The 128,115-nt window shown below is 35.4% G+C and overlaps 1 protein-coding gene across 5 annotated transcripts; it reads left to right on the forward strand.

Moving 5' to 3' along the window:
• Window positions 1-16,060: 16,060 nt before the first annotated feature.
• Window positions 16,061-118,114, forward strand: TFPI (tissue factor pathway inhibitor). Of its 5 annotated transcripts, XM_033230917.1 has the most exons (9): window positions 16,074-16,365; window positions 41,266-41,387; window positions 71,538-71,660; window positions 78,533-78,730; window positions 93,305-93,343; window positions 96,727-96,903; window positions 97,496-97,588; window positions 114,486-114,665; window positions 115,370-118,114. In XM_033230917.1, the coding sequence occupies exons 3-9, from the start codon at window positions 71,540-71,542 to the stop codon at window positions 115,474-115,476; spliced, it is 915 nt and encodes a 304-aa protein (XP_033086808.1). In that variant the 5' UTR covers window positions 16,074-16,365; window positions 41,266-41,387; window positions 71,538-71,539; the 3' UTR covers window positions 115,477-118,114. The 5 variants fall into 5 exon arrangements, with proteins under 5 accessions (XP_033086807.1, XP_033086811.1, XP_033086810.1 ...); XM_033230916.1 differs by lacking the exon at window positions 41,266-41,387 and having other exon boundaries at window positions 16,061-16,365; XM_033230918.1 differs by lacking the exons at window positions 16,074-16,365; window positions 41,266-41,387 and adding an exon at window positions 43,627-43,696.
• Window positions 118,115-128,115: the final 10,001 nt, after the last annotated feature.

Raw genomic sequence — 128,115 nt, forward strand, 5'->3', positions numbered from 1 at the left:
GGGAGGATTACAGACAAAGGAGCAACAGATTTGAGTTTAAACTATGCTTGGCTCCTTACTGCCAGTAAGTACTAAAACTCTGGCCAATTTAATTGCGCTTTCTAATAATTCTCAAATTTCTTTAAATTTAAAATAGTGACAATAGCTATTTTAGAGGATTGTTTAAGGATTAAAATAATTATTTGAAAAAATACAACAGTACTAGGTATATAATAGGCATTAAATAATGTTGATTGTTACTATACTACTATTGTCATTATACAGATTTATTTGTGTTAGGACAATAGTATCTAACAATAGAAAGAATATTGCATTTTATCCTTAAGCTTGTGTGTATATATACATGTATGCAAAATATATATATGTTTATGTAACATATGTAATATATGTACATATGTACATGTGTTTATGTAATATAAAATGAGCAAAGAACATAAATAACAATTCACAAAAGAAAAATCTAATAAGAAAATTAATATTCAACTTCACTGTTACTCAATGAACTGCAAATTTAAAATTTTGCCAGGTTTTGCCTATAAAACTGAGGAAAAAATATATGTGTCATTAAAGGAGCTTACTATCATAAACTGTAAAGTGCAAGTGACTAGAAATTGACATAAACATATAATTATTCACCATGGGATTCCAATTTTAAACTTTTTTTAAAAATCTGAATATGAGATAAGTAACAATTTTTCTTTACATTTTAGATGTTGAATAACCAGTGAAAACCTCCCCAAGATACACCAACATGATTGTATAAATTAAAAGGCATAATAAATAAACAGAATTTTACATGAAGCTTGGGAATAACATATTTCTAAGCAGCTTTAAGAGGAGATATATCAAAAGATGAGACATAGTTTGTTGTAATCCTCCTTCAGAGTAAAAGTTGTGATCATTGGTAGAATTCACTTTATTGTGGTTTTATCTGTCTTATCCTTTGCTGTTTTTTTAAATCCTTGAACAGTATTTGTCATATAGTTGGTGTTTAATAAATATGTCTATGTTTATGTGCTATTTTTTCATACTTTTTTTCCCTAAGAAACTTGTAAGTAAAAATATTTTAATGAAATGTTTATAAACTTCCAGGAAATTATTTTTAAATGTCTAAAATAGAGATGATCTGTTAGCAATATTTTTATGATTCTTACCAAAAATCAGTCAAACTCTCTGTCCGCTAACCATTCTTGTTTTTGTAGATGTGTCTTGTATTATTAGATAAATGGAAATAGTTAATCACAAAACCATTAGCTTTATGATTGTTAGTGAGCCATTTTTCCTTAGAGTTCCAAAGAGCATGGACCAGTGTCTTTTTTTTTTTCTGGTTCCTCTTAGAAAAAATTAGTGAAAACACAAATATATACCTAATAAAGAGAGACAAAAATAAAAATAAAATATTTTGAATAAAAATTATTATTCAGGCCAGGTGTGGTGGTTCACGCCTATAATCCCAGGACTTTGGGAGGCCAAGACAGGCAGATCAGAAGTTTGAGACTAGCTGGGCAACATGGCAAAACCCTGTCTTTATTACAAATGCAAAAGTTAGCCGGGTGTAGGGGCACAGGCCTGTGATCTCAGCTACTCGGGAGGCTGCGGCATGAGAAAAATTTGAACCCGGGAGGATGCAGTGAGCTAAGATCATGCCACTGCACTCCAGCCTGGGTGACAGAGTGAGACCCTATTCTCAATAATAATAATAATAATAATATAATAATAATAATAGTTATATATATATTATTCAAACTAACTCATAGAAGACATTTGAAAATTCAAGTGATTAGAAAGAATATAGAATAAAAAAGACAAAGTGTATTCATTTTCTTTTGAACTCATACTCTGGTATCATTGAGATATATCACTGAGAGATGTGGTCATGAACATAATCTTTGAACTCTAATACAACACAGACACATTTTAATATACCACTGTACATATTATATATAGAAGTTAGTCCAATCCTCACACAGAAGAACTTGTAGTCTGGTCTAAGTCTTGTTCTAGAATAAATTTATCCATGTCTGGCACCTTTACTTCTTTAGTCGATACTCAATCAATGCTACTCTGCCTCTATAACTTTTTTATGAGACTGTGATAGCCTGGAGGGAATATTACCAGGTAAACATTTCTATACCTTTAAATTGCCCTGGGACATTCCAAGAGAAGAATCTTCCTCCCTGGGAGATAAATCTTCTAATAGTATCATACTACCATTGGAAGATGTAGCCACTTACATAATAAAATATAGAAGTCTATGGATCTGAGGCTATAACCTGGCTAACTTCATAAGGTGGGACCAGCCTAATTCCTTTGAAGTAAAATGTATTATCGATACCAATGTGGTAACAGAGATACAGGCCTTCTAAAATATATTGTCTATGAAATTCAGATATTTTATAGTCATTTAAAAGATGCAGCTTTCTAACAACAGATTGTTGGTTTAGCAACTAATCAAACATTTGCAATTAAATAACATGGCTAATAAAAGTAATGTATTAGAATACAAAAAAATGTGAAGTCATTCAAAACAGACCACACACTGATAGACAAAATATAATCCATTTAAAAAAAAGAAACATATATCTGTAGAGCTCTGCATGACTGAGAAAATACAGAATAATGTTTTACAATGCCTATAGTTGGGAAATACATATGAATAATATGTATTATTTGAATTTTGTCTTTATGCTTTTCTTATTTTCCATAATTAGCAGATATTCTTAATCAAGTATTTTACTTTACTGGTATTTATTTTATTTGAAATGAAAATCATTTGAGAGAATGGCCACATATCATACCCAGATAAACTTTTCTGAGAAGCTACCTGAGAGCCCCAAATCTCACAGGTAGATAATTCGTTCAGAGGGAGAATGTGAGACACAGAGCATAGGAACAGTTAAGTAGAACCCCCCAGACGCAGTCAGATTTGCAGAGTGGGGCTAAAAGTAGAACAGTGATTTCCAATTGGGAATCATTCTGTTCTTCACTGAATGTTAGGCAAATTCTGGAGACATGTTAAGTTGTTACCATCAGGCGCAGTTGTTTACTGGCATCTAGTGTATAGAGACTAGCAATGCTGCTACATAGCCTACAGTGCACAGGGCAACCTACTGCAACAAAGAATTATCTGTTCTAAAATGTCAATAATGCCCAAGTTAATATACCTGGGGGCAAATATATAATTTCACTGCTGAGAAGGACAATACATCAGAGAAAGTCAGCTACATTTTTACCTGTTTTGCAGGACTGAAACCTTCCTAAAATGAAGTTCTGTTCTCAACTAAAGAAATGAACAGAGTCTAGAAACTGCGTAAGTCAATTCAGTTGAACATTTTGTGATGCTCAGAGGTTATAATCAAGGAAAGAATGAAGATGACTGGTTGGTCTTGTGCACTCTGAAAATCTGGGCAGGATTGTTTTATCTAATCAGCCAGGCTTTTTCAGGCCAGGATTCATCAAGGGCTTAGTTCCCTATATACAGTCTGAAACAGCAGGAAAAGATTGTAAGCATAATTATTTCTGACGTCAAAGTTCCTTAAGCATTCCTAATCAATAAGAGAGATAAGATAATCTATGCCGTAAGTAATTATCCCTGAAACTCAATTCACAAAGAGATAGAAATCAGCAAATGTGTATACTGGTGGGGAGATTGCAGTAAAATAGACCTATCCTTACATGTAATTTTCCTGGGAGATTCAAAATGAAATTGATTTTTATGAGAAGGCAAACCTTTTATGCAATTTGCTACTCTCCTTCCTTGCAGGACAGGTAAAATTTTGTCTGTGGACCTACGAAATTATTCATTGTGGTGATCACAGAGTCACTGAGTATGATTTTTGAGAAGGGATGGGTAGTCCATCCTAGGCAGATAGAAGGCTTGCAGCTCTATTAAAAGGGAAAAAAGGCCCAACTTCTCTGGTTTATACCATACTATATTCATACACATGACCATCATGCATTATATATACATTAATACAGCACCAATAATAATACTTAAGATAGACATGACAAAAATGAGAGTTAAAATAACACTGAAAACAATAAAATTTGTTAAAAATAAAATATTATACATGGGATTCAATATTAAATGATTTTCAATGGAATACAGGCAATAAAGATTAAATGAATCATTAAGAATGTGTTACAAAGTAATTAAAATAAACGGCCTAGTAAATGGAAAGCCTAAGACCAGTTTAAACTATAGAAAATAAATAAAAGCAAAACAAAGGCTAGAACATAAAAAAACAAAACACAGAATGGTTAAAAGTATAAATTCTGAGACCTAACATTCCAATGCAGAAGGAAACAGGGTCCTGAGAGATGCAGAAACCATAAAAGCAAAGATAATTGTCCCTGAGATTTGACTTTTTTTGAAGGGGGTCTCCAGGCAGATATCCTAAATGAAATCCATACATACTAGAACTCTGGTGAGCACAGCAGTGGTTAATTTTCAGGGACAAGGCTGTGAATTTATTCTCAGCAGTTTTGCTTCTCTTTCCATGGTTTTTTCTCTCTCTGTGTTCACTCACCCAAGGTTTTGTGTGTGTAAACTGATCCCTTACATACTGCAAAGAAAAAGGGATCATTCATTTGCAAACCCCTTAGTCCTAAAAAGTGAAACAGTACCTCATAATGGTTAAACTCAAGGAGTATAGAGTTGGAGTTAACACTTGTAAAGTTATTTAAACATTCCGTGTGCTATCTTAAGGCATTGTTAAGAAAATCAAGTGTGTATACTTGGTTAAATTTTTTAATAGCCTATAATAGTTTTGGTGAATAATGGTTTTATAATTCTGTGTTAAGTAAAACATTACTTTTCTTAATGAAATCTGAACTTAAAGAGAATATGGTGAGCAGACCAATCACTCTTCTTTATCAGGTGCATTTCACACATGCCAGAACCTAGGAGAAGAGATTGGACAAATATTTGAGCACTTTTTACATTGCCTATTGAATTCTCAAAGGAGGTTACATTTTTCCATCTGGACTTTTTTCTCACTTAGGAAAATTCCCAGAAAGGATAGAGCAGCAAGCTCGGCAGGAAATCCGTGTTCTGAGTTTTTATCTTCCACACAGAGGTGGGGAAAGACAGGAAGAAACAGAAAATTTAATCTGCTAGTCCCCACTAACCCATATCCATTTTTCACAGACGGAAAGAAAAGCATACACAAAAAGGGAAATAACAAATTTCTCTTGTGTACTTTCTCTTGGGCCACAAAATAATTTGTTCCAAGATTTATATTAAATGTTGCAAGACTTAAAGCTATGTCAAGATTACATACAGAGTGTTATCATAGCTTTCAATTTATTTAGTTTCCATGGTTCACATTCTATGGTTTCCCTTTTAAAATAAAGGCACAGCATAAATGAAGTTTGTTTGCTCTCCTCAAGAGAAAGAGAAAGCACAGGCAAAAAGCAGCTTCTTTTGAGAGTGAAATTCAGAAGGCATTTGTTGCCATGCATGCCTAGCACAGACAGCTAAAGAGAGCTGTAGGTTAAAATTCTTAAATCTTGCCAAAAATGGTCAGCTGCTTTGTGAGAAAAAGTTATTGAAAAGAAAAATCAATACATTTAGAAAAAGAGTGCTGTTAGTTCCACATGGTTATTATATTGGAAGTTTTTTGATTATTGCATCTTATGCAGATAACCAGGAAAGATATTTTTTACTTTTCACGCACACTGACTTTGGAAACTACATTATAAAAGAGAGTAACATCATTTTATAAAAGTAAAAGAATACCTGCACTTTTTATGATGTGATAAAAATGATAAAATGAAATAATGTTTAAAGGACTTCTAATTTGTTTTTACAAATATTATCTTGATAACAAATGGTTATTTTTTTCTTTCATTTAGATAGTTACAATTTTTAAAATTAAGCATTTTGGAAAGAATGAACTGTAAAATGTCTCTCTAAGGTTTTTCTGTTGTTGTTATATGTTCTAATTTATTTTTAATTTAAATATTTGAAATCGAGGAAAAGTAGAAAAGAAAATATCCCAAAAATCCAGTAACAATCATCTATAATTAGTAAATACTAGGATTTTCATTGTAATTGCTCTATATGTTATATGTAATAATTTATATTTTATTATATAGTATTTTGTGTAAAATACAGTATTATTTAGTATTTCATATCAGATATGTAAAATATTACATGTATAGTTGAAGGTCACATCATTCTTTATAGTCTTTCCCTATTGCATGCCTCTCCCCTCCTTTCTAGAACAAACAACAAATGTAACTATATGTCCTTTTATTGCATATATAGCTATGTATATTTCTAAAGTTATGTAAATGATATTGTTCTTAACTTTTACTCTGATTTATTTTTTGTTTTGGCCATGTGTATACTGTATTTTATCTAAATACCATATTACTGTATTTTATCCAAATAGTTTTCTATCAAATGATTATATCCCAGTGCATTTACTCAGTCCACATTGATTAATTTTTAAATTATTATGTCATTCTATCATAAATACACATGCACATGTTTGTTTACTACAGCACTATTCGTAATAGCAAAGACATGGATCAACCTAAATGCCCATCGATAGTAGACTGGATAAAGAAAATGTGGTTGGTACATATACACCATGGAACACTAAGCAGCCATGAAAAGGAATCAGATCATATCCTTTGCAGTGACATAGATAGAGGTGGAGGCCATTACCCTTAGCAAACTAACACAGGAACAAAAAACCAAATACCACATTTTCTCACTTGTAAGTGAGAGCTAAATATCAAGTACATATGGACACAAAAAAGGGAACAACAGACACTGGAGCCTACTTGAGGGTGGAGGTTGGGAAGGAGGTGAGGAGTGACAAACTATTAGATACTGTGCTTATTACCTGGGTAACAAAATAATCTATACACTAAACACCCATGACACATAATTTACCTGTATAGCAAACCCTCATATGTACTCCTGAATTTAATGTTCAAAAAATTAATTGCTTTCAATTTTCAGATTTTATAAAAAATATTACACATATCTTTGTATAAGGTGTAAGGAAAGGGTCCAGTTCAGTTTTCTGCATATGGCTAGTCAGTTTTCCCAACACCATTTATTAAATAGGGAATCCTTTCCCATTGCTGTTTTTTGTTAGGTTTGTCAAAGATCAGATGGTTGAAGATGTTTGATATTATTTCTGAGGCCTCTGTTCTGTTCCTTTGGTCTATATATACCTTTTGGTACCAGTACCATGCTGTTTTGGTTACTGTAGCCTTGTAGTATAGTTTGAAGTCAGGTAACATGATGCCTCCAGCTTTGTTCTTTTTTCTTAGGATTGTCTTGGCTTTATGGGCTCTTTTTGGTTCCATATGAAATTTTAAGTAGTTTGTTTTTTTCCAATTCTGTAAAGAAAGTCAATGGTAGCTGGATGGGGATAGCACTGAATCTATAAATCACTTTGGGCAGTATGGCCAAAGTAATTCTTCCTATCCATGAGCATAGAATGTTTTTCCATTTATTTGTGTCCTCTCTTATTTCCTTGAGCAGTGGTTTGTAGATCTCCTTGAAGAGGTCCTTCACATCTCTTGTGAGTTGTATTTCTAAGTCTTTTATTCTCTTTGTAGCAATTGTGAATGGGACTTCACTCATGATTTGGCTCTCTGTTTGTCTGTTATTAGTGTATAAGAATGCTTGTGATTTTTTCACATTGATTTTGTATCCCGAGACTTTCCTCAAGTTGTTTATAAGCTTAAGAACATTGTGGACTGAGACAATGTGTTTTTCTAAATATACAATCATGTCATCTGCAAACAGAGACAATTGGCCAGAATCTACAAGGAACTTAAACAAATTTGCAAGCAAGAAACAAACAACCCCATTAAAAAGTGGGTGAAGGATATGAACAGACACTTCTAAAAAGAAGACATTTATGTGGCCAACAAACATACAGAAAAAAAGCTTATTATCACTGATGATTAGAGAAATGCAAATCAAAACCACAATGAGATATCATCTCATGTTAGAATGGCATGCATTAAGCAGTCAGAAACAACAGATGCTGGAGAGGATGTAGAGAAACAGGAATGCTTTACACTGTTGCTGGGAGTTAAGTTAGTTCAGCCACTGTGGATGACAGTGTGGCAATTACTCAAGGATCTAGAACCACAAATACCATTTGATGCAGCAACCCCATTATTGAATATATACCCAAAGGATTATAAATCATTCTACTATAAAGACGCTTGCACACATATGTTTATTGCAGCAATATTCACAATAGCAAAGACTTGGAACCAACCCAAATGCCTGTCAATGATATGGTGGATAAAGAAAATGTGGCACATATACACCTTGGAATACTATGCAGCCATAAAAAAGGATGTGTTCATGTCCTTTGCAGGGACATGGATAAAGCTGGAAACCATCATTCTCAGCAAACTAACACAGGAACAGAAAACCAAACACCGCATGTTCTCACTCGTAAGTGGGAGTTGAACAATGAGAACACATGGACACAGAGAGAGGAATGTCATACACTGGGGCCTGTAGGGGAGTGAGGGACTAGAGGAGGGATAGCATTAGGTGAAATACCTAGATGATGGGTTGATGGGTGCAGCAAACCACCATGGCACGTGTATATCTATGTAACCAACCTGCATATTCTGCACATGTATCCCAGAATCTAAAGTATAATAAAAAATGTATATTACATGTATCATTGTTAGTATTTACTGGTGCATAAATGGAGAGTGCAACTTTTTTTAGAATATTAGAGTTACAATTTCTGGGTTGTAGATTATACATAATTTTAAAATTACTAGATTTGGCTTTGGGAATTTCTTAATTTAACTAAGAAGTTCAAAGGATATTTATTATTATGGCTAGTGAAGTATAGAAAAGGTAACATAACTACTGAAACAGAGGGGTATGTGGTATGGTATTTAGGACTGTATGCTCATAATCCAACTGTCAAGATTCAAATTTCACTGTTTTCTATTTGCTGTTTGAACTTACACTAATAATTTCTCTTCATCTATAAATGGAAAAATATTATTACCTACCTCACATGTTTGTTGTGAGAATTAAGCAGGTGTTTTTTCTTTTTTTCTTTTTTTTTAGAGATGGAGTCTGACTCTATCACCAGGCTGGAGCACAGTGGTGTATCTCAGCTCACTGCAACTTCTGCCTCCCGGGTTCAAGTAATTCTCTTGCCTCAGCCTCCCAAGTAGCTGGGACTATGGGTGCATGCCACTATGCCCAGCTATTTTTTTGATTTGTCATTTTAGTAAATTTGGGGTTTCACCATGTTGGCCAGGATGGTCTACATCTCTTGACCTTGTGATCTGCCCACCTTAGCCTCACGAAGTGCTGGGATTGCAAGCGTGAGCCACCTGGCAAGAATTAAGCAATTTTAAGACATAAAGGACTTAGAATAATTTCTGGTACCCTGTAAGCCTTCAATAAACATTAACTATTATTGCCATGCATCTATTTGTATTATTGTTTTTATACATGTAATTACATTATCCTTATTATTGATCAAGGGAGGAGGGGTCTAGAAAAATTGTGAATAACAGAGATAATTCTCCAGATCTTTTAGTTTAGTCAAAGTGTCTTGACTAAAGACACCAGTGTCAATATGTCTTCTGAGCAGCTTCCACATACCACTCTCTGACATTTCTGAGAATGAGCACATACCCTATTGTAGGGCAGCTCATCCACTCTTTGCAAACTACAATTGGTAAGAAAGTTATCCAGATTTTAAGCTAAAATCTGTGTGTCCAATATTATCACTCATCTAATTCTCTCTAGAGCAAAAGAGATTATATTTACACTCTCTTCCACATACTAATTTTCTAGCAACAGTAATATAAAATAATGTAATATAATATAATATGTGAATATATACTCTCCCCACTTTCCAAGCTTTTTCTTCCTAAAGTTAAATATCCCAGCTTGCTTCATATTTCTTTTGAGGTACATTTATTTTTAAGGTGTCTAAATGTGTATCCTTTAAATAACATGACTTTTGACTCACTCCTCTGAACACACTGTGCTTTGACAAGGCTCTCCTAATGTTTGGTCCACAGATGGAAGCAACAGATTGCAAAGTGCCGTGGGAATATTACTCTTCCTATGCTAGATGATTTTTATCAATTATTGTGACCTAAGAGTCTGTGATACTTTTATAACAGGTATGTCATTTGTACAGGACTTATTTATCAGAGGTAAGCATATAGGAAACCCTTGTTATGCACCTTTAAAAAGTCAGTCAATTTACGTATATCAATTACCTCTTGATTTACATTTCAGAGATATAGATATACCTACGAGGTTCTTACAGAAAGAGGTAGAGAAATAAATGAATAGTATTAGGAAAAAACTACATTAATATAAGTGATATCTAAATAATATCACCATACTATGTAGAAGAATGTCTGGTCATAGAAAACTAGAATTTTTTTAATGTAATATCTCACACTAAATATTTTTTCAGTCCACAGAAGAACTTGTTTCCTTCTTTGTGAGACATTACATTAAAAAATAAGTAGTAATATTGTGAAAACCTTAATGCAATTTATGACTAATACTTCTTTGAAAAATTTTCCGTGAGAGCTAAGTAACCCTCAAACCATGACTAGAGTTTCATAGTCCCACGTGCGGCAACTACTTCTCAAAAACCATTCTCATTTTCAACTTAGCAAGAAATATCTTATTAATAATAAATATGACATAGATCAAACAAAAATTACAACAATGCTGGCACTCAACCTTTACATGTATGTATTTATTTTGATATCCATGTGAAAATTTAACCAGTTGAGAAGACGGAATTTTCCTACAGATGGACTCAGCTTGCTTGTGAATAGAAAATTCCTGAAAACCCTTTTGGCACTACTAGGCTGTTTAACAATAATTTACTTTAATCTGCAACATATTTCAAATTGATCCTTGTTTAATTAATTGTTGAAGGCTGCTGCTTACCATAGGTAAATTCAGGAAGGGATTCTCCCCCAAACTACTTCATATGCTGCAATGAATGTGTAGGAAGAAGATGAGGCGCAGGGAGATGGAAGACGTGGGGTCTAGCAGTCCAATTTACTCCAGTGGTTCAGGGTTACATAATGTCATTATATGCATGCAGTTGAGACAGTGTATTGTTCATTTCTGCCTAACTTATGCTTGGTAGCAAACTACTCCCAAATGTACAGAGCTTTTACCAACCAAGTGTTCATTTTCAGTCACCTTTGTGGGTCATCTATGTTTGTGCTTCTTTTCCTCTTTACTATGATTATGAAAGAATAGCCCTTATCTCAAACATAACAATCATCTGGCAGAAACAATGGAAAAAATATAGAACATAAAACTCATACACTTGTCATGAAGCTCATAAAAATTCTACCCAGCTGTTGTGTACATTTATTTCTGCTCATTGTATTTGCCAAAGCCAGTAATGCAGCAAAATCTTATGTTAGAGAGGAGAGAAATATTCTCTTTTCACTGGTTACCAAAGAGGGACCAAAAGGGAGGGGAAGGAAATATGTATGTTTGAACAAATAATATAATCTACCACAGAGAGGAGTAGGAAAAGAAGCTAAGTATGTCCCTTCTCCTTCACATGTATCTAAATGTCCCTCATTCCCTATGAGATGGGCTTTTTTAAGTTCTTAAGAAATATGAAAAATTGAGATACTTAATGGTTGAAAAAACTATCTAAAGAGAAATTAATCATGCAGATAATGCATGATATGCTTAATATTAGATATCTCAACTATTGTTAAAATGAACATGATATTAAATTTAGCTAAAAATAAGGTGGCTGGACTATAGTTGGTAGTATTTTGATTTGCCACATGATACATTTTTCCATTTATTTTTGTCCTTACCCTTTATCCCTGGCAGATGAAGATAAGAGCAAAAAGAACTTCACGTGACTTGCCGAATGGATGTTTCAACCCACAGGAAAGAAGATTTTCTTGAAAGACAAGGCTTTAAATTGCAAGAACTATGATCTGAAGTGAGAACATATTTTTAATTTTAAATCTTGCCTGTAATAGACACAACCAAGCTATAACAGCCCTCTTAGTAGAGGGCAGTCAGGACAGAGAGGAGAAAATGGGCCAAGGTCCTTCCTCAGTCACTCCCAAAGGTTCAGGTGCTCTCAAGAGAAGGGAAGGAATGAGAGCAGGACACATCTGAATTGCCTCAATTTTCCCCAAAGTGACCAAATTTTAACTGATAATTTAGCTAGTAATAAATTACCTACAAAAAGCAAGATTGCACTTTCCATATCAGTAAACATAGGGACTTCAGAGCTAAATACATTTCAGTAATGATTAAATAAATATAGAGGCATGTTTAAAATCATGTTTGCATGTGTCTTACCTATTACATACCGTTTTAATAAATATAATCTGATATAGCCGAGAGGCCATTCTTTTTCACATCTGAAATCTGAAAATGTCCATTGTTTTCATTTGCTGATCCGTTTTCAGAAATCTATTTTCAGAAAAAGTGAGCTAAAAACACTATATGGCTTAGATTCTATATATAAGGATGAAGACTGGAATGAAAAGTAAAGCTCAAGGACTCACCCTTCGCCCAATCCAGTTAAACATCTTTGCAGTCACATTTTGTATGAAAAGTAATTGTTTAAAATATGAAAAAATGGAATATCTAATATTTACCCACTTTAAAGTAGACAAAAAAACATGAAATGAATATTTGATGTGATAAAATTTAATTTTGTTTTGGATATTTATGAAAACCTCTGTTGAATCTGAAGTTTTAACATGTTAGTGTTCTCTATCCTGCAACCATGTGTGACCTTCTCACCATGATCAATTAGAATTACCTGAACTTATTGAAACATCAGATATGTTTTAACAGCCAACATTCTTAAAGGATAAAGTTGGGAAATGTCTCCTGATAGGTAGGGCAAGTAAAAGAAAAATGATTATTTTTATATCTTAGTCCAGAAATATTAAACCTTATATTAAAAACTGATAATATTTGACACGTGTGAGTTGGAAAGAAAAAATAACAAAACATGGTGAGAAACGAAAAGATCCAGATACTTACTAGACACAAAGAAGTTTAAGATACAAAGGCAGATAGACAAATTGTTGGTGAGAATATTTGTTTTATCCAAATAAATTAGACTTAGAGTTATACACAATGAAATGGTAAACTAGCAAAAAAAAAAAAAAAAAAAGAAAAAAAGCACACAAAGGATCTTGCACAAGCCTTTGGGAGGGAGGAGCTGAGTCTACAGAGTCCATAGTTACAACATCAGGCTGACTTTACAGTATCATAACATCAAGTTCTCACATTCTCTTTAGCACAAGAATACTGAAGGTTTTGCAAGTTACATTTTTTTTTTTTTTTTTTAATGATGAGAAGTTTTCACTGAAGCCAAGCACAGCTTAACTATGAAATTGATCACCTCTGGTGTTAAAATAAAACCACTCAGCGGTGGCTCTTTCAGATAGGTTCTTAACATTTTAAGAAAAACATTTTTAAATGACTTTAGGACAAAAAGGGGCTTATTGCAAGGATGCATGCTCCTGAGTACTTTGGAAAGCTTGAGCTAGGCCTGGGCATGTACTGCCGCTGTAGAGCTCAGGCATCATGCTCACATCATTTGCTTACTCTTGCTCTTGTTTTCATTCTTTCCCTGGTTCTCTCTTAGAAGTTACCTGTTTTCCTTTATTCTTTTCCTCAATATCCTGTCAACCAGCTTTCACCACATAACCATCTTGCTTACAGAAATTGTGGCTATCAGCCCTTTCTCTATCCGGCTTTTTAGTTAAGAGCCTGAAATTTACCATTGTCAACCTAAAATAACTAAAAGAGTCAGAATCTAGTTTAAAGAGAGTTTATTCAAGCACAAAGTTTGAGGACAAGCTGTTCAGGAAGGACAAATTCCAAAGAATGGAAGTCAGAGTTCAGAAGTACAGAAGTTTGGGATCACAGCCGGGCGCGGTGGCTCACGCCTGTAATCCCAGCACTTTGAGAGGTCGGATCGCGAGGTCAGGAGACCGAGACCATTCTGGCTAACACGGTGAAACCCTGTCTCTACTAAAAATACAAAAGATTAGCCGGGTATGGTGGCGGGCGCCTGTGGTCCCAGCTACTACTTGGGAGGCTGAGACAGGACAATGGCGTGACCCGGGGAGGCAGAGCTTGCAGTGAGCCGAGATAGCCTAGGGGACAGAACCAGACAGAGCGAGACTCCGCCTCAAAAAAAAAAAAAGAAGAAGAAGAAGAAGAAGGAGAAGAAGAAGTTTGGGATCACTTATAGGGACAAAGTTTAGGAAAGCTTAACAAAATTTCAGCATCTTTCTTCATAAGCCTTAATGGCATAGTTACAATTAGCTGATCGGTGCAGGTGGTGCTTTGTTTTGAGAAAGGTATATTTACCATTCCACACTGAAGATGTTAATAATCATGGGGTCTTGGGCGCCATCTGGTCTGAATTAGGTACCAGACAACAAAGGAGGCAGTTAATCTATAACAAAGAGGAGTAATTGGAAGTAGGGGAAGATCTGATATCTGGTATCTGCTAGTCATTTTTAGAACAAGAACAATCAGGAAAGAGCCACTCTACCATCTAAGGGGCAGAATTGCAGATATGCTACATGACAGTCCCTAGGGCTTAATTGTTTTCCTTGACATGATAAATTTAGATAGTCCTGACATTTTATTTTATTTTTACACTATGTGCTTTTTCTATAGTTCTCATTTTATGCTTTCAAGAAAGAAAATCTGATTGGCTGAGCTTGCCTCTACCTGAGCTACAGATTGGTCAAAAGTTTAATCAAGGTCCATTGTTGTACCAAGAAAAAGGGACTTTACAGTCTGAGTGAGATGAGAGCTTTGATTGTGGTTGAGGGGCAGGGCGTGAGGTAATAAGAGATAAGTTATTAACATGATATGAAATCTAGAACATGAGTGTGAAGGCAGCATAGAGGAGGATTTAAGCATTTTTGCTCTAAAGTCAGACTGCATGACATTAGAATCACAGCTCCACATATGGAACTCAATCTTCCTAGACCTGTGAAATGGGCATACAAAGAGGACCTTCTTTATAAGCTAGTTGTGAGAATTAAATAAGATAATTTATATTCCAGTCACCAAATAATTATTCAATACGTATTAAAAACACACAAGATGAAAGATTACCTTTTACAGAGAGGTCTAAGGAAAGCAAGAAAAAATGAAGGCACAAAGAATCTGAAATGGAGAAGCAAGAAACTCATATATTTTCTGAACAAATGTCTTCAGCCTTCCTGGCAAAGTAGATTCTGCCAATGTATTAGATCTCTAGTGATCTTAGTCTGATATGACCATAATTCCAATACAGAAATAGTAAGGATAAACCTCAATGGTAGGAACATACAGCAGAGAGACTCTGGTTGGCATCTTTAAATATTTATATATTGTGTAGAATAATAATAGAAATACAGAAAACAGCCATAATGATAGTGAACATTTATTGGAGGTTCCCTACATGCTGGGGCCTGCCTTAAGTGCTTTTTATGTATTAAGCCATTTAGTACTTATAGCAAGCCCAGAAACTCTTATTATCAACACTTTAGGAACAAAGGAACTGAGGCATAGTGAATTCAAATAACTTGGCTGAGTAGCCAAGCTAGCAAGTAGCTAAGGTAGGGCTCAAAGCCTGACCTCCTGGAATAGATAATGCATTACATTGTCTCACTAAAAGAAACATCCAATGGTAGCCCTCAGACTTTTTTAAAAAATAAATATATTGACAGTGGGTGAAACAAATGAAATAACTTGAAGAAGAAACAAACTGCAAAAAAGTTTATTTATTAACAATGTAATAATAAGTATGTAATTTTTTTTAAAACCCTAACTCTAGGGGGAGAAAAAGCATTCTTTTTCAACTGATTACAAAAACAATCCTGGAAAGTAAAAGAAATAGTTGTTCAAAATGATCGTATCTGAAATCTTGGTGTAAGCTGTTTCCTTCATCTGTTTCCTCCACTAAAAAAAAAAAAAAAGAGAGAGAGAGAGAGAAAGAAAGGAAAAAGAGGTTTAGACTAAACAGAGTCAGAGTTGCAGTGACCTAACAGGAAGTTGGGCTATTCCCAACTGCCAGTGATCTCTGAAGCGACTCTCAGGCTCCCTCTTTGCTCTAACAGACAGCAGCGACTTTAGGCTGGATAACAGTCAAATTCTTACCTCGCTCTTTCACTGCTAGTAAGATCAGATTACATTTCTTTCAGTTATTCTTCAATCCTCAGTTTCTTGATCTGTTTCTAAAAGAAGAAGTAGAGAAGATAAATCCTCTCTTCAATACCTGGAAGGAAAAACAAAATCACCTCAACACCGTTTTGAAAAAAACGTTCCAAGAACTTTCATCAGAGATTTTACTTGTGAGTACCTGGCAATATACTGTCTAGCCCATGAGAAATAACTTCCATTTTTTCTTTCTCGGGGGGAAAAGCAGCGTGCTGAGAGGCAAAGAACTGATAGGGGAGGATCATTGTTTATTTGCCTAAAATGAAAATCAACCCTTCCCTGTAAACAAAGTAAACAAACTGAAATCCAAACTTGAGTTCTCAGCATTTTGAATTTAATTCTTAAGCAAATTTATGTGCAATGTTTATGATTTTAAACCATAAACGTTTTTGTAATGAATTGGTGTATGTAGCTTTTTTATAATTTGAAGATTGTAGTAGAATTCTTTACTAATTGTGCTTAGTTAATTGGAAGTTTTTGGAAGTTTGGTTTACCTTTGCATTTTCTTTCGTAACATATAATAAAGAGACTGTCAGTCTTCTATTCAAATAATCTTTCAATGCCATTAGTTGATACTTAAAATGAGATATAAACATTAAAATAATCGTAATCTAAATTGAATATTTTATGCCAGCACTAACTAATCTCTCTAAGGAAATACTTTACAAGTCTCCAAAGACCAAAAGTTATATTCTGAGATATCTAAACGAGAATACTTACGATCAAGTCTATATTGTGCAATGTTGTAAATTAAAACAATAGATAACGTGCCTACATGATGTACTGTTATGTTCCTGTTGGTTATAAAATGTTTGCTTCTAGTAAAAAATGAAAGAATATAATACAGCAGTAAACAGCCACAGAAATATGAGAGAAACAATTATTTTATTATGAAAAAGCACTCATTAGTTTAAAATAATTACCAAAAATAAGGGCCAAGAGTACTACCATGTGGGAAAAAAGAAAAGATAAGCAACAGCCACACTGTGACTCAGTGCTCTGGAAATTAGTCACAAAATGACTTTGTATAACATGAGATAATATAACACAAAGGGCAAAACTCAAGCAGGAAACATACTGCGCAGAGAGTCACGTTTCATATGTAAAGGCGTAATATTTACATGAAAGGGGGAAAGTTGTGACAATTTTGAGAGATACTGCAAAATGTTTGAACATGACAAAATCTCCATAACACATTTTAAAGATGATTTTAAATCTATCATTCTAGTGCATGATTATTTCAATATATAGTATCCATATCTCATCTAATCCTTAAACTAAAGAGGGAATAGTCCCTGACATTTAGTTGAGTATGAAATGTTAATTTGTGGCCTACAGCTTAATAAAATTATATGAAATATAAATAGGGATCAATAAAAACTGAAAAATATTAATGTAGATGCAGATAACTAACATAATAAAGTAAAATTTTAAAACAAGAGTAAAGTTTTAAAATATTTATTTTTATTGATTTGAGTAGTTACATTGGAAAACCAAGTTTTTCTACTTCAGGTGACCACAGAATCTTGTTGGAAAAGTTTGATGACATATACTACTATTTGATTCCTGTCTCTATTAGGTATACTGAATTGGACAAGTTTTTGTTTTGTTTTGTTTGTTCATTTTTAAGGTACAGTCTGATATCTTTTGTTTTACCTCCAATGACTAAATCAAAACTCGTTTTGGAAATGTGGTTCCTGTCCAAATGGATTATGTTATCAACTGGTGTTTGATGGTCTGATTGATTGCCCGTATATCATTTGCTTGTTGACTGTGTAACTATTTTGACTAAAATCTTCTGTCATAAAACTTATTGTTAAATTAATAATACATAAAATGAGAACATATTTTGTAATAAACTCTAATTTTCAAAACAATTTAATTATCTTAAAAATTCATATTCTAATCTTATTTATTTACGTCTTTCAAATTCAAGAGGTAAGTGGGCAGGATGGCAAACTAAGAGAGAAAAAATGCCAACTTTAGAGACTTAATTTAATACCAGAGTGCCTATCCATCTAACCAAATAATAAATATACTATCAATTCCTTAGGAATGGTTGGTTGATTAAACTCAATGTCACAAAATTTTAAGGTATCTTTCAACTGATATCTCTACCTAATACAAGAAAAAAATGCAAAGTAAACATCCTTACAAAAAATAAAAAGGAAGAGACAATAAAAAGAAAAGTGAAGACATTAATTACTTAGACTAGGATTTTCAAAAAAATCTTACCAGTATAAATTAATTAAATGGAATTACAATATAGGTTAAAATGGGTTAATTATATCATCAATTTATTTTTTCTATATGGACATGATCTAAGAATTGTACTACAATACAACTCATCTATTCACAATACAGGCCTTCTACAACCAGCCATCCTTTTTTGTTTACCATCTATAGCAATTAACTCATTTGAGAAATTAAATTTGGCAGGTTGCCTTTTTAAAACACAAATATATTTTCATGCATTAGTGTCAAAGGTAGATTCTGCTATCTTTTATAGAAATATAGCAGCACTATAATTCTTTCTGATTGCTACAGTGTGCATTAGGAGAAACTTGAATTCAATAGACATGTGTTTCTGGATATCAAATCTCACCAGAAACAGGGACGTGTTCAAGTGTTTCTAACAAGTACTCTTCATAATAGACCATCTCTCCTGGCTTTCTGAGATCCTCACTGACTGCTTTCTTGGTGTTACATATCAATTCCAGGGGCCCAGTCTTCCCATTACCTTTCTTTCCCTGTCTTCACTTATCCAAGTGTCAGATGCCGAGTAGAACCACAGCCTGAGATTCAACTACCAGTAACTACCAGTTGTTGAGGGCAACTTCATCACCTCTACTTTTCTTCTTCCTCAAACCAGCAATAACAGAAAGTATGGGCCCATGTCAAATCCACTGTTTTCTCTTTAAGCCTCTATTTTGTTGTGTCCTCTCTTAGTTGGAACAGCGAAGTGGTAAAATTATTTCAAAAACAAAAGAATATAAGGACATCATGGCCCATAATAGAAGTCCCAGTGCTGCAATACAACTATCCCAATTGTTCCATATGGAACAATTCTAGGTCTCTGTATAGACTTAGAATTATTGCAAGGAATTGCCCAGTCAGAATGTCAGTAAAAAATATTATATGTTGTTGATTAGGGCATAATAAAGCTATTTCAACATCAGAAATGTGAAAGTATTCATCAGTAGGACACTGATAAAATGTAAATAGTTTTTAATACCAAGCACAATGTGCCTTTGACACCCTCCAACTATACCACACCTTCAAGTACTGCCACCACACGGCTGTCAACCTAGTCTATCTCTCCTCCTCGTCTTGACCCTCATCTATTTCTATCCAGTCCTTGAATTCTAGGATAATTCACCTGAAAGCATCACTTCATTCCTCATTCCTCATTTCTCAAGGCTTACAAGCAGAATAAATCTCAGAAACAGGATAAGTCTCCAGAGTAACGGTGTTTATTATGAATATTTTGGTAATATTTTAAAGTCCATTTAGGAAGCTTCAAAGATTAATTTTCATATCAGAAAATGAATCACAATGGTTATATTAAAATGTAATACAACTTTTTTCTAGTTTTTGGAACATATGGGAAATACTTTAAATTTTTAATATTTTTGTCTGCTTATTCTGTTTTTTATGTCATTTCTATGTCATTTAGACTTTTCTCATTATGAGTTATATTCTACTGCTCTTTGCATCCCTAGTAATTTTGATGTGGTTGCCTAATATTATGAATTTTACCTTATTGAATGTTGGTATATGTTGTATTTCTATAAATATCCTTGAGCTCTCTTCTGGGATGTAGTTAAATTACTTGGAAACTGTTTCCTATTTTGTTGTCTTGCTATTAAATTTTGTTAGGCAAGACCAGATAATTGTTTATTCTATGGTTAACTTTTTCCTACTACTGATGCAAACAACTGAGTACTATACTTAATCCTTTATGAACTGAGACTTTTGCAACTTTGGAACAAAAAATATTCCCTGCTTTACACGTGTGGGCCCCTCTAACCCTTTTAGGTGGTGCTTTCCCCAGTCTTCAGACTTTTCTCTTATGAATGCAACAGATCAATATTGAGCTGAAGACTAGAAGTCCATCTGAAGATCTGTGGATCTTTCTTTCTGTATAACTCTGTCCTCTCTGACATTTGGTACTGTATACCCTAACTACCTCCTGAGATTCTGTCTGCTTTGTCTCCCAGACTGAGAGAGACCACTGGGTTCTTATAGAGTTCCTCCTCCCTGAACTTTCATATAGGAACTAAACTGAGTCTCCACTCAGTCTGGTGGAACAAATGTACAAATGTGGGGCTAAACACTTGTCTCTTATCTCTATGAAATCACTGCTCTCCACTGACCAATATAATTTCTTTTATTTTGTTTTGTGGTTTTTTTTTTTTTTACTTATTTTAGGTGGGTGGAAAAATCCAATCCCTGTTAATACATCGTGGTTAGAAATAGATGGGCTTTTAAAATTGTATTTTCATAACATCGTAAAAAACAAAATGTGAATATAAATTTAAAAAATTTAAGGGCACAGAGCCTGCAACTTTTAGTTTGCCTAAATAAGATAAACATACATTTATTGTTTATTGTGTCCCAGGAGCTATGTTATATGAGTACATATGTGTTTATACAATGAAAAACATAAGATCACTGTTTCTAGAAAATAGTTATTTCATCTTATATGAGAAGTTTATTGGTTCATTATTTTTTCTAAATAACAATAGCTATTCAGGAAGCTAATATCTCACTCCCTTCTATATTTTAGATGACAAATGAGCTCCACATGCTTAAAATCAATCAAGTGGTCACTTGTTCAACAGGTACTTCCCACTTGCCAGACTATGAGTGCTCAGGGTTATTTGCCTAGAGTTTTATCAGAAATTACAAATTGCTTTTCCCAGTAGTTTCCTATCACAATTTCTTGTAATTGTCTTTCCTCCCCTGCTTCTTGGCTACTTTCATATAAAGAAAGCTGGGTAAAGTAAATACAAATTACAACTTCCTCTTGTTGTGAAAGGAAGCTTCAGGTGCTTCCTGCTCAATTTTTTTGCACCACTTGAGGCAAACAGATAATCCCAAATAAATGACAAACGTAGTAGACATCATTTATATTAGCACTGGAATTTGATTTTATAGATATGTGAACATTATTCAACATCTTACATATCTCATTTGAGTTATGTGGTTTTACTCTCATTTAGCAAAGCTATTTAGTCAATGAAGAAAGGAAATTGGTACGCATTAAAGAAATGATCTGGTGCTAATGTGAGTTTTCAAAAAAATTAAGATAAGCATTTTTTAAGAGATATCTGGGCTTTCCTTTTAGTGTCAGGAATTTTATTCCAATTCTAGACTTCCCAGAATTAACTTTTCTTAGTATGTTTTTTTCTTAAGGAACAGCTGAAGAATGTGCCAAATGAGAAAAGATGTTTAATCTAGGGGAATGTGGACTAGCCTCAATTCCCATAACAAGAGATGTCTGTTTTTCTATATGTGGTGAGCTCTGGGTAACTCTTTTCAAGCCTTTTTAAAGTTTGCAAATATTAATAAGAGCCTTCAAAAAAGCAAAAAGTTTCTGAGGTGCCAATGTTTGCCATATCACTATTCTGTCAGTATTACTCTCCCCACCACCACTTACCTGCATTCGATATTATCATCTAGTACAGAGATAAGGAAGATACAAGCTTCCCTAATAGGTGCCGGAAGCCTCTTCTGTAAAAGACATGGGGAGACCATGGATGATCTCCAAAAATGTAAGTGAAAAAATATCTCTGCAAGTATATACTTGCACTTTAGAAGGGAGCTTATACCTTTTTTCCAGCTCTCTCAGAATCTTACACAACACCATGAAAGCTATATTTGAGACCTACTTTAATATCCAAGGATAACAGTATATATAACTAGAATCAAAAAGAGTGTCAATCAGTGATACATCCTGAAGAAGACAACACAAATATTTTAAAGACACAATATTTTATAATATTTATAACATAATAAACACAATATTTTAAAATATTTAAAAAATATTTTAAAAACTTGACATGGGGAGGAAGTTGGGGAGTGGGGAATTAAGATATGCTATGGATAAAGAAATCTCCAATAAAGAAGAAGACTTTATATTTTTGAAAGCTAAGGAAGAGATTAAACCATTTTAAGATCTCTTTCAGTTCTATCATTATACTTGAATAAGCAGATTCAATTTTAATATTTTTAAAGCTGAGCATTAACTATGTACTTTTTATATATTAATCCTTTAAAAGATATGAAAAGTGTACCATGTGACAAATTTTCATCATTTATAAAGTAATGAGGATTTGATGTAACTTACAAAAAATCAAATCTCTGGTAACCATTCCCAGAAAATTACAATCGAATGAGTTAGGTAGGGCATTAAACAAGAAAACATCTGATTTCTGATGATATGACTATGTGTTGGGTAGGATTTTGATAGGAAAGAGATGAATGGCAATTCAGACTAAGTGGTCTTTGTAAAAATGTAAAGTAATGAGCATTAAACATGTGAAACAAAGAAAACTATTTATTGGATTCTGTGAATAAAGTGGCACCAATTGCCTGTCATTCTCAGGAACCATAGTTCTCATCCTTCGTGGGATTTTTTCTGTTTGAATGGAAGTGACTGAAGATCAACTTCTTAATGGCTCCTGGGGTACCATGACTCAGCTGCCCTGACTCTTCGTTCCTTTAGAGTGATTCAGAGCAGTTGATCACGATGTCATCTGGGCAGATGGTTGTAGTCACCAACAGCTGTAGTTCCTCTCTTGAACCAAACTCAGACCCCTCCCAGATACTTTCATTAGAAGCAATCATGAATTCTTAGCTTTTTCACATTGAGGCTTATTTTTACTACTAAAAATTCTCTCCTTAATAGGAGTGAAAACATTGATCATTATTTATCATGTTTGTTGTACTTAAAGATAAAACTTTTAAATAATATTTGAAACTATAACATTTTTCTAAGCAGAAAGTTTTCTAATTCATCATAAATCTGAAACCAAAAGGTTCTAGAAATCCAATCTCAGGTATTGTGAGTGTAGATTTTGCCCCCTTTTTTCCCTAAATATAATAAAGTAACATTTTTGTGAGCAATTCCCATACCTGAGTGAACATTTTGCTCTCCTTTTGTCATATGACAAGTTGAGATCATCAGAAGCAGAAAGTTGAGAAGTCTCCAATATTTTTGTCTAGGCAGAGGTAAAATCTGATGGAAACAGGCCTTCAGGAGAAATGAAGAAACTGATTTGATCTTTTTAGCTATTAATCCTAAAATTTTTTTAAAAAGGTAATATCAATCTGAATACCAGAACCTGTTAGGAAAGTCTCAACTGTTTTTCCATGTATTTACAAAGCACATGTACCTCCCGCAAGATGTCCCATTCATTATGAATTAATAGATTGATTTTAACTAGCAAATTATATTCATTTACCAAGAGATACATAGACAGGTAGATAGATACACAATTAAAGGAGCAACTCTTCAGGATATAGATGTTTTGGTCCTGAAATACCATTTGCTTACCTAACTCAATAACAGGTACCTAGAAGAGCAAATACAAAAAGCAGGTAAAATAGCCAAAAGTAGCCACAGGTCTCTCTATCTCTATATATCATTCCCATTTTTAATATGTGTGGTAATTATAATAGAGAAATACACATTTAATATATTATTCTTTTTTTCTCCTCTCACGCCAAAAATTCATTGTATTATCTTGCATTCATTTTTTATTCCATTTCCTTTCATTTGGAGGTACCAGCTTTCGTAGTTGTGCAGAATTTTATTCTTGAAAACCTCCATTTGGTTCAGACATGTAATACTAACTTTTATTTGTTTTTTTTTCCCCTCTAAAGGAAATGACAGTAACATACCATAAAGAGCTTTGCTTTTAAACAAATTGAGTTAGTATGGAAATCAGAGTAATTTTGATGAAGAAAGGTGAATTCATTCAAAGAAAATAATGTAATCTTTTTCTGAAAAAAAAAAAAAACTTACAAATTTAACTATAAAGTCCAGACAAAATACTTCCATTCATTTTTAGAGAGTTTTAGTAGTTATGGACAACTATACAAAGAACAGGCATAATAAAATACTATTCATTACTATAAAAAGAAACATTGGCATTATTTCCTTTATTATGTGTTTCTTTTTTATTTCAATTTGTTCGTTGTATTCTTAGTAGTGGAGATCTATAGTATATCATATTCTCTTCATATTTCAATTGCAAATTTTAAGAAATGTGTTTACATGTTTACATTTGCCTTGTTCTTAATTTTCTAATGATCTCTTCTCCTCCTTCCCCCTTATTGCCTCCCAGTTTCACTTCTCCACTTCCAGAGCTCACATTCCTCTCTTAATTGGCAATAAATATTAATATTCCCTGTTATTTGATAGGATAAAATTTTTATCTATCAAAAATATAAACACCAAAAAAAGTTTTGTTTTAAATTTCTTAATTTTGGCTCAAAGCATTACATAAAAATTTGTTTTAATTAATTTTATTTAATTTATTTTTGTTTTAATTAAGTTTAAATATGTTTCTTAACTTTAGCTCAAACATTAAATAAACATTTCCTAGTTATGGCTTAATGAAATGTTAATTTCTAGAGATTGTAAGTGATCTGAAATTTACTTTAGGTGATAAAAAGGAAAATATTTCTGAGAATAGCGTGTCTTTCTGAAGCTTGCAGTTGCCCTTTCCTTGAATGGTCACAATTCCTATGTCTGAGTTGAAACATTGCCAATATGCAAATATAAAACTCTGGGGTGAAAAAAATCAATTTCCCGAGCTTCAGTTTTTGTATTTTAAAAACCTGGATATTTCAGATACTTATTTCTATGACTGTTTTTAGCTCTAGCAGTATATAAATGTGTGACCTCGCCTCCATTTTAGCTTTAAAATTATTTAAATAAACAGTTTGCATATGCTATATGCTATTGGGTTATAACATAAAACTATATACTCGTTTTGCCTGGCATTGCTATTTCCTCCCCATGAGACCTTTTTTTTTAATAATATGAATAACAAAAATATTAATTCTATACAGTGAATAGTTTTATTCTCAGAAGAGACTTCCCTCCTTTCCCTCCTTTAAAAAACAACCATGTACAATTACTTTGTACTTAAAAGAGTGAAACAATTATTTTTCTTTTTTTTTTTTTTTTTTTTTTTGAAACAGGGTCTCCCTCTGTCACCCAGGCTGGAGTGCAGTGGCACGATCTCGGCTCACTGCAACCTCCGCCTTCCCGGGTTCAAGCGATTCTCCTACCTCAGCCTCCGAGGATGTGATTACAGGCGCAACCACGACCGGCTTATTTTTGTGTTTTTAGTAGAGATGGGGTTTCATCATGTGGGCCAGACTGGTCTTTAACTCCTGACCTGAGGTGATCCGCCCGCCTCGGCCTCCGAAAGTGCTGGTTTTATAGACGTGAGTTACTGGCCAAGAGAAACAATTATTTTTTCTTATCAGTGAGATTTTCACTATCTAAAATGTAGAAAGAGTTGTGATTTGATTCATGAAGTAAGGTTAAGAAATTTTTCATCAAGTAATTCTCCAGAAACTATTACTTCCTGTAAAAAGAGCCAAATCCAAAAAGAAGTTTCCCTTTAGCGAGTCTTTTTTTTTTCTTTTAATGACGTCTAGCTCTGTTGCTCAGGCTGAAGGGCAGTGGCGCTATCTCGCTATCTCAGCTCACTAAAACCTCCGTCTCCTGGGCTCAAGCTAGCCAGTCTTTTAGTAAACATGGTTAGTCAGCAAATCTGCAATTACAATGGAGGTTTGATTTTTGTTGTTTTTGTTTGTTTTTAAGTCTCTGTGTTTGTAATGTTAATTTACTTTTCAAGTTTAGAATGTTTTGCTTCATTGTTTCCCATATTTTAATCTGTAAATATTTTACACTTTAAAATTATAAGTATAATTTAAGTGTAAATATTTTATGCTTTAAAATTATAATCTCAAAATTTTGCTCTTATGGTAAAAAATAAACATTGCTTTAATGTCAGGACAGTTTTAATGATAAGAAATGGGGATTTCACATGGGCTTATATTATTGATATCCTCTCATCCCCTAAGCATCCTTCAATCAAAAAAATTTTTTCAGTTGGTTAATAGCTCGTTTGTGAAAGCAAAAATAGCAAAACAACTGTGAGGTTATATTTGGCTGCTGATGGGAAAACATCACAGCACAGGTAGCATAAATAATTAGCTTAAATTTATTAGCCCGCATTACACAAAATACAGAGGTAAGCGGCTTCAAGACTGGTTCCTTCAACAAGGAACCAGTTTTTTCCTATGTTTTTATTTCCATCATTCACAGCAGATGAATTTTATTTTTAGTTTGTCTGCCTCAATGTTACAAGATAGCAGCTTCAGTAACGGGTGTTACTTACAGACAGGACAAATACAAGGAGGAGTTATCTTGTGGTTCTTCCCATGTAGGTGCATTCACAGCAAGGAGAATTTTCAAAATCACTCCATCCCCAGCAATGCAGCTACATCCCCTCTCAACTTGTTAGCCAGAGTTCATATAGAAATATCTAAACCAAACACTACAAAGTTAATGGAATCACCATGATCAATGTGGGTTAATGATGATTTATTCCTTAGGTGGGTGTAGGCTATCCTTTTCTGAGAGCTGGATTTATGAACATATTAAAGAGTCTTCTCACTCTAATGTAGCAGAGAATGTTTCATGAGCAAACAAACAAGATGACTAAACTTTTTTTTAAGTAGAAGAGAAATGATGAAAATGAATTCATAATCTCATTGACCTAAAGTATTTTCTGTTACCAAACCATCTTTTTCTCCATGAACACCAAGTTTTACTTGGTTGATCTTAAAGTATGCATCTATTTTTGAGTACAGCATTTCAAATTCATATCATGTGGATTACTCCGAAGTTATCTTCTAGTCATTATCACTGCCAGTTTAACTCAGTGTATATTAAATTTGGTAGATATATAATAATTTTCATTATGTTGGAACCTACATTGTTTAAAATGTAATTTTATTTTCTGTAGTAAAATATACATGAACGTGCACACAACCATTTTAGTATTTTTAATTCCAAAGTGTGATATTACTAATTTGAATTATTATCTACATTTCTAAACATTGAAAGAACACATGTAGAAAAAAATGATTAGTTGATGATTAAGTAATAAACCATTTATATATTTCCTCTTACCAACACCTTTCAAAGTCTTGCTTCTTTTGTTCTTTATCTCTGTCCAGTTAATAAAATACAAATATAATCATTCAAATATTAAATTCCTGTATCTGGAGGGGAGAAATGCTGAATTTTTAAGGCAGCAGCAGTTACTATTAATTTATAGCTGGGATTCCAGCAGCCCGGAATTTTTTTTTTTTTTTTTTTTGAGACTAAGTCTCACCCTGTCACCCAGGCTAGAGTACAGTGGTGCTATCTCAGCTCACTGCAACCTCCCTCTCCCGGGTTCAAGCGATTCTCCTGCCTCAGCCTCCTGGGTAGCTGGGTTTACAGGCACACGCCACCACGCCCAGCTAATTTTTATATTTTTAGTAGAGACAGGGTTTCACCATATTGGTCAGGCTGGTCTCAAACTCCTGACTTTGTGACCAGCCGCCTCGGCCTCCCAAAGTGCTGGGATAACAGGTGTGAGCCACAGCGCCTGGCTCCAGAAATCTTTTAATGCTAAATTATTAATGCTCCATTTTATTTTGCTTAGAGAAAACATCAAACCTTCACATTTTTAAAAGTCTACTACTTCTTGTCATTCTGAAAGACAGTCTCAATCTCTTTCTCACGTACAAAATTTAATCGCAGCAAGAAATTTTTCTCCTTCCTATCCGCTCTTCAGTAACTTTCTCCTCTCTCTCTCTCTGTTTCTTTGTTCCCCCCCGCCGGCAAAACACACACACACATTCATTACACACACTTTGAAAATGTATTTGTATCCCCCACCAAGAAAACCTATCATTTTAATGGAAAATACAACTTTTCTCAGCACACAGTTAAACTCTTTTCACCTGTGCCTGGGATCTCATCTGCTATTCATTTTACTTTTCTTACGGCTTTTTTTTTTTTTTTTTTTTTTGAGACGGAGTCTTGCTCTGCCACCCAGGCTGGAGTGCAGTGGCCGGATCTCAGCTCACTGCAAGCTCCGCCTCCCGGGTTTACGCCATTCTCCTGTCTCAGCCTCCGGAGTAGCTGGGACTACAGGCGCCCGCCACCTCGCCCGGCTAGTTTTTTGTATTTTTAGTAGAGACGGGGTTTCACCGTGTTAGCCAGGATGGTCTCGATCTCCTGACCTCGTGATCCGCCCGTCTCGGCCTCCCAAAGTGCTGGGATTACAGGCTTGAGCCACCGCGCCCGGCCTCTTCTTACGGCTTTTAACCCTCCCTTTTTAACCACATAAAACTATAACCTTCACAAAATTTTTCCCTTCAAATTCTGTTACTTTTCAGCACAGATTTATAAAATAACATCCTAAATTTCTATTTACGTAGCCTCGGTTCCTGTTCCTACCCCATCTCACTTGCTGTTGCCCCCTCACACTAAAAGATTTTACGAGGTTACTCATGATGCCATTGTCATTAAATCCCATGTTACCCCTTCCCTTCTGGAACACTCTGTGCTTTAGACATCGTTGACTCATGATAATTTCTGGAAATACTCACTTCCCTTAGTGTTTGTGTAACTGCAGCTTCCCAGGTTTTCTCCTGCTTCGCTGGCCATTTCTTCTCAGTTTTCTCATACTTGTTTTTCTCCTGGTTGTTCAGAGTTCACTTCTAGGATATTCCTTCCCAATCTTCACAGTCACCTCATAGCCACTATGAGGATTACATGAGTTAATATTTGTGAAAGCATTCAGGAGAGTGCTTGCTTCGCATCAAATACTATATATACTTGTTAAATAAATAGGTCTCATTCACCCCACGAAACAATGATAGTTTATCTCCTGATTCTCAAGTTTTTGTCTCCAGCAGAGACCTCTATTCTGAGCCATATCTATATATGGGGCTTTTTGTTTCATAGTTCCACTGGAGGTTTCACAAATCCTTCAAACTCAAACTACCTCACCTTGAATTAATCACCTTCCTAGGGCTATGTGCTTTTTTATTTTAGGCTCCCAAGTCAGTGTCAGGAACCATCAACTGACACCTTTGCTAAAGTCAGACCCTCACTGTAGGTGATCTTGATGCCTCTCTCTTCCTCAGTTGCCTTATCATTTTAATCATAAAAGTCTCTTCAATTTACTTTTGAATTTTCTCACAAATTAGACCACTATTTTCAATATTGTATTACAAATCATAGATAATTCTTATCCCCAAACTTCTGGTTTTCTGATATTCCAGAATATACTTCAAATTGCTCCGTGAAAACTTTCAAGTATACATGTTAGGAAAACTTTTTAGTTTTATGTCTTATAGTTTTTGAGTGTGTGCGATAAGTATTTGTGATGTTATGATATGAAATATGGAGAAGATATATGAAAATGTGTCTGAATATTTTTACATAATATGTTGCTTGTGGTCACTTGTGCTTCAGAATCTGAAGCATCTTGAATGATCTGTCATTACTTAATCCTATCTCTTAAGTTGACTTTTTAATTAAAGGTTTATATGATTTTCTTTCTTTTTTTTTTTTTTTTTTTTTTTTTGAGATGGAGTCTCACTCTGTCACCCAGGCTGGAGTGCAGTGACACAATCTCAGCTCACTGCAACCTCCACCTCCTGGGATCAAGGTTTTCTTCTGCCTCAGCCTCCCAAGTAGCTGGGACTACAGGTGCATATCACCACACCAGGCTACTTTTTGTATTTTTAGTAGAGATGGGGATTCACCGCATTGACCAGCCTGGTCTTGAACTGCTAACCTCAAGTGATCCGCCTGCTTCGGCCTCCCAAAGTGTTGGGATTACAAGAGTGAGCCACCCCGCCTGGCCGGTTTATTCTTTTGTTTTAAGAAAATTTATTACATAAAAGAAGTCATCTCTTTATTTGACTTACATCTGTAAAATTTCTCACAGATTTTGCTCATTCTTTGTCCCAATTTATCAAGCTTTCTTTCCAAGTTTTCAGAAGTTTTTGATATTTCACTTTACCAAGGATCTACCTTCAAAATACTATTTCCTTCCAGTTCACAGCTGTCATATTATTAACAGCATTAATCCCCCTATACTGAATGTGCAGTGGGGCTTCTTTGATTTTGATCATAGTATGATATGATTTATTAACACACTATGTTTTTTCCATCTTATTTTGCAATTTTTTGCAGTGAGGTAAGGATCTTACTCTTTCTGTTTAGTATGAAGCTCAAATAGTTAAGGGTTATAAATGAGGATGATGTGGCCGGGCACGGTGGCTCACGCCTGTTATCCTAGCACTTTGGGAGGCCGAGGTGGGCGGATTGCCTGAGCTCAGGAGTTTGAGACCAGCCTAAGCAACATGGTGAAACCCTGTCTCTACTAAAATACAACAACAACAGCAAAAAATTAGCCAGGCGTGGTGGTCGATGCCTGTAGCCCCAGCTACTCGGGAGGCTGAGGCAGGAGAATTACTTGAACCCGGAAGTGGAAGTTGCAGTGAGCCAATATCGAACCAGTGCACTCCAGCCTGGTGAAAGAGCGAGGCTCTGTCTCAAAAAAAAAAAAAAAAGAGAGAGAGAATGACATAATGGGTGGTGGTTGTGATGTTAAAGATGTCAGGAATTCTCTCAACAAGCATGTTGAATGCAAAACATGTTTATTCAGTTTGAGGATAAACTAGACTCTGCTTTCACATTAACAATATCTCCCATCCTCCACCATTTCTTTTTTTCTGTTGTCTGATTTGGAATAAATCACATCTAGACTTTTGAAAACAAATGGGCCATTTTTTTTCTAGCTTTCTATCTACTTTCATCAAACTTTATCTGAAGGCATTTTCTACTTCTGGAAAAAATCACAGATGTTGGAGTTTCCAATAGTGGATTAAATTTTGCTGAGGAAAATGCACTAAGGTTACACACGATCTGCTGCGTTATTTATGCATTCTCTTCACTCATCATAAACACAAATAGGCTTAATAACCTCATTTAACAAATGAAAAACTGAATCTTATAGATGGTTAGTGTGTTTTTCCACTAAAAAATTAGTAATCAAACTTAGATCTTTTTTTATGCCTTTCCTATGTCCATTCTATCCATCTCACTTTTTTACACTACCTTGCCCTACATATAAAATAACATCAATATATTTATTTGCTCCTTCTCATTTTGTTTTAATTCTTATGTTATTTTGAAAGGAAAAAAAGGAGTCTACAAGGGCATACCTAGAACTTTGTTATCACTGGTCCTTACTTTGCATTCTCACACTCTGTAAAATATTTCTCTAATGTACTCACAGACATTATTCTGTCCAAGTAGCAATCACTTAATGTTTACTGAAATCCAAATGAACAACTGATAAAATTTGAAAGAACATACACATACACACACACACACACACACACACACTCCATTTAGGCAAAGGTACAAATAAACACTTTCATATGCTCATAAGTGTATGTTGATATTATATCTCTGAACGACAATTTTTAATACATATTAATATTATTAAAATGTTTAAATATTAGACCCAATAATTCTTCTCCTGTGAATTTACCATAAATAAGTAACTTTCAAAGTTTTGAAATATTAAACTACAAAAACACTTTTGCATGAATACTTGTAATTGCAAAAATAGATATTGCCCGAAGATATGAGAATGATAACATAAATTTTTAAATATCTCAAAAAAAATTATGCAGCCATTAAATGAGGTTATGCAAGTCAGTTTGGAAAGTTATTAATTTTTTTTATTATACTTTAAGTTCTGGGGTACATGTACAGAACGTGCAGGTTTGTCACATAGGTATACAAGTACCATAGTGGTTTGCTGCACCCAGCAATCCATCATCTACATTAAGTATTTCTCCTAATGCTATCCCTCCCTTAGTCCACAAACCCCCAACAGGCCAGGGTGTGTGATGTTCCCCTCGTGTCCATGTGTTCTCATTGTTCAACTCCCACTTGTGAGAGAGAATATGCAGTGTTTGGTTTTCTGTTCCTGTGTTAGTTTGTTGAGAATGATGGTTTCCAGCTTCATCGATTTCCCTGCAAAGGACATGAACACATCCTTTTTTATGGCAGCAGAATATTCCATGGTTTATATGTGCCACATTTTATTTATCCAATCTATCATTGTCAGGCATTTGAGTTGGTTCCAAGTCTTTGCTATTGTGAAGAGTGCTGCAATAAACATACTTGTGCATATGTCTTTATAGTAGAATGATTTATAATCCTTTGGTTATATACCTAATAACGGGATTGCTGAGTCAAATGGTATTTTTGGTTATAGATACTTGAAGAATCACCACACTGTCTTCCACAATGGTTGAACTAGTTTACAGTCCCACCAACAGTGCAAAAGCATTCCTATTACTCCACATCCTCTCCAGTATCTGTTGTTTCTTGACTTTTTAATGATTGCTATTCTAATGGGTGTGGATTTGATTTGCATTTCTCTAATGACCAGTGATGATGAGCTTCTCTTCATGTGTTTGTTGGTTGCATAAATGTCTTCTTTTGAGAAGTGTTTGTTCATATCCTTCAACCACTTTCTGATGTTTTTTTTTTTTTTTTTTTTTTTGTAAATTTGTTTAAGTTCTTTGTAGATTCTGGATATTAGCCCTTTGTCAGATGGATAGATTGCAAAACTTTTCTCCCATTCTGTAGGTTGCCTGTTCACTCTGATGATAGTTTCTTTTGCTGTGCAGAAGCTCTTTGGTTTAATTAGATCCCATTTGTCAATTTTGGCTTTTGTTGCCATTGCTTTTGGTGTTTTAGTGATGAATTTTTTGGCCATGCCTATGTCCTGAATGGTATTGCCTAGGTTTTCTTCTAGGGTTTTATGTTTTTAGGACTTACATTTAATTTAATGCATCTTGAGTTAATTTTTATACAAGGTGTAAGGAAGGGGTCCAGTTTCTGCTTTCTGCATATGGCTCGCCAGTTTTCCCAACACCATTTATTAAATAGGGAATCCTTTCCCTATTGCTGGGTTTTGTCAGGTGCATCAAACATAAGATGGATGTAGATGTGTGGCATTATCTCTGAGGCCTCTGTTGTGTTCCATTGGTCTTTATATCTGCTTTGGTACCAGTACCATGCTGTTTTGGTTACTGTAGCCTTGTAGTATAGTTAGAAGTCAGGTAGCATGATGCCTCTAGCTTTGTTCTTTTTGCTTAGGATTGTCTTGGCTATACAGGCTGTTTTTTGGTTTCATATGAAATTTAAAGTAGTTTGATTTTCTAATTCTGTGAAGAAAGTAAATGGTAGCTTGATGGGAACCGCATTGACTCTATAAATTACTTTGGGCAGTATGGCCATTTTCATGATATTGATTCTTCCTATCCACAAGCATGGAATGATTTTCCATTTTTTTGTGTCCTCTCTTATTTCCTTGAGCAGTGGTTTGTAGATCTCTTTGAAGAGGTCCTTCACATCCCTTGTGAGTTGTATTCCTAGATATTTTATTCTCTTTGTAGCAACTGTGAATGGGAGTTCACTCATGATTTGACTATTTGTCTGTTATTGGTGTATAAGAATGCTTGTGATTTTTTCACATTGATTTTGTATCCTGAGACTTTGCTGAAGTTGCTTTTCAGCTTAAGGAGATTTTGGGCTGAGACAATGGCGTTTTCTAAATATACAATCATGTCACCTGCAAACAGAGAAAATTTGACTTCCTATCTTCCTATTCAAATACACTTTATTTCTTTCACTTGCCTGATTGCCCTGGCCAGAACTTCCAACACTATGTTGAATAGGAGTGGTGAGAGAGCATCCTTGTCTTGTGCCTGTTTTCAAAGAGAATGTGTCTAGCTTTTGCCCATTCAGTATGTTATTGGCTGTGGTTTTGTCATAAATAGCTCTTATTATTTTGGGATACATTCCATCAATACCAAGTTTACTGAGAGTATTTAGCATAAAGCCATGTTGAATTTTATTGAAGGTCTTTTCTGCGTCTATTGAGATAATCATGCGGTTTTTGTCATTGGTTCTGTTTATGTGACGGATTAAGTTTATTGATTTGTGTATGTTGAACCAGTCTTGCATCCCAGTGATGAAACTGACTTGATCGTGGGGGATAAGCTTTTTGATGTGCTGCTAGATTCTGTTTGCCAGTATTTTATTGAGGATTTTTGCATCAATGTCTATCAGGGATATTGGCCTGAATTTTTCTTTTTTTGCGTGTGTTTCTGCCAGGTTTTGGTATCAGGATGATGCTGGCCTCATAAAATGAGTTAGGGAGGAGTCCCTCTTTTTCTATTGTTTGGAATAGTTTCAGAAGGAATAGTACCAGCTACTCTTTGTACCTCTGGTAGAATTCGGCTATGAATTTCTTTGGTCCTGGGCTTTTTATGGTTGGTAGTCTATTGATTACTGCCTCAATTTCAGAACTTGTTATTGGTCTATTCAGGCATTCGTCTTCTTCCTGGTTTAGGCTTGGGAGGTTGTACATGTCCAGGAATTTATCCATTTCTCCTAGATTTTCTAGTTGATTTGCATAGAGATTTTTATAGTATTCTTTGATGGTAGTTTATGTTTCTGTGGGATTAGTCGTGATATCCCCTTTATCATTTTGTATTGTGTCTATTTGATTCTTCTCCCTTTTCTTCTTCATTAGTCTGGCTAGCGGTCTATCTACTTTGTTAATCTTTTCAAAAAACCAGCTCCTGGATTCAGTGATTTTTTTGAAGAGATTTTCCTGTCTCTGTCTCCTTCATTTCTGCTCTGATCTTAGTTATTTCTTGTCTTCTGCTAGCTTTTGAATTTGTTTGCTCTGGATTCTCTAGTTCTTTTAATTGTGATGTTTGGTTGTCGACTTTAGATCATTCCCACTTTCTCTTATGGGCATTCAGTGCTATAAATTTCTCTCTAAACACTGCATTAGCTGTGTCCCAGAAATTTTGGTATGTTGTGTCTTTGTTCTCATTGGTTTCAAATAACTTATTTATTTCTGCCTTAATTTTGTTATTTACTCAGTAGTCCTTCAGGAGCTGGTTGGTCAGTTTCCATATAGTTGTATGGTTTTAAGTGAGTTTCTTAATCCTGAGTTCTAAGTTGATTGCACTATGGTCTGAGAGACTGTTATGATTTCCATTCTTTTGCATTTGCTGAGGAGTGTTTTACTTCCAATTATGTGGTAAATTTTAGAGTAATTGTGATGTAGTGCTGAGAAGAATGTACATTCTGTTGATTTGGGGTTGAGAATTCTGTAGATGTCTATTAGGTCTGCTTGTTGCAGAGCTGAGTTCAGGTACTGGATATCCTTGTTAACCTTCTGTCTCATTGATCTGTCTAATATTGACAGCGGGGTGTTAAAGTCTCCCACTATTATTATGTGGGAGTCTAAATTTCTTTGTGGGTCTCTAAGAACTTGCTTTATGAATCTGGGTGCTCCTGTATCAGGTGCATATATATTTAGGATAGTTTAGTTCTTCTTGTTGCATTGATCCCTTTACCATTATGTAATGCCCATCTTTGACTATTTTGGTCTTTGTTGGTTTAAAGTCTGTTTTATTAGAGACTAGCATTGCAACCCCTGATTTTTTTTTTTTTTTTTTTTTTTTTTTTGCTTTCCATTTGCTTGGTCAATATTCCTCTCTCCCTTTGTTTTCAGCCAATGTGTGTTTTTGCACATGACATGGATCTCCTGAATACAGCACACCAGTGGGTTTTGACTCTTTATCCAATTTGCCGGTCTGTGTCTTTTAACTGGGGCATTTAACCCACTTACATTTACAGTTAATATTGCTATGTGTGAATTTGATCCTGTCATTATGATGTTAGCTGGTTATTTTGCCTATTAATTGATGCAGTTTCTTTATAGTGTCAATGGTCTTTACAATTTGGTATGTTTTTGCATGGCAGGTACTGGTTGTTTCTTTCCATATTTAGTTCCTCCTTCAGGAGCTCTTGTAAGGCAGGCCTGGTGGTGACAAAATCTCTCAGCATTTGCTTGTCTGTAAAATATTTAATTTATCCTTCACTTATGAAGCTTAGTTTTGCTTGATCTGAAATTCTGGCTTGAAAATTCTTTTCTTTAAGAATGTGGAATATTGGCCCCCACTCTCTTCTGGCTTGTAGGGTTTCTGCAGAGAAATCCACTGTTAATCTGATGGGCTTCCCTTTATGGGAATCCCAACCTTTTTCTCTGGATGCTCTTAACATTTTTTCCTTCATTTCAACCTTGTTGCATCTGATGATTATGTGTCTTTGGGTTGCTCTTCTCAAGGAGTATGTTTGTGGTGTTCTCTGTACTTCCTGAATTTGAATGTTGGCCTGTCTTGCTAGGTTGGGAAGTTCTCCTGGATAAGATCCTGAAGAGTAGTTTCCAACTTCTTTCCATTCTCCCAGTCATTTTCAGGTACACTAATCAAATGTGGGTTTGGTCTTTTCATATAATGTCATATTTCTTGGAGCCTTTGTTCATTCCTTTTAGTTCTTTTTTCTCTAATCTTGTCTTCATGCTTTATTTCCTTAAGTTGATCTTCAATCTCTGATATCCTTTCCTCTGCTCAATACTTTCACCTATGATACTTTTGTATGCTTCACAAAGTTCTCATGCTGTGTTTTTCAGCTCCATCAGGTCATTTATGTTCTTCTCTAAACTGGTTATTCTAGTTAGCAATTTCTATAACCTTTTTTAAGGTTCTTTGCTTCCTTGCATTTGGTTAGAACATGCTCCCTTAGCTTGGAGGAGTTTGCTATTATCCACCTTCTGAAGCCTACTTCTGTCAATTCATCAAACTCATTCTTCATCCAGTTTTGTTCCCTTGCTGGCAAGGAGTTGCAATACTTTGGAGGAGAAGAGGTGTTCTGGTTTTTGGAATTTCCAGCCTTTTTGCACTGATTTTTCCTCATCTTTGTGGATTTATGTACCTTTGGTCTTTGATGTTGGTGACCTTCATATGAGTTTCTGGGGTTTCTGTGTGGATGTCCTGTTTGTTGATGTTAATGCTATTCCTTTATGTTAGTTTTCCTTTTTACAGTCAGGCCCCTTGGCTGCAGGTCTGCTGGAGTTTGCTTGCAGTCCACTCCAGACCCTGTTTTCCTGGGTATCACCAGTGGAGGTTGTAGAACAGCTAAGATTGCTGCCTGTTCCTTCGTCTGGAAGCTTCATCCCAGAGGGGCACCCACCATATGCCAGCTGGAGCTCTCCTGTATGAGGTGTCTGTTGACCTTTGCTGCGAGGTGTCTCCCAGTCAGGAGGCACGGGGGTCAGGAACCCACTTGAAGAGGCAGTCTATCCCTTAGTAGAGCTCAAACACTGTGCTGGGAGATCTGCTGCTCTCTCCCGAGCCCGCAGGCACGAATGTTTAAGTCTGCTGAAGCTGCGCCCACATCCACCCCTTCCCCAGGTGCTCTGTCCCAGGGAGATGGAATTTTGATCTATAAGCCCCTAACTGGGGCTACTGTTTTTCTTTCAGAGATGCCCTGCCCAGAGAGGAAGAATCTAGAGATGCAGTCTGCCTACAGTGGGTTTGTGGAGCTCTGTTGGGCTCCACCCAGTTAGAACTTCCCTGAGGCTTTGTTTACACTGTAAAGGGAAAACCAGCTACTCAAGCCTGTAATGGTGGATGCCCCTTCCCCGACCAAGCTGGAGAATCCCAGGTGGACTTCCGACTGCTGTGCTGGCAGCGAGAATTTCAAGCCAGTGGATCTTAGCTTAGTGGGTTCCATGGGGCTGCTATCCACTCAGCTAGACCACTTGGCTCCCTGGCTTAAGCCCCCTTTCCAGGGGATGAGGGTTCTGTCTCACTGACATTCCAGACTCCCACAGCAGAAAAGAAAACTCCCGCAGCTAGCTAGGTGACTGCCCAGTTTTGTTCTTGAAACCCAGGGCCCCAGTGGCATAGGCACACGACGGAATCTCCTGGTCTGCGGGTTGCAAAGACCGTGGAGAAAGCGTTGTATCTGGGCCAGAATGCACTGTTCTTCATGGCATAGTCCCTCATGGCTTCCCTTGGCTAGGGGAGGAAGTTCCCTGACCCCTCGTGCTTCCCAGGTGAGGCAGTGCCCCACCCTGCTTCAGCTCACCCTCTGTGGGTTACACCCACTGTCTAACCAATCCCAATGAGATGAGCTGGGTACCTCAGTTGGAAATGCAGAAATCACCTGCCTTCTGCATTGATCTCACTGGAAGCTGCAGACCAGAGCTGTTTCTATTCAGCCATCTTGCCTACAACTCAAAAGTTATCAATATCATCTCATTCGATGACAAAGGAGGTTACTAAACAATATATGTGCAATGATGATTCACATATGTTCGTATAAATATGATCACATGTATACACACACTTGTACATATTAATATGCATAAGAAATCATATACAATCAAAGGTTGTTTCTGAATAAGTAGATTGATGCTTATTCTATATTTTCTTTATTCTGCTTTATATTTTATGATTTGGAAAAATACACATGTATTACTCTTCCAATTTAAAAAGACAGTTTTAATATTTTAAATGCTAAAAGAATAGAATAGTTAAATATGTAGCTAAAAATAAATAGAATACTCCAATTTTGAAAAAAATTAAATAAAAGCAATTGGTAAGAAATCTTCATTCTCTCAATCTTTTCTACCTTTGGAAGAAAATATTTAAGTGTATTATAAATGGTCATAGCAAAATTTTATTTGACCATAATGAATACAATTTTAATAATATCAAGTAGAATGTTGTCTTAGACATGTCAATGTGTCACTTAGATGAAAAATAAACTAGTTTTTATTTTTGTAAATGGCATCAAACATAAATAAAATAGTCAATTTCTAGGTGATTGCATTGGTAAACCTTTTTAAATTTTTCCCATTGCAAAGACGAGGAAAAATAAAACTTTTGGTTGACATAGAACTTGTAAGCTTATCATGGTCATATAAATCATATCAAAAGAGGAATATGCTATAGATATTTTTAAATAGAAAAATTGAAACTATGAAAATTTATTTATAGTCAAATGGTTGCAAAATACACAGAAAAATTTCTGTGAATATTTTTGTTATTGACACTTTTGTAATAACTGTAAAAAGAAACTATTACATCAATAAGGTGCTGATAAAATACATCACATTTTAATGATTCATTGTGAGACTGAATTCATTCAGACACAATAAACATCTTACATAATAAGACCTTGAAAGCACAATTTGGAATTCTTTGGTAGAATACAGAGTATTTTAGAGACTCTACAGTCATGAGCTAAGCCTGAAACTAAAATATAAATAGCTAAGTTTACTGTAGCAGCCTCTCTAGTATTGGCCCTCTGTAGAACTCTATACCACACACCTTTCTACAGACAGCAGTTAGCCCGAATCTGTAAAGGTATTGACTCCTTGGCAAGTCAGTTGTGGCTGGATGCTGCTGTGACTCCATTACTATCCATTTATTAGGAGTTTTGAGAATACATTTTTTGAGTACAGAATATGGACAGGTTTTGTGAGAAACAAAGGTGAAGAAAGGAAAAAATGATTAGCTAAGTAGTAATTGTCTTCTCTAATGAAGGATTAGTTTATACTTGAGGCCCATTACCCATTATATTCACTTTTATTCATACCATTTAAAATAACTTTATCTTATGTATTTGTTTTAAATTTCTCCAGTGACCTTTTATTTTCTGTTAAAAAATACAAAATAAAACAATTTTTACTCAATTTTTAATTCATAAAAGATTTATTCCACAAATATCCATTGAGTTCCAGTAGGTACCAGAAAGAACAAACATGATTCCCATATTTAAAGAGCTTACATTTGAGAGAAAAGACAGAGTAAGCAAATAAATATATAATGTGTAACACAGGAAGAGGTACAGTAGTTTAAAAAGCATAGGAAGGAACCTATTTTATGCTCTGAAAGACACGATTTGAGTAGAGATTTTGTATAGAAGCAGTATTTCCATTCCATTCATGTGATTAAGTCAGGGGACGATGCCAAAAGTGAAGACATAATGTTGACAATATGGGTCAGATTTATCAGGTTTTCTCACTGCTGCCATTGGAAATGTCTTTCCACCTTTTTTCATATTCGTAATAATAACTGATTATTTTCCTAAAATCTTGTGGTAAATATTACATATTTAGATTGGGGCCCTTCGAATGTTTAGTATATGAATTTTATTATGCACAGTTCTGAAAAAGATCTCCGATTTCAAAATAAGCCTTCTGGGTACTTTCATAGTTAGTCTGCACAACTAACTGAATCAGAAAACAAATATATTACTCAATTTCAGGTTACAAGAATTGACCTCCAGGGCAGTGCCTTCTGCTCTCTTACATGTGATTTGCAATTACAGTTGAGAAATAAGGGTAGAGAAGGAATTCGACGTGAGGATCTGTTTTCCCTGCCAAGTCTTTCCTTCTTATTGTGAGCAAAAAATACACTTTCTCACTGGAGAATACTTCTAGAAAACAGTCACTTTCCCAGACCAGTTATTTGCTCTTAAGAAACAACCATAAATGAATAAACAAACACCATAATTTGGGCAAATTATCATAAAATGTACAACATAAGAAGTTGGCGATTGCTATATTTTCAATAGAAATGTGATTGGTATGACCAGTCCTGCCTAAAGGTTAAGAATGCCACAAGAAACAGAGAATGAAAGTCTGTAGCTATGCGGAAAGGAAAGAATTGAATTGCACATTAGAAAGTACACTCTAGGGCTGACGTATCTTCAGCTTCAGCCTACTGATAGAAAGGCAGTGACCCCCGCTTCCGAGACAAATTTGCAACCAAGTTAGAGACACTTCCTTGAAACACTAGGAATGTTCCTGCTCTGAATTGTGTTTCCCCAAAATGTTGGAGACCTAACCCGCAATGTGACTTTATTTGAAGGTAAGGCTTTGGGGGTAATTAGCATAAATGAGACAGTAAGTTGGCCTTAAAGAAGGCCTTATAGAAGAGATATCTCTTTCTTTCTCTCCATGTGCACACAGGACAGGAAAGGCCATGTGAGGACATAGTGAGAAAGCAGCCACCAGTGGCAAGCCAAGAGAGAGCCCTCACCAGGAACCACTGGGCCAGCACCTTGATCTTGGATTTCCTAGCCTTCAGAACTGTGAGATACAAATTTCTGTTGTTTAAGCCACACAGTCTGTAATATTTTGTTATAGCAGCCCTAATAGACTAAGATAGCTCCTGAGAGCCTCACTTACCTGGTGAAGATCCATTCTAAGACTTGTTGGCTGTTTGGAAGTGATAGCAAATAAAAGCCACCTTGAACTGGGTCTAATGCAGCATTCTTGCTAAACTTCAAATCTGGACTATTATGCACTGAGGCTTTTTTTATTCATGTTTGTTTTTACCAGTTAACTATCAACATAAACTTCATTTATAATATTGTATGTTCAGAGTTCCAAAACACTAGTCCTACCAACAGAGTTTGGAATATGACTCCATTATAAGATGGTGACTGCCTGTATCAAATATTTACTGCCTTTTTCAAATTCTTACCATTTTTATTAAAATGAGTCACACTGGCCGGGCACGGTGGCTCAAGCCTCTAATCCCAGCACTTTGGGAGGCCGAGACGGGCAGATCACGAGGTCAGGAGATCGAGACCTTCCTGGCTAACACGGTGAAACCCCGTCTCTACTAAAAACTACAAAAAACTAGCCGGGCGAGGTGGCGGGCACCTGTAGCCCCAGCTACTCGGGAGGCTGAGGCAGGAGAATGGCTTAAACCCGGGAGGCGGAGCTTGCAGTGAGCTGAGATCCGGCCACTGCACTCCAGCCTGGGTGACAGAGCGAGACTCTGTCTCAAAAAAAAAAAAAAAAAAATGAGTCACACTACTCAATCGATACATCAGTGTTTAAATATGATTTTTACTATTTTTTTTTTTTTTTACCAACACTATCTTAAAATATCTGATAGCATAGAGCAGTGATTAAAGGCATTTGCTTCGAGGTCAGATATACTTACACTGCCACTTCCAAGCTGTTTTTTGGACAATTTATTTTGTTATTTTGAACCGTTGTTTCTTACCTTTATAAAATGAGCATAAGATAACATTCTCTTAAGGTGAGTATGAGATACAAATGAGAAAAGCAAAATAATAATAAAGATTCGACAGTAGAAACTGCTATTTGCATTATGATTGTTATAATTAGAAGGACAAACTGTAATTTAACCTCCCTATAGTAATAAAATGGCATCTACAGAGCAAATCTAAACAGACTTAATCTACATATAACACTTAGTCCCAGATAATTGAATTGACTGTAATGACATGCTTGAAAGGAGGCTGAAATAAAACAGGGTTTGCTCTTTTCAACTCTTTACCCAGGATTTTTTTAAAAAACTGGTATTAAATGCTTTGTATTTCCTTTCAAATTTGAAGGGAAAGTAAATATAATACTTAACAGATCTTCAAGCATCTCTTTAGACATTCCCTTGTTTAGGCTTGCACTAATCCATTCATTCAGGGTTTGACTGTTGGGTGAACTTCTGTGCCCTATTCCCAGGTATGAGAGGCAATTCTCCAGCTTTCTAAGCTTTCTGACCTGTGCCCTTCTCTAATGAGGTTAATTAGGGTTTGAGCTGAAACCCAGATTCCTACATATATGTGGATAGAGTGATGTAGAAGTATTTTATGATAATAAATATAAATGAAATTTACAATTTAATTTAGAAATAGAAAACATTTAGACAACTCACTGAATCAAAAATTATAATAATGATCAAGGTAAAAATATATATTGGTTAATGAGTTCTATTTGTAGAATTAACAAATCAGAGAAACCAGGTTTTATCCTGTAGTTTGCTTTGTGACAGTTCCAAACATCTTCTTCAAGTTGAATTAAGGTAATGTATTTAAAAATAAATATAGACAAATTTAAGTAATTAATATATTTCTTTATTATATTTTCCTGGGTTGGGGTTTGGCCTCCATTTCATATATTTTGTTCATTTTCAGGATGCTCTGGGATAATGTAGCCCAGGTTCTAGGTCTGCCTTTGTCACTTACTAGCCATCTAGTCATATCATGCTGAAAAATGTATTATGTAGCTCTAAGATAAATTCAATGTACCTGCATAGCACTATTCAACATACTTGCACAGTATTACTGTCAATATGTAATCTAACGGATAAGAAACCACTGTGAAAATAGTAAATCTTTATAAAAAATGATGTTTTATAATGATACATCTTTGCACTTCTAATATTATTGCTTTAAATAAATGTGGTATATATTCACCATATAGCCAAATTTACGAAATTTTATCTTTTTAATTTTATGTCATATATAAAGAAATTTAATGCCAAAATAATCTTTACAGTGATGACTCAACATCCCCAAAATGTGGGACCCAGCAGGGACATTAATAAAGAGATAAAGCAGGCTCCGTGCCGACGTGTTAGAATTTGGTATGTGACAAATGTACAGTTACACAACCTTAGACCTCCCTTGGGAAATTGCCCAAATATTTGCATTCCCACAATGTATTTATTCAGGAAATACTGTTCTTCTGAGAAAAATCTGGCTCTCAAACCTCTCCCTGAGATTATGCAAGTTCTCCATTGGGGAAATACAGTTGGAAATCTAGTAAAGAACGTTTAGTAACAAAAATCCATTTGCAGATCCTAGTTATTGTCAATATTTGTTGATTTACAATTGAGAATACTACTTACAAAAAGTAAACTTCAAGAAAAGGAAATAGAAAACTATCAGAATTCCTGTACAGTTTGTTGTCCCCCTTCTCCTCCACCATAGTTTTATTCTAATGTTTTCTTTCTTTATTCATTTTCTTTGGTATCAGTGTGCTGTAAACTCACCCAAAATGAAAAACAACCAAAATAAAATAAAACAAAATGAAAGCACATCAGTTAAAGATAAAACAAAAAACCACAACAAAAAAAACAGACTGCCAGGTTTTAGTGGACAGAAGGGTAGGCCCCCTGGAGATCAGCCAAATTGAGTGGATGGAAGTAATCAACAAGAAGAGGGCAACAACATTAGCCACTGCTGAGCAGAAAATTAGAAAGATTCTTCAATTTATTTTTTTTCTTTTCTGGTTGTCAGGCTTTGTCTCTCCTGTCTTCCACTGGTACACCATAAATCAGCAGTTAAAATGAAATTTCCTTCTTTTAGACGTGGCAAAGTACTCAGTGAGCTTAGAGATTAATAGTAAAACTTTAAAAAAGAAAAAAATTCAACACTGTGTAATAGAGGAAAATCTGAACTAGAAACTTTATATAAGTACCATGCTTTCAGTATACATGTTAGCACCATAATTTTTTTTCTAGATTCACTTAAAGATTATAAAATAATGTGTATACCCCAAAACTAGTGATAAAATAGATCGATAACTGCCTACCAGTGGTATCATGCCTTTCCCAAGATGATGAACTGGAAATTTAATGGTATGGTATAATCCTATTACTCTCTTTAATTCTATGTGAGTTTCTTGCTCTTTTTTCTTTTTATCCCATAAATTTCATTTTTGTCAATATCTGTTGCTATTCCTTTTGAGGTTTTTTCTTCTGGCCACCAAAGCCAAATTGCCAAAATATTTTAGCTCCAATAGATCTGAATCTTTAGAACATGACTTTTACATTGAGACCTGTAACGCTTTAGCTTACCACTTGGAGTCTTGCAATTCTTAGCTCCTATGCTTAACCAAATTCAAACAAAAATGTCTCTTGGTTTGACCCTAAACTCTTTCCAAATCAGTGCTATTTTTCAATTATATTTTTAGACCTTCAAAATGTCTGACGTGACATTCTCAGTGCAGAATAAGCTCTATAAATACTGAGCTTCTGTGTCTACAGTGTACCCAAGAGGCTTTCAAGGATTACTTATAAAAATTATAATAGCTAACATTATCAAGTTAGTCACCATTCTAATTCTTTTATATTTAATCCTCATAATACTATGTGGTAGGTTCTAGTAAAATACCCATTTTATAGATAAGTAAATAGAACAAATAGGAAGTAAACATAATGTCAAATTCATATAATTAGTAAGTTACAGAACTGGTATTTGAAGCTTTTATAGTCTGTTTTAGTTGGCTAGGGCTGCCATAACAAAGGCTAAAAATGAATAGTTTGTTATTTCCTCATGGTCCTGGAGGCTATAAGTTTGAGACCAAGGTGATCAGTAAGATTGGTGTCTTCTGAGCCTTCTGTCCTTGATTTATAGATGTTCAGTCTTTCCTCTATGTGTCCTAATCTCCTGTTTTTATAAGGATACCAGTCATATTGGATTAGGACCCAACACCAGTGACATCATTTATTCTTAGTAACCTCTTTAAAGGCCTTGTTTTCAAATACAGTTGCATTCTGAGGTACTGGGAGTTAAAACTTTAACATATAAATTTGAAAGAGGACACAATTCAGCCCTTAAAACAGTCTTACTACAAACCCCCTCTTCTTAACCACTGAAATGAACTTAAAAAAGAAAGGAAGAGCTAGAGAAAGAGAGAGGGAAAGAGGGAGGAAGAAGAAAAAGGAGGAAGGCCGGAAGGGAGAAAGAAAGGAGCTGCTTGCCAAGCAAACCAGAATAATTATGAAGACAACTGGAGGCAGAATGCTTTCCAGATGATGCTGGAGACAAAGTAATTCTTGGGAAGGCAGCTTTGTATGGTGAAGTGTCCATGAATTCCGGAGTCACAGAGTTATGAGTGCAAATATTACTCTGTTTTATTCTATTTGGAAAGGTTATATTCCCTTCATGAATCTCAGTTTTCTTAAGATGCACATCATACTTCTTATAGTTTAGGACTATTAGGGGGATTATAGTTCATATGAAGTTCATAGAAGAGTTCATAAAAAGTGAAAGTCTCAAAGGTCTTCTTTTTTTCTTTCCTTTCCTTTCTTGGGTCCTCTCTTAGTAGATTCAATACAGAACACTTACCTCTCTTTCACATATTCTCTCATAAATATTAATATTAATATTACAAAGAAAGAGTAAAATAGCAAATTATGCATTTCTTCTACCTAATTACCTCTTTTCTAAGTCCACCTTTCTTTAGTCACCTTCCCACAGACTCACATTTCCCTTTCGCTTGCATTTCAGCAATCATTCTTATCTGTCTTCTTTGACTTGAAAAATACCTATCATTTCAGCAAAATTTTAAAAATGTTAAATCTATGTCATTTGTATTCCATTTGCATTACAAATTCCTTTAAACAATTTTAATTGAAGTATTTCTTACCTTTAAAAAATGAAAGAAGTATTTCTTACCTTTAAAAAATGAAAGAAGCAACACAAGGCAATTTTACAAATATTTATGGCATCATTTCACAATATTTGTTTCTGATCTCTTTGTTTTTTGGTGGAATTGGTAGAAATAAACCACCGTGCATATATGCAAAGATCTATACTGCAGCCTAATTTTAACTCAGAGTTTATTCTAATTTATTAATTATTCATCAAGTGTTACTTTTATCAGTCATTTTTGGGTAATAAACATAGAGTTGTGAATTCTATGTAAAATGCCTGCGCTAAGAATAGAAAACATTTTAGTGGTGGAGACAGCACACATAAATATATAAATGCACATAAATATATAAATGGTGATGAGTGTCATTCAAAAGAGAAAGGAAGACATTACTGTTATGAATGGAAAATGGTGCAGCTACTTTGGAAAGCAGTCTGGAAATTCCTCAAATGGTTAAACATAGAATTGCCATGTGATTTGAGAATTTTACCGCTAGTTATATACCCAAAAGAAATGCAAACATATGTTGACACCAAAACTTGTATGCAAATGTTCATAGCAGCATTATTTATAATAAGCAAATAGTAGAAACAGCACAAATTTTCATTACCTTGTGAATAAATAAATTTTGGTATATTTATACTATAACATATTTTCAACAATAGAAAGAAAACAATCATCTATGCTACAGCATGAATGGAGCCTGAAAACATTATGCTAAGTGAAAGAAGCCAGACATAGTAGGCCACATATTATATTATTCCATTTAACTAAAGCTTTCAGAATAGGCGATAAGTAGAGACAGAAGCTGAATAATTGTTTCCTACTGATGTAGAGATGGAGAACTTTAAGGGAAGAGGGTGAAGCATAAAAGGTGGAGAATTTCCTTATGGGGGAATGAAAATTTTCTAAAATTGACTGTAATAATATTTGTACAAAACTGTGAATGATTGAATTACTTAAAAAATCAAATTTATCAAAACCAAAAATTAGTGCTTATTAAAAGACACTTATAAGAAAATAAATAGATAAGCCAAGAACTGAGAAAATATATAAAATATATATGATGAAGAATTTATATTCATTATATATAAAGATTTCCTACAACTCAATAATGAAAAGATAAGTAATACTTTAAAAATTTTAAAGGACAAGTAATATTTTTAAAAGGCAGGTTATAGGGATACAGAGTGACAAAGAAACTGATGGTAGTTTCTTAAATATGGTACTTGATGAACATCCTTTGGAGGAGAGCATATCTGACCTGAATATATGACCAGAGGTCCTGAATAAGAAGGAAGTCTGTCATTTTAATGTCTTGTAGGGGAGTGTTCCCAGCATAGGAAATAGCAGTTTAAAAATACTAAACCAAGAATGACTGGTTTATTCAAGAATCAGCAGTTTGAATGGAACCGAAGGATTGATAGGTGGTAATGAAGCTGAGTGATTGCTGGAAAGAATGATAGGAAATTAAGTTGAAGAAGTATTTTCAAATGACATATTGGAAAACTTACTCTTGGTGAAACGTTCCTGCTTCATAATGATGAGGATGATAATGATACAGTTAAACATTTCCCAGCTCCTGTTTCATGTCTCCAATTGCACTTATACAGGTTCACTTTAAAAAGTTATAATATCAGGTGCTATCAGTCTAGGACTGAATATATCCATAATAGGCACACCAGTCAATACTTACTTTAATTTATCTAGTTGTGTGACTAGCACAACAACTCATTCAGGATATCCTTGAATCCTCTTTCACATCCTTTATCTACTCAATTACTCAATTTTACCAATACTTAAAAAGTCTCTCATATCTTCTTTTCTCTGTAGTTCCACTGATAGCACCCTTTCTTAATTTTAATCTAATCTTCTTCAAAACTCTAGCTGTTAATTCTACTTATAGTATTTTCTTCTCAATATCTTTCCATGTATTATTGACTTTAACAAAACAGCAAGCACATTATACATTATTATATTTTTATGGTCCAGAAAATTTACTGACTTTTTCTTATCTGTAGCATTATTTCTCAAGATGTATTGAGCATAAATTCCCTAAGAGTTCCAGGCTTGCCTATATTTTCAAATCTCCCTTAGTGTCTAACATGTCATCATGCACAACTAATTACTAACACATTTACATAAAGTATCCTTGCTTTAACAACATTTGATAACAAATTAAAAATTAAGGGAGATTTGTCAAGGTACTCTGAAGCTAATATAGCTAAAAGAGGAGCCCAATGTAAGAATCAGTATGCCTGACTAATTATAATGCTGCAAAAATCACACTTGATTTTTAAATATTATGAAAAAATATATTTTGACTTCCATTTTCAAATACACTACGTCTACTTCCCTCTGTAAAGTTTTCATTGAAACAGAATGTTTTTCTATGCTTGATATATTTAAATAAATTCCCAAAGCATTATTGACTGAACTGTCACAATAAATCTTGATGAATCACACATAACAAATGATATCTGAAGAAAATTTTTTTAAAAAACCAGGTGTAAGACTGTACCTGTGATAGGTTTAACTAATTCAGAAACCTGTTATTATATATGTATCCAGCCACTGACTCATCAAGAGTCTTGTTTATCTGTGAACTCAATTTAGCTGGCTTCCATACCAAGAACGTTTAAATAAATCATAAATAAAGCAATATTTAATAGTTAGAAGAAACAATGCACAATTTAAAAGATATTCCTTTAAAATGATGCTGCAGTTGTCTGGACAATGAAATATCCAAATAGAAAGAGAGTAAAACAGTAAAAATATTATGACTCTGTAGAAAAAAGTAAATACATTTTTTTGGCTTTATTGTTTTTATTTTATCAATACGACAAATGCCACACTCACCACAACTCAGAGGGTAGGATATATTGTCTTCCTTAGTCACATTCTCCTACACTCTACAATTCTCCCTCAGAACCTGCTTAAAATATATGGTGACTCTCAATTTTATAAAAGCCAAAACCAGCTTTTACAGATAGTCCTAGACTTTAGATTATTCTGAAAAGCACTTGGATATGTTATACAAATTGAGTTTCATGTACAACTAGAAAGTGTTAAATATATGTGGATATCACCATTAATGAATTTCTAAATTTTTATTATCATTATTATTATTATACTTTAAGTTCTAGGGTACATGTGCATAACGTGCAGGTTTGTTACGTATGTATACCTGTGCCATGTTGGTGTGCTGCACCCATCAACTCATCAGCACCCATCAACTCATCGTTTACATCAGGTATAACTCCCAATGCCATCCCTCCCCCCTCCCCTCTCCCCATAATAGGCCCTGGTGTGTGATGTTCCCCTTCCCGAGTCCAAGTGATCTCATTGTTCAATTCCCACCTATGAGTGAGAATATGCAGTGTTTGGTTTTCTGTTCTTGTGATAGTTTGCTGAGAATGATGGTTTCCAACAGCATCCATGTCCCTACAAAGGACACGAACTCATCCTTTTTTATGGCCGCATAGTATTCCATGGTGTATATGTGCCACATTTTCTTAATCCAGTCTGTCACAGATGGACATTTGGGTTGATTCCAAGTCTTTGCTATTGTGAATAGTGCCGCAATAAACATACGTGCGCATGTGTCTTTATAGCAGCATGATTTATAATCCTTTGAGTATATACCCAGTAATGGGATGGCTGGGTCATATGGTATTTCTAGTTCTAGATCCTTGAGGAATCACCATACTGTTTTCCATAATGGTTGAACTAGTTTACAATCCCACCAACAGCATAAAAGTGTTCCTATTTCTCCACATCCTCTCCAGCACCTATTGTTTCCTAAGTTTTTAATGATTGCCATTCTAACTGGAAAAAAAGTAAATACATTTTAAAGCAGGAAAGTATAAGTCAAACTATTAAATAAAATATTCTAAGTGTAATTTTAAACTCGTGGACTCTGAGATATTGAACTGTTTGTTACATCTACATAGTGGCTTTCAAAAAGACACTTTATTTCCAAACAAATCTGCCTGATATGATTCAATACCAAAAACATCAAAGTCCACCAAGTCATGTGGTAGCATCCTGAAACTCACTAAAAACAAAATAAAAACATGACCCCCCCCGACTGTATTTGTAAACCTCATATGCAATAAAGAACATATATCTAAAATATACAAAGAATTATTAAATCTCAACAATAGGAAAACAAACAACCCAATTTAAAAATGAGCAAAAGATATGAATAGGCACATAATCAAAGAAAATATGCAGATGGTAAATAAGTATATGAAAAGATACTTATCACTGTCATCAGAAAATTGAGACTTAAAACAATAATGAGATATTAGTAGACAACTATTAAAATAACTAACATTGTAGAAATTGGCAGCCCAAATACTGATGAGGAGGCAGATCAACAGGAAATTTCTTTCGTAAGAATGATTGCCAGTGTCTTACAACGTTAGGCATAGTCTTAACATATGCTCCAGCAATCATCCTCGTACATATTTACCCAACTGATGTCAAAACATATGTCCATGCAAATAAACCACACACAATATTTATAGAAGCTTTATTCATAATTACAAAAAACCAGAAGCAATGAAGATGTTCTTTAATACATTAATAAACAACTGTGGTAAACGTATATGATTGAATACTATTCAGTGATTTAAAAAAAGTGAGAATTAGCTATCATGCCATGAAAAGATATGGAGGAACCTCACATGCAAGTTTCTAAGTGTAAGAAGCTAACCTGAAAACACTACATACTGTATAATTCTAACCATATGCCATTCTGGAAAAGACAAAACTATAGATACAGTAAAAAGATCAGTAACTTCAAAGGGAATAGAGGAGAGGAGGAGAAAGATGTATGGATGAAGCACAGATAATTTTTAGAAGAAAATATTCTGTATGATACTACAACTAGTCTGTGGATATGTGTCACTATGCAATTGTTGAAACCCATAGACAGCTACAGCACAAAGAGTGAACCTTAATGTATACAATTTAAAAAATATGAATTAAAAGGTCAGGAATTTGGAAGGAATGCAGACTGTGACAAGAAAATCTCACTCTACTATGAATGTATGAGGCAACCTCACTGAAGGAGCTTGTGGGTGGAGGAGGGCTGACCTGAATAACTTTGAAAATAAGTGGAGCCTGTAAGTCTAAAGGGAAAAGGAACTGCACATGCACACTGCCCTCTAGTTAATAAAATTGTATTCCATGGACATATGGATTAACAATATTCCTATTGCTATACATATATATTTTAATTGAACAATTAATTAAAGAGTTAGTGGATACTGACAGTCGAGTTTCAAGGGCTAAAATAATTCATGTGATAAACACATATGTAAGAACTCATGTTTCTCTTAAATAGACAAAGATGGTTCCTTACTTATTTATGTATTTATTTATTTCACTGAAGTTTTTAAACAACTTCATTGAGATATAATGACTATTAAAAAACTGCACAAACTCATCAAATTTTAGACAATAATATGTGCAGTTCCTTCTGTAGTGATTATATTTCAGTGAAACACATGCACATTTTTTGTTATGTAAAATTTGATGAGTTTGTACATATGTAAACACCCATCAACACAATCAAAATAATAGACATATTCAACACCTTCCAAAGTTTCATTGTATCTCTTTTTTTTATATTTATTTATTTATTTGTTTGTTTATTTTTTGAGAGGCAGTCTTGCTCTGTCACCTAGGCTGGAGTGCAGTGGCGTGATCTCGGGTCACTGCAACCTCCACCTCCCGGGTTCACACCATTCTCCTGCCTCAGCCTCCTGAGTAGCTGGGACTACAGGTGCACACAACCACACCTGGGTTATTTTTTTGTATTTTTAGTAGAGACGGAGTTTCACTGTGTTAGCCAGAGTGGTCTCAAACTCCTGACCTTGTGATAAGCCCGCCTCGGCCTCCCAAAGTGCTGGGATTACAGGCGTAAGTCACTGCACCCGGCCTTTTTATTTTGTTTTTGTTTTCTGTTTATTTTGTGCTAAGAACACAAAATAGATCTGCCCTCTTATTGAAACACAAATACCATGTTGTTAACAATAAACAAAATGTTGTACAGCAGATCTCTAGAATTTACTCTTTTAGCATAACTAAAACTTTGTACCCATTGAACAACAAGCACTCTATTTTCCCTCTCTCCAGCCCCTAGCAACCACTATTGTATTCTCTTCTTCTTTGAGTTTGACTATTATAGTTACCATCTGAAAATGTAAAACTTCTAGACAAAGACATAGAGGAAAATCTTCTTGACATTTGTCTTGGCAATGATTTTTTGAATATAAGACCAAAAGTACAAGCAACGAAAGCAAAAATAGACAAGTAAGATGACATCGAATTAAAATCTCTGCATGGTAAAAGAAACAATCAACAGACTAAAAAGACAAACTGAAATGAGAGAACATATTTTCAAATCATGTATCTGATAATTTCCAAGATATTTAAGGAACTCCTTCAACTCAACAGCAGAAGTTTTTAAAAAACGGGCAAAGGAGTTGAACACATTTTTCTCCAAAGAAGACATACAAATCAGATACATAAAGATGCTCAGCAGCATTATTTACCAAGGAAATGAAAATCAACTAATAATGAAATATCAGTTTATGCCTGTTAAAATGGCTATTTTTTAAAAAACTTGAAATGTAACATGTTGGTAAGGATGTGTAGAAATTGGAATGCTGGGCCGGGTGCAGTGGCTCACGCCTGTAATCCCAGCGCTTTGGAAGGCCAAGGCGGGTGGATCATGAGGTCAGCAGTTCGAGACCAGCCTGGCCAACATGGTGAAACCCTGTCTCTACTAAAAATACAAAAATTAGCCAGGCATGTTGGCAAGTGCCTGTAATCCCAGCTACTCGGGATGTTGAGGCAGGAGAATCACTTGAACCCGGGAGATGGAGGTTGCAGTGAGCCAAGACTGCGCCACTGCACTCTAGCCTGGGTGACAGAGCAAGACTCTGTCTCAAAAAATAGAAATTGGAATGCTGGCAGATTGTTGGCAGGGATGTAAAGTGATATAGTAGCTATGGGTAATAATATGAAGGTTTCTCAAAAATTAAAAATAAAACTGTCATACAACCCAGCAATTCAACCTCTGGGTACATATAAAAAGGAATTAAAACCAGAGTCTTGGAAAGATATCTGTATTCCCATGTCCATTGAGGTATTACAATAACCAAGATATGGAAACAATTCAAGCATTTTTTAAAAAATTGATGTATAAAGAAATGTGGCATATACATATATACAGTGGAATATTTTTCTGCCTTAAAATAGGAGATTCTGCTATTTTTGACAACATGGATGGTATACTAAGTAAAATAAGCCAGTCACAGAACATATTGATGTATTTAAAGGTAATATACCTTTACAGAGAGGGTAGAATACACACATATATTCCTTTAATCTGCCAAAAAGAGGGCCTAAAAGAAATGACATCCCAGTAACAATAAGCATGCCTAGTGCCCAGATTTCTAATCTGGGTTTCTAATACCAATCTCTAATAGAAGGAACCAGGGCTTCTTGGAGAAATGGCTGTGATTCTAACAGTGGGGCATAAAATATACAATATGAGCCTGTGGCATCTAGTAGTGACAAAAAGTAAGGCACTCAGAAAAAATTAAAAACTCATTCTGATGGAGCTATCTCAAAGAAGTACAGGAGCCAACTGAATCCTCTCTCATATTTGCCAAAGCCGGGAGAGCGTTTGAGCACCAATGTAAGTAAAGTCATATTGCATTATAACCCAAAGTATAGAATAAATATCCATGAGTCCATACTGATATAAATAAATGATTAAATAATTTAATACAGAAAGACAAATATCTGGTGCAAAAGTGTTCCAAACAATTTATATAGATACTCTCACCTTAAGGACAGGGACCATAATTCTCCATTCTTTTAAAGTGCTGGCTATATGTAGTGACTTTCTTTCAAAGTACAGTACAGGGGGCTGGCAATATGGCTGAATAGGTAGCACTCCAGTCTACAGTTCCTACAGAGATCAATGCAGAAGGTGGGTGATTTCTGCATTTCCAACTGAGGTACCCGGCTCATCTCATTGGGACTGGTTAGACAGAGGGTGCAACCCATAGAGGGCAAGCCAAAGCAGGGTGGGACATTGTTTCACTGAGGAAGCACCAGGGATTGGGGAACTCCCTCCCCTAGTCAGGTGAAGCCAAGAGGGACTGTGCCCTGAGGAACAGTGCACTCTAGCCCAGATAGGATGCTTTTCCCGTGGTCTTCACAACCCACAGACCTGGAGATTTCCTTGGGTGCCTACGTCGCCACGGCCCTGGGTTTCAAGTACAAAACAGGCGGTGGTTTGGGCAGACACCAAGTCAGCTGTAGGAGTTTTTTTTCATACCCCTGTGGTGCTTGGAATGCCAGTGAGAGAGAACTGTTCACGCCCCTTGAAAGGGGGCTGAAGCCAGGGAGCCAAGTGGTCTAGCTCAGCGGATCCCACCCCCTACAGAGCCCAGCAAACTAACATTCATTGGCTTGAAATTCTTGCTGCCAGCATAGCAGTTTGAAGTTGACCTGGGATGCACTAGCTTGGTGCAGGGATGGGAGTCTGGCATTACTGAGACTTGAGTAGCTGGTTTTCCTCTCACAGAGTAAACAAAGCCCTAGGGGAGTTCCTACTGGGCGGAGCCCACCGCAGCTCAGCAAAGCCTCTGTAAACAGACTGCCTCTCTAGATTCCTCTCTGAGCAGGGCATCTCTGAAAAAAAGGCAGCAGCCCCAGTCAGGGGCTTATAGATCAAACTCCCATCTCCCTGGAACAGAACAGCTGGGGGAAGGCGTGGCTGTGGGCTCAGCTTCAGCCGACTTAAACATCCCTGCCGACCACCTCGGAAGAGAGCAGAGGATCTCCCAGCATACCACTCTAGCTCTGATAAGGGACAGACGTCCTCCTCAAGTGGGTCACTGACACCTGTGTCTCCTGACTGGGAGACACCTCCCAGCAGGGGCCAAGGGACACCTCATACAGGACAATTCCAGTTGGCATCTGCCAGGTGCCCCTCTGGGATGAAGCTTCCAGAGGAAGTAACAAGCAGCAATCTTTGCTGTTCTGCAGCCTCTGCTGGTGATACCCAGGCAAACAGGGTCTGGAGTAGACCTCAAGCAAACTTCAGCAGACCTGCACTGCAGCAGAGGGGCCTGACTTTCAGAAGGAAAACTAACAAACAGAAAGGAATAGCATCAACATCAACAAAAAGGATGTCCAGACAGAAACCCCATCTGAAGGTCGCCAATATCAAAGACCAGAGGTAGGTAAATCCACGAAGATGAGGAAAAGCCAGCGCAAAAAAAGCTGAAAATTACAAGAACCAGAATACCTCTTCTCCTCCAACAGATCACACTCTTTGCCAGCAAGAGATCAAAACTGGACAGAGAATGAGTTTGATGAATTGACAGAAGTAGGCTTCAGAAGGTGGATAATAGCAAACTCCTCCAAGCTAAGGGAGCATGTTCTAACCAAATGCAAGGAAGCAAAGAACCTTTAAAAAAGGTTATAGAAATTGCTAACTAGAATAACCAGTTTAGAGAAGAACATAAATGACCTGATGGAGCTGAAAAACCCAGCACGAGAACTTTGCGAAGCATACACAAGTATCATTAGGTGAATGTATTGAGCAGAAGAAAGGATATCAGAGATTGAAGATCAACTTAAGGAAATAAAGCATGAAGGCAAAATTAGAGAAAAAAGAATGAAAAAGGAGAATGAACAAAGCCTTTAAGAAATATGAGACTATATGAAAAGACCAAATCTACGTTTGATTGGTGTACCTGAAAGTGACTGGGAGAATGGAAAGGAGTTGGAAAACACTCTTCAGGATATTATCCAGTAGAACTTCTCCAACCTAGCAAGACAGGCCAACATTCAAATTCAGGAAATACAGAGAACACCACAAAGATGCTCCTTCAGAAGAGCAACCCAAAGACACATAATCGTCAGGATGAAATAAAGGAAGAAATGTTAAGGGCAGCCAGAGGGAAAGGTTGGGTTACCCACAAAGCAAAACCCATCAGACTAACAGCAGATTTCTGCAGAAACCCTATGGGCCAGAAGAGAGTGGGGCAATATTCAACATTCTTAAAGAAAATAATTTTCAACCTAGAATTTTGTATCCAGCCAAACTAAGCTTCATAAGGGAAAGAGAAATAAACTCCTTTACAGACAAGCAAATGCTGAGAAATTTTGTCACCACCAGGCCTGCCTTAAAAGAGCTCCTCTAGGAGCACTAAACATGGAAAGGACAATCGGTACCAGCCACTGCAAAACCATACCAAATTGTAAAAACCAACAACACTCTGAAGAAACTGCATCAACTAAGAGTAAGGATAACAAGCTAGCATTATAATGACAGGATCAGTTTCACATATAACAGTATTAACCTTAAATGTAAATGGGCTAAATGCCCCTATTAAAAGACACAGACTGGCAAATTGGATAGAGAGTCAAGACCCATTGGTATGCTGTATTCAGGAGACCCATGTCAAACACAAAGTACACATAGGCTCAAAATAAAAGAATGGAGGAATATTGACCAAGCAAATGGAAAGCAAAACAAAGCAGGAGTTGCATTCCTTGTCTCTGATAAAACAGACTTTAAATCAACAAAGATCAAAAGAGTCAAAGAGAGGCATTACATAATGGTAAAAGGATCAATGAAACAAAAAGAGCTAACTATCCTAAATACATATGCACCCAATACAGGAGCACCCAGATTCATAAAGCAAGTTGGTAGAGACCAACAAAGAGAATTAGACTCCCAAAAAATAATAGTAGGAGACTTAAACACCCCATTGTCAATATTAGATCAACAAGACAGAAAATTAACAAGGATGTTTAGCACTTGAACTCAGCTCTGGACCAAGTGGATCTAATAGACATCTACAGAACTCTCAACCCCAAATCAACAGAATATGCATTCTTCTCAGCACCACATTACACTTATTTTAAAATTAGCCACATAATTGGATGTAAAACACTCCTCCGCAAATGCAAAGAATGGCAATCATAACAAACAGTCTTTCAGACCACAGTGCAATCAAATTAGAACTCAGGATTAAGAAACTCAAAACCACACAACTACATGGAAACTGAACAACCTTCTCCTAAATGACTATTGGGTAAATATCAAAATTAAGGCAGAAATAAATAAGTTCTTTCAAACCAATGAGAGCAAAGACACAACATACAAGAAACTCTTGGACACAGCTAAAGCAGTGTTTAGAGGGAAATTTATAGCACTAAATGCCCACAAGAGAAAGCAGGAAAGATCTAAAATCGACACCCTGACATCACAATTAAAATAACTAGAGAAACAAGAGCAAACAAATTCAAAAGCTAGCAAAAGACAAGAAATAACTAATGTTAGAAACAAGTGCTTGGTGCTGTGAAGAAAATTTACACTCAGTAAAAGATTATTTAGTAAGGCAATTTTACTTTTGTAGTGTAGCAGGACAAGCCACAGACAAAACTCCTCATACACCGGGTTAAAGAAGGAAGGAACTTTATTTGGCCAGGAACTTCAACAGACTTGCATCTCAAAAGCTGAGCTCCCCAGTGAGCAATTCCTGTCCCTTTTAAGGGCTTGCAACTCTAAGGGGGTCCACGTGAGATGGTTGTGATCAATTGAGCAAGCAGTGGTACGTGACTGGGGGCTGCATGCACCAGTAATCAGAATGGAACAGAACAGGACAGGAATTTTCACAACACTTTTCCATACAATGTCTGGAATCTATAGACAACATAACTGGTTTGGCCAGGAGTCAATTTTTAACTACCAGGCCCAGGACCGGGCTGTCTGCCTGTGGATTTCATTTCTGCCTTTTAGTTTTTACTTCTTTCTTTGGAGGCAGAAATTGGGCAGAAGACAATATGAGATGTGGTCTCTTCCCTTATTCCCCCCCATTTGGAGAACCTCACTCATTAGTGGGAGTTATCACTTTCATCCTCACTACCCATGTCTTCTTGCAAGATAGATCAATAGTGATTCATATAGTACACTTGTGCTGAAGCATTTTGGTGAACTAAGGTAGTGATGAACCTTTTTATTACTTGTAGGAGTACAGGTAGCAAACAAGGGAGTAGTAAACTGGTTCCTATTACTATTATAATTTGTATTATAAGAGTTTTAAATCCTCCTAGTGCTGGAAACCATTTTCCAAACATGACCCCAGGATTAAATCCATGCCACACTTGCATGGACACATGTGCCAGTTTTGTCATTTCTTCAACTGTGTCTTCAACTACCTGCCTTGATCATTTATGTGCAAACAGTAATTGGTTAGGTTAGGTTTTCCACTGACTACTCCAAGTAGTCTAGGGCTAGTCTATTTTGATAGAGCATTTCTCATCTAGGTTTTTGCTGGGCTAAAACAGTTAAAGCTCTGCCAGTTTTATTAGTTATTATTTCTAAAACAGCTTGTAACCATATGATTCATTTGGGCATATAAATGGGGGTTCGGTATCCCCACAAGCCATCTTGTGTCTAAGTGGCAGGTCCATAGTACTGTATGATTTTTTCAGGGGGCCACTCATCATCTTTCCAATCATCTATAGCTATGTTTCTCTTTTCTCGGAAAGCATAGACTGGGAAGCCTGGAAGTGCACCTGTTTTTATGGGCAGTAGGAAAAAGGATGGGTTATAGCACACATCAGGCTGGTCACTTCCAGGGCTATATATCTTGTATAGAATAGCATTATACAAACAACTTCTTTTGATAGTCCTGGTACACTTATAATAACCATAAAATAATAGGACTGTAGCCACCTTTTGTCGTACCGCAGTGACTTGATGCATACACTGGGAACAGTCCTCCGTCTGGGGAAGGTCAGTTGAAGTCCTTACTGTACAAGTCCAAATTTTAAGGAAAATGTGTCCTGCAATGAATTTCCACATGCTTTGGCCATGCGTTGACGAGTCAGCTTCCAGATGTGACTGGAGCAGGGCTTATCATCTTCTTCAGAGTCACTTTGCTGAGGTTGGCAAAGCTGCTCCCGTCCACGTGCAGCTCCCGGTCTACCAATGTTCAAGGATGGTCTCAGAGGTTGGGCCTGCTAGAATAAACTGAGTCCAACACCTCTACACAGTTATGTTTAACTGGGTTTCTGATACCGGGAGCAAGGTGGCAGGGTTTAGGGTGTTGCAAACTTCAATGGTTGTACGGGGATTTTCACAGAGCAAGCTTTGGTATCTAGTTAGTCTAGTATTCATTAGCCAATGATGTCCTTTGGTATTTATTAAAGTCACCACAGCATGGGGGCCCTTTATCTTTAGGTTTTGCCCAAGAGTTAGCTTATCTGCTTCTTGTGCTAGCAGGGCTGTTTCTGCCAAGGCCCTCAAACATGAGGGCCAACTCTTAAAAATGCCATCTAGTTGTTTATAGAGGTAGGCCACTGGCCTCAGCCAGGGCCCCATGATCTGGGTCAAAACTCTAACTGCCATTTTTTTTCCCTCCGTTTGACATATGTAGTGTAAAAGGTTTTGTCTGGTCAGGTAGCCCCAGGGCTGGGGCCAACGTGAGTTTTTCTTTTAACTCATGAAAAGCTCATTGCTGTTGGTTGTAATAGATGTAGTTTATCCAATCTATATTTTTATTAACTGTCACCACTAAAATATTGACTCAAATCCTGCAGCTATTTGATTTTGGGCTTTAAATTGATCTGGTATTCCCTATGGGACTCCAATTGCATCTAAACAGACGTGAGAGTCGAAAGACCCATAAGGGGCTTCTTTCACTTTGTGATGTCTTATTTTTCCTTCCTCTGATTGATGAAATGCCAAGGTGAAAGGGATAACCAATTGTACTAAAGCACAAATGCCACTCCAGTTATTCAGCAGAGTGCCCAGTAAAGGTCCACCACAATACCACCACACATCAGCTCAGGGATGAACAAGGGCTGACTGATTGATACGCTCTTAAAAATTCTTAAGCTCATTGCATCCCTTCAGGTCTCCAAGGAACGCTAAGTTTTCTCCCTGTTGTGAGAGACAAGAAGTGAACCTAGTATTGGGAGGTGGAAGCTGGATGGCCCTTGAGGGCTGACTTTCAGGGTGCTGAACTTCGGGATATAGCAGAAAGAGCTTGGCATGACTTATTACTCCAGGCTGTAGAATCCTGGAAAAGAGCTACCATGCAGCCTATGCCTGGTTGACAGGAGGACCACCTTAATGGAACGGGGACAATCTGGGCCTCTGGTCTGCCATGTGCACAAGCATAACAATTGCCTTTGTTTAACGTGTGGATGGAATATTTGATCCATTCCAACCAGGCATTTGCATCTTGGTAACCTGCTTAATAGCCAAAGTTTGTTTTAAGTCTTTAACTTCTATGATCCTCTAGTAAAATGAATGTATGATTTTAGGAAATTACAAAAACCAGTTGGGACAGTCCATTCTTGCTCTTTAGTGGTCCACAGAGTATTGGACCAACTATGGCATAAAAGCTCTACATCGGGCGGCAAGACTCCTGGTTGTCACTGGGATCTTTATGGAAATCTCCCTGAATTAAATGGTCCTAATTTACTAATGCCCAGTCTGAGGAGAGTCAGGAAGGACAGAGGTACTTTTCTGAAGTAGAGAGCGGTCTTTGACTTGGCAAGTCCCCACAGGGTATAACAAGGAAAGCATTGAATGCAATAATTTGAGGCAAAATTGACTTGGTTATGTTAATAACTAGATGATGAGCAATAGAGCAAGGAAAGGAGAAAGAGTAATAGAATAGATGAAAGAGTTAAATTTTTCTTACCTTAGTTTAGTAGGGTTTTCCCCTGGGACTGTGGTCCACGACTCCGGAAGGTGTGGCACTTTCTTGACTCGGGTGTGATGAATCCATCCCCTTTCCACTGTATGAACAGCAGTCTTGGTGGTTAGCAGCACAAGTTAAGCTCCTTCCCAGGCTGGTTCGAGTTTTCCCTCTTTCCACCCTTTGATGAGAACGTGATCTTCAGGCTGGTGCTAGTTTACAGGAAATTCTAGAGGTGGTACATGTGCTAAAAGACTTTTAGTTTTGAGGGAAAGGAAAGTGGAAGATAAACCAAATATATAATTTTTAAGAAATTAACCTTTTGTTTTAAATGTGGGGACGTCAGCAGTAGACTTTATAGTCCTTGGTGACTTTCTGCTGAGAAATTTCCTTTAGCACCTATTTTTATTAGTTTTTAGACCAAAGAAAGTCAAATACCATTTTATATTTCAGAATGCTTCCTGTATGATTTTATACCAGATAAGCTAAATTTCACCTTTATATTAGTGTGTTACTAATGTTAAACTTAGTTTTAATAAAACTTTGTAGACATACATATTCAAATTTTAATATTGGACCATAAGGTAAGATTTTTATAGACTCTTTTAAACCTTTTATAATTTTTGTTAAAGAGGTTAGGGATTTAAGAAAAACCCGTTGTGTTTTTATTTTAATGTTCAGTTCACAGAAAAACTGGATGATACCTCTTTAAATTAATATGTTTACACACAGAATTTTCTTTACGATTAATGTTTTAAAACTTGCTTAAACCTTCAAAACAAAACTTTTTTTAACATTTTAGTGTAGGTAAAAATCTACATTCTTATGCCTCCTTATAATCCCTTTACCAAAGGTATATTTTACTTTCCTTATACACCTTGCACATAAACTGTTTCTTCAATAGTTTTACATTCAAGAGGCCTAATTATTTTTAAATTATACAATATTTCTGGCATAAATTCTTTTTTATAAGTTTTTTTTCTCTTTCATGACTTTCACAGACAATTCTTCGACATGCCTTAATTTTCTGACTTATTACCAACATCTCTTTCTTTAAACAACCAGTTAATTTATTTCAGGACAAGAATTTACCATATAACATTCTTTTTACATAAATTCTGCCCCCATCCCCTTTTCTTCCTTTTTTTCCGAAGATGGTAACCATTCTTTTCCAAAGAGAACTTCCTTTATGTCTGTGGACTAGACTGTCTAAGACCACAAGATTACAAGTTACTGTAATACATGTTACACTGTTAACTTTTAGCAAACTTTACTTTTGTTGAAAACCATGTAAGTTTGGGATTTCAATTATCCTTTGTTATTAATAAGACCTTGTTTAGTTCAAATTAACTTAGAATTGGTATAGATGGCTTTGTCTTTTTTTTTTTTTTCTTTCAATTACCCAGGAGGAGCCATCTTTCGTTCTATCCTGAAGGGACTTCCTCGTAGGTCTGGTCAGACCTTTGTATGATAATTAAGATTTAAATCCCCTGTTCAGAAACCTGCTGGGTTAAGGGAATTTTCAGTGGTTAATGTTAATCATCATTTTTTTTTAACAGAATACCCCTATACCTTAAGATTTTTAAGTTAGTAAGCTACCTTTCTGCACCTCCCCCCCCCCCTTTTTTTCCTTAGGATACTTCTGAACTGGTGAGGTATGCTCACAATGAGGTTTCCCCTAAGAGTTATTTTTCTGCTTTCTTCTGTTAGAAAAGTAGGTACTGCTACAGATTGAATGCATTTGGGCCATCCACGGGTTACTGGGTTAATGATTTTTCACAGGAAGGCTAGGGGTTATCAGTGACCGCAGTGCTTTCTGGGTATTCCCTTGTTTACACTGACAACAAAGTGGTATTGGAGTGTTATAGAGCTAAGGAGAATACCTTTAATTATCAATTATAGGTTTTAAATTTACCTTGGCTTTTAAAGGAATAGGGTACACTATTTTATTTTATTCTTAACTACTTGTATATCTCTCTCTTTCTTTCCTTGACTCCTTCTTTGTCTTTCTGTCTCTTCCTCTCTGTCTCTTTCCCTCTCTCTTTGCCTCTTTTCCTCTCTGTCTCTTTTCTCTCTCTCTCTCTCTGTCTCTCTCTGCTGGTCTTTCCCTGCCTCTGCCAGCCATTTATGCTGCTGTTCTCTCAACGACTGTGGGAGGGATCTAAAACCAACTGTAACCAAGTGTCTACCTAAGGGAACTGATCTGCATGCCCTGGCTTACAGGTTACCTTGTGCCATACCTTTGAAACAGGGGACCTGTCCAGGCTTCCTTCTGATGGCCAACCCACCTCTAATGCTGGCCATCTATTTCACGCAAAGTTCTAACTTTTCCTGGTGTCAGAGTAATACCATAATCTCCCTTAAATCCTTTCTGGAAATTTGTCAACATAGTTCCTGGTGGGGTGGGCTTACTTTGTGCCTCACCCATGCTTCCTCAAGACAAAACACCATGCTTACACCACACTCACACCACAAAACAAAGAACGGGGAAAAAGGGCACACTGACACTTTTACAGTTTACACCAAACCAGAATCAAAACCAAACAGAGTATCAAGAAATCCAAGCCAGGTCAAAACCAAAACCAAAGTATCAAGCAATCCAAGTCAAGTCAAAAACAAAAACCACAGTGCCAGTACAGACACACCATGGGTGATCAGGCCACGCGTCCACTCAGATGGAGTGGGCAAGTTCCAAAGACTAGTCTTACCAAGTTTCAGATGTCCAGACTGCAAGTGCCAGTTCTTTCCCGGTGTTCAGCAACTGTGCTGATCCTCCGCGGGGGCCTGCCATGCACTGCTCTGACGAGGCATTCCACTGCGGAAAATGCCTACCTGGGAGCGCTCCCAGGATCCACAACACTCAAGCCGGCCAGAGTCCCCTGCAGGGATGCTCCACAGGGCAGGCCTAAGCTGCCTAAGGGGGTGCCTCGGCCATCCGTTAATCACCTCACTTTCTGGTCAGGGAACCAAGAAATGTAGCAGGATGAGCAGCAGACAAAACTCCTTAGCCACCGGGTTAAAGAAGGAAGGAGCTTTATTCAGCTGGGAACTTCGGCAGACTTGCATCTCAAAAGCCAAGCTCCCCAAGTGAGCCATTCCTGTCCCTTTTAAGGGCTTATGACTCTAAGGGGGTCCATGTGAGAGGGTCGTGATCAATTGAGCAAGCAGGGGGTACGTGTCTAGGGGCTGCATGTACTAGTAATCAGAATGGAACAGAACAGGGCAGGGATTTTCACAATGGTTTTCCATACAATGTCTGGAATCTATAGATAACATAACCGGTTAGGTCAAGGATCGATCTTTAACTACCAGGCCTAGGGCACTGCGCTGGACTGTCTGCCTGTGGATTTCATTTCTGGCTTTTAGTTTTTACTTCTTCTGTCTTCGGAGGCAGAAGTTGGGCATAAGACAATATGAGGAGTGGTCTCCTCCCTTAGTAGAAGGGTGTTATTTGTACTTGTCATTTTGAGAGCACACCAAGAGGGGTGGGCAGGGGTTTTTATTTTTAACACAAGGGGCTTTTACTGTTGTGTCTTTTTTTTACTGACTGAGTTGGACTGTATAATCTAAGCTAATCTTGATTGGCTAATTTGAATAGAGCAAGGATGTGGGTTATAGTGGTAGAACAAGTAGTTTCAGCGGGAAGAATAGTTGTAGAGTGTGTAACTAAGGGAACAGAACAGACGTAAGTTATAAATTAGGACTGGTGGAAAGGGTTGTTTATAGCACAGTTAGCTAAAGAAACTGGAGAAACAAAGAACAGGAAGAACAGGGAACTAAAACTTTTTGAAGAGGAATTTATCATCTCTGACATGTGTCTAGTCTCTGTTAGCTGGAGTTGGACTGTACAATTGCAGCTGAACTTGATTGGCTAACTTGAAAGGGGCAGGGGTGTGATTACACTGGTGGACAATGGGAGGGGTAATTTACAGAATGACTAGCAGATGTGAGCTCTGTAGATAAGGAATGATGGGAAAGTTGTTTACTGAAACTAAAACAGGGAGGCATAAAGGATAAGGAATGTATTTTGGCTTTGGGAATATGGAACAAAGAGCAAGGATGCCAAACAAGCCAAACTTTTAAAGAGGAACTCTTTTTATATCTGACAACTAAGATCAAAGCAGAACTGAAGGACACAGACACATGAAAAAAACTTCAAAAATAAATGAATATCGAAGCTTGTTATTTGAAAGATCAGCAAATAGCTAGATTGCTAGCCAGACTAATGAAGAAGAAAAAAGAGAAGAAGCAAATAGATACAATAAAAAATGATAAAGGGGATATCACCACTGATCCCACAGAAATACAGACTACCATCAGAGAATACTATAAACACCTCTACACAAAGAAACTAGAAAATTTAGAGGAAATGGATAAATTCCTGGATACATACACCCTCTCAAATCTAAACCAGGAAGAAGTGAAATCCCTGAATAGACCAATAACAAGTTCTGAAATTGAGGCAGTAACTAATAGCCTATCAACCAAAAAAAGCCCAGGATCAGATTCACAGCCAAATTCTACCAGAGGTACAAAGAGGAGATGGTACCACTCCTTCTGAAACGATTCCAAACAATAGAAAAAGAGGGAATCCTCCCTAACTCATTTTATGAGGCCAGCATCATCCTGATGCCAAAACCTGACAGAGACACAACAACAACGAAAAGAACATTTCAGGCCAGTATCCCTGATGAACATTGTTGTGAAAATCCTCAATAAAATACCGGTAAACCAAATCCAGCAGCACATCAAAAAGCTTATTCACCACGACTGAGTCGGCTTCATCCCTGGAATACAAGGCTCGTACAACATACACAAATCAATAAACGTAATCTATCACATAAACAGAACCAATGACAAAACCACATGAGTGTCTCAATAGATGCAGAAAAGCCCTCGATAAAATTCAACACCTCTTCGTGCTAAAAATTCTCAATAAACTAGGTATTGATGGAACATATCTCAAAATAATAATAGCTTTTTATGACAAACTCACAGCCAATATCATACTGAATGGGCAAAAGCTGGAAGCATTCCCTCTGAAAGCCAGTACAAGACAAAGATGCCCTCTCTCACCACTCCTACTCAACATAGTATTGGAAGTTCTGGCTGGGGCAATCAGGCAATAGAAAGTAATAAAGTTTATTCACATAGGAAGAGAGGAAGTCAAATTGTCTCTATTTGCAGATGACATGATTTTATATTTAGAAAACACCATTGTCTCATCCCCAAATCTCCTTAAGCTGATAGGCAACTTCAGCAAAGTCTCAGGATACAAAATCAATGTGCAAAAATCACAAGCATTCCTATACACCAATAACAGACAAACAGAGAGCCAAATCATGAGTGAACTCCCATTCACAATTGCTACAGAGGGAATAAAATACCTAGGAATACAACTCACAAGGGATGTGAGAGATCTCTTCAAGGAGATCTACCAACCATTGCTCAAGGAAATAAGAGAGGACACAAGCAAATGGAAAAACATTTCATCCTCATGGATAGGAAGAATCAATATTGATAAATGGCCATATTGCCCAATTTATAGATTCAATGCTATCCCCATTCAGCTACCATTGACTTGCTTCACAAAATTAGAAAAAACAAACTACTTTAAACTTCATATGGAACCAAAAAGGAGCCCACATTGCCAAGACAATCCTAAGCAAAAAGAACAAAGCTGGAGGCATCACACTACCTGACTTCAAACTATACTATGAGCCTACAGTAACCAAAAGAGCATGGTACTGTTACCAAAACAGATATGTAGACCAATGGAACAGAACAGAGGCCTCAGAAATAACAGGACACATCTACAATCATCTTATCTTTGACAAACCTGACAAATATAAGCAGTGGGGAAATGATTTCCTATTTAATAAATGGTGTTGGGAAAACTGGCTAGCCATATGCAGCAAACAGAAACTGGACCTCTTCCTTACACCTTATACAAGAATTAACTCAAGATGGATTAAAGACTTAAACATAAGACCTAAAACCATAAAAACCCTAGAAGAAAACCCAGGCAATACCATTTGGGACATAGGTGTGGGCAAAGACTTCATGACTAAATTACCAAAAGCAATGGCAACAAAAGCCAAAATTGACAAATGGGATCTAATTAAACTAAAGAGCTTCTGCAGAGCAAAAGAAACTATCATCAGAGTGAACAGGCAACCTACAGAATGGGAGAAAATTTTTGCAATCTATCCATCTGACAGAAGGCTAATATCTAGAATCTACAAAGAACTTAAACAAATTTACAAGCAAAAAACAACCCCATCAAAAAGTGAACGAAGGATATGAACAGGCACTTCTCAAAAGAAGACATTTATGCAGCCAACAAACATATGAAAAAAAGCCCATCATCACTGGTCAGTTAGAATGGTGATCATTAAAAAGTCAGGAAACAACAGATGCTGGAGAAACTCTTTCATACTACTGTTGGGAGTGTAAATTAGTTCAATCATTGTGGAAGAAGTGTGGTGATTCCTCAAGGATCTAGAATCAGAAATACCATTTGACCCAATACAAATAATTCTACTATAAAGACGCTTGCACACATATGTTTGTTGTGACACTATTCACAATAACAAAGACTTGGAATCAACCCAAATGTCCATCAGTGACAGACTGGGTTAAGAAAATGTGGCACATATACACCATGGAATACTATGCAGCCATAAAAAAGGATGTGTTCATGTCCTTTGCAGAGACAGGGATGAAGCTGGAAGCCATCATTCTCAGCAAACTAACACAGGAACAGAAAACCAGACACCACATGTTCTCACTCATAAGTGAAAGTTGAGCAATGAGAACACATGGACACAGGGAAGGAAACATCACATACCAGGATCTGTCAGGGAGTGGGGGTTTAGGGAAGGGATAGCATTAGGAGAAATACCTAATGTAGATAATGGGTTGATGGGTTCAGCAAATCAACATGGCACGTGTATGTCTATGTAACAAACTTGCATGTTCTGCACATACATCCCAGAACTTAAAGTATAAAAATTAAATAAACAAACAGTATGGAAAGGTAGGGGTAGAAAGTAACTTCATAGTGGAGAAACTTAACAATCATTACCCTAGTCAGGTGTTTAAGATCAATATCATCAGTCATAAATTATGTTGGTAGTATGTATCCTTGTCATAATGTGACAAAAATGACACTTTAGCTCTGTTATCTTCTTTCCCAAACCCCATAACCCTGGTCTAATTATGAGTAAAAACATCAGATAAATTCTAATAAGGGGATACCCTGCAAAATACCTGACCAGTATTACTCAAAACAGTCAAGATCATCAAAAATAAGAAAAATCTGAGAAACTGTCACAGCCAAGGGGAACCTAAGGAGAGATGACAACTGGAGCAATTTGGTATTCTGGTTGGGTTGCTAGAACAGAAAAATGCTAGGGAAAAACTAAGGATTAACGTATGGACTTTAGTAACAATGTATCAATTTTGGTATATTAATGATAAATGTGCCATACTAATGTAACATGTTAACAGGGAAACGAGGTGTGAGGCGTATGAGAAGTCTCTGTACACTCTTCTCAATTTTTGTTTTTTTGTAAATCTAAAACTATTTTAAATAATAGAGTCAATTTTTTTAAAAGGAGATGTTTCTATTAGAAAGACAAGATTATGGGCTTATCAAGCAGATCTTTACAACAAATTCTCTGCTGGTCTATGGGGGCAGGAGATCCACAAATGGTGTTTTATAAACCTCTGTTTTCCAATTTCAAGAAAGTTGGATTTTTCCAAAAGAAAAAAGTTTGTGCATGGTATATAGAAGTTGGTGCATGGATTCATCCCTATATTAAATCTGTTATCACTCAGAACCAGACAGAATTTTTGAGTAAAAATTTAGATATTTGATTCCTCTTGCAATTGTACTTTATTTGCCTTTTGCTTATTTTTCTTTTTGTTTTTAATTACATATGCTACTATTTAGCTATGGCTTGCTGTGGTATATTGTCATAGTTTTATCTGTCCAACACGCTTCCCTTCTGAAAGCAACAATTTCCTCCTTCTGGGAGTTACACTTGTCCCTTTCCACCACCCAAACCATTTGGTTCCATTAATATTTGCAATGCTATTACATTTTGTTATTCCTGACCCCAGACTGGTTTTGGGTCCACCAAATCAATGATGGTTCCCACAATTCCCAACTCAAATGGATTGGTCCAAAATGTGGCCCTTGTTTCATGCTGAAACAATCAGAGCTAGTCTCAAGCTGTTTAAGCCTGGAACATAAAGACGAGTAGTCAAACTATTTTGATTGAAAAACTTTTAAGGTTTAAAAACCAGGACAGTCCATTGTTCATGCATCATGCTATGCAGAAAAGATTGGCTCACACTGAGAGAAAATAAAGCTATCTAAGAAGTGTAGCCACAATGAGAGATACCTGGTGGTGCTCAGCTCACCAGCTCTAGCTGTTTCTGAGAACCAATGCAAGCCTGCCCTTGTCATCTCAGATTGTTCCATATATTCTAGAATAAATAAACTGATGATCCAAATTTGTCAGAGTTGGTTTCTAATCCTAGCACCCAAGGAAAGTCTAAAATACTAAGTTTAGGCAATACCTCAGGCCGCCATTTTTTAAGAGAGGAACTTGCTGAATTTAGATCCCTGGCTCTCGGGGGCCTCAGCAGGCCGCCAACCTCAGCCTGCTTCCTGAACTGTGTGATGCACTGCATATTCTGTATTTTATACTCAAAGTATAGCAGGATTGTATATTTCAAAGAATCAAATGGAAATAAATGAATCTCTGAAAAATATGTGTTCAAAAATGCGATAAGGATTAGAGGTTTAAAGATTCTTCAAAAATCATGTATCTATATAAATATGTATATATATTTGTGAATTCAAATTGTTTGTGGTATGATTTACAAGATATATGATATCTCTACTGACTAAAAATCAAATGTATGTTAATACTTGCAAAGTGTTGTAAGAAAAAAAGGTTATATATCTCACTAGTGATTTTTAATGAAACTTAAAGCATAATGACATTTATTACTTCATTATTATATGACTACCCACAATGGTGTATATTGCAGCTGTGATCTGCCACAAACAAAAGCAGATAATTTTCTAGATTGTTTTTGATGAAGTATCTGTCCCTGCATTTGTGAATGTTTGCTGATAAGATCTCGCTTTCCTTCCTGACTGGAATGGCACTGGTGGCTGAAAAAAGGAAGGAAGCAAGTGTTCCCTTCTTTTATTTTTCTGTGTTGCATGATCATTACATTTTTCCTTCCACCTTTAAATCCAAAGAAGTCATCTGCAAAAAAATAGAGGTGATTCCTTCCTTCCTTCCTTCCTTCCTTCCTTCCTTCCTTCCTTCCTTCCTTCCTCCCTTCCTTCCTTCCTCTCTCTCTCTTTCCTTCCTTCCTTCCTTCCTTCCTTCCTTCCTTCCTTCCTTCCTTCCTTCCTTCTTTCTTTCTTTCTTTCTTTCTTTCTTTCTTTCTTTCTTTCTGTCTTTCTTTTTTGCTTTTTTGGCTGTAGATCTTTAAACAAGGTTGAAACAGGTAAAGTCTCACTCTCCTATTGAAATCTGTTTCCCTTAGAGTGTAAAGTGATGGCTTGTCACTTAGAGTCACTTTTCTGTGAAACTCTTTTGAATCAGATAACGCCCTAAACTGGGGAATAATGAACTGGGAAAAAGGACTAACTCGAATGTCGGACACTTCTTTTGTCTGCTGTTTTGGCTGTCTGCTGTCTCATAGAAAATCTGGTTAGGAAGTTGATGTAAATAATGTATTTTTTAAAGGAAACAAAGATGAAAATTCTGAAAATGTGTTTCCTTTTTAAAAGAAGAACTAGAGCAGAGGTAAAGATAAGCCAGGAATTAAAAGTTGCATTAAAGAAGTAATAGAAAAATGCCTAAATAATTATTAGTTCTGACTAAGGAAGAATAGCTGTGTGAAAGACGTAGAAAGTAAGATTGCACATGGAAATGGACTTTAATATATACTTCGCCATATTGATCAGCATTTACCCATGTCTCTCAATTACTGTCCTTTTTATTTATATTTTCAAAGTTGAAATATGACCTGTTTGCTTGAATATTAATAAATATATGTACTGAATGTGTTTGCCGATAATTCTGAATACTACATATATATTTTAAGTATGACATTGAGTATGCACAGAGAAATGTATGTGTATACACATAAAATGTCATAGGCATATGAAGTACAAATACGATGTTTACTGGTCTGTAAATGAGTCCATATTAACACTTTATTTATTTGATATGTATGGGTTCTGTATTTCAGAGATGATTTACACAATGAAGAAAGTACATGCACTTTGGGTTTCCATATGCCTGCTGCTTAATCTTGCCCCTGCTCCTCTTAATGCTGATTCTGAGGAAGATGAAGAATATACAATTATCACAGGTAAAATATTAGAAGCATTTATCTTTTTAAGCTAGTTAAAGCTCTCAATTTTAATCTAAAAAATCTACCATATTTTTCCATTGTAGAGGGAAATTAGTTTTTATTGAAGTGATATTTTTCTTTGGAAATTTATTATACCTAGTGCGTGTGTGTGTGTGTGTGTGTGTGTGTGTGTTAAACAGTCCAAAACCAAGTAACTTTAGCTGAAAGACTTCTCTCTTTTTTTCAGCACACAATATTAAACACTGGAGTAGCTCTGGGCTATTGCAAGGAGCAAAATGTTGTAAAAACAATTCCCTATGACATTTGATGCTACCCTTTGGCTAGGAAAAGTGTGAGGAGGAAAGTGAACTTCAAACATCTGAGTTTTCAGCTATTCTCTTTCTTCCCCATATTTCCAAAATAATAACTTCCCAGTCAAGACTAACATACAAATCTAGTCAACCAGGACACCAAAGGATCTAGTAATGTAAGTTAGATCTAATCCCACAAAATTCTGTGTCTGATAATGATAATATTAAAAATAAAAAATAGAGCATGGAGAAGACTGTATGGTGATGGTTACTGTGGATATATACCTTTATTAAAGTAACATTTTGTGGCAAATTAGTAACTGTTGACAGAAATCTCAAGCATTGGTATTAATGAGAGAATATTAAACAAAATGATAGCTTATTTTTGTATAGCAATTTAAGATGTAAAAAAGATTTCCATAAATGTATTCTTATTTGATACCTCTAATAGCTCTTTAAAATGACCGTGTTCAGTGTACTTTAATAAAGTGTGAATAAATACATCTGGGCCTGAAACTGTGGAAGGTGCTAGAGAAACAGGTATGGCTGAGATGAGGTGCTCAAGAATCTCGCTGCCTCCTAGGGGAGTATGAACGGTGGACAGTTTATTTCCGTATAATGTAGTAAACAAAGTGACAGAAGCATGGAGAGTGCTGCTGTTGATGGGAAAAGGAAGGAGATTCATTCAAGCTTGGTTTTTTGAGGGCTCTGCAAAGGGAATTCATGTTATAAAAATTTCCTAGAGGCCGGGCGCGGCGGCTCATGCCTGTAATCCCAGCACTTTACGAGGCCGAGGCGGGCGGATTACGAGGTCAGGAGATCGAGACCATCCTGGAGAACACGGTGAAACCTGTCTCTACTGAAAACAGAAAAAAATTAGCCGGCATGGTGGCGGGCACCTGTGGTCCCAGCTGCTGGGGAGGCTGAGGCAGGAGAATGGCGTGAACCCGGGAGGCGGCGGAGCTTGCAGTGAGCCGAGACCGCGCCACTGCCCTCCAGCCTGGGCCACAGAGCAAAACTCCGTCTCAAAAAAAAAAAAAAAAAAGAAAAAAAAAATTCCTAGAGATGAAACATTACTTAGTAAAAACCCTCATGTGCCTTTTTGAAAACAGGAATTTGGACATTATGAGTTTCAATTCCTCATTCAGCTTTTCCTGATTCAGCTTTTTTCTCAAAAGTTGGTGGGTTAAGATTCGAACATTCCGGAGGTTACAGAAACAAGGAAGGTGGAGGATAAAATAAGTCCTAACAGGGAAAAAAACAGGCAACCTCACTTGTGGGAAGTGAGAAGCAAATCGATCCAAGTGTTCCCTGTTTTGTCCCAGTCCAATTCGCCTCAACTGGACTGAGAAAATGAATATTGGATAACCAGGAAGTTCTTGAAATTGTTGCAGCTGCTGCCATAGTCAATCAATAATCCAGAATTAAGTCATCAGTAATTAAGCCAGAATTTAAAATTACTATAAGGTAGCTTCCAAACCTAGGTGGATAACAAATAATTTTGATATTTAAGCTAGACTTAAAGACCTCTTCACCAGCTAGTTGCAGTTTTATCTAGTTTTGTTTTGCTTTTGTTTAAAATAAATTTTTATAATAATCCAATCTCACATCTGAAAAATTCTATTTTGGAGATACAATTTATCCCATGGTGCTAAGGTCATAACATCATTTTATAGAAGTATATTATTTAATTGAAATAAGGTACTCATTAATAGAAAAATGCATCAAATTTTATTGCTTCTCTCACAAGTAAGTAGTAGGTGATTTTTTTATCAGTCCAATCAACAGGGAGGATAATCTATAATTAACTTCTAGATAAGACAAAAAATGATAATAAAAATAGTGGTGATAAGCTTTTTAAAACAATTCCATTGGGCTAGAAGAGAGAAAATTAAGAGTGAACATTTAATGAAAGGCAAGTATCTTTTGTAGGATTTAGAATCAGATAGACCTGAGTTTGCAGGTGCAGTTTGCCACCTAGTACCTTTGTGAAACTGAATAAGTTATTTAAACTTTCTGACTCCCAGTGTCCTAAGCTATAAATGAATAATTTAAATAAGTGATTTTCTATGGTTTTTATATAAAAAGTGGAAAAGCATCTGGCACATTTTCTGACACGGAGAAGGTAAAGTGTACATGTTTGTTCTTACCTGACAGAAAAAAAAAAAAAATCAAATTCTTTAATTAGAGGCAAGCAGCATGTGGATTCTTAGATGGTAAGTTACCTGAAAGCCCTAGCTTCGCAAACAAGTTCCAAGAGGATGAATATTCTTACAGTCCAGGGCATGACATGTTTTCAGGCAGCAAATATAGTAAGCCCTCTATCCAACATCCCAGGACATGGGGCAGGGGGCGGGGAGGGGAAGGCAGGATTGTAACCTTTAGACTACGAGACATAAAATTCATGACATCGAATGCGAATGATTTAATGTAAACCATAATTCTATTTAAATGGCTGGATCAGATTAAATTCCTTGTACATTGCCCTGTATGTGTTTTGCTTTCTCATGACTGCTGGAAGTTAATGATTACCTCTGTAAACATTTCCCTCAAGTCTCAATTTCAAGTCTCAGGAAAGTTATCGCTGACCCCTTCAGGCTAGTTTAGGTATCCTACTGTTCACTCGCACAACACCCAGGACTTTCTGAATATTTGCATAAGTCCTTAGTGTCTATATGCTCCATGAACGAGGGGCTGCTGTCATCTAATTTACTGTCACATCTGTAGTGACAGTACAGTGTCTGACACATGGTCAATACACAATTATTCACATTCAAAAGGGTTTTTTCAAAATAAGAAATGAAAATCAAGGCAGATTTCCATCCCTTTTGGGTGGAGTGGCATGACACTGTGGGTCACACAGCACACCTGGCCATTGCTTGAGTCCAGGGATGCTGTGCTTAGACCACTGCAAGATCACTGCACAAAGAATATTCTAACACAGGATTTCTATAAGAAATACATTAAAGTGTGAATAAAGACAAATAATCACCTAATAATTAACAAAATATAATTCATAAAAGTTAATATTTAGTGTTTCTCCTAGAAAATTTCTATAAAAGTATCACCTACTTCTATTATTGAAACCATTTTTAGTTTCATAAAGGTGAATGTTTGAAAATAAAGGTTGTTAATTGAGTGGAAATTATATAATTAAAACTGTATGCTTGATCCAAATGCTAGTTTAGGAATCTCAGTCACATATCTGTGACAATATCATGCAGTTGTTAAGAATGTGTGAGATAGCTGTTGTAAAACCATGTGAGGATCGATTTTAAACCCATCATTTATGGTATGATTTTAAGTCATTTACTTAATTTCTGCAATGCTATTTTATAATTTATAAAATGAAGATAATAATGCTTAACTCAGTAGGTAGTTATGATCATTCAAGGGTACAATTACAAAAATGTCAAGAGTATTGTAATTACTCAGTGAGCAACATTAGCTATTATTGCTAGGTACTACTACAGCCAGTTTAATCAGGTTTTGCCTTTGTGGTGCACTGCCACCACCTGCTGGCGAAATTACTAAATAGCAGATTGAACTTAGGGTGTATTTTTAATGCAGAAAATGGAAAAAAGATTTAGCTTGATGATAAACCCTATCAAATATATTAAAAATAAAAAGTAGAGAAATCACCAAATAGTATCTGATAAAAATTATTGATTTTAAAAAATGACTTTTCTGAATATACATGGCAACTCATGTATTAGGTCAAGTTCCCTGTGTTTTCCAGATACAGATTTTTATTCAAGTTTTCTATCTGAAACACTGCCTCAATAACATGTCTCCAAAGTTCTAAAGTAATATTAACTTGGGACTGAATAACATCACATTATATGAGAATTTCTACAGCAATTCGAGATAATGGTGTACAGCTGTAAAATTAAAAATGCCAGAATATTTTTATTCCTGCTTTGTTAATTGAAATTATGTGAATTCTGGGGTCCAATATTTAAAGAACCGATCGGTCACATTTTTATTGGTTTCAAAACAAACATGTCTAGAGTTCAGAAACTCATGATACGAAATTCGATGATACTTGTTGTGGTGTGGGACGGCTGTAAGTGAGATGCACCACTTAGGGTCTTCACACCAACTTTTCCTGTTCCTCATAACAACTCAAAATGTCAGCTCAGCATTCTAAAATCCTTAAGTAAAGACAAACATTTATAAACAGTATTTACAATTATTCATAAATGTGCCACTCAGAAAAAAAGTCAATGATTTTTAAATTTAAACTGACAGTTATAACCTCAGTGATAGAGAAAATATGTTTTAACAAGTCATTTTGGTTGATACATTTTTCTATTTTTAGGAAGTATTTTTAGCAATCCTCAATTATATTTATGTTATGAATTTCTATTAAAAAAGTACTTGTGTATCTAATATAAGAAAAATGGAGAATTTTACCATGAAGTACTCATATTTGTAGGTACCAGAAACTCTCTATATGTCTGAGAGATCTTCTAAAGCAAATTATCATATTTTAGATAAATTCATCAACATAAAATGTTAAAGAATTTGAAAAAAAAGAAATGACATTTAAACTTGTCAATGTTCACCAATATTTCTTAACTCACTTTGATAAAATTATTTATATATGGACTATAGATATTTATTGGATTTAGTGACACTGTTATTGGTTTAAAATTATTTTCAAAATCATGTCGGTAAACACAAACATTACATTTTGTCAATTGAAAATAACTCCAGAGAAATTTGAAGACACACAAATACATATGTGCATAAAACTCAACTTTAGTTAAAGGTTTGATCAACATTCTTACTTGCTAATTAGCTATTTTATGACAACTGTGTTTGGTACTGAAACTATCCCTCTTTCATAATAGTTATCTGTCATATGTTATTCTAACTTAACAAATTCTGGAACTGAAAAACATACTCTTCTATCAGTTCTGTCAGCTCAATTTATTTCAATTGAAAAAAATCAATTAACTGACCAAATAGATCAAAGTAATGAGATGGTATTATGTAAATTTAACTAGAATTTTTAAAAATTGAAAGCAGTGTTAGTAGTTGAGATAAAATTTACATGTTCAAAAATAATTAGTGTCACATGAATCAAACAGCATGAAAATGCCAACTTATGTATAGAAAACTGTATTTTTAACCCTTCCAAGATTGTAAATACTACCTACAATTTTATGGCTCATATAAAAAATTAACAATATCATTTCAATCATTTTGTTACAAAGAGTTTTATCATTACTAAAATAAAACTAATACTTGCTATGAATTCAAAACTGATGATTAGAATAATAATATATTATAGGTGGAATGTGAGTAATAAAATTATCTAATTTAATTTTTATTATATGCATATTTTCTCTTTCAAAAAATTCACCTTTTGAAATTACAGGAAATTTAAAACGGATTTCTTTTGAGACAATCATACTTCAAAAACTTATCCTGTATTTTATGCTTTAAAAATATTTTATGTGAAAATATTAAAGTCTCATCCATTCATTTTTTTGTTGTTGTTCAAAGTAAACTATTTTAGAATGCATGAAAACACTTTTTTTCAAGATATTTATACTCATCTGTTTAATTTAATATAATATTGCTGCCCCCAGAGGAAAAATTGGTTTAGGTCATTTATTGGTTTCAATATTCCCCATAAGAGATTAATAATCAATTGCCAAAGATATAGAAAATACATAGACTCAATATGCAGAAAATATTTAAGAAGTATTATATGGCATTTTTGTCATTATTCTTTTGGTTGCACCACCTACAATTTTCAGTGTCTATCTTTACTGGTAAACAAATAGAACTTATTTAATATTAGGCTCGTATTAATTTTATTGGACTTGAAAAAAATAAAATGTTTAAAAAATCTATTTGAGTTTCCTCTGTTTGTATGCCCACTCCTAGGATAGAAAATTCTGTTATGAAAATTAGTAGCTAAGTATTTAAAGAAAAAATATATAAGTTGAAGTCAAAAGAATTGCCTCATTCTATTTAAAACACAGAAAGCATTATTTACATTATTTCAGCATTATTAAAACCCAAGGATGGTATGGTAAGTTAAAAAAAAAGCACCATGAAGTATATTTTTCATAACATCAAACACATAAATTTTCATAATTAGGGAATGGTTTAATATAGTGTTATATACATATGTGTGTGTGTGTGTGTGTATCTATATATATATGAAAGTGAATATACTGTTGCTTTTAAAGAGTTGTTTTATGTGTAAAAAGTGATACAAGTGTGGGTTAAGGAGAGAAATTCAAAGAACTGTCCACTAGCTGAGTTAAAAGAAGAAGTCTATTGAGGACACATCCACTTGAATGAAGTTGCCTTACAACTACTACTCAATTCCCTCCCAGTTCGATTGGTATGATTTAAGCAATACATCTCTAACAAGAGTCTAGAAGTTGTGTCTCATTTGGTGAATTTATTAACTTTATCTACAATTTTGGTAACTATCTTATCAGCATGTTTTATTGCACTTTTCCTTAAAATCAGGGTATATTAAAGAGGAAATAAAGAACATCATTATAGTGTTGATGGAGATTACATGTTATATCTTTTATTTTTACCTTCTAGATACTGAGCTGCCACCACTGAAACTTATGCATTCATTTTGTGCATTCAAGCCGGATGATGGCCCATGTAAAGCAATCATGAAGAGATTTTTCTTCAATATTTTCACTCGACAGTGTGAAGAATTTATATATGGGGGATGTGGAGGAAATCAGAATCGATTTGAAAGTCTGGAAGAGTGCAAAAAAGTGTGTACAAGAGGTAGGTTTCTGGGAATCCTTATTACTCAAGACGGAGAAAAGTAATTTCATGCTATTTTAATATTTCCAAGGAATATTTTATTTCCACATTTTCAGACTTTCAGGGAAGTCTAAAAACATTTAAGGAAAATGATAATTCTGAATTGTACCATGAAATACCCATATTTATAGGTACCAGAAACTCTCCATATGCCTCAGGGACATTTTAAAGCAAATTATCAAATTTTAGATAAGGTCAGCTTGCGCATTCAACTATCATTTTTCATTTTTTCATATCAGTGAATTACAAAATATATGAGGCCTCATTTATTGTCTTACACTCTTCTCCATAATAAAGACAGAAGAAAACAACCTCAACTCATGTTCACAGAATTGTGAAGTATTTTTGAAATAAAGTGGGTGTAATTCAGTCTCCCAGACTTGTAATCTCAGCTGGCAGAAGAAAAACTGTTAGTTACATTGGCTTAGTCTTTCCTTTGTCAACACAATGGTATCATCTCTATCTTCTCTCAAGATCATGAATCTGGAAACTGAAGCTCTATGGCTCTTGTTAGAAAATTGTAAGCTGCTGCAGTGAGCTGAGATCCGGCCACTGCACTCCAGCCTGGGCGACAGAGCGAGACTCCGTCTCAAAAAAAAAAAAAAAAAAAAAAAAAAAAAAAAAAAAAAAAAAAAAAGAAAATTGTAAGCTGCATGAAATACTAGAACTATATATGAAATGTAAGGTTTTTTTTTATTATTGGAACCTTGAAATACTACAGGAAATAAAAATAGAATACCATAGAAAAGAAAAATCATCCCTGATGACCCTTGTGGACTTTACTAAACCTAATGTTTTATATTAATATTACTAAGTTATAAATTTCAAAAGGATGTCATATTATATTAAACTTTTATTCTACATTAATCCTACTAAAACTTAACTTGTTTTGCAAATTTTGCTAATTACCTTATTGTAATTTTATACAATAGATTAATAATTTTATACAATACAATTTTATACAATATAAAAAGATTTTATATCTTCTCACTAAGATAAATTACAAATAATTACTGACAAAAATTTTGAATTTTTTTTAAATCTCAGGTTATTCTTCCAAATTGTAAGTTACTCAAGGGATAGAATAAGCTGAGTTGATTTTATTTCCCTAGTTTCTAGCCCAATATTCTACCATAGCATGTTCATAGAGCTGATTGGATACAATTGAGGTGATACAGAAATGATATCTCTGGTTAGTAACACTAGATGTCTTGTTTTTTGCAAATCAGGCAGCTCTGCATTCCCACTCTGTTACTGCTTTCTAAATACCTTTTACTAAACAGCCTTGGCATCATGGTGCTCTTGGCCTGTGGGAAAACCTCAGTGTGGTGAAAAGAGTGAACTTCTCTCCGCTGTGACTCTGTAAGATGTTTTGTTGTGTGCTCCAGAGCTGAAAGAAGAGAATAGACATGAATATATTTCCTTAACCTCACAGCACTGATTTCTGTTTCCTCTCCATAGATGCCCTAGAAATGTTACTAACACAGTTTAGGCAGCTCAGTGGTCCTCAGTGGTGCCTTTGGTTTTTGTGATTGCTTGGTCTTTTTCCATTCATCACAGATTTCTATACCCCATTTTCTTCCATACATATTGGGCCAAGTATCCTTTTGTGTTGAGTTGAGAATCATTCTTAGTTGTCAGTACCTTGGCTAGAAGCCTGGTTGCCTCATTCTTTTTAATCCCCGCTCTTTCATTTAGCAGGTGATTTATTTTCATCAACTGGCCTCTTCTTTGAAATATATACCTGTTCTTTTTATATATGTGTGTAGTTCAAGTCTTATGGTTTATCACTGTGCAAAAGTTACCCTTTTCTTTAAAGGTTAGTCAATGTAATCATTTTGCTCACCAGTGATAGCCTTGCTTATCATCATTTAAAATATCATTTCTGGCTAGCATGTAAATGTAACTCTCTTACCCCCATCTCCTCATTATCTATCAAAAGTCACTTGAGGCTGGGTGCAGTGGCTCACACCTGTAATCCAAGCACTCTGGGAGGCCGAGGCGGGTGGATTACCTAAGATCAGGAGTTTTAGACCAGCCTGACCAATATGGTGAAACTCCATCTCTACTAAAAATACAAACATTGGCTGGGCATGGTTGCATGTGCCTGTAGTCCCAGCTACTCAAGAGGCTGAGACAGGAGAATTGTTTGAAACCAGGAGGTGGATGCTGCAGTGAGCTGAGATTGTGCCACTGCACTCCAGCTGTGCAACAAAGAAAGACTCCATGAAAAAAAAAAGTCACTTGCCATTATAATATGAATGTCTGAGTGTTTTATACAGCAGACTACTGATAAGGATATAGCTGGTATATAGAAAAAGTATGGCTAGACTTTTAAAAATGCACCTAGGGAGAGAATTTAATCTGCAGCCATGATGGACAAATAGAACAAGACTTTCTCTCCCAACATAAAGAACTATAAAACTGGGCAAAATGTAAAAAACTACTGTCTGCAAACATTGAACAAAAGGCAGTGTAGGATTGTGACCTCTGGGAGAAGGTAAATACATATGATGAGCCCTGCAACCTCCCCTGCTTCCTGTGTGAAGGCATTCAAAACCGCCATTATAGTAAGAAAACCCAAGTACAGCATGGTGGTCTCTCTGAAGAGAGGAGGTGGCTATTAGAGATTAGAAAGTGAAAGTGGTTGTGGTTTTCTAACAGTGTGTGTTACATGGTTTCGCTCTGTATCACTACCCAAATATCATCTTGTAGCTCCCATAATTCCCATGTGTTGTGAGAGAGACTGCTGGGAAATGATTGAATCATGGGGGACAGAGCGGGGGGCAGGTGGTCTTTCCCATGCTATTCTCGTGGTTGTGAATGGGTCTCACATGATCTTATGGTTTTAACAAACAGGAGTCTCTGCATAAGCTCTCTCTTTGCCTGCTGCTATCCATGTAAGATGTGACTTGCTCACAGTAAATTGGTACCAGTAGAATGGGGTGTTGCTGAAAAGATACCTGAAAATGTGGAAGTGACTTTGGAACTGGGTAACAGGCAGAGGTTGGAACAGTTTGCAGGACTCGGAAGAAGACAGGAAAATGTGAGAAAGATTGGAACTTCCAAGAGACTTATTGAAAGGCTTTGACAAAAATGCTGAGAGTGATATGAATGATAAGGTCCAGCCTGAGGTGGTCTTAGATACAGATGAGGCACTTGTTGGGAACTGGAGCAAAGCTGACTCTGATGTTTTACCAAAAATACTCACAGCATTTTGCCCCTGCCCTAGAGATTTGTGGAATGTTGAACTTGAAGAAATGATGTAGAGTATTTGACAGAAGAAATTTCTAAGCACCAAAACATTCAAGAGGGGACTTGGGTGCTGTTAAAGGCATTCAGTTTCAAAAGGGAAACAGAAAATAAAAGTGTGGAAAATTTGCAGCTTGACAATGCAAGTGAAAAGGAAATTACATTCTCGAAATGTCCCTGTCTGACAGCTTTGAAGAGAGTAGTGGTTCTCCCAGCACACAGTTTGAAATCTGAGAACGGACAGACTACCTCCTCAAGTGGGTCCCTGACCCCCAAGTAGCCTAACTGGGAGGCACCCCCCAGTAGGGGCAGACTCACACCTCAGATGGCCAGGTACCCCTCTGAGATGAAGCTTCCAGAGGAATGATCAGACGGCAAATTTGCTCTTCAGCAATATTCGCTGTTCTGCAGCCTCTGCTGCTGGTACCCAGGCAAACAGGGTCTGGAGTGGACCTCCAGCAAACTCCAATAGACCTGCAGCTGAGGGTCCTGACTGTTAGAAGGAAAAATAAAAAACAGAAAGGACATCCATACCAAAACCCCATCTGTAGGTCACCAACATCAAAAACCAAAGGTAGATAAAACCACAGACGTGGGGAAAAAGCAGAGCAGAAAAGCTGAAAATTCTAAAACAGGACCCCCCCCCACAAAGGAACACAGTTCCTTGCAAGCAATGGAACAAAGCTGGATGGAGAATGACTTTGACGAGTTGAGAGCAGAACGCTTCAGATGATCAAACATCTCTGAGCTAAAGGAGGAAGTTTGAACTCATCGCAAAGAAGCTAAAAACCTTGAAAAAGGATTACACAAATGGCTCACTAGAATAACCATTGTAGAGAAGTCCTTAAATGACCTGATGGAGCTGAAAACCATGGCACAAGAACTACGTGATAAATGCACAAGTTTCAGTAACCGATTCGACCATCTGAAAGAAAGGGTATCAGTGATTGAAGATAAAATAAATGAAATGAAGCGAGAAGAGAAGTTTAGAGAAAAAAGAATAGAAAGAAACAAAGAAAGACTCCAAGAGATATGGGACTATGTGAAAAGACCAAATCTATGTCTGATTGGTGTACCTGAAAGTGACGGGGAGAATGGAACCAAGTTGGAAAACACTCTGCAGGATATTATCCAGGAGAACTTCCCCAACCTAGCAAGGAGGCCAACATTCCAATTCAGGAAATACAGAGAATGCCACAAAGATACTCCGTGAGAAGAGCAACTCCAAGACACATAATTGTCAGATTCAGCAAAGTTAAAATGAAGGAAAAAATGTTACGGGCAGCCAGAGAGAAATGTTGGCTTACCCACAAAGGGAAGCCCAACAGACTAACAGCGGATCTGTTAACAGAAACTATACAAGCCAGAAGAGAGTGGGGGCAATATTCAACATTCTTAAAGAAAAGAATTTTCAACCCAGAATTTCATATCCAGCCAAACTAAGCTTCATAAGTGAAGGAGAAATAAAATCTTTTGCAGACAAGCAAATGCTGGGAGATTTTGTCACCACTAGGCCTGCCCTACAAGAGCTCCTAAAGGAAGCACTAAACATGGAAAGGAACAACTGGTACCAGCCACTGCAAAAACATGCTAAATTGTAAAGACCACTGATGCTAGGAAGAAACTGTATCAACTAACGAGCAAAATAACCAGCTAACATCATAATGATGAATCAAATTCACACATAACAATATTAACCTTAAATGTAAATGGGCTAAATGCTCCAACTAAAAGACACAGACTGGCAAACTGGATAAAGAGTCAAGACCCATCAGTGTGCTGTATTCAGGAGAGCCATCTCACATACAGAGACACACATAGGCTCAAAATAAAAGGATGGAAGAAGATCTACCAAGCAAATGGAAAACAAAAAAAGGCAGGGGTTGGAATCCTAGTCTCTGATAAAACAGACTTTAAACCAACAAAGATCAAAAGAGACAAAGAAGGCCATTACATAATGGTAAAGGGATCAATTCAACAAGAAGAGCTAACTATCCTGAATATATATGCACCCAATACAGGAGCACCCAGATTCATAAAGCAAGTCCCTAGAGACCCAAAAAAGAGACTTAGACTCCCACACAATAATAATGGGAAACTTTAACACCCCACTGTCAACATCAGACAGATCAACGAGACGAAAGTTAACAAGGATATCCAGGAATTGAACTCAGCTCTCCACGAAGTGGACCTAATAGACATCTATAGAACTCTCCACCCCAAATCAACAGAATATGCATTCTTCTTAGCACCACATCTCACTTATTCCAAAATTGACCACATAGTTGGAAGTAAAGCACTCCTCAGCAAGTGTAAAAGAACAGAAATTATAACAAACTGTCTCTCAGATCACAGTACAATCAAACCAGAACTCAGGATTAAGAAACTCACTCAAAACCACACAACTACATGGAAACTGAACAACCTGCTCCTGAATGACTACTGAGTATATAACTAAATGAAGGCAGAAATAAAGATGTTCTTTGAAACCAGTGAGAACAAAGACACAACATACCAGAATCTCTGGGACATATTTAAAGCAGTGTGTAGAGGGAAATTTATAGCACTACATGCCTACAAGAGAAAGCTGGAAAGATCTAAAATTGACACCCTAACATCACAATTAAAATAAATAGAGAAGTAAAAGCAAACACATTCAAAAGCTAGCAGAAGGCAAGAAATAACTAAGATCAGAGCAGAACTGAAGGAGATACACAAAAAACCCTGCAAAAAATCAATGAATCCACGAGCTGGTTTTTTGAAAAGATCAACAAAATTGATAGACTATTAGCAAGACTAATAAAGAAGAAAAGAGAGAAGAAAATAGATGCAATACAAAATGATAAAAGGGATATCACCACTGATCCCACAGAAATACAAACTACCATCAGAGAATACTATAGACACCCCTATGCAAACAAACTAGAAAATCTAGAAGAAATGGATAAATTCCTGGACACATACACCCTCCCAAGACTAAACCAGGAAGAAGTTGAATCCCTGTATAGATCAATAACAGACTTTAAAATTGAGGCAATAATTAATAGCCTACCAACCAAAAAAAGTCCAAGACCAGACAAATTCACAGCCGAATTCTACCAGAGGTACAAGGAGCTGGTACCATTCCTCTTGAAACTATTCCAATCAATAGAAAAAGAGGGAATCCTCCTTAACTAATTTTATGAGGCCAGCATCATCCTGACACCAAAGCCTGGCAGAGACACAACAAAAAAAGAGAATTTTAGACCAATATCCCTGATGAACATTGATGCAAAAATTCTCAATAAAATCCTGGCAAACCGGATCCAGCAGCACATCAAAAAGCTTATCCACTGTGATCAAGTGGGCTTCATCCCTGGGATTCAAGACTGGTTCAACATATGCCAATCAATAAATGTAATCCAGCATATAAACAGAACCAACGACAAAAACCACATGATTATCTCAAAAGATGCAGAAAAGGCCTTTGACAAAATTCAACAGCCCTTCATGCTAAAAACTTAATAAATTAGGTATTAATGGGACATGTCTCAAAATAATAAGATCTATTTATGACAAACCCACAGACAATATCATACTGAATGGGCAAAAACTGGAAAAATTCCCTTGCAAAACTGGCACAAGACAGGGATGCCCTCTCTCACCACTCCTATTCAACATAGTGTTGGAAGTTCTGGCTAGGGCAATCAGGCAAGAGAAAGAAATAAAGGGTATTCAGTTAGGAAAAGAAGAAGTCAAATTGTCCCTGTTTGCAGATGACATGATTTTATATTTGGAAAATTCCATCATCTCAGCCCCAAATCTCCTCAAGCTGATAAGCAATTTCAGCAAAGTCTCAGGATACAAAATCAATGTGCAAAAATCACAAGCATTCTTATACACCAGTAACAGATAAACAGAGAGCCAAATCATGAATGAACTCCCATTCACAATTGCTTCAAAGAAAATAAAATACCTAGGAATCCAACTTAAAGGGATGTGAAGGACCTCCTCAAGGAGAACTACAAATCACAGATCAACGAAATAAAAAAGGACACAAACAAATGGAAGAACATTCCATGCTCATGGATAGGAAGAATCAATATTGTGAAAATGGTCATACTGCACAAGGTAATTTATAGATTCAATGCCATCCCCATCAAGCTACCAATGACTTTCTTCATAGAATTGGAAAAAACTACTTTAAAGTTCATATGGAACCAAAAAGGAGCCCACATTGCCAAGACAATCCTAAGCCAAAAGAACAAAGCTGGAGGCATCACACTACCTGATTTCAAGCTACTACAAGGCTACAGTAACCAAAACAGCATGGTACTGGTACCAAAACAGAGATATAGACCAATGGAACAGGACAGAGTCCTCAGAAATAATACCACACATCTACAACCATCTGATCTTTGACAAACCTGACAAAAACAAGAAATGGAGAAAGGATTCCCTGTTTAGTAAGTGGTGCTGGGAAAACTGGCTAGCCATATGTAGGAAGCTGAAACTGGATCCCCTCCTTATACCTTATACAAAAATTAATTCAAGAGGGATTAAAGACTTAAATGTTAAAACTAAAACGATAAAAACCCTAGAAGAAAACCTAGGCAATACCATTTGTGCCATAGGCATGGGCACGGACTTCATGTCTAAAACACCAAAAGCAATGGCAACAAAAGCCAAAATTGACAAATGGGATCTAATTAAACTAAAGAGCTTCTGCACAGCAAAACAAATTACCGTCAGAGTGAACAGGCTACCTACAGAATGGGAGAAACTTTTTGCAATCTACTCATCTGACAAAGGGCTAATATCCAGAATCTACAAAGAACTCAAACAAATTTACAAGATAAAAACAAACAACCCCATCAAAAAGTGCACGAAAAATATGAACAGACACTTCTCAAAAGAAGACATTTATGCAGCCAACAGACACATGAAAAAATGCTTATCATCACTGGCCATCAGAGAAATGCAAATCAAAACCACGATGAGATACCATCTCACACCAGTTAGAATGGCGATCATTAAAAAGTCAGGAAACAACAGGTACTGGAGAGGATGTGGAGAAACAGGAACACTTTTACACTGTTGGTGGGACTGTAAACTAGTTCAACCATTGTGGAAGACAGTGTGGTTATTCCTCAAGGATCTAGAACTAGAGATACCCTTTGACCCAGTCATCCCATTACTGGCTATAAACCCAAAGGATTATAAATCATGCTGCCCTAAAGACACAGGGACACATATATTTATTGCCGCACTATTCACAATAGCAAAGACTTGGAACCAACCTAAATGTCCATCAGTGATAGACTGAATTAAGAAAATGTGGCATATATACACCATGGAATACTATGCAGCCATAAAAAGGGATGAGTTTATGTCCTTTGTAGGGACATGGGTGAAGTTGGAAGCCATCATTCTCAGCAAACTATCACAAGGACAAAAAAACAAACACCACATGCTCTCATTCATAGGTGGGAATTGAACAATAAGAACACTTTGACACAGGTTGGGGAACAACACATACCGGGGTCTGTTATGCGGTGGGTGGAGTGGGGAGGGATAGCATTAGGAGATATACCTAATGTAAATGACAAGTTAATGGGTGCAGCACACCAATATGGGACATGTATACATATGCAACAAACCTGCATGTTGTGCACATGTACCCTAGAACTTAATGTATAATAAAATAAATAAATAAATAAACAAGATAGAAAAAGAAAAAAAAAAAGGAAAAAAACAAAATTATATTCTCTGAGGAAAAATTCAAGCTAGCTGCAGAAATTTGCATAAGTAACAAGGACCTGAATGTTAATCACCAGGACAATGGGGAAAATGTCTCTAGGGCATGTGAGACCTTTGTGCCAGCTCTTCCCATCACAGACCTGGAGGCTTATGAGGAAAACGTGGTTTCCTGGACTAGGCCCCAGGGTCCCTGTGCTGTGTGCAGTCTAGGGACTTGGTGCCCTGTGTCCCAGCCACTCCAGCCATGATTGAAAGGGGCCGATGCAGAGCTAGGGCCAGAGCTTCAGAGGGTGCAAGCCTCGAGCCTTGGCAACTTCCACATGGTATTGAGCCTGAGAGTGTGCAGAAGTCAAGAATTGAGGTTTGGGAACCTACATCTAGATTTCAGATGATGTATGGAAATGCTTGGATGCCCAGATAGAAGATTGTTGCTTAGGTGGGGCTCTCATGGAGAGCCTCTGCTAGAGCAGTGCAGAAGGGAAATGTGGAGTCAGACCCCCTACACAGATTCCCTACTGGGGCACTGCCTACTGGAGCTGTGAGAAGAAAGTGACTGTCCTCCAGGCCACAGAATGGTAGATCCATCGACAGCTTACACGATGCGCCTGCACATTTCAAAACTGATCATGCCTTCCCAATAGTCCCCCAAATTCTTAACTCATTTCAGCATTAACTCAGAAGTCCACAGTCCAATGTCTCATCTGAAACAAGGCAAGTCCCTTCTGCCTATGAGCTTGTAAAATCAAAAGCAAGCTAGTTACTTCCTAGATACAATGGGGGTACAGGCATTGGGTAAACACAGCTGTTCCAAATGGGAAAAATTGGCCAAAACAAAGGGTCTACAGGCCCCATGCAAGTCCAAAATCCATCGGGGCAGTCCAATCTTAAAGCTCCAAAATGATCTCCTTTGACTCCATGTTTCACATCCAGGTCACGCCGATGCAAGAGGTGGGCTCCAATGGCCTTGGGCAGCTCCACCCCTGTGGCTTTGCAGGGTACAGCCTCCCTCCTGGCTGTAACACTTATTTACAGCCAACTGTTCTTTGACAAAATCAACAGAAACATACAGTGATGAATGGGCACTCTATTCAATAAATGGTGTTGGGAAATTGGATAGCCATATGCAGAAGAATAAAACTGGAACAATGTCTCATGCCTTATACAAAAATTAACTCCAAATGGATCGATGACTTAAATGTAAGACCTGAAACTATAATAATTCTAGAGGAAAATCTGGAAAAATCTCTTCTACATATTCACCTAGGCAAAGAATTTATGACTAAATCCTCAAAAGCAAATGCAAGAGAAACAAAAATTGACAAATGAGAGTTAAAGTTGACCACAAGTAACTTAAATTAAAAATATTCTGCACAGACAAAGAAATATCAGACTGAACAGATAACCTAAGGAATGAGAAAAGTATTTTCAAATTGTGTATTGGACAATATCAGACTGAACAGATAACCTAAGGAATGAGAAAAGTATTTTCAAATTGTGTATTGGACAAACGACTAACATCTAAAACCTACAAGTAACTCAAACAATTCAACAAGAAAATAACAAACCATTTAAAAAATGGACAAAGGACACAAAAAGGTATTTTTCAACAGAAGCATATACACAGCCAACAAACATATGAATAAAGGCTGAAAATCACTAATCATCAGACAAATACAAATTAAAACTACAATGAGATACCATATTACATCAGTCAGAATGGCTATTAGTAAAAGGCAAAAAATAACAGATGTTGAAGATTAGGAGAAAAGAGAATGCTTATACATTGTTGCTGGAAATGTAAATTAGTATAACCTCTATGGAAAACAGTATGGAGATTTCCCAAAGACCCAAAAAATAGAACTACCATTTGTTCCAGCAATCCCAGTACTGGATATCTACCCAAAAGCAAATAAATCATTATATCAAAAGGATAACTATACTTGTATGTTTAGCACAGCACTATTTACAATAGCAAAAATATAAAATCAACATAAGTGTCTATTAGCAGATGATTGGTTATAGAAAATGTGATATTTATATATATACATATACCCCATGGAACACTACTCAGCCCTTAAAAATAAAATCATGTCTTTTATAGAGCATGGATGGAATTGGAGGCAATTAATCTTTTTTTTGTTTGTTTTGTTTTGAGACGGAGCGCCCAGGCTGGAGTGCAGTGGCCGCATCTCAGCTCACTGCAAGCTCCGCCTCCCGGGTTCACGCCATTCTCCTGCCTCAGCCTCCTGAGTAGCTGGGACTACAGGGGCCCACCACCTCGCCTGGCTAGTTTTTTGTATTTTTTTAGTAGAGACGGAGTTTCACCGTGTTAGCCAGGATGGTCTTGATCTCCTGACCTCTCGATCCGCCCGTGTCGGCCTCCCAAAGTGCTAGGATTACAGGCTTGAGCCACCGTGCCCGGCCTGAGGCTATTATCTTAAGTGAAATAACCAGAAACAGAAATTCAAATACCACGTGTTCTAATTTATAAGTGTGGGGTAGATAGTGTGTACATGTGGGCATAGTAGAATAACAGACAAACAGACAATGGACACTCAGAAAAATAAGAGGATGAAAGTGGACTGGGGAGTGAGAAACCATCTAACAGTTACAATGGACACTATTTGGGTTATGGTTACACTAAAATCCATGGCACCACTATGCAATATAACCACGTAACAAAATTGTACTTCTATCCCCTAAATCTATGAAAATAAAAAAGAAATAAATTTTTAAAAAGAAAAAATAAAGAACCGAAAGAGAAAAAAAAAGTGCCAATCAGTAATCTACTTCTTAAAATAAGCACTTTTCAAATCAACATTATCTGGGGAAATTTATTCCTCGTAGACCAGCAGTACAATTAGTATTAAAGGATTTAGAATTAAAGCACACAGGAAGGAAGGAGAAAAGTATGAGATTATTGTTATAAAGTTCTGCGGTTTCTACAGGTGACAATGGCATACATTACTTGGCACTAGACTGTAATGGATTAGTACATTCTAATCTTTAAAGCAGCCATTAAAAACATGGAATAAGCAGAAATAACATATAGGTCCATAATGGAGATGAAATTATTATTAAAATATCCAATTGCAGGCATTCTAAAGAAGACATGAACAGAGGGAAACAGAAACAAAGAAGAAATGAGAAACAGAAATCAAATAGTGATATTTGTACTCAACTCTAATGTAATTAGAGTTGTAATATATCAACTCTAATGATAATTAGATTAAATTAAAATTTAATGGTCCAGTCACTCCAGCTAAAAGGTAGATATTATCATACTGTATGCAAAAATAAATCAAGAACTAACTAACTGCATGTTGTCTATAGGAAAGGCCCTTTAAAAATAAGGACAGAGTGATTAAAAGTGAAAGGATGGAAAAAGATATGATTAGTAAAAGTAGACTACAGAATAAGATGTACTACCAGGTGGAAAGAAAGAAATTTATAATAGGGTCCATTAATAAAAAAGACACAACAATCCTTAATGTCTATGTGCATGGTCCTAATTGTAAAACTCCAAAATTTTTAAAGAAAAAATTGGCAGAAGTCAGAGTGTAGAATTCCTCAGTTCAGTTTACATAGTCCAAGACACCTTTTTTTCAGTAATTGACAAAAAAAGTAAACAACAATCACTAAGGATATAAAAGATTTGAACAACACTCTCTACCAACTTCACATAAGTGGTGTTTATCTAACACTCTCCTTGCACACCCAGATGAACATATCATTGTTTACATCTGGCACACTTTTGAATGGATTTAGAAACAAAAATCAATAAGTCAGTTTGAGGTATAAATATCATATGCCAATGTGTGTCAACCAAATGCAAATTTGGGGATGTTTTTGTTGTCAATCTTACATTTTAATATTCATAATGAAATATTAAAACAAATTAATATAAGTTGAAATTCAAAAGAGTACTAGAATGGAAATTAGTCTAACATTCTCTCATTGCTCGTTAAAAAGCATTGTTAAATGGTTTGTCCTGCCTAAATCTAAGAAAACTTGATAATTTGCTATAAATCTTTTTTAACTATTAATTGCTTTCATACTGCTATTGCCATACAAGTTATCATGTCCAAGGTTATTATTATTAGATTCCTCAAAGATAATTATTGGTAATATAAATACACTTAAAATTCTAGTGTGCTAAACCACATTGAGTTAGTTGGCATGTATATTACCTGAATTAATCCTATGGAGAATGTAACAGCAAACAAAATAGACGTTCTTTCAAAAATTGTATTAATCAAGCATTTATATATTCCCACCCTATGACTATTGTCAATAGTAAATCATGAATGAAAATTGTTTAGTGTTCTAGTCTTATGTACTTATTATATGTACACATTTCTTTCTTCTCCTTATCAATTAAATCATATTAGTTTTATATCTAAATATTGTAATGTCAGATTATATGACAGTCTACAATCTAGTTGAAAACATTAATATGAAGTTGGTTAGTTGCAGTGAAAGCAAAGTAAACCAAACAACTTACTTCAACAGATACGGCTATACATATACACACACACACACCTCTTTTTCTTAAAAGGCTATTGAATAAAACATAGTACAATTCTAAAAGAAGTTTGGGTCCATTAGTTTCCCTTTCACAGACATTTTACTCTCCATAGAAGAATTAACTATTTCAAGAAAAAAAGGATGATCCTGTTGCTAAAAGAGGCTTATAACCCAATTCATATTATTTCTCTCATTCTTTCTTCCTTCCTCTCTCTCGCTCCCTTTCTATCTCTCTGGCCATATAACTAATGGTAACCTGCTTTGACCAAAGATTTTCTCTGTAAAGCAAATGATTCCACAACAAAATAAATATGACTCAACTTTCCTAATGTCTATGTGAGCAAATTAAAACTTCATAGATTTATTTTTGTCAATTTAAATTTCATTACCTATCATTTAAATTAGAACTTAGAATTCATATTTGGAATATGGTAGGACAAAGACAACTAACATTCTAGTTTTAGAGGGAAATGATTCCGTTAATTCAAATGTTAAGCCAAACAACCTGTCCCAGATGCCTTTTCTTCTCTACATTGGTAATAATAATGAAACTAGCGATTGGGTTGAGACAATGAAGCAAGGGAATGAATAAGGAAAGGAAATAATTCTGGTTAATTTCACTTTTATTCCTAGGTATCTAACAAATTATTTTTATATGTAATGTAGGCTGCTTGAATTACTTTCATATTTCACATTTTTTAAATAATTGCTTTTAGTACAGATCTCCTGAACGGTAGACATAGTCACTATGAATTCTCAGCTTTGTAAGTGTGTTAGAAAGTTTTATCACAGTTTCTAAAACATTACTCTATTGAAATGAAGTGGCTTCATGGTTACAATAAATAGAAAAGATTAATTTTTAGAGAAAAGAAAAAGAAATCCAATTTTTATTAAGACTTTCTATATAAGAATAATTTTAATCGTAATAAATACATCACTCTTGTTTGTTAAATTCAAATTCATAGTATGACATCATAAATTGTGGCAATTGATATTCATATATTCTTTTGATTACAGATAATGCAAACAGGATCATACAGACGACATTGCAACAAGGTGAATATTTATTTGTCTGTAAATTTGGAACATTTATATAAGGCATTTGGATATTCAACTTTTTGTTTTTTTGCTTCCTTGTTTGTTATTTCTGGTTCTTGATTCAGTATAGATATTCAATTCTTAAGTTTCTCTGAGATTGATTTAAAAAACCCATAAAAGAGATTGATCATAAACACATATGAGAAATTGATCATGTCATTTTCAAAATGATTTATTACGTGTTTCAATGGACATAATCAAAAATTAGGAAAATATATGCATTATATTTGTCAGAGGAGGCTCCAAACACCATATTTACTCTAATTCTAATGTAGTATGATATTTAGTTTTAGTTCAATCGTAGTCCAGAGCCACACATGCTATTTTAACATCTTCCAGATAGAGATTTAGATGTTTTGAGTCTTACTTTATTTCTCTGATCTCTAATCACTTGTTAATCTCAGCATTGTGTGGCTTTAGCAAGTTTCACCAAATATTCCCTGGAATGGATGTATGTGTCTTGAGTTGTCAGCAGTTATACATGCAAAAGTAAGTGGAGATATTTAAAAATAAATATCTAGCATGTATGTGTATGTTTAATTGTGTAATTTAAATCATATTATTTATTGTTTTCAGCTAAAAATAATTACTTTTTCACAAGCATATTAGCACAAGAAAGAATGGTATCAATGGATCAGGGAAACCAACCTCCTTTTAAAAAGGTCTAGAAACTGATTTGGTCCAATTGTCAGTTATGGCATTTGCATTTCAATGAGAAAATATTGAACAAAGAGATAAAATAGTTTAACTCAGGACATGAAAGGCCACAAAATTCAAAGTGCATTTAAATTTTATTTATTTTGATTTATTTATGTGGGAAAGATTTGAAAATTTCTGTGACACATTGATAATCTGTAGGCCCAAATCACTGACCAGAATTGGAATCAGAATGTATAAAATAAAGATGATAGCAAAGTTTGTACAAGAAACATAAGTAAATGTATGTACTTACCATTTTAAAAAATAGGTTCCTATAAATATTAAAATAATCTTGACAAAAATGTTTAGAACTTTAATTAAATGAAGGCTTTATCTGTAGTATCAAATAAAATAGCATATTTATAATAAAGAAGTTTTTGTCTACAAAGGGAAATAAATATTTTTGTGAAAGAAAATACCAAGCTTTAAATATTAGGACCTTTTACCAAAAACATAAAACTAGAAAAAAATTAAATACAGGTAATATTTTAATGTAAATTTATGCTATAAAGTGTGTATTTATAATTCAGAATTCAATCATTCCTAACTCATATTTTATATGAAAGTTAGAGAATAAAGCTGTGTTCATATGAATGTGAAAAATGCTTACATGCTAACACCTATTCATAACAAAGACTTGATCAATTTTGAGTTAGCTTTATATTATGCTTCCTAACATTGGACCATTATAGATTTGAGATTTAATACAATCCCTTAGAAATAAAGTTTGGTCCAAGACAATTCCCAAGTGTTCAGACACAAACAAAAGTTGACAGTAATAATGCTGTAGCTTATCTAGTCTGCATTCTGTGTTACTCAATTTCAACTGAGCACCAACTTAGAGCAAGGGTTATTTATGCAAATTCAATAAGAAGGTTAATTTATTTACCTGAAGAAAATGGGAAATTAATTTCTTGATTTACAACTGTAGTTTAAACTGCAGGTCAAAAAAGAATTATTTTACATATGTCTATTTTCAACTTTGTCTTCAAATAAGTTCATGTTTCCCAATGTGGTTTCATATAAAAAATAGCAACTTTCAGTTGTACAGTTTATTGTTTGTTGTTGTTTTGTTTATTTTTAATTTTTGTGGGTACATATCAGGTGTATATATTTATGTACATGTACAGTGTCTTAATTATACTTATCAGCATAATTTGTTATACTTTTATGTTTTTATATGTAATATTTTTCCCACATCCACTTTTGGCAAACAAAGTTTTTGCATCCTCTGTTCAGATTATTTAAAATTTCATTAAAAGTACACATTAAAACTAAAACAAATCATATGATAGTAATTCAATGTATTTTTTACCTTATAAAATGTTATAAAATTTTAAAGAATTATTTTATTCCTTTCCCCCACATATTATTACACTTAACTAAACATCATAAAAACATTCATTTGGAAAAACAAGAGGCAAAACAGAAGAAACAAAGTTAACTTTCAAATTAATACATTGAAAAGTTACAGAAAATACTTTTAAAACTATATTATAGTAGCAAGTTTTACTTAATAAAATAACTTTTTAATAAGGAGTTGGTTCTTTTATAGATCTGCAACTATTGCAGAAATCATTAACATTATTAAATACACGTTCTTTTTTATAGTAAAATACTTGTGGGTATTGCTTCCCTGACATAGAAGAACAAGTTGCTTTAAGATGAAAAAGGTTACCACAGTTCAATTTTGCCACTATGGTAATATACTTGCAGGAAAAAAATTGAGAAATTGGAATTTTGTTCTAAAAATTCAAGCCAAATATGCCTGTGCACATAATAATTTTGAAAATTAGCTCACTTCTTTTCACAGTGCATGCATGTAGACAGAGCTGGTGATGTAGATCACAGTGGCACAACTTCTATGACAGCTGTGTTTAGCCTGCTTTGGAGCACTATCAAAGAAGAAGTTTTAGTCTTTTGCAAAAGCCTCTTCAATCCTTGAACATGTATTTCCTTTCTGCCTCTGCATTATTGAAGTCATTCCAATGACAAGAAGAAGGAAAAAATAAAAATAACACAGCAGTAGAGGATGTGCTACCTAGTACAGATATTAATTCCTGCATAAGAATTCAGGAACTTCTAAGGCTAGCCATGAAAACTTCATCCCCTCAAGTCTTCTTTTTCAATTTTTAAGAATTTAAACCATTCTTTTTTTTTTTAAATTGTACTTTATGTTCTAGGGTACATGTGCACAACGTGTAGCTTTGTTAAGCAACACACTAAAATGCTTTTCTTGAGAAGCCACCCTCAATAACTTGAAGTGTTCATAGACCTTTCCTAAATGTTAATACACATAAACATATTAAAAATAATTAAACCACATTTTTGCCATAAAGTTTTGTAATTTCAAAGCAACAGTGGTACATGGTAAAATAATATGTTATTCCTTAAATTTGTAAAAAAAATGATAGTTAATCCCTATTAATTTACAATGAGAAATTTAGAATTTGAAATGCCATTCCCAAAATAATGATAGATAATTTTAATAGTGTATAGCTGTGGATAAAGTTAGATCTTTTACTTTTTAATTTTTATGCTTACTCCTTAAATAACTTAGCCAGTTATTTATAAATTTTATTAAAATCAGAAATTTATTTACACAAAAGAATATTGCCTTCTGACAATTTTATAATTTCTAGAAAAGCCAGATTTCTGCTTTTTGGAAGAAGATCCTGGAATATGTAGAGGTTATATTACCAGGTATTTTTATAACAATCAGTCAAAACAGTGCGAACGTTTCAAGTATGGTGGATGCCTGGGCAATATGAACAATTTTGAGACACTGGAAGAATGCAAGAACACCTGTGAAGATGGTTGTAAGTTTACTTCTCATTTCATTTTAGTACATTTATGGGCATTCTTTTAAAACTAAGGCATCTCAGATGATATTCAAGCTTACTCAGATTTTGTTTTAGCCATGCAAATGAAGATATATATTCATTAAATGTGAGATTTGTGACTATAGCTTTTTAAAAAGCATAGAAATTTAAGAAATTATTTTCATAGATCTAATTCTTTTTATGTTGCGTTATTTAATTTTTCTTCCTGAGAATACTGCATTACAATTTTGGCGCAATAGAATTGTTGAAATCTTTCACATTTATACAAATATGAGAGCAAACAGTTAATGAAAACTACCACCTAAAATCAATTAGTTTTATCTGCCTGTAACATTGATTGAAGGGATGACTTAAACATTAACTGTCATGCTTTTTTGACCAAGAACTACAGTTACTCATGGAAGTATTACCTTACAATATATTTAAAGATTCACTGTTTGCTAATTTAACATAGCAATGTGAATGAAATTGCCAGAAGTCTGCTTTATTAACTGTTGTATGCTTCATGAGTCCAAATATGAGATTGTGACAATGTTTATCTATTTTCATTGGCTGTATTTTTTTCCAGTGGATGGTTTCCAGGTGGATAATTATGGAACCCAGCTCAGTGCTGTGAATAACTCCCAGACTCCACAATCAACCAAGGTTCCCAGCTTTTTTGGTAAGAATCTTGTGGATTTTATTGCTTCCAGGAAACTATTATCCCGATACCAGTGAAGTGGATTGTGTATTAGAAGTATGTCTTTAAATATATGTATACCTGTGTTGTTGCTTAATAATGTGTTCGTTGAAATACTGAGATTCAAATTGTTCAAGAGATTTAATCTCATAAAAGCAACAATTTTCCTAATCTATTTTAAAATATGCTTTGAAGTAAGCTTTTGATTATGTATCACATGAAAAACTTTCATATGATATTTAGCTCTATGCCAAATTTATTTTGTAAAACAACACTAGGAATTACCAGCCTCGGTGTAAGATGGTAAATCATTTTACTGGCACAGCAGTGCATCAAAGGCAGTCTAAAGCGCTTTTAAAGTCAATATAGCACTAGGCAAGGTCTCTGGTGTTACTCAGAGGACAGATTAGAAATGGATTGAATAACCATGCCTAAATGTTTATGTCACTCTGGAGGGAATTTTCTTTTGAATTCTTCAGGACTCTTTTTTATGTTCTTGTCTGTTAACTTATTTATCAGATTTAAATGAATATACAGAAAATATTTCCACAAAATGCAGAGCTGAGAAAATAGTGAAAATACTGGAAAACATAATCAGGAACCACAAATATCTGGTCAGTTAGAAATAACATAAAAAGCTAAAAATTACCAGTGTAAAAATATAGATCCTAGCTAAATTATAAAAAGTACATGTTCTTACTCAGATATTTAAGATTTTGCTTAGAAGTAGTCCATGTGAACATGTCAAATGTAAACTTGGCATATTTATATATAAACTTAGCCTGAGTGTAAGGAATTCTGTAACTATTAAAATTGCTATCTTAGGATTAAAATAATCATAATAAAGAAACATAGTGTTTGGGCCAGGAATTATCTACCTTGGCCATTTATCAGAATCAGATTGGCTTTGAGCTACTCCTCTTTACAGCAAACAAACAAACGAGCAACTAAGCAAGCAAGCCAACAGAATGCAAACAAATCTCCTGCCCAGGTGGATTTGAAGCATTAAAATGTTGACTCCGACTTATCTAGAAAGAGTCTGTGAATGTTCCGCTGAGTCCCACAGTGATCTAATCATTTGTGGATCTTGCTTCAGCACTGAATGTCACACCTTGGAAATCACAAGGAGGATTTGAAACATGATTCAAGAGGAAATGGAAAGTGTAAAGAGATGTGAGATCTACGAGGGAGCATAATATGTGCTTTTAATAATTGAAACACTATTATGTGAAAGGAGAATTAAGTTCTCTGCATGCCTTACCCTTTAGTCCTGCCTATTTCAGACCCTCCCCAGATCCCCATCCGCATCCTCCCTTATCACCCTCAACCCAGCCTAAGCATGAGGATTAATGTGTGAGAGCTGAAGTATAAATACCTTTCTATAATATGTTTCCTTCTTATGTGAGATCTTAAAAAATTGATGGCTGTCTCAGGGATTAATAAATTCCCTAAATTGTAGGCATTCGATAAGTGTTCAATTAGCACTTAAGAGGTCATTAAGGGAATGCAAGCTTTCAGTGGGAGTTGGAAAGTACGATATATTCAAAATGACTTTAGGCCCTTACATTCAATAGGTAGAGCAGTGAATTGAATGCCAGATGAACTTGAGTCTAATTTTTAAATACTACTTCGTTTGTAAAAATCAATACCTTTGTGATTCTGATTTTTTTTATCTGAAAAATTAAGTACTATCATTACATTGTTTCTTTATGTCTTTCCAGCTTTATATTTTTCACTCATATTTTGTTTTATTCAGTTAAGTATTATATTTTCAAAAGCACATTGAATCTTACTGCTGTAAAAGAAAATTTAGAATGATGAAATTATTAACAGGTTTAAATATACATGTGACACAGTATATCAACAAGTACAAGAAATGTATGAAATCAGTTTGCAACATGTTTGAATATTTTTGTTTGAATTATTTTACCAATTCAAGTGGAGATCTGCAGTCATTTATCATTAAAGTGAGTAGAGTAGGCTAGGGAATAGTTTTGACTTGAATTTTTTAAAGCATAAAATTTAAAATATTTGGTAAGCATACTACCAAATTAGAAAGGAGAAAATGAAAATAAGTGTGAGAAAGTAATATTAATGAGTTTTAAATGGCCTCTGATATGTGTCTTCTTTAGTTTATTATGTAGATCCACATTGAAAATTGTAACAAATAAATAAATGCTTGTGAAAGCAAATTATTAACTAAGTAAGCAGTAAGAATTGACAACATGAATTTAAAAGAAAATAATATTAGCAATAATTTATTCAGAATAATAGACATTTAAGGAATAATATTATCATAACTGCATTTAAAATTAGGGCAAATGTCTCCTTTATTTGTCTAGAAAACTTTTATTTTTTATTGTGTATATTGGCCTCAAAATCAACATTCCTCCAGCCAATTTGATCAATTTTCCTCTTTTTCTATGAGCATAATGTATTTTTTCTCCTTCCTTCCTTCCTTCTCCTTCCTTCCTTCTTCCTTTCTTCCTTCCTTTCCTTCCTTCCTTCCTTTCTTTCCTTCTTCCTTCCCTTTCTTCCTTCCTTCCCTTTCTTTCTTTCCTTCCTTCCTTCCTTTTCTTTCCTTCTTTCCTTCCCTTTCTTTCCTTCCTTCCTCCCTCCCTCCCTCCCTCCCTCCCTTCCTTCCTTCCTTCCTTCCTTCCTCCCTCCCTCCCTCCTCCCTTCCTTCCTTCCTTCCTCCCTCCCTCCTTCCTTCCTTCCTTCCTCCCTCACTCCTTCCTTCCTTCCTTCCCTCCCTTATTCCCTCCCTCCCTCCCTCCTCCTTCCCTTCCCTTCCCTTTCCTTCCTTCCCTTTCCTTCCTTCCTTCCTTCTTTCCTAGCCTAAAACATGAAACAATGTTGCAATAACTAGGAGACATTTGATATTAAGGATGGCATAACATGGATTGTTGATGAAACTATGTTGCCATTCTTCTTAAAACCTATGTGATTTCTAATCTGCCCCAGCCAAGATCCAGAAGTGGGAATGCAGATGTCCCTGTATTCTGTCTAAAACTTAGAGGACCCCTTGTCACTTCTGTCTGAGGGATTTGCTGATAGACACCTCTTAATTTCCTCAATCAAATATAATTACATCTGTCACTGCTTACAATTATATTGATACATTCTATTGTAGTTTAAGAAAATGCAATTCTTTGTATACATAAAACTTTGTTTTTCAAGGGTTTTATCAAATGTGTAAGGTTCTCTGTGGTATCAGATTATTTTGAAAAGCTGTAAATCCTTTAAAGTTTCAATTCAATGTACAGGAATAATAATCTGCCCCACAACATAAATGAAACACCATTCTTTTAAAATTCTTTCCACTAAATAACAATTTTTAAGTAGAGTATTTGAATATTCTAAAATTCAATTATTATTAAGTGAAATATTTATAAATATAGTTTTAATGTTTTTCTTCATGATATGGAAACATTTTAGAAGTTTAAACATTATTAGAATATGACTTTTTAAAAATTGCTATTTATTTTTAATTACTAGAATGTTGTAAACAGCTTTCAAGATATATTTTTCCAGTAAGCTTTCTTAATTCAAGATACTTGAATACTTACTAAGCACAATTCAGGTGTAATTTTTCTTTTTATTTCCACATTTCAATATTAGCAAGTTATTTAGGTCATCTCAAAGACAGTCTTACTCTTCCTTAAGAGATTTTAAATAATGATTTGTAAGCATATCCCTGAGTGTGAGTGCATTATTTCAGTTTGATCGGCTGTGTTGAGTATATCCATGTAGTTCAAATAAATGTGTTCTCTCCACGTATGTAAAAGAAATATTTCTAAAGCAATTTCCCTAAATGTGTGCCATTTTGTGCATAAACTCTAGAATTGAAAAACATCAATATTGGTTCTTCTTGATTTCCCCCATGATTGAAATGATATAGCAGATAAAAAACCTTTCAGCCTGAAGACATGGGTTAAATTTCCAACTCTTCAACTAATAGCTGTGTGACCCTAAGATATTTCTTAAACTGAATTTCATCTTTCCAGTGTAAAATGAGGATGGTAATACTATAGTACTAGCTTGATAGGTTGTGTTGTGAGGTTAAATCAGTCAAAATATATAACTTTCTTAGGACAGTGCCTGATATCTAGTCAGTTGGTGTAGGGTTCCTCATTATTATTATCCATGTGATTCAGAGTAGTACGCTTAACTCACCAGGCCTTAGATTCTCATTTGTAAAACAACTCCTTTGTAAGTTCCTATTTGCAGAACAAATTTTTATTTCAGACACTCATAAAGTCTCTAGTTATTCAGATAAATGCATCAGTAAATATACAGTCTCAAAATCATGACTAATATTTTAAGAAGAATTCATATTAGGACTAAATTAATGCATATATGGAAACTCAAAGAGTTTGAATGTGTTTATTAGAAACAAGATGAGATTATTATCACAGAGAAGTATCATGGGGCTTCAGGTCAAAAGATGTTTATTTGTATAATTGTTCTTTATCTTTTCGACATTCCCAAGTTTCCAAACTTTTTGAGTTTTTCCACTGTTTTTCTGATTATTCTAATTTGAATGATTAGTAATTTTCTTTGTATCACTTCTATTCTTCCAGTCATTCATTAAATTTCATTGCTTTTTATGAAATGTTTATTTCTGTCTCTTCCATTTTCACTCCTATTTTTTTTGTTCATATCATCAATCCTTCATGGTTAGATTACCTAAACAATCATGTCATCCAATTTGGAACACTAATGATAGTTAAAGAGGGTGCTAAAAAATTAAGGTATATGTCTATTTTAAATATATATATGCATTGACATAAAATTGGAATTGTTGTTTTGGTGACTCTACAAAAATAGTTTTATATTTAAAAGTATTTTAGTATTTTTAAATAATATATGTGTGTGTGTGTGTGTATGTGTGTGTGTGTGTGTGTATATATATATATATATATATATATATATATAAATGTGATATCATCCCAAAATAGGCATAAACTAATAGGGGCTTAGGCAAACCAGGCTGTATAGACATGAGACAAATAGATAAATAGATATTAGAAAGCTCAGATATAACTCAGATATTGTATATATACATTACACATAATATAATTATATATCTAACATAAGTAAACTAAAGTATATGAGAGAGAGAGAGAGCAAGAGAGAGAGAGAGAGAGAGAGAAAGGAGCAGTCATATGTAACAAATTATACATGACCTTTTTGACATCATTGTCCCATTTCCATTCATCGATCATGTGGGTAATTTAGCTTCGTCTACTTGCCTAAAATCTGTCTGCATTGTCCATTAGTCTTCTATCTATTGCAGATGTTTTCTGTCCCTTAAGTACAACTTTTTTCCATCCATTCAAATTGGCCTCTTCATTACCATTAAACACAAATTATTCACTTTCATTCTAAAGGATGTTCTGTGTGATTTTCCCCACCTAAAATTGAATGACCCTCCTCATCTTCTTAACCAATCTGCCTTTTCACTACCATAAGGAGGCCTTCTTTCTGTCTCTCTCCCTTGGCTTCTTACTATGATTCCTTTAATATCTGTATTATTAGATATTGTGTTTGCTCTACCTCACTGTCTAGATTACAAGATTTTTTGAAGAAAAAGATAATGTGCTATATAGTTTATAGACTTCTCCCACCCTCAACATTGATCACAGTGTTAAACATGTAAAGATGACTCACATTTTTTATTTATTAATTTTGTGATCCACAGTTACAAAAGAAGGAACAAATGATGGTTGGAAGAATGCGGCTCATATTTACCAAGTCTTTCTGAACGCCTTCTGCATTCATGCATCCATGTTCTTTCTAGGATTGGATAGCATTTTATGCCTATGTTAATATTTATGCTTTTGGCATTTCCTTAATATTTACGTGTATACACAATGCCTTCGGTAGCCTACTGCTAATAAAGTTTTAATATTTACATGCATAGTAAACATAGTCTTCTCACTGCACCTCGCTGGTAAATGTCTAACTAGCAAAGAAATATGAATGTTCTCAGAAGTTCGTGCTAGTTGTGAGCCTTTTGACTGGACCTAACTATTCATGAAAAAAAAAAAAGTCTTTTTTTTTTTTTTTTTTCTGATTTTTATATATCCTTTTGCTTCCATACATCAACTCTTTGGTTTTTTGGGTTTTTTGTTGTTGTTGTTGTTGTTGTTTTTGAGAGGGAGTTTCACTCTTATTGCCCAGGCTGGAGTGCAATGGCGTGATCTCGGCTCACTGCAACCTCTGCCTCCCAGGTTCAAGGGATTCTCCTGCCTCCGCCTCCCCAGGAGCTCAGATTACAGGCGCTCACCACCACACCGGACTAATTTTTTTGTATTTTTAGTAGAGACAGGATTTCAGCATTTTAGTCAGGCTGGTCTTGAACTCCTGACCTCGGGTGATCGCCTTGGCCTCCTAAAGTGCTGGGATTACAGGCGTGAGCTACTGTGCCTGGCCCCATACCTCAACTCTTGAGAGCTAGCTGGGAACAACATCAGCTTTATGATATTCTGGGGGGAAAAAATTCAGGTAGACTTAAAAAGCTACTGCCAACCCGATTCTAGTTGGCCACTAACTGGGAAAGGGAACACCTATATACCTATATACCCAGTTCCACAGTGCTTCCTGCCAGCCTCCAGGTCCAGGGAAAGTAATTGGATGACATCCTGAAGATCATTTTGCTGCTTGAAACTCTATCCCTCTCCTAAATGTATTCAATGTATGACCTCTAGATATACATTCCATTTATGTGGAAAAAAATAGAAAATAAAATCTATGCATATATAAATACATTTTAAAAATATTTTTCTTATCACTAGCCTTCTGAAACAGGTGTTATGTTCACAAAGGGCCTAATGGACACTCAAACACAATCACTGATATAGTCAATCTATAAATCTGTATGAGATTGTTATTATCTCCTTGGCCTCTTGTTGAAGGTGTGATTGCATGTAGAGGAATACTGCAAGCATGAGAACTTTCTGGAGAGAAACTATCCCTCAGCAGCTAAAGAGTTCCACATCCAGCTGCATACCACAGGTCATCACAAGCACTGTTTACAGTTCTTAAAAAACAAACAAACAAAAAACCACTTCATCCATAGTCCACTTTCATAGTTCTAAAGAAGTATCTTGCCTTTCATAATGTGTTCTAAGACCAAGAAGCACAGGAACATCCCTCATAATCTAAAGATGCCTGCATAGTAAATCTGGAGCCTCATATTCTGATTTTCTGACAAGCTGGCTTTCCAAAAATAGATAACAAGTTTTGGACAGCACCCAACAAGTTTTCTACTTCCTGACAGGAATGGTGATGAGAAACAAAAATGTGGCACTTCATCTCTGCCAAAATCACTGCCATCGAAATGCAGTCACCCTAGATGACCACTGTCTACGTTTCTAATCCCGTTCTTCCTGGACCATCTTTAGTCTTAACACAGATAATTTGTTGCCCCAGTCATAAGAGTCCTCCAGAGAAGTGTTTCTCAAGCTTGAATAATATATAGATGTCTTTAAAAGGAAAAAAAATCACAGGCTTCCAATTTGTAAGCCAAATTACTTAAAATAACATTCATTTTGTATGAACCAGTAACATAGTAGGAATAAATTCATTATGATTATTATACAACTATAAACCAAAAATTGTGTACAAATTAATACCATGCAAACTACAAACTAATAAATTAATAATACTAATTTGATAAGACTTCTTTTGCTTAAAAAAGAAAGATCCTTATTGTAATATGAATTTAATAGTAACTGGTATAGGGCAGGTTAGTAATGTGGTAGGAATAGCTTAGACAAACTTGAGCTACTCTATGTTGTGTGTAATTCTCTTCCTTTTTTCTATTTGAATAATATAAAATCTTTGCAGAAATGAAGTTAAGAAGTATTAATACAAAATGGTGGCTGGGTGCAGTGGCTCACTCCTGTAATACCAGCACTTTGGGAGGCTGGAGTGGGAAGATAGCTTGAGCCCAGGAGTTCAAGACCAGCCTGCGCGACATGCAGAGATCCTGTCTCTCCAAAAAAATAAAATAATTAGCCCAGTGTGGTGGCCTGTGATTGTAGACCCACCTACTCTGGAGGCTGAGGTGGGAGGATTGCTTGAGCTGGGGAAGTTGAGGCTGCAGCGAGCTGTAATTTTGCCACTGCACTCCAGCCTGGATGACAGCAAGATTCTCTCAAAATAAATAAATAAAATTTGTTGATCAGGAAAATTCCAACTCTGCCTCTTCTAGGAACACAGTGGAGTGGGGTTTCCAGCTTTTAATTGTATGTAATACCATTACATGGATCTGAGTGACCAGTGCAGATATGATCCCATGGATGCAAGACTAACTTTGGCGTGGTTGTTTCTAGAATCAGTCTGCATTGACCATCTCAACTCAATACTTGTTGCCTTCAAATGTTCAAGCTCTCTAAATACTGTTTGAATCAGCATTTTTGCCCCAAGACTTGTGTGGTGACCTATTTTGATTAGAACTCTGTCAAACTTAGAAAACTTGAACTTCATGCTTGTAACTGTGGACTATAGTATATTTAACATGTTCTGAACCTGAGCTTCAGAAAAGAGGGAATTTGGACATCAGTTCTAAAGGAGAAGCTGTGACAATTTTCTTTTTATCTGATAAAATTATTAAAATGTTTTCGCTCAGGTATTACTTTTTTAAAATTTTCTAATTAGTTTTCAGAATGACATATCTTAGTGGTTTAGAGCATTGACGTTATAGAAAGAAAGATGTGGTTTTTAATTCCAGTTCTGCTATTTGCTGACTCAGTCTGTGGCCTTGAAAAAAGATTACACAACTTCTCTCAGCTTCAGGTTCCTCATTTATTTTATGTGGCAAGAAATATCTCAAAATTTTTGTAAAACTGTAATGAGACATCAAGTTCTTAACCCAGTGTTGAGCACACAATTAGAGTATGAAGTATTAATTTTTGCGGTTGTTTTCAATGATGATGATGATGACTTATTTTCATCTGAGGTTTCCAGCCAAAAAATGAGTGCTATTTTTATACATTTTATTATTGATCATTTTTAATGCAGCTAAAGTCTGTAAACTTGATCTGACATATCTTTATTTAACATATTTTATGCTAAGATTATTTGAAATAACATATATAGCACTTGAAAATTCAAATATAGTTGTAAAATACAAATTTTTTTTGTCTTTGGATCTTATAAGTAATTGAAAGACATACAGACCTATATTTTCAACTTTATCTGATGACCTAAGGTACAGATCTGTGTACTTCCTAATTTCAGTTCATTTCAGCAAACATTGAGTGTCTCCTACATGGGAATAACTACCATAGGTACGGGGAGTATAGAATAATAAGAGGGTAATTTTGTCCTTTATAGGTGTGTTTGTCAAATAGGGAAAAAGATAAATAAATAGATGACTTCAATGCCTGTGTTGTAACTCTGCTAAGACAGAGACCTGCACAAGGGTTATGGGAGAACAGAGTTACAATAACATTTTACATTCATTAGACAATGTCAACATTAAAATATTCTATGTTTTCAAAACTTGAGCTCTATCTTCATCTTCCACTTCGAATTCATTTGCCTGGATGCTGGCTAATGCATGGACATAGTCTACAATTTCATCTTTATATTTAGATATTTTTCTAAGTAAAGCCACAATGAAAAAAAGCCACCAAAAGTTACAAAAAATACAACATTCTAAGTAGAATTTATTCTATAATGTTTCATAATATATTGGAAAAATGTTACATCTTCTGAATGCAGAAACACTAGAATTATTTCATCTCCAGCTCTCTACCTGCCCAAATTCAATCTGGTGCTTAATTTTAGCTACTCCCATGGTAACTGCTTCGGTTATGGTAATTTTATATTATTCTCTATTGAAAGTTACCGAATTCAATCTAAACATGCCTGGTTGAGTTTCCTTCATGTATTCAATGAGATCAGAACTTGTCTTTTCCTTCTTCAGTAATTTCAGTGGCTCATTATTGTCTGCATTGTAAAATCCAAATATAGAAGTATTCAAGAACCTTCTTAATTTGACCTAAATGTATTTTTCCAGCCTTGTATCCCACTACAGTCTTTTTTGTATTATGTTCTCCAGATAGCCTGGAGTTTGCAAAGTACCCCCAAGCAAACTAGAAACCTTCTGACCTTTGTGTTTTTACTTTCCTTCACCCATATGCTTCTCTGTATCCTCTGCTTACTAAAATCCCATTCTTCCTAAAAAACTGATCAACAGACTAAATGCTAATTTTTACTTTTACTAAAATTTTGTAGGGTTTAAAATTTTACATATATGTCATGAAGAAGGTTTTTCTCATGCACTATTAGACATAATTATCTTAGAAGAAAGTATACTCAATAGCTGTATAATCTATAATTTTACTATGGCTTTCTTTCTTTGTGGCTTTGCTTAGACAAATCCCTGAAGGAAACTGACTTTATGAACTCTGTCCATGGATTAGGCAGTATCTAGGCAAAGAAATCCAACCCAGAGAACATCTACCCAATTTATTTCCTTCCCTTTTAATATGCGGAGGGAGTTTCTGTCTGGGCAAGGTTTCACTCAGTCTATTCTTCATGAGCTTTCAATTTCAAGTTCACTGGCAACCCTCCTTCTATTATCCTCAGGTAAGTGGCCCAGTGTACACATAGGGGAGAAAAAAAAGGTCCACAGTGCTCGTTTTTCCATTCCCTGCCCCGTTTTTTTTGTTTCTTTATAGATTATCGGCTTCCACCAATTTAATACCACTTCTCCTGATTAATGAGTAGAGATACATACTCTTTCTTTTTTACAGAGAGAGGGACAGGTTTACCACACATTCCTACTCAGAAACAGATTCCAATCTCTAATCTCTAGCCTTTTATCTATTACCTCAGGACACTGGACTCACTCTAACGTATTTTTTCTATCATATATTTTGAGCATTACAATTACAGATAATTTGGATAAAAAAGAAAATAAAAGAAGAAACACTGGCCATATCCACATTATGCAGAAACAATCACTGTTGGCATTATAGCATATTTCATTTTACTATTTCCTTGTGTTTTTTTTCAACTGATCACAAAGTAAATAAAGTTCAAAACTGGAAGTAGCTGCTTGAGGAGATGTAACAATATAGAATAAGCTCAGCATAAAAGTATCTTTTTGTAAAATTTAACCTAGCAAATGTCTAAGCTCCCTACCTAATAAAGCTATCTCTATAGTAATCATCCTCCCAACTGACTACAAGTCCTTTTAAATATTTGCCCAATGCATACGTATATAAATTCTATTCTCATTTATATGTGTTTGTATATGTATGTATTTGTGTGTTGGCACAAAATATAAATTATTACATTTTCTCGATTCTAACATGCAGGTTTTTCTACATTCTAACAATTCTAATCATGATGAAACATAACTGATAGTGTATAATCGTGTAATTATGTATTTTTTTCTTTCTTTCTTCCTTTTTTTTTTTTTTTTTTGAACTGGAGTCTTGTTCTGTCACCCAGGCTGAAGTGCAGTGGTGCAATCTTGACTCACTTGCAACATTCACCTCTGGAGTTCAAGTGATTCTCCTGCTTCAGCCTCCCTAGTAGCTGGGACCACAGCTGTGTGCCACCATGCCCAACTAATTTTTGTATTCTTAGTAGAGACAGGGTTTCACCTAGTCAGCCAGGCTGGTCTCAAACTCTAGACCTCAGGTGATCCACCCACCTCGACCTCCCAAAGTGCTGGAATTACAGGTGTGAGCCACTGCGCCCAGCCATGTTTTTCTGTCTTCATGAGTAGTACATAAAATAATAGTGCATCTTCAAATTAATGACATTTAGATTTTATGTAAATGATATTTCATATAACATTTGGCAAGCTATAAGCAGTTTCTTGTCCCACATAGTACCCTTCTACTTTTGTTGGCATGGGGAAGAAAAAAAGTGTTGAATAGTAGATAAATTCATAGCAGTAAGGTCCATGTTTTGCTAAATGGTTTAGGCGCTTTAAATGTCGTTGTAGGTGCATAAATTTGTGAAAAGTTTCAGTGGAGAATTCAGCAACATCAACCAAGTTATAAATTGAATATAGATTTTGCATAATTCTAATTTTAGAAGCTTGTCCTCTGGAAGTACCTGAACCAGTGTACATGGGTATTCATGAGATGTTGTCCAGAACTGAAAAAAATAAATTATAATAATCTATATGTCCATTTGACTAAATATACTGTAGTTAACTCATAAAATGAAATACTGTACCTACATTAAAAAGAGTGAGGTCTATATAAAAATACGGAGACACAGCCACAAAATATTATCAAGTATAGTAATAAATATAGAATATTATGCTAATACATTTGCATATGCAAACAATTTGAAGATATGTAAACCATCAGCGGTGGTTAAAGGGTAAGAATCAAATTATGGATAAATTTTGTTTTACATTTGTTATACTTTCATATTATTTCAAATTTTACAAAGATAATTTGAAGTAAATAATTTATATTTCTCTTTACTACAAAATTATAAACAAAAAAACTTTTAAAAAGATTTGTTATTTGATTCCCTAAAAAGTCTCAGAAGACAAAATAAATGTACTTAACAAGTTGTAAGATATTTCATAAAACCTAGTTTTTTTTTGTTTTTTTTTTTTTTGAGACGGAGTCTCGCTCTGTCACCCAGGCTGGAGTGCAGTGGCCGGATCTCAGCTCACTGCAAGCTCCACCTCCCAGGTTTACGCCATTCTCCTGCCTCAGCCTCCCGAGTAGCTGGGACTACAGGTGCCCGCCACCTCACGCGGCTAGTTTTTTGTATTTTTTAGTAGAGACGGGGTTTCACCATGTTAGCCAGGATGGTCTCAATCTCCTGACCTCGTGATCCGCCCGTCTTGGCCTCCCAAAGTGCTGGGATTACAGGCTTGAGCCACCGCGCCCGGCCAAAACCTAGTTTGTTTAGTAAAACAAAAGCCTAAGTAGGCAAGCCAAATGAGAGTCATAAAAAAGTTACCACAGTAAAGATTCCAAGTGAATATATGATTCAAAATTTACTGTATAAATCTCAAAGCAAATTTACATTAACAACTTTACCTGTAAAACTGAGTTTACAGCACCGTCTTACAGTTTAGCAGTCACACTACATCATGATAGTTATTGATATAAAAAAAAAAGTAGATCCTGAATTCTGAAACCTATCAAAACCCTGTAGACACAAGGTACCCAACTTGTTATTAATGGCAGGATCAAGACAGAATGCATTTGATTAATAAATTCCCTTTGGAAAAAGAACAAAAGTCAGGTTAGTGTCTTTTTTATTCTATCTTAAATTTCTGTGAATAATTATAATCTCAACTAAAAAAATCACATTTTGCCAAACCTTTGTATTTTCTTTCATTGTAGATAGCAAAGTCTTGATTTTGAATAGGTGAGTGCTGATCCATATGTAGAATAAATTTGCTATTTGGAAACAAGTTTTTCTCTTCAAGAAGTGAAAAAAATTCAAATGGAGCTAAAATGTTTTTAAGAAACCATTTGCTTCATTACTTTAATTTTACTGTGATTTATGCTACAGTAACCCAATGATAGTCTTACTGCTCAGAGTTAAAATCATCTTAAGAGAAATGAATTAGTTTACATATCAGGTAAAATTTATGTTCTGAAGAATACTCGCCTTACAATGATTCCTTAACTGACAATAATTTATTGCATCTTTAAAAACTTCTAAAAGTTAATTACATATAATGCAGTATCCTTAGTGATTAACTTCACATTTTAATACACTATCGAAATATTGTCATTTCTAGTGTTGGGAACCTCACTGTTGATCTGGGTCAAAATTCTGTTATGTTGAATGATCTATGTAAGCAGTGGTTGAAATCAGGGCGACATAAGATAGATAAACAACTGACACTGCATCAGTCATGGACAAGGAGGAGCAAGTATCTGATAATAGGGGCATTTACATACCAAATCCCAGGCTGTCAGAAGCAGCATGCCAGACACTCTCTGATTCAGAAGTCATAAAGAGTGTTAGTAGAGGCAATCTGATGCCTTGGATAATTTAGTGAAATTTTCTCTGCTGGCATCTATGCTGGTCAACTGGCTGTTTGCTCTCAAACCAACCCCCTGCTTTCAACCTGCCTTGTGTGGTTTTTATGGGGAACTTTCTCCTCTGGCTTCTGAAAGGATTTGGTAAATGGCAGCCATTGTTGGATGACTGGATGGTCAAAGGAAGACAGAAGCTAGCATGTGTCTCTCCACCACGTCTGTGGTGTACCTTCCACGGTTTCAGCTTCAATGGAAAGGCCCGAATGGCTCTAGGGTTTACCTGCTGTTCTTGGTCTATGACAACAGAGGCTCCTCTTCTCACACCTCCAGTCTAGGGACTGTAGCCCCATATGTACTAGGCTAGTTTTTTCTCATTTTGAAATAACCTTGATTTTGTGACTGGGCCATGTTTACTGTAGGTTCTATGTGGGAAAAGAGAAGAAGTTTGCTCCCTGTCAAAAAAAAATTTTCTCTGTTCTGGAATAAGGGAGCTTGATGTCTGGCATTGCTATTAAGATGTAACAACTAACATTTGCAAATGAGGATACAATTTACAACCACATTCACACATGTTATCTGCAACTTACTATGGGCAGATATACCTTACACACAAAATGCTAAAGTAAAATTGATGTATAAGTTGCATATCATTTTATCATACACATCTATTTCGAAGTTACTGTGGGTGTTTAAACAGGAAAAAAAAGGGATAGCAATTTTGTCTGTTTTCTCTGTTTTTCAAATTAGGCTAATTGCATCTAGTGCATCTCTTTTGTTTCTGAACGCAGGTGATAACTGGAAGCTCATGAGTTCAAAGTGGTGGCAATTAATCATTTTATATTCTACGCTGTGCAAGAATGATAATACACATCAGACACATTGGAAAAGTTTGTATGATAGTACAACTCAATTACAATATAACTGTCCTAGACTGCTAGAAAATTCCTCTAATATAAATGATTCTTAGTGACAGGAAATGTCAACATTTTCTAGAATGTCTAGCACACATTCTCACCATTCAACTTTGATTTATGATGGCATATCATCATGTCAAAGGATACAAAATACAGGCATGTAGGATAAATAAGCCTAGAGATCTAATGTACAACATGAAGATGACAGTTAGTAAAAAAGTATTGTGTTAGGGATTTTTGTTACATAAGTAGACTTTAGCTACTCTTGTCACACACACAAAATTGTAACTGTGAGAAGATGGATATGTTAATCTGCTTCGCTATAGCAACTATTTTACTATCTATATATATCCCATAACATCATTTTGTAAACCTCACACATACACAATAAAAATTATTTTAAAAATCATGCACTATAATCCCCACATAGGATAAGGTAAAACATAAAGGGCTACATATGATTTAAAATGATATTTTCATTTTACAAATCCTAGAAGGATTTGTAATCACTGCATATATACCTAGTCAAAGACTTAAGTAAAATCAAATACTCTGTTTTAGATTATAGTTCTGATATATATGTATAATATATATATATAATATATAGTGGCACAAGGATGTCACCTGCCTCAAATTTCTTCTCATAAATTATTCTCACAGTATTCATTCCCTCTCATATTTCCCAGAATATTTTTTGTTACCTGAGTTACTATATGAAGACACTCTAGTCTTTATTTAAATATCTGGAAGGCAGGAGGTGGTAAAAAATGTTTATATCAATTTGAGATTTTTTCTCATTTTTTCTCACTTTGTTTTATTTCTTTTCTTTGCTTTTACAGTCTGTTCATCTCGGGTTTATTTGGCAAAAGACTGCTTCTTGCTTAAGGCAAAATCTATTCACCTTCATTAACTGGATTCCTCGAAGTTCTATTTTCTGCTAATATTGGACATTTAGCAAATCTTCTTCATCTGTATTTGCTTGTATCACATCTCACCATTTGGCAAAGCCATTAAAGTTTTCTTGTATTGATTCCTTGCCATATAACAACTTACCTGTAGTACTGGTTTATTAACATCAAGCAGTTTAACTGTGCTACCGAAGAGCACCAGGTGCCCCTCACTGAGAGTAATTCCAAAAGAGCTAAAAACTAACGTTGAGCTGAAACTAATTTTCTCTTCTGATTTAGCAAATGAGTGCTCCTTTTATTACCCTAATTGTATTTTACTCCTGTGTTTTTGAAAACCATTGATTGATCCCATTGACAAACCAGCTTATCTGTCTGATCCAAAATCAATGTTTCATTTCACTGGCTTTAGCAATATTGCTTCCTTTGCAAAAACATTTAACTCATCTAAAACTAAGCTTCAATTTATGATAAAAAAATGCTACCGAGACAAACATCTCATCTGGACTCATTCCTTGAAACTTAAAGCTTGCTATTCCTAATTCCTCCACTTTAAACTGTGATTGTATTACATCATTCAGCGTGTGTTTAGTCAAGAGAGGTAACTCTTCCTCAGCTTCAGTGTTTTTGTTACATCACAAATAAAAACTTTGCTCATTAGAATTTTTTTAAAGCTAAATATTTGTGAACAAATGATATGTAAATGAATATGTGTGTGTGTGTGTGTGTGTGTCTGTAAGAAATTTTCAGCAGTTACATTGTTGAAGAGTGGTTTTTATTATGTACAAATAGTTTGTTCATATAAAGAGTAATCATAACACTTCTCTTTAGCAAATGAGATATTTTTAATTCATTGGAGAAAGGTCTCAATATAGTGGACACATGGTTTTGTTAAGCATTTTCCTAGAATTGAAATGCACCAATTTTATTAAATATCCCTTCATTCATTCAGATTACTGTTTTACATGCACATGCAACAACATTAATCTATAAACAATACACAACATGAAAGCCTGAAATTCACTATCACATATGGCTTACCATGTTTTCCTGATGTTTTCAGAATTTCACGGTCCCTCATGGTGTCTCGCTCCAGCAGACAGAGGATTGTGTCGTGCCAATGAGAACAGATTCTACTACAATTCAGTCATTGGGAAATGCCGCCCATTTAAGTACAGTGGATGTGGGGGAAATGAAAACAATTTTACTTCTAAAAAAGAATGTCTGAGGGCATGTAAAAAAGGTATAGAAGATACTCTTCCCATTAATTGACTAGTGTTTAAGATAGCAATTGAATTTAAATGATAATATATTAAATATGAAATTAATTATCTTTATTTTAAGAAAGTATGATCTAGCTAACAAATGTCCTCTTCAATTACATTTAGATAATATTGCTAGATATATAACTGTAATTTCTTTTAATGTCCTCATAGGAAAATAATCAATTTAAAACAAATTAAACATTTTATTCTTTTAATGTTCAAATACTAAGCATTCACTTTAAAAGACTATACCAAAATTGCTTTAAGCTTTCTTGTAAGACACAAAATTTTAACATATTTATTAATGTCTTCTGAATATAAAAGTAATGCATGTTTATAAAATACTAAGAAGAGTATAAAAATGCAAATACAAACTACCTGTAATTTAATCAACCACATACAGCCACATTTCTACTTTTTAAAAATAAAGCAAGCATGGATTTGTAACAGAAGATGAACAAATAATAAAAATGAATGGCATGCTTATCCATTTTTATTAACTCATATATGCAAAGTAACTTCCTTAAAAATAGATTGTTCTACACGAATACATGGACAAATTAAAGGCTTTTAAATCAATAACATCTTTTGGATTTAAATATTGAAAGATACTTTGAGAGGATTTTAGATAAAATGTTTTGTTGTGTTATCACACATTAATTTATTCCTCTTCCTCTTATAGGTTTCATCCAAAGAATATCAAAAGGAGGCCTAATTAAAACCAAAAGAAAAAGAAAGAAGCAGAGAGTGAAAATAGCATATGAAGAAGTTTTTGTTAAAAATATGTGAATTTGTTATAGCAATATAACATTAATTCTACTAAATATTTTATACGAAATGTTTCTCTATGATTTTCTATTTTTTCTTCTACTAAAATGCTTTTAATTAATATGTTCATTAAATTTTCTATGCTTATTGTACTTGTTATCAACACATTTGTATCAGAGCTGCTTTTCTAATCTTGCTAAATTGCTTATTCTATGTATGTAATTTATCAGCTGGCTACTGGGAAATTACTTATTCTCTGGATCCTTCTGTATTTGTATTTTACTACAGATTATCATACTACTGGCTACATCAAATCAGTCCTTTGTTTCCATTTGGTGACCATTTGTTTGAGGATACGATCATGTAAATGATTATCTCCTTTATAGTCTGTAACCAGATTAAGGAATGTAGCTCTCAAAAAATCAAGAACTTCTTGAGTTTCACATATAAAATGGTGACAAACACCTGCTTCTGATAAAGATTATTCAATTGTGTATTTGAAAAGACTGGTAATAACATAATTCTATTATGTGCTTCCCTCCTTAGACATAGCTTTTCTCCTATTGTACTAACCAGTACTTCCATCAATATTGAGCTAAACTGTCTTTGAACAGTCAACTCTGCATCATGTGCCTGCCTGATTTGGATTGGTTTCACTTTTTTTTATTTGACCGTAGCCCATTCTATCAGTCAAGATGATTGAATAATTGTGTGTCAAATACAACTCATGATAAGGAGAAACTTTATGGAAACAATAAGTTTTATGGCAATCGAAAGGGAATTATTTATACGTACTTCCTAATACTATGCTTCCCAATATTTTCTCTTACTAAAAATAACAAAAATATTTAAACCTTCTGAAATCTATTCCATTATCATTAGGATTTGCACACAATGCAACTAATAATTCATGCTTTAAAAAAGTAGGTTATTTCTGTTGAAGAGAAAATCAGCAAGGAAGAGTCTACTAGAAAATTCATGTGCTAGTCACTCTTGGGGATTTAATATTTCACTGGAGTTAATTCACTATATCCAGACCTATATCTTTCATTTATTGCTGAGCCATGTGCAGTCTGGTATCTCAATAACCTCAACAACCTCCAAGACACATCAGTTTCTGTAGTGTTCACCTCAAATTTGACATTTGAATCGGAACTGATTTAGAAATAACCATTTCATTCATCTGGTATAGATTCATGACTTCTCACTAACAATGATAGTATAATTCTGCCTCTTCTTCAGGATTGAAATTTTGAACTCAGTTTAGATTGCTTGTTTTAGATTTCTTGTTTTCCCTCATATACCACATCTAAACAGTCTCCAAATCTTTATCCTTTTTTTTTTTTTTCCAAAAAAATCACCCAATCCCTAGGCTTTTTTCTTTACATTTTTTTTTTTTTTCCGTTTTGTTTTGTTATGTTTTCTTAGACAGGGTCCCACTCTGTCACCCAGGCTGGAGTGCAGTGGTGCAATCACGGATCACTGAAACCTCCCACCTAGCTGGGACTACAGGTGCAGGCCACCACACCAACTAATTTATGTACTTTTTGTAGAGACGAGTTTCCTCATGTTACCCAGGCTTGTCTTGAATACTTGGGCTCAAGCAATCTTCCAGCCCCAGCTTCCCAAAGTGCTGGATTACAGATATAAGCCACAATGCCCCCATTTTTATTCTTTACTGCATTCTTCCCATCAGTATTAATTCCTCAGAAATTTAGTACATTCCTCCACCCTTTCAAAATGCTCCCAGAACTCACATTAGTTGGTACTTAACTACAACCTTCAACCTCACCATTTAATTTTGATGTATATTTTTGGGTTTACCTACAGTATTTTCTTTCATGACTACTTTGATTTAGCTAAGAATGCTCACTGTACACTGAATGTTAATTACTCAGCTAATTCACACTGATTTCCTGTTTAAAAATATGATCCCCTCCAGGCCATTCATGTGAAGTCAGGGTACAGCTGATGCCAGCTACAGACTTACTGTGTTTCAGTATGGAATATAAAAAGTACTAACATATAATTACAAATCATTTTCTACTGTGGTATACAAATTTTATCATTACAAAATAGTATCAGCTTTTTTCACTTAAGGAAAATATTACATCTTGATTCAAATGTTCAGTACATAAATAATTGCCTTAAAGTGAGTCTTTGCTGTGGAATTTGAGAGTTTTGGAAATCAAAGGCCCTTGTGAAACATTTCCTGTTGCCGTTTATTTATAGATAGCAATAGCTTCAAATAAGTGGGAAAGTCTACTTGGGTAATGTGGTAAATAGTCACTAAGATTGTATAAATAGCGCATTTGTGAGTTGTGTAATTGTTTTCTCCAACAATAACCACTGGTCCATTGGTTCACTACTTACTCAAGAAAGACATGTACTGAGATGGCTTGAAATGTTTAATGCATGTGAACGTTATTTTTACCATGTTTTGGAATAAGACCTTTATGGTATTGTCTTCCTTTGTTTTCCACAATCAAATGCATCTAACTGTGAATTGTATATGGAATTACATTATTCAGCATATACATATATTTACCTGCTTTGTTCATTCTGTGTATTCAAAATTAACAGATCATGCTGAAAACCACTCAAATGATTATATTTTTTACATTATAAGAAGTAAAATATATTATTCTGAATAATGAAACCTGGCTGTTGGACTCACAATGATTTTAGTACATAAAAAAGAATTCAATGCTCATTAGTTATCATAAAGGTACAGAATCTTAAGATCAAAAAAATAATTGTTCTCACACTCTGCTTTTATTTCCTTTAATTGGAATTGTTAATAGTTGCCTTTTAATTACAAGTACTCATCGATATATTATAATTTGTTTGTCAAACAAATTAGTACACTATGTCCTAACAATCTATACATTTTAAATTTACTCTGCTACAGGCCGGGCGCGGTGGCTCAAGCCTGTAATCCCAGCACTTTGGGAGGCCGAGACGGGTGGATCGCGAGGTCAGGCGATCAAGACCATCCTGGCTAACACAGCGAAACCCCGTCTCTACTAAAAAATACAAAAAACTAGCTGGGCGAGGTGGCGGGCGCCTGTAGTCCCAGCTACTCGGGAGGCTGAGGCAGGAGAATGGCATAAACCCGGGAGGCGGAGCTTGCAGTGAGCTGAGATCCGGCCACTGCACTCCAGCCTGGGCGACAGAGCGAGACTCCGTCTCAAAAAAAAAAAAAAAAAAAATTTACTCTGCTACATATGTGTTTTCATCACTCATTTCATACATAATTGTACAAATATAGACATGTATATTTAAATATATGTTATATAACTATACATTGCATAACTTCTTATCCTGACTATTGTATTTGGCCTAGCCCATCTCTATACTGGAAGAAAAAAGACAGTGACACTAAACTAGCTAACTATTTAAGTCTTTTGTTGATTCTTCCATCAGCTGCTCCTCCTCTTATCTGGTTTTTAGCAAATTAGCATTTTTATTTAGTGTTTCCAACTTCTGACTTTAAGTGTTTTCTCAGGGACTTTGGCTGGGATGTACTTTAATCACTTTCCCACATTTTGCTAGGTAGAACAGAAAACCTTGCTTTTGTTGGTCCTGCAGGTCCAGTTTCTGAACTACTTTCAACCACATAGCTAGTTTCTTGGTTAGAATTACTCAGAGTACTTATAAATATAAGAAAGATTTAGATAGTTGGTGCATGGTAATTTATTGTACCAGGAAGAGAGAGAGAGAGAGAGAGAGAGAGAGAGAGAGAGAGAGAGAGAGAGAGAGAGAGAGAGAGAGAGAGAGAGAGAGACTTTAATCTTATAATAAAAAGGAGCATTAGGACAATGAATATAATTTCCTCATCAATTTAGCCACAGATTATACAATTTCTAGCCCAATCAGTTTGAAATTAAACAGATATATTTGAATCACAAATCTGAAAAGACCAGAGGAATTTGACTTGAGTATAGATAGATTCAGGATCGCATATTAGGCCAATAAAACTCGGGCTATCTTTGGCTCATGATTCTGCTGCCCACTATATTTTGCTTTTGTTTTCTAGTTGCACAAGGTTTCAATATGACTTTCAGAATTTAAGGTCCACATCTTTTCAGGGTAAAGTCTTCTAAAAAACTGTGGATTATCCTACCTCAAATAATTGAGTTAAAGTCCTGGCTTCACGATCATTGACCCAAATGTCTTAGGTCACCCTTGAAGCTAACATCATGTTTAGAGAAATATGACTGTCTGATTGAACAATGTTGATTCACAAGTCCACTCCTAAATATCTTTCCGGTGTAAACACTATCTGAAACTCGTAATCTGACTAGCAGGGCTGGGACTAGAGTGAGGCAAGTGAGGTAATCTCTTCAGGCACAACATTTAAGGGAACGTTAACAAATCTCAGTAACCAAGATAAATAATATGGTAATGCAACATGTTTAAAAAATTAAAATTACAGCAAACATCCATGATAAATAAAATATCAGAATTTTTATAAAGACGGGATCAATAACCAAGTCATATTGGAATCTAAGGCAAAAGGAAAAACTAGTAATACTAATAATTTTTAGTAAATGGAAAATATTTCAAATTTAATTATTGTTTAATATAATAAAAATACTAACATGTATAAGCTAAATTATTATTATCAATAGAGAAAGACAGATCATTTAATGAAAGTTAATGCTTGTTTCATGATTAAAGCTTTTAGCAAACTAAAAAAGAGACATGATAATATGAGGATGGATAGCAACTAAAAACATGCAATAACATGATGCTAAGTGTTAAAATTTTAAGAACATTTCCGGCCGGGCGCGGTGGCTCAAGCCTGTAATCCCAGCACTTTGGGAGGCCTAGACGGGCGGATCACGAGGTCAGGAGATCGAGACCATCCTGGCTAACACGGTGAAACCCCGTCTCTACTAAAAATACAAAAACTAGCCGGGCGAGGTGGCGGGCGCCTGTAGTCCCAGCTACTCGGGAGGCTGAGGCAGGAGAATGGCGTAAACCTGGGAGACGGAGCTTGCAGTGAGCTGAGATCCGGCCACTGCACTCCAGTCCGGGCGACAGAGCGAGACTCCGCCTCAAAAAAAAAAAAAAAAAAAAAAAAAAGAACATTTCCACTAAAGTCCACTATCTGTGCTATACAACATATTCAAGCAATCTTAATTTGTAACTAATGCAAAAAGGCAAGGAACAGAAATTAGATATAAATATTACATTATATTTTAGTTATATAATATGCTTATCATAATTGAAAATTCAAGATAATCTGAAGCATAACAATTAGAAATAAATAATACTGGAGTTCAGCAAGATTGCTATATGAAAGTTCAACACACGAAATTGAAACAGGAAAAGTACCCTTGTCCGGATAGGGGCATGTGATGGGTGAGGGGCTTGCTTCTTCAGTGCCCGGCTGCGCAAACCTCCAGGAGAGCATACAGACAAGCAGGCCATGGGGCTCCAACCCCACGGCAGTGACTAGGGGTGGATGTTTAGAGCTTCTGAAGCCCCAGTGGATGTGTGTTACAGGATGCTCTTTTAGTTCTGCTCTTTTAGTTTTGCCATCTGTAGGCTTGTGTTAACCAGCTCATAGCCCCCCATTACTTATCACAAAGACAGAAGGATTTCTGTATTCCAGGGTTTCTTGCCTTGGTATACCAGAAGAATCAGATCACGCGTGGGTGGGCTTGGAGAATGAGTCCAAGGTTTTGTTGAGTAGAAGTAGTTCTCAGCAGATGTGGGAGCCAGACGGGAGATGGACCAGGGGTCCGGCTGCTTAGTGGCCCGTGCTCTCCTGCTCCTGATCTCGCCAAACTGCCAAACTCCACATCATTCCACCAGTCAATGGCCTGCTGTCCTGCCAGTGTCTGTCATGTGCTCTTCCACCGGCACGCTCGCCTGACGTCCTCTCGATGTCCAGCTGCTTGTGTCTTCTTCAGCTGATCCCTTCCTCTGAACGTCCAGAAGCTTGTGTATCTGCCTGCTAGAGTCTCAGTTTTTATAGGCCTAGGATGGGGGCGTGGTGGGCCAGGGTGGTTTTGGAAAATGCAACATTTGGGAACAAAGGCAGGAGTGCCTCTCCTCACCTAGGTTCGTGGTCACAAGTCGGAGGGTGAAGCCCTAGCCAGGGACCGGCCTTGGTCAACCCAGCACTGTCTCCAGTCCGGTATCACATAAGGGGACCGTGCTCATCCCTCCCCAGCACTCCTGTATCAAAATCAATAGCATTTCTGTACACTAGGGAAAATGTACTAGCCACAATAGAACAGGAACCTTAATGTGCCCAACAGTAAATCCCACAAAAGATGATTTTTAAAACTTTTAGATAAAAAAATCTTATATTGAAAATGCAAATATGTTATTGAAGTACATAAATGGAGCTAAATATTTTCCTATTTATTGTAACTTCTATAATTAGTATTCACAAAGAAATAAGCCAATGATAACACTAGATTATAAGAAAGAAACTCTTGGTAATTAAAATGAAATAAACGTTTTTTAAAATCAAGAAATAGAAGATAAAGTTAAAAAAAATCTCTAAGCTATGGAAAGAAGAAGTCATAAGAATGAAAAAGAAGATAGAAAAGGTAAAATTTCACAATTAGTTCAGGTGCCCTACTTGAAGTGTCAAAAGGATCTGGAAAAGAGCAGAGATAAATAGAGGGGAGAGACATCTTACAGAAAAAGAATAACGGAGATTCCCCTTCACTGAAATTGTGTGTTGTACCCAACAAATGGTAACCACCTAACATACCCCCTCTGCACACACATGAAATTTCAAATACTAGCAATGAAGAGAAAAGTTCTAGGGACAGGAGACTGTGGAGGGATAAGTCACACACAAAGAAATAGAAATAAAAAGGAATTGTACATTTCAATGACAGTAATGGAAGGAAACCACGAGACTGTTGGATGTAGAAGTCTGAGGGATGACAAATGGCTATTTACTTGCTTGAAGTCTGTTTGTACTAACTGATCTTTCAATTATGTGTGTGTAGTGCTTTGCTGAAAGATGGGAAAGAGGCTTTGGGTAAAAGTTTTAGAATATAAACTAAGAGATACTGTTTCTAGTACCAATACTAACGTAGTGGATGAATTTTTTTGACCATCTAATTTCTCTGGCCCCATATTTACTTATATTAAGAATGAATGCTTTGGACTAGACTTAAAATTACCAAAAAATAAACAAGTTTTTTGGTTTGGGTAATTTTAAGATTTTTATGGCAATACCCTCTATTTAAAACGATCCGATACCAACGTATGTTAAGCCAAAAAAAATGGAGCAATGTTCTGTGATTAAAAAACAAAAATCAACATTGGCCAGATTCTACTGTTAGCAATATCCATAACCCCCCTAGCATAAGGTTGTTATATACAGTAGTCTTCTATATTCTTCAAAAATAGCCTATGCTGATGGAGCTTGACATCTTCAAACTGAATATACCTACAATTTCCTTTTTTAGTGCCTGATTAATTTCCAAACATCAAAAGATTTTATGAGAAGCTTCCAAGTAATTACTTTACAGGAGGTCCCACATACTGTGGGATTTCCTGAATGCCTTAATAATGGGTTTTATAATCAAAAAACATTTTCTGAATCCATTAACTTTTTCTTTCTCAATATTATGTATATTGTAGGGAAAATAATATATGTGGATCTGATTTATACTAACTCATCAAGGTGTTTCAAGCTCATGAGAAGTTTTGACATAATTTTTAGACTGTTTAGTCTCTTAATTATTCTAAAAAAGCAAGCCAAATTTAATTAAGAATAATTAACTAGAATTAGATTTTTCTAGTACCAAAATGTTTTATGTCAATCAACAATTTATTCTAATAAGTTTTAGACAAATCCTAATTGTAGCCAAAATCAACTCATTCCTGTCAACGTTACTGATGATTTACTATTCTTTTTCATTATAAGATAAAATCAGCCAACTCAATTATGAACTTGAATGTCTTTAGGGACTTAATCCATATTTAATCTGTATTTGCACAAGGGGCATAATTCTAATTTATTGAACTCTTTTTCTAAGCTGCAGGTGCTCTCAAATTAGAAGCCAGAGGAAACTGCTACTTCCTTCTTGTTAGTCAGTTTTTGGAATCAAAAAGCAAGAACTTTGACTTTCCAACAGTCTTTTTTTTTTTAAAAACATATTCCCCACTCTCAACAGAATGTTCTACAAAATTTGTAAATCACTCTAGGGAAATTTCCAGCGTTTCAAGATGTGAACAGCTGTGAGCTGCCTAAATGATCCATCTTGCCAAGAAATTGTTACTCCAGAGACGATGAAATAAACAATTACCATTTTTTATTGGAAATATCTGCCACTGTTCAATGAGAAAGTGCTTAAAATTCTAAAGCTAATGACTGTATATGTTAGGAAATTTCTTATTTATCTCTTTACATATTCTTTATTAACTATTTTCCTTCTTCACAAGCTACACACACACACGCAGTCATTTAATTAGGGAGAAAATATTTAAAACCACTGCATTGCACAGTTTCTCTCACCTCCACTGGTTGTTAATAAACTGGCAGATGCACAGGAAGACTATTTAAAGACTATAGTTGGCGAAAGGTCTAATGCCAAATAAAATATAATGATAAAGAACACAGGGCTTGGATTCAAAACAACTTAGATTTGAATTCAATAGGACTTCATATCATTAATCCTCTTGCTTTGTAAAATGGTTGTGAGGGTAAATGAGATCATACATACAAGAGAGCTTAGTACAGTACTACATTGTAAAGATTCAATAAAATGGTACCATTTGGTATATACAATTTACTATTTAATATTTCAACGGTTTAGAATACAGTCTCTGAGCTGTAATAACAGTTATTCAAATAAGCTAGGCAATTACAAGTCAAAGTAGGAAAATTTGAGGTAAGTTTTGTCTACGAAGGTAATCCTATAAAATGAGAAATTAACATAAATATGATGTAGTTGTACTTTTAACAGGATCAATTAAGGGACAGGTAAAAATATGCATTAGATAACTTTTAATTTTTTTAATAGTTTGTTTTTGACATAATTGTCTAAGAAGTGCTAACAGATTTTTAATATGAAAATTTTTCTAACATGGATTTTAAAAGGGCAAAAATCAGTAAATTGTTCTTTTTATTTACAAATTTGTATAAAACTCATCTTAAAATATTTGCATATGTCTTATGTTTCTAAGAAGTTTTAAAAGTTTATAAAATGATCATCACTATTGCTTGTGTCATCCTCCCAAATATTCAGAACCTACATCATTATTCCTATGTGAATAATAGTGGAAATGTATGATCTGAATAGACATCAGAATTAAAAATAGAAAAATGGCCAAGTTAGTTGTTAATGTTTGAATGTGAACTTGCTGAAAACTGTTGTTTTTCTATTTCGCTAATGTTCACTATTTTCTTTTTCTCAGTGTGGAATTATCTAACTGAAGACCCAATAACCCATATAATTTGTCATATAGTTTATATAATTGTCTTCCAAAATATGTGAAATAGTTTACCAAATTAGATATTTTTCAAATAATGAAAAATTGGTGGTAACATGCTGTAAAGAAGGAAGACACATTCAATAACGCAACACCTAGAGTGTCAAGTTTCAGTTCTGCCAATTTCCAGTTAACTACTAAGATTCCATCCCCTCACCTAAAAAGTGGAAATAAGATCTCCACAGAATTAAAGAAAATATCTAAAAAGTATAGCATATTTTTGGAAACAATCCTCATTTTCAACAGTGCTACTTTCCTGTCCCAACTTTCCCTAAAATAAAGCAGAAACCTATCAGTGTTACTAGATATTAAATACTTGAAAATATTGCCATGAGCTGCATTTCAGTCAATGATGAACCACACATATGACAGTGGGCCCATAAGTTTATAATGGAGCTAAAAAATTCCTATCCCCTAATGATTTCCTAGCTGTTGTAATGTCATAGCATGACAGATTACTCCTGTGTTTGTGGTGAAGCTGATTAAACTTGCTGTGCTGTCAGTCTCATAAAGGAATAGTACACACAGTTTTGTATAGTACACAATACTTGATAATGGTAATAAAATTAAATTATGGGTTTATATATTTACTATACTACACATTTTACTGTTATTGTATTTCAATTTTACTTATTCAATTTGGAGTCTTTTTGAGACAGAGTCTTGCTCTGTTTCCCAGGCTATAGTGCAGTGGTACAATCATGACTCACGGCAACTTCGAACTCCTGGACTCAAGCAATCCTCCCACTTCAGCCTTCCGAGTAGCTGGGACTACAGATGTGCACCATCAATTTTTATTTTTTATTATTTATTTATTTATTTTTATTTATTTTTTTTTTGAGATGGAGTCTCGCTCTAGCCCGGGCTGGAGTGCAGTGGCCGGATCTCAGCTCACTGCAAGCTCCGCCTCCCGGGTTTACGCCATTCTCCTGCCTCAGCCTCTGGAGTAGCTGGGACTACAGGCGCCCGCCACCTCGCCCGGCTAGTTTTTTGTATTTTTTAGTAGAGACGGGGTTTCACCGTGTTAGCCAGGATGGTCTCGATCTCCTGACCTCGTGATCCGCCCGTCTCGGCCTCCCAAAGTGCTGGGATTACAGGCTTGAGCCACCGCGCCCGGCCTAAGTTTTAAAAAATTTTTTGTAGAGACAGAGTCCCACTATTGCCTCGAACTCCAGGCCTCAAGCAATCCTCCTGCCTCAGTCTTCCAAAGTGCTAGGATTATAGGGGTAAGTCACTAAATCCCAGCTTATTGTTATTTTAGAGTGTCTTCCTTCTACTTATTAAAAAATAAGTTAAGGGTAAAAAATCCTCAGGCTGTTCAGAAGAAGGACAGTTCGGAAGAAGGAATTGTTTATCATCAGAGAGGACAGCTCCATGTATATTATTGCCCCTGAAGACCTTCCAGTAGGACAGGATGTGGAGACAGAAGAAAGTGATACTGATGATCCTGACCCTGTGTAGGCCTAGGCTAGTACATGTGTTAGTGTCTCCATTCTTAACAAAAACTTTAAAAAGTAAAAACAAATAAATTTTAAAAACAGAAAAAAGCTGATGGAGAAAAAAACACTCTTCATAAAGTCTACAGTAGTATGGAGCAATGTCCTAGGCCTTCACATTCACTCTCCACTCACTCAGAGCAGCTTCTGTTCCTGCAAGCTTCATTTGTGATAAGTGCCCTATACAGTATGCAGTATTCAGTACAGCAACATGCTGTACAGGTTTGTAGCCTAGAAGCAATAGGCTACCCCATATAGCCTAGGTGTGTAGTAGGCTATACCGTCTAGGTTTGTGTAAGTAACACACTATGAGGTTCACACAACGATGAATTCCCCTAACAACCCATTTCTCAAAATGTGTCCTGACTATTTAGTGACATATGACTGTAGAATAGTTGACTTAATCCAAAATCAAATTTATTTTTATGCTTCCTTACAATTAATCCAAAAAAGAGAGTATTTTAATTGTAGCATTTTTATTTTCTGAATCTAAAAATGCCATGGGAAATGAATTTTAAGAGTATCATATATAAGGGACTATGATTAAAACTGAGGATATTAACTTCAAGTAATACTTTGTAGAAAGTCATAAAAAATTTCTAAAAAAAGTTTTTGTATTTTTCTCCTTACCCAAACTTCATCCAGACCCACCAGCATGTTCCTAAAACATGCTTTGTATTATATGATCCCTCACACGTGGAGTAAAATGCGAATTCCTTACCCCAATCAACATGACCCTACATTCTGTGTCCTCATGTATATACTTGTGTCTCTCTTCCTGCTCACTGGTCTCCAAGCTCCAGGAGCAATCCAAGTATAGCACCTGAGCAAGTTTTGTCTACCTGCAATAGCCTCTTAGCAGACTCTTTTGATGCCTCTCCCACATAGTTAAAATATTGATATATAATAGTCCCACATTTTATGGGGTACATGTGGTCTTCTGTTACGTGCACAGAATGTGTAACAATCAAATCAGGGTATTTAAAGTATCTATCACCTGAGTAGTTACCATTTTCCTATGTTGGGAACATTTCAAGTCCTCTCTTCTAGCCATTTAAAAAGATATGACACATTGTTCTTAACTCTCGTCTCTCTACTTTGCCCTTGAACAGTGGAACCTATTCCTTCTATTTAAGTGTATGTTTGTAATCCTTACCCAACCCTTTTTTTTTTATCCCCCACCTACCGTTCCCAGATTCTGGTAACTATCATTCTAGTCTCTATCACCAGGAAATCAAATTTTTAACTTTTCACATATGAGAGAGAACAGGCAATATTTGACTTTTTGTGCCTGGCTTATTTTACTTAACATAATGATTTCCAGTTCCATTCATGTTGCTACAAGTGACAAGATTTCATTCTTTTTATGGCCAAGTAGTGTTCCATTGTGTAGGTAAAACAAACTTTCTTTATCTAGTCACCCACTGATGGACACTTACGATGATTAAATATCTTGGCTATTATGAATTGTGCTGCAATAAACATAGGGTGCAGGTATCTCTTTGATATACTAATTTCCGTTCCTGTGAATACTGTGGGATGGCTGGATCGTATGGTAGTTCTGTTTTTGAGTTTTTTGATAAATGTCCATACTGTTTTTTCTCATGGCTATGCTAATTTACATTCCCACCAACAATATATAAGCTTTTTTCTCCTCCACATTCTCACCGACATCTATTGTGTTTTG

Source organism: Trachypithecus francoisi, unplaced genomic scaffold (assembly GCF_009764315.1).
Source record: "Trachypithecus francoisi isolate TF-2019V2 unplaced genomic scaffold, Tfra_2.0 Lachesis_group13, whole genome shotgun sequence".
Taxonomy (NCBI): Eukaryota; Metazoa; Chordata; class Mammalia; order Primates; family Cercopithecidae; genus Trachypithecus; species Trachypithecus francoisi.

Coding starts and splice junctions, on each gene's coding strand:
- TFPI (XM_033230916.1), top strand. CDS start 71,540: ATGATTTACACAATGAAGAAAGTACATGCACTTTGGGTTTCCATATGC. Junction 96,904..97,495: donor GAACACCTGTGAAGATGGTT/GTAAGTTTACTT, acceptor ATTTTTTTCCAG/TGGATGGTTTCCAGGTGGAT. Junction 114,666..115,369: donor TCTGAGGGCATGTAAAAAAG/GTATAGAAGATA, acceptor TTCCTCTTATAG/GTTTCATCCAAAGAATATCA.